This window comes from Amphiprion ocellaris, chromosome 12, assembly GCF_022539595.1.
Source record: "Amphiprion ocellaris isolate individual 3 ecotype Okinawa chromosome 12, ASM2253959v1, whole genome shotgun sequence".
NCBI lineage: Eukaryota > Metazoa > Chordata > Actinopteri > Pomacentridae > Amphiprion > Amphiprion ocellaris.
Window position 1 is genome coordinate 27,111,640 of NC_072777.1, and position 105,124 is coordinate 27,216,763.

The following is a 105,124-nucleotide window of genomic DNA, read 5'->3' on the forward strand; positions in this document are numbered from 1 at the left end:
AGAAAGGTTTTCTTTGAAAAAGACATCATCGTGAATTTTGGCGCAAAAAAAACGCCTTACTATACTATGTCGAAAAAAACAGGCGATTTTTTAACATGTTGTAAAAACGTGCCATATGATGAAATAATGTAAAGGAGGCCGTGAAAAACACTCCAGAAAGGTTTTCTTTGAAAAAAAAATCATCATGAATTTTGGCGCAAAAAAAACGCCTTACTATACTGTCGAAAAAAAATGAGATTTTTCAAACATGTTGTAAAAGCGTGCCATATGATGAAATAATGTAAAGGAGGCTGTGAAAAACACTCCAGAAAGGTTTTCTTTGAAAAAGACATCATCGTGAATTTTGGCGCAAAAAAAACGCCTTACTATACTATGTCGAAAAAAATGCGATTTTTCAAACATGTAAAAACGTGCCATATGATGAAATAATGTAAAGGAAGGCGTGAAAAACACTCCAGAAAGGCTTTCTTTGAAAAAAAAGTCATCATGAATATTGGCGCAAAAAAAACGCCTTACTATACTATGTCGAAAAAAAATGCGATTTTTTAAAACATGTTGCAAAAACGTGCCATATGATGAAATAATGTAAAGGAGGCCGTGAAAAACACTCCAGAAAGGTTTTCTTTGAAAAAGAAATCATCATGAATTTTGGCGTAAAAAAACGCCTTACTATACTATGTCGAAAAAAACAGGCGATTTTTCAACATGTAAAAACGTGCCATATGATGAAATAATGTAAAGGAGGCCCTGAAAAACACTCCAGAAAGGTTTTCTTTGAAAAAAAAATCATCATGAATTTTGGCGCAAAAAAAACGCCTTACTATACTATGTCGAAAAAAACAGGCGATTTTTCAACATGTTGTAAAAACATGCCATATGATGAAATAATGTAAAGGAGGCAGTGAAAAACACTTCAGAAAGGTTTTCTTTAACAAAGAAATCATCATGAATTTTGGCGCAAAAAAAACGCCTTACTATACTATGTCGAAAAAAACAGGCAATTTTTCAACATGTTGTAAAAATGTGCCATATGATGAAATAATGTAAAGGAGGCTGTGAAAAACACTCCAGAAAGGTTTTCTTTGAAAAAAAAATCATCATGAATTTTGGCGTAAAAAAACGCCTTACTATACTATGTCGAAAAAAACAGGCGATTTTTCAACATGTTGTAAAAACGTGCCATATGATGAAATAATGTAAAGGAGGCCGTGAAAAACACTCCAGAAAGGTTTTCTTTGAAAAAAAAATCATCATGAATTTTGGCGTAAAAAAACGCCTTACTATACTATGTCGAAAAAAACAGGCGATTTTTCAACATGTTGTAAAAACGTGCCATATGATGAAATAATGTAAAGGAGGCTGTGAAAAACACTCCAGAAAGGTTTTCTTTGAAAAAAAAATCATCATGAATTTTGGCGTAAAAAAAACGCCTTACTATACTATGTCGAAAAAACCAGGCGATTTTTCAACATGTTGTAAAAACGTGCCATATGATGAAATAATGTAAAGGACGCCCTGAAAAACACTCCAGAAAGGTTTTCTTTAACAAAGAAATCATCCTGAATTTTGGCGCAAAAAAATGCCTTATTATACTATGTCGAAAAAAACAGGCAATTTTTCAACATGTTGTAAAAATGTGCCATATGATGAAATCATGTAAAGGAGGCTGTGAAAAACACTCCAGAAAGGTTTTCTTTGAAAAAAAAATCATCATGAATTTTGGCGTAAAAAAACGCCTTACTATACTATGTCGAAAAAAACAGGCGATTTTTCAACATGTTGTAAAAACGTGCCATATGATGAAATAATGTAAAGGAGGCCGTGAAAAACACTCCAGAAAGGTTTTCTTTGAAAAAAAAAAATCATCATGAATTTTGGCGCAAAAAAAACACCTTACTATACTATGTCGAAAAAAAATGCGATTTTTCAACATGTTGTAAAAACGTGCCATATGATGAAAAAATGTAAAGGAGGCCGTGAAAAACACTCCAGAAAGGCTTTCTTTGAAAAAGAAATCATCATGAATTTTGGCGCAAAAGAACACCTTACTATACTATGTCGAAAAAAACAGGTGATTTTTCACCATGATGTAAAAATGTGCCATATGATGAAATAATGTAAAGGAGGCCGTGAAAAACACTCCAGAAAGGTTTTCTTTGAAAAAGAAATCATCATGAATTTTGGCGCAAAAGAACACCTTACTATACTATGTCGAAAAAAACAGGTGATTTTTCACCATGATGTAAAAATGTGCCATATGATGAAATAATGTAAAGGAGGCCGTGAAAAACACTCCAGAAAGGTTTTCTTTGGAAAAAAAAATCATCATGAATTTCTAAACGTTACATTAATGTGAACCAGCATCTCCACTGACGGTTTTATGAACTCAATGCACCACATTACAGGAACACAACACACTTCAGCTGTTTCAATGACACAACACAAACATCGTTAGCTTAATGCTATGTTAGCTTTAATCAGGCTACGATTGAGAAGCTAGCTCGGTTAGCATCGCTAACATTTAAACTAATATTTACCGAATGCTAACTTTCTTCTCTGGTCAACACACACTGAAACAACCTCCACCAACATCTGGAGTGCATGGCACACATTACATCTGAACTAAAGTTGCATATAAAGTGCATTAAAAGCATCAATAAGAAAATAAACATTAACTTAACGAGCAATCAAGTCCTTTAAGTGTCTGCTGGTAGAATCAACCGAAGGTAGAAAACTTCTTAACACAAGTCAACGGGCAGGAAAACTGTCTGTGGAAAATGTTCTGCTGCTGCACCGATAAATAAACCAACAGTTATTATATCAGAATTAATCCAAACGAGGCGAGCAGAGTCTCTGCTGCCTCCTCCATAGGACCTGTCAATCATTCCAGACCAGACTGTCAATCAAATAACCCCACCCCAAAACTTTAACACTCTATCTAAAATTCAGTATTGATTTATTTTAAGATCGGCCACCTGATCTCTCATTTTGACCCTGAAAAGTAACGAAAAAATATTATATACACTCTATGCACCGTACTCTGTTTGGCTCCACACTTGCTGATGACCACTTCCGGTCTCAGAAAATGAAAAAACGGACCTTTTTTCTTTTCTGTCTCTTACTGATTTTACATTTTCGTTATTCTAAATATAAAATGAAAATAAAAACATTTTGAAAATTTCGTATATCCCTTTTTAATCATGAAAAGGAAAAACACCTTGTATTTCAATTTTAATTTTTGCATTTTAAAATGAAAATCAAATAACCACTCGTTTTTTGTTTATCAATACCCGTTTCAGAACGGAAAATCCAATTGCCAAAATAATCCGTGTATAAACCGTGTATGATTCGTTCATTCGTTTTTCCGTTTCAAAATAAAATCTAAAAAAACCAATAAACCACAATGTTTATTTGTTTTTCCGTTTTTAAAACCTAAATGTAAGAATGTATTATTTAACTAATGAAAAAACACAATGCAGGATTTTTGCTCAAGATTTTTTTTTTTTTTTGGCCTTTTTCAACTTTTATTGGATAGGCATAGTGAGAGACAGACAGGAAATGGGGGAGAAGAGTCGGGGGAAGACATGCAGTAAAGGGCCGCGAGCGGGAATCGAACCGGGGCCGCTGCGTCGGGGACCAGCTCCTGTACACGTGTCGCCCTGCTTAACCCGTTGAGCTATACAGGCGGCCTTGCTCCAGCTTTTTAAACCCGAAATACAAAATACGGCTGTCGTTTTATTTTGTAGCAGCACCGGAAGTTGCTGAGGAAGAACAGTTTGGAGCTGGTCTGCACCGTGAACACATCAAAAATGGCTATACTCTGAGATTGTTTTGCATCTCTTCTGTATCCTTTGTGGTCATTTTGCATCGTATAGTGATACTTTTGTGCCTTTTTGGTTGTTTTGCCTTTTTGTGGCTGTTTTGTGCATCTCTGGTTGTTCAGTGTCTCTTTCAGGTCTTTTTGTGTCTCTTTAAGGTCAATTTGTGTCTTTTTTTGGTCGTTTTGTATCTTTCAATGCAGTTTTGATCTCTTTAGGGTCAATGTGCAGTTTTTTTTAATGATTGTTTTATGTTTCTGGCTGTTTGTTTAGTCTCTCTGTGTTTATTTTGTTTGTGTGTGGTTGTTTTGTGCCTCTTTGCCATTGTTTTGTATCTTGCAAAGCCATTTTGTGTCTGTTTGTGCCTCTTTGTAATGCTTTTGTGTCCCTTCGCAGTTGTTTTGTCCCTTTTTACCATCCTTTTACGTCTCTCTGTAGTTGTTTTGTGTCTATTTGCAGTCAATTTTGCATTTGTGGTTATTTGTTTTGTGCCTCTTTGTGGTTGTTCTGTGTCTCGTTTGTGCCACTTTCTGTCTCTTTGTGGTCATTTTGCGTCTTTTTACGACTGTTTTGTGTGTCTTCCAGGTCATTTTATGTCGCTATCATCTAGGGTCTTTTGTGACTGTTTTTTTGTCACTTTGGGGTAGTTTTGAGTCTCTTTGTAGTAGTTGTGTCTTTTTGTGGTCGTTTTGCATCTCTGTGGTTATTTTGTGTTTCTTCGCAGTTGTTTTGTCCCTTTTTACCATCCTTGTATGTCTCATTATGGTTGTTCTGTGTCTATTTCCGGTCAATTTGCAACTTTTTTACATTTGTCTGGTCACTTTGGGTCTCTTTGGGATTGTTTTGTGTCACTTTAGGCCAATTTTCAGTGTCTTTTTGGTCATTTTGCATCAGTTTTATCTTTTGTGCTTCTTTATGGTTGTTTTGTCTTTTTGTGGATGTTTTGTGTCTTTTTTGGTTGTTTTGGGTCTCAATGTACCTGTTGGGTATTTTTACACATATTTTTAGATATAAGAAAGAAATAATTAGAGTTAAAAAAAATTGACTTATGGGAGAACAGCTCACCTAGTTCTGAACAGTACTGAAAAAAGGTATTAAATTTATATCAAAAGAAAACGGTAAGAAGAAACATTAAAATGCACACAAATAATCCTACATTAAATTTGGCATTTGTCTATTAGCCTCTCTGAGTTTTTTTTTTTTTTTTAAATAGCAAATGTTCAAATAATCATCTGATATCTTTAGAATAAACTGCTGCAGTGACAGAGAGAGCAGCTGATCTGTACTTTCCTCATGATTCCTCCAACAGATCGGTGTATCTGGATGGAGTCCAGCTTGTTCGTATTCCAGTCATGTTTGTGTCACCTTGCAGCTGAGCCTCTTCACCACTAATAATCGCTCCATTTTCCCGCCCCTCCCTCCGCCTGCCCTTCAATTTCTTTAAATGATTATTGGGATAATTGCCAGCTTTCAGCTCGCAGCCTCGGCGACACGCTTTCTATTTTCAGGCTTTATTATTTTTGTCACAGCATCATGTGAAGCGTGTGGATCGATTCAGATATAAGGTGGAGAAATAAAGGTGGGAAGTGGAGCAAAATGACCAGACGCACTTTGTTTTTACAAGTTCACTGAGGCAGATGGTGCCGCGAACTGAGACTAAAATAGAAAAAGACAAAAAAAGAGAGGAAGAGGTGGATATTTTGGTTTTTCAGACTAAAGGCAGAGAACAACCCTGTGGGCTTCAACACACAAACATGAACACACACCGCACAAGACACACAATGTATCACAGTTAGAGCTGCACGACTGTAGCCGAAATGATAATGACGATTATTCATCACAGCTATTGAATGATTTGGGGGTAGAATATTTTTATTCCACTTTCATACTTAACCCTCTGAACCACAAAACCCACCAGCGGGTGTGAAACGTTTGTTGTATTTTTAAAAATTTGCCAAATTACACCATTTATCGGAGCCAGACACTATAAAAAAACTTTAAAAAAAAAACAGGAAGAATTGCTAGTATCTTCTAGCACATAAAAACCCCACATGGAAGGCAAAAAACTGAATTAAAAATCAAGGAGGCCTTTAAACAGCGCCTGTTTCTTATCACTTTTACACATCTTGTCACTTAATAAAAGACTTCCACATTATGCATCTGTGTTTCCTCACTCTGAACTCCTCTCAGATCTCCTAAGAGGTGTATTTAACTAATTAAAAGATCCCCCATAATGGTGAAAGGGGAACAATTTTCAGGTTACAAGAGGAGAGAGGATATGAAGAAGCATAAGTTAACATAATGTCTGGAACAAACCACACAGCTTTAAAATGTAACTTTGTAAATCAGGGACATGATAAAACTACAATTTTAGATTCACAGTGCTCCCTCCAGCGCTGCACAAGAGCTTAGAAATCCACATGATGCACCTTTAACCAACTCTGACATCCTTATAGATGGTTTTATGATCTATTTTGGGGCTAAAATGCATTGAAGTGAAAAATAGCTCGAGTAATATCAGTGATATTAGAGTTCATACTGTCCAGAGAACCATCGGAAGCTCTTATGGTAAGTTATTCAAATTCAATGGACAGTATACATGTAAAATACTCCTCGTTGAAAAGTACTTCAATATTCTAATTGCCAGTTTCTCCCTGGAGAAGCAGCAAGGGCAGTCCTTTCACTGGCTTCATGAATATTCAGTACAAGCTGTAATAATGGTTTCTATTTATGAGGAGACACAGCAGGTATGATGCTCTAACAGCCTGAGGAAGATGCTCTAAGTGAGGCTTTCAGAGAGATGAAGTGTCACGTTGGCTTCATGTCGACGATACAAACTTAATTTACTGGTTCAAACTCCCAGATTAGGATGATCAATATGCAATTAGCTGTTTGTGGTCTAGCAGGCCTGTAAAACACATTCTCCCCCTTTGGAAGTTTTCCCCTTTTATGGCCTATAAAATCTGAACCACGGTCAATTTAATTTGGCTTTTTTGACAAAAAATTGCCAAAACTGAGAACCATTCCTGTGCAGCTTTGGCTGTTTGCTTCAGCTCATTGTCCTGATGGAGAATAAATCTTCTCCCAAGTCTCAGTTCTCTTCAGACTGCATCAGGTTGTCCTCCAGGATTTCTCTAGATGTTGCTGCATTCATTTTACCCTCTACCTTTATAAGCCTTCCAGGGCCTGCTGCTGAGAAACATCCCCACACCATAGTGCTGCTTCTTATTAAGATGCTGCCTCCACCCTGCTTCTTATCAAGATGCTGCCTCCACCAATGATGCTGCCACCACCATGATGCTGCCTCCACCATGCTTCTTATCAAGATGCTGCCTCCACCAATGATGCTGCCACCACCATGATGCTGCCTCCACCATGCTTCTCATCAAGATGCTGCCTCCACCAATGATGCTGCCTCCACCCTGCTTCTCATCAAGATGCTGCCTCCACCAATGATGCTGCCACCACCATGATGCTGCCACCACCCTGCTTCTCATCAGGATGCTGCCTCCACCAATGATGCTGCCACCACCATGATGCTGCCTCCACCCTGCTTCTTATCAAGATGCTGCCTCCACCAATGATGCTGCCACCACCATGATGCTGCCTCCACCCTGCTTCTCATCAGGATGCTGCCTCCACCAATGATGCTGCCACCACCATGATGCTGCCTCCACCCTGCTTCTCATCAGGATGCTGCCTCCACCAATGATGCTGCCACCACCATGATGCTGCCTCCACCCTGCTTCTCATCAGGATGCTGCCTCCACCAATGATGCTGCCACCACCATGATGCTGCCTCCACCATGCTTCTCATCAGGATGCTGCCTCCACCAATGATGCTGCCACCACCATGATGCTGCCTCCACCATGCTTCTTATCAAGATGCTGCCACCACCATGATGCTGCCACCACCCTGCTTCTCATCAGGATGCTGCCTCCACCAATGATGCTGCCACCACCATGATGCTGCCTCCACCCTGCTTCTTATCAAGATGCTGCCTCCACCAATGATGCTGCCACCACCATGATGCTGCCTCCACCCTGCTTCTCATCAGGATGCTGCCTCCACCAATGATGCTGCCACCACCATGATGCTGCCTCCACCATGCTTCTTATCAAGATGCTGCCACCACCACCATGATGCTGCCTCCACCATGCTTCTCATCAGGATGCTGCCACCACCATGATGCTGCCTCCACCATGCTTCTCATCAGGGTGCTGCCACCACCATGATGCTGCCTCCACCATGCTTCTCATCAGGATGCTGCCACCACCATGATGCTGCCTCCACCATGCTTCACATTATAATGCTGTGTTGATGATGATGTTCAGTGTCTGACGGCTGGCAAGTAGCATCTAGTCTGATGGACAAAAAAAGCTCCATTCTGGTCTACTCAGACCAAAGAACCTTCTTCTAGTTGACTTCAGAGTCTTCTACATGTCTTCTGGTGAACTCTAGTCCAGATTTAACATGAGCTTTTTTCCACAGCATCTTTCTCTTTGTCGCCCTTAAACCATTGACAGGTGAAGAACAGATGACAGTTGTATGAACAGTCTCTTCCATCTCAGCTGCTGAAGCTTGTAATTCCTTCAGAGGAGTCATAGGTGTCTTGGTGGCCTCCTTCACTAGTCTCTTTCTTGCACCAGTCACTCAGTTTTTGAGGACATCCTGTTCTAGTCAGATTTACTTGTGTTCCATGGTCTGTCCATTTCTTTATGACGGAAATAAATGCACCCCAAAAGGATATTCATTGACTTGTAATGTGAATATAAAATAAGTAGAAATTCGCTGTTTTTAAATAGCGATTTGGAATAAAATGTCAGGAAATGGTTAAAAAAAATGTCATTCAGTGTTTAAGACCAACATGACAAATATCTTGTTTTGTCGAGAACCCAGAGATATTCAGTTTACCATCACTAAAGAAGCTGCAATCAGACAATACAGACCATTTTTTTTATTTAGAAGTTCCTCAAACCAAATAATCAATTATGAAAATAGATGGTGATTAATTACAGTTAACAACTAATTGATTTAACTGTTTCAGCTCTAATACAAACTGATAAAAACAAATCTTCTGCAGTTAAGATGACAGATATTCCTGCTAGAAGATGTCAGAATTTATGAAGTGAAAAGTTTACTTATATCTACTTTTGTGTTTTTGCACCTCACAAGTGACAAATGTGACTGAAGAGACTAAGAAAATTACTAAAAATGAAGCTTCAGTGATAACAAACTCTAAATATAATACTAATAACAGAAAAAATCTTTCAAATGAGTCAAATTTTACAAATATCAAAAGTTCAAAATCTGCTGTGATTAGTGAGGAACTTTTGTGCAGCAGTTTGGATGTTGTTTTTTTCTTCAAATGGAGTCCAACAATAAATTCAATTAATGTGAGGGCAAAAGTAAAAGCAGGCATTTTTTTTATACTTAAAATCTTCTACATGTTGACTCTCCCATGTGACATGATGCCGCCGCAGAAGCAGCGTTTTCCTGAAGGCGTGACTCAGCAAAATGAACCATTTGTCCTCAGATTATTTCAGTCACTCTGAGGGAAAACGCTGCAGATTGTGAGCCAGTTGTGATGAATCAGCGTGAATGTTTGGCCGTCGCTGTATCACGCTCAGGTCAGCCGATGACTCCGTCAGTCAGCTGCAGCTTCACCATGTGATTCAACACTTTATGAGGAAGCTGTGAAGGGTTTCACACTGCTGACCCCCATTCACTGAGCTCAGTCTGACTTTTACGTTTATTCAGGTGAGAAGCTAAAAGAAACTGAGAAGTGAGAGTTTGCTGATTCTTACTCACCATCCGATGGGAGGAAAACGTCTCTGCTTTCTGCCTCCTAAATGTCAGGAAATAGAAGAAGGTCGTTATCGTCTGTCAAATGTCTCATTATCATGAAGTTAATTGGCTGCATTGTTTCTGTCAAAAAATGTGAAACAGAAAATGAATCCAACAGAAAACACAGCAGCTGTTCCTCCACATTTTAATGAGCATTTTTAAGTATTAGAAAACGTTCAGGGCTGCATAATCACTGATGTCAACTCAGGATGCAGATTTTAGACTGTTTTCTCAACCAATACTCAGCTGTCTTATCAATCAAAAATCTATTAGTCAGTTTTTCTAGGCAGATAAAATCACAAATAATTTTTAGGGTGGAATAAACCTTTAAAATCATAACTTGTTAGTTAGAAAGTACTATTTGGATGGAATAAACCTTTAAAACTACAAGTATTTGGACAAAAACTGTTGTATTAAGAATTAAATTTTCTGTATTTTGGATGTAAACTGTACAAACCTCAACTTATTGTAATAAAAGCTGCAATTTCTCTCTCTCTCTCTCTCTCTCTCACACACACACACACACACACACACACACACACACACACACACACACACACACACACACACACACACACACAAAGGGGTTTATATTCAGTTGAGGTAGTTTTTGATTTTTTTCTAAATAAAAGACAAAGTCAGCGGTTAAATTGTGATATTCAAATCTGCTAGAGCTCCGTTCTACATCTGAAATGTAAGAATTCTTTTTGGAAAAACTGGAAAGTTAAACATGTAACTCTTGGATTTTATTTTTATTTTTTTAAAGGTCTATTTTCCATCGTGTCAAATCTACATCCTAAATAAGTTGCCAGATAAATTTAGTGGAGTAGAAAGTACAACATTTATTTTTTTTAAATGTACAGTGTATAAAGAAACACGCCAGTTTAACTGTAATTTAGTGTTGTTTTACAGATTTTCCTTTTTTTGTTTTGCTCAATTAAAGATGATATCTAGCAAAATCCCTGAAAAAACGTATTTAAAGCTGCCATTAACCTGAACGTAAACCTGAACAGCTGCAGTAACTCATTCAGGCGCTGCAGCTGGAATATTAAAGCATCTCTGCAGCAGATCCCACCTGGAGACTCTAAAATAGGTCTGACTGAAGCCTGATGCTCACAGCTGAAAACTCTCCAGAACACCTGAGCGCAGGTGGAGACGAATCCACGACAGGAAGCGTCAATGTGGAGCAAAGCGCGGCGCATTTAAATATCTTATTTACGGTAACTTTCACCTCACAAAACACCGCAACCCAGATCAGATAATTACCTGTTTATCAGGCAAACCGCAACCGGGCGACACTTTTCACTCTCCAGCTGCCGAATGCGTAAAAATCCCTTTTATAATCCAAAATGCTTGTGCTCCAAAACTGTTCTGCTGATTCTTCTTCCTTTTTTTTGTATTTCAGAACCAGATGTTGCAGATTCGGGTGCAACTGAAGCACGCAGATGTGATTTAACTTGCAGTCTTGTGGTTTCTGTTCCTCAGTGACCAGGTGTCCTCCAAGCTTCGTGCGTAAAGAGCGCATGTGCAGAATGCGCACAAGTGGCAGGTAAACATCCAATCAGCTCATACAGACTGACGGCAATGATTGGGCAGGATTTTTTTTTTGCAGAATCCAGTATTGCACAGTGGTTGCTCATTACATTTTATTAGTCTGGTTTCACTGTTTAAAATAAAATGATGCCACTTCTTCAGGTAGAACCAGTGATCATAAAACAATACAAAATTTTTAGTTCCGTGTTAATAAAGCACTTAAAGCTTTAAGTATGGCTAAATGCTTTTTTCAGAATTAAATATATCACTCCTTAGGTGGTAGTGGCCCCAAGTTCAGTAAAGTTGGAAAGATATTCACAGATTCGGACTTCCAGCATCAATAACTCATTAGATATAGGTTGTCAAAACATAAACGGTTCCTCTTTCCCATTGTTGCAAGGCAGACAATGTGCTACAAGCCCAGTTTTATCAAAAGTAGCTGTCCTTCAAGCTACAGGAATAACATTGGTGTCTATGGAGTGAACAGGGTCCGTCTGCAATTTGCAAAACCACTGCAACAGTAAAGAGAGACAAATATTCAATAACTTCACTCTTATACATTGTAGTGTCACTAAAATCACTGCAGCCTTCAACTGGCTCCTGTTGACAAAGTGTTTTAACAGAAATGTAAATGCTGTAATTTGATTCTTTTAATGAACCATGTAACTTGAATGGATGTGATGCTGGTGTGACCACAGTGCACACGTCTGATGTTGCTCACAGTGGTCCAAGGGACGCTCAGGGAGTTTGTCTGTTTGCTCAGACTCATGAAAAATTAGAGGGAACATTGAAACGTTCCATCTTTAAGCATCACTTTCATCTAATTAAATAAAAAGAAATGCTTTGTGAAATTCTGCAAATTTTGTGAATGTACATTAATTGTCTTTTAATGTTGACAATTTCTTTTTAAAAAAATCTTTAAAAAATAACATTTTATAGTTATTCCCCTTAACACGTTTTTATTATATCTGACATTAGACATGTAAATTCACAGCTTGTTTTTGTAATTTCTTTGATATTTTTCTGTTCTACAAAAATACAGAAATATATGCAAAATTGATTCCATGAAATTACATATCTTTAAATGTTGTGTCATTTCTAGTCAACTAAATAAAAAGGAAATATTTGTAAAATTATACAAAATTCTGAACATTACATTAATCCCCTCTTTATTTCAAAAAATGTTAATTTCATTTAAAAAAAAATCTTGACTTTATTTCTTGAAAGCTATTTAAATTTATTTCTTGTTATTCACTATAAAAGATTTTTTTAATGTTATTTTACATTTGAGATGTACAATTTCAACATTTTTGTAATTTTATCTATATTTTTCATGTATTTAAAGTACAGAAAAAGGAAAAAATAAAAAGAAATTTGTCAGTTACAAAGTATTATTCGGCTGACATAAACCTTGAAAAGTTTAAGTACTTGGACAAAATGTAGCATTTTGGGTAAAATAAACAAAACAAACTTTTACAATCACAACCTATCTATTAAAAAAGTATAATTTGGGTTGAATAAACCTTTAAAACTGTAAATACTTGCACAGAAAATATTATTTTTTGTAAAAAATCTGCAACTTGCTTGTTAGAAAGTAGTATTTGGGTGGAATAAACCTTCGAAACTATAGGTACTGTATTTAAAATACAGAAAAAGAAAACAATCTGTAAAGTCATGCATTTTTAAAAGTATTTCATGTATCAAAAATTTAAAAAAGACATTTGGGAAATAAATTTGTCAATGTATATCAGTTGTCCTTTTATACTAAAAAAAATGTATGGTAATCCACAATTACTGGTTCTTAATTGTTCTTTTACATGTATGTTAATTACCGATTTTGTATTTATTTATTTATTTATTCTGTTTATTCATATATTTTTTATTTATTCATATTTATTCTATTCATTTATATATTTTTGTGTATTTATGTTTTATCATTTCAAAAGTATTTCCTTTTTAGCATTGTTTCTTTTTAGAAAAAATGTGAAAATCAAACATTATAAAATGGATAAAATTCTTTACTAACATCTGTAACATAATGTGTCAGTGTCTTGTCATTTGTTTAGGTCATTTCCAGCCAGTAGAAACCTTCTGGACAAACATAATTCAATATAAATCAACATTTAGTGCATATATGAATAATTTTGAGCTTAACCGTATCAGTAAAAGAAATGCAGCAAAGCTTTAAAGTAAATAAGATGAAACAAAAGTCTGTGGAGGTTCATGTGAAATGAGCAGACGGATGTTGGTTTTGAATCTCATATCCTGTTTTATTGTTCAAATATGGCAGAACGAGATACACAACGCAGTACAAAGACACACCCGCAGTCGGACGCACACAAAGACGAACACAAAGGACGACGTTTCGTGTTGTTGGGATTTTCTCAGGGCAACCAAACACACAAGCACACACTTTCAGACGCACAACAGGACAACTTGTGGTGTATTAAAGGGGATTTAAGGAGATTAAGGATCCGGTGACAATAAGAGAGCGAGACAGAAACGTTCAAAGTCCACCTTAAGACAGAATCCACCTGTTGTTGGTGTTTTGATAAGCCTGAAGCGGAGAGACTTCAGGTGGATTTCACAGGGATCAGAGTGGCTTTAACAGCCTGAGCTGAGCTGAAGGGAAACTAAAACAAACAGCGCGGATTCTGTTTTATGGCGGCGTCTTTAGCCTTTAGCCACACGTCGACATTTAACAGACTTTGGCAAATCTCACAGCAGAAATGATCTTTGAAACCGGATAAAAATACACCTGAAGCACTTACAGGAAAAAAAACAACGAGAATCACGTTTGTTGTTTTCAGTGACTAAAGGCCACTTTGAACGGAGGTGATTTGATTTAACAGCATGTGTTTTACAGTATTTACCTGCTCTAACAAATCTACTACAAACAGAAAAGTTTTGTGCTTTTTCAGACCTTCAAGGTGCAAACTTTTACTCTCATCTTCATTGTTTGTTTTTTTGAAATTCTACCAGGGAATCTAGCAAATAAGCAAAAAAATAAAAAAGATCACCTTCATCATCACTTTACCGTCAGTTGAAAACCCCTTTATGATGGATTTTATGAGCTGTAGGATGCAAAAAAGGCTAATTTTATTCTTGAAAATGAAAGAAAAATAGGATGGAAGACGCTGATAATTACATATCGGAGGGTTTTCAGCTGACAGCAGCGATTGTCTGAACCTCCTGCTTGGCTTTAACTGCTGTCAAACGTACAGTACTGCAGAGAGAAGACAAATACCTTCACAAACTTTAACCCAGACAGGTCATAAGTGGATTTAAGTGCCACATAAATAATAAATTCAGTCAAATCAGCAAAAACAAAACAGAAAACTTCAGCCTGGAAAGTGAAATATGAATTAAACGCTTGTGTGAAGTCATAAAAACAGCTTAAAAATCGACCAGTTTTCAGGAGACAAGTTTTCTTGGCAACTCTTAGTGTGCTGTACTTCTAATACTTGAATTTTTTTAAATCCTCTGAAACACACTAACAGCTTCATTAAGTTTGTTAGTGTTCAAATGAATCATTGATGTGATCCAGAGTGTTGATTGTCTCAGTGCTGCTTCTGCAGGACTCTCTGGTTATTAATGCAACAGCAGTTTATCATTATTTCAACCTGCTGCATTTATCAGTATTTCAATTGTGTCTAAATGTGATGCTGACTTTACACTCTTCAATTCTATTGTAGAAATGAAAGGAAACAGAGTTTAGCGGTTTAATCATCATGAGCTCCCTTCAGTGTTGCAATAAAAGCTGATTTTTACATGAATTATTTTAGATCTTCAGTCTGACTGATGTTAAAAACAGAAAAGAGACGTAGAAAACAGACATTTTTCAAATTGTATTTGTGCAGGTTTTTTTTCCTCTGTGAAAGCAAAAAAATCATATTTTATGTAATTGTCAAGTTAATTTGAAGATAAACTTGATAATGAAAATGCAAATTTGTCTTGTTTCCACTAACTGGATAAACTGCCTTGTATATATGAACACTGCACACGTTTCATTTGATCAAATTTGAAGCAAACTTCTGAAATTTTGTAAAACAAAAACACTAATTCTTCTATTTTCCATTATCTGCTTTACAGTGAATAAACCCAGCTGTTGAGTGTCACCAGATGGTGGCGCTAGAGGCGATGTTAGCTGCAACAAACAGAGTAGAAATAGTCAGAAAGCAAAATCAGCTGTTTGCCAGCAGCTAGAAAACCTAAAAGAAGAAGAGACAAACAAACTTTGCTCATCTAAGAGGAAATGAGGAAAGGAATTGTGATAAATCAGGAAAGCTATAATTAAATTGTAAATGTTTCGTACATCAGAACTTTTCTTTTCTCTTCCAGGAAGTTCATTAATTCTTTTATAAAGACATTAAAACAACACCTTTAAGTCCAATGAAGCTGCAGCTCTGAACTGAAGGAAAGACCAAATGTTCAGCTCTGCATAGGCTCAGGAAAAAATAACAGTTAGAAAAATGTCTGTTCCAGATGACTAATTTCTGTGTTTCCTTTCAGTCAGACTGAACATTTTAAATAATTCATGTAAAAGGAAATCAGGCCAATCGCAGTTTTCCTCACTTTCAACACCAGTGCAAATTAACATGATACTTAAAGACACATTAATGGTAAAAACAGCAGGTTGAAATGAACCGCTATTTTCCTATGAAGCACAGCTGGGGATCAGAAAAACCTTAAACATCTTAATTATAAAATAAAATGCAGGAAGTTTAACCCTCTGAACCACAAAACGTGCCGGCGGGTATTAAGGAACGATATCTTTTAAAGAAAAACAGCCAGAAACTTTAAAAACAGTTGGATTTTCAGCTCTCCAGCGGTCTTTGAACTAACCACGTGTGGCGCAGCGTTTAATAATACTCCAAAAATAAAATGTTGGCTCGAACTAGATTCTGTAAAACACAAAAAAAATCTGAGCTCCTTGGCACAACTGAGAAGCCACGACAAAAATTCAGAGTTTTGAGTCTGAAAACAAATAAAATTTAAATAGTCAAATATTCATAGTATGTAGAGCCTCTATTTAAATACTGAAATAAATTACATTTTTTTCTCTTCTTTATGGTATAACAGTTCTCTCTGAGTTCTCTCTTCTTCTTCATGGTTGTTCTGTTTCCACAGACTTTATATTGCAGAGAAAAATGAGCCAACAGTGAGGAAAAGTGAAAAAAAAAGCACCCAGAAGCTACTACTTATGGTTCAGAGGGCTAAAGAAGTTGAAGAGAAGCGTGCACAGACCGTCAGACCAGCTCATTCATCCTCTTCAGCCGCAAACATGAACACATCAGTGATCTCCCGTCTGTGAACAAAGCAATAAGAAGCTCAGAGGAAGGTCAAATATTTTCTTCACCTGAAGCTATTTTGAAGGGGAAATTAAGGTTTTAAGAGCAGGTGATGGTAAACAAACCGTCTAGAAAAACATAAGAGATCAGAGTTTCAGGTCACAGTGAAGCCTACATGAGTCTCTGGAGATGTTTTCCTGCTGTTACATGTAGGACAGCAGACTTAGTAACCTGTTTTCACCTACAGTTGATCTCGAGCTACATTTACTATTTAGCTAGCGCTGTGGCAGGCTAGCTCAGGTGGGCAGGTAGCTAGCATGGCCGGCTAGCTGTGGTGGTTATCTGGTCAGCGCTGGGAGCTAACTGGTTGGCTGGTTTCATGCCCAGGTTCTACTGACTCCTCTCCTGGTTCTCCAGGAGGTTTTCTGGGCTGCTGGTTTCTCAGTCTCTGCGGCTCAATCTGGTGACATCACTTCCTGTTGTCGGCGGTGGCGTTAGCTGTAGTGTCTGTCTTTGCGGCGGCGTCCTCGGTGTTCCCGGGCGCCGCCGCGTTAGGCCCGCCCCCATTTTGAAGTGTTTCCTGTTTGTACTGTTGCAAGGCGCGGTTGACTGCGTCCTCGACCAATCGCCTGCTGACCCTCAGGAGCTCCGCCTCGTCAGGCTCAGACCGGCGACGCCCACCTGCGTAGAACAAGAACAAAAAAACATGCATTACTATATTTAAACACAAAATTACATCGATTGTAACTAGGGCACAATTTTTAATTCATCGTATCGGCAAGACCCTAAGCCCGATTCTTTGTTCACATCCACTGTTGTAAAATGAAATATTTCCTTAGTATGTTCTGAAATATGAATCAATAATTGTTTCACGTACAACATAAATCCAGCACAGTTTTTCCAACTCATTATGCAACTGCTGAGTGCCATTAAGCCTCACAGAGGTATTTGTCATGGTGCCCCTTGATGAATGTAAATCCCACAGTGCTGTTTATTAGCCAACATGGACCTTCCTGCCTGAGTAACGGAAACAAAGTGTTTATTACAAGCCATTACTTGTAATATCATAGACACACAATATACAAAAGCAGGTAGTCGGAGGTCATTACCCCCAACGGAAGACTTTGTCATGGTGCCCCTTTACTAATTTAATCCCACAATGCTAGCCACAATGCTAGCCAACACCAAATGCCCACCTCCTTTGGTTCCTGCTGTATTAAACAATAAGAGGCTCCACCCGATTGTGTAGCCAGGTACTAGAGCAGACGTTAATCACTGGAAGTGTGTATTAAGTTGATATCAGGTAAAAAACAATATCAGGCTTTAGCAGATACTCACTATTAAAGACTTGGATTGGATTGAGGCAAAAAACAAACTTGATTAGGACATCCCCAACATGAAAAGCACACTGGAGTGCAGTACTCCACCAAGGCTGCTCAGTTGTCGTATAATTTCTGACTGATAAGACCTGATAAGACCGCAGCAGTGGATCGCAATCATGTGATCGTCAGCAGGCAGCTGATGTAGTGTTCACTTGTTGTCATAGTTACAGTGACGCCCTGCTGCTATCTCGCAATGATACGGAAACCTTTAACAAATCCGTGGATCCAGAGTATAAAACGTATGACTACCAAATTCTAATCAGTTGGTCCTTGTGTCATTTCTGACCTTCCCTGAAAATTTAATCTAAATTCGTTATTTTGTTTTTGAGTAATGTTGTGCACAGGCAGACAGACAGATTAGTAGACAAACGTACGCCGATCATCACATGACTCCACCGCGTTCCTTGGCGGAGTAATTATAACTCACAAATATCACACATATGGATGTAAAAACTGATTGTGAGACAACAAAGTGACTTTAAGTTTTTTCCATCATATCTGCTTTTTAATTAAAAGATTACGCTCTCTTCGTTAAAGTCAGGCAGATTAAGCTTTGCAGCAGGCAGTCAAGAAATGGTGATTTAACACTAACTAGAAGGATGGAGTCAACATATAAAACTGAACAGAAGATTAAAGCAAATTTTACAACATCAAAGCAAAGCAAGGCATACATTTCTCAGGTGCTACTGAGAAAGACAGAAAACACTGAACTTCAATGTTGCACCAAATGTGCAAAGTGTTGATACACATGGGTTAAATATGGGTCAGACTCAACTCTCCTTCAAAATAAATCACTACTTCCTGCAGATATTGAAGAAAATATTATCCAGAAATGCATGAAACGCGCAGTTTCTACCCTAGAATAACAAATTCTATTGAATGTAACTAGTTTTGCCACAGTATTACCAACAAGTATGGAACTCTTTATTATTAATACGCAGTAAAATGTTTTCCTGTAGGACAAGAGAAGACACAATCAGTGTTGAATGGGAAATGTAGGATTTGCAGGAGTCGGAGGTAAAAATGATTAAGAAAACAGTCCTGTGCTGGGCTTTGTCGTAACTCCAGTTTGTCAATTAACAACACAAATACAGTTCACTGTGAGTTTTTTTTTTATCTTAATAAAGCCCTTTCTGGCTGTTAAAAGGGAAACTTTTGGGTCAGTTTAACAAACTGTAAACACAACACTGACCATTTAAAACCCATTAACGGAGAAAAAATGTAAGCAAACAGCTGAATGTTTACATGTCCAGCAAACACAGAGAAATAATCAGGTTCTGGTCTCCTGAGGGAAAAATATCTGAGTCTTAAGCAGCTGAATGCTCCATGAAAAATCAAACAGACCCTTCAAATTGACCTTCTCTGATCTGCAGATGTTTTATGTACAAAAACTTTAGTATATTTAAAGAAAAAGAAACTGCATGGCTTCATTAAAAACACTTCGACTGAAATTCGGCTTAACTTTTTAGCTGTGGGACCAAATTATCTCTTAACTGGCATTCTAGAACAAATGGGCATTTCGTTATGAAGATAAAACTATGATATAAAAACACAAACACTGTTTGGTATGAGCTCCTTTAAAATGCCAATTTAACAAGACATGAAATCAAAAATGCCCTGAGACCACAGGCGGTAATTTTCCAAGAATATAACAGCAATATAAATGTAAAAACTGAAACCCATCATTAAACCGCAGATTCCTCACTGTGTTTTTGCCTCCAGCTGCTGTTTGCCTCCACTGTATGAGGCAGAAATGACAGATTCCAATTTGTAGCGTTAGTGACATTTAACTCGGCAGTGGATTTGATTGTTACTTTCAGTCGCTTTCGGGTGTCTGTTTAGACGACGCCTGGGCAGATTTCATTCCCTTTTTCAATATGTTCAAAATGAAAACGGTAAATAAATAGTAATCCGACGATAATAAATCACCACAGAGTGAATCCAGCAGCGACAGACTGGATGTGACAGCAGCAGAGATGATAATAAATGAGGTAAACAGAAACATCTCAGCTCTCTGTGAATAAAAACAACCAAAGCTGTTCAATACCATATAAAAGATGGATGTAGCCACTGTGACATCAGTCTTTATGATGTGGATTACTGCTAAGAAACCTCAGCCGAGTCTTTTTTTTGCTCAGGAGGGTTTGTAAAACCAGAAAGTTTCTAAGTGGCAGCCATGATAGCCTTTATTTTTTCTATTAGCACAGGATGCACTGGTCTGACAGGAAAGGAGACAATGCTGTCCCATAATTCCTTGCAGCATCATCACTGTGAATTACGAATTTAAAAACACTGTGCAATATCAATGCTTCTACATATACTAGAATCTGTGCAATATTAGTGCTTTTCTATTAGCATTTCTACTCATGAAAGAAGCTGTGCAATACCGTTAATACATGTAATATTGTTATACATATTCATAGGAATTTGGACAATCAGAGCTGGTAATTACGTATATTTTTGGTTTGTTTTTCCCCTTTGCTGCTGTGACAATGCAAATTTCCCCACTGTGGGATTAATAAATGCTTACCTTATCGTGTACACATACTCTGCTTTACCATCATTTTTTTTCTCTATATAGGGCCATAATTTATTTAATAAAAAACATTTTGTATTGAAGTAGGCTTGAAACTAGCAATTGAGACCAAAAATCAATAGAAAAATGTTTACTGAATTAATAAAGTGGATGATTTTTTTCAGACTCTTATACAATATTTTGCAACCAGAGGAGTCGCCCTCTGCTGGCGGTTGGAAATAATGCATGTTTATGCGACATTTCCTTTTACAGGTCCGATGTTGGTGTCCATTGTTTATTCCACTGCTTGTTCTGCTTGTGCTGGAACTTTTAGGGCAGCCTGAACCTGTTTTTGGTAGCACTGCCTTACAATATATCCTGAATTACCACCAATTTTCCTCTGAATGGGACCACGGTTTACTTGAAACTAGCAGTTGAGCCCAAAAACTCTAGAAAAAAAACTATTTACTGATTTAATAAATGCTCATTTTCTCAATTTTTGCAACCAGAGCAGTCGCTCCCTCCTGGCTGTTAGAAAAAATGCAGGTTCATGTCATTTCTTCTTGCAGATCTGGAGTCTACATTCATCTTTTGCTCTACTGCTTGTTCTGCGACTGCCACAGACAAAATGGCAGACAGAGAAACATTGAAGCAGGAAGAGACTCAGACGGACATCATGGCATTTAGAAAAAAAAATGGCGAGTCAGGCAGAACGTCAATAATTCATGTAGACAGACAGTTCAGGAGGCAGCAGTAAGAAGTACAGCCATCAGCGAGACATTCAGAAAGACAGTAATAAAGACTCACTCAAGCGTCCAGTCTGTGATACACTGAGATTACTGCAGCACCTCAGAAACACACTATAACCACTCCGACGTTTGATTTCCAAGGCCAGGCTAATCTTCTATACCACAAAACCCCACCGGGCCCATAGGTTTGTTTATCTGAGAGCAGTGCTGCTGTATTATTCATTATGGAAACAGACTGTACATACGGTAGGAGAGACGAGGTTTGGAGAGGTAAGAACCAAATCCTCAGCAGAAATATGGCAGGTTATATATTCTAGACTGATGTTTTCATACCGACTGGTGTCATTTCATGTTTTTATCATCTTTAAAGACACAGTTTGATTAAAAAAAAAAAAAAAAAAAAGCTCTAATCCTGCTTCCTTGAGGTAATTCCTCAGTTTGCTATTGTTATACATAAAATATATAAAAGAAAACCCACACAAAATCCTTGTTTTTCTCTTTTCTGCAAAAGTTATATTAGTTTTGATAATCCAAACTCCACAGAGAGAGCCTTTAAAGAGCCCATACTCTGCACATTTACAGGGTTATAGTTGTATTATGGGGGGTCTACTTGACATGTATACATGCTTTAATGTTCAAAAACATATTATTTTTCTCATACCAGCCATATGTCGCATCATGTTTTTATGTTCTTTCTTGTTTTAACATATTGAAGTTCAACTTTAAAGACACAGTTAAATAAAAATATAGATTTTTCAGGATCTAATCCTTTCTCATTGTGTCTCTTGTTTAGTTATCTGTTGTTATAAATGAAAGAGTCTATATTACATGCATTTACGGTATATTTTTTCAGTCTGTTAAAACGTATTTGCATGTTTTAATGTTCAAAACACATTATACCACTTCTCAGATTTTAATTCTGCTGCTCATCATGAAGCTAACACACAGACAAAGATTCTTGATGCCATTTTCAATGTCAGTTTTTTGCTTTCTATCTATATTTGAAAAAACTGATTGAAAGTTTATGTCTCAACATGTTCTTCTTGCACAAATTGTGCACTTGCTACCATTTGTTGTTTATATATACATACCTGTAAACAATATCTATACAGTGACTTTATGTCTGTTTAAAGAGCCCATATTCTGGACATTTACAGGTTTATAATGTTATTTTAGGGCTCTACTAGATTATGTGTACATGCTTTAATGTTCAAAAACATACTATTTTTCTCAAATTACATATTACCAAGGGGGAATAATTATTGATTTAAAACAGATCCCAAAGACTTCTCTATGTTTTTCTTTGTTGATAGACTAAGTTTTGCTTATTTTGTCTTCTTTTTCAAGGTTTTTACGCAGTTAGCAAACAAACGGCTTCTTATACTCTTTATTATGTGGCCTCTAGCTCTGCCTTCTGGTGACACTACACGGCCGAGTTTATTTACTGTGAGGCAGCTAATGGAAAATGGAATAATTTACGTTGTTTTTGTGCAAAATTTTAAGTTTGCTTAAACTGTTATCAAACGACACGTATTTTTTATTTATTTTTTTAACATAGGATGGGTGGCCAAACTAGCTGTTTTCAAAAGTTCTGCCAATGTTACACTTGGTGATGTAGATAAGTAACGGAAGATAAGCCTTGACTTCAGATAAGGTGTTTCAGGCAGGCAAAGAACAATGTTTTCTGTGGACTTTGAGCTTTTACATGCGCAAAAAAGCAGCTATATAGCACACTGAAGGAAAGTAGGAGGTAAAAACAAAGCAGAATAAGCACTCTTTAAATCAGAATATCAGCAAATAATCAACACAAGGTCCATTTATCCTGCTGTATCCACTGTTACCAGATTGATGTTGTTGAAATGCATCTCTAACCACGACACAGTAAACACTACGGTCACTACATTGATTATTGGCACATCTACCAGGTGTTCTGGTGTAAGTTCCACTCATGTGCATGTCACAGCAGCATTTTAGCCAGCAGTACCAGTTTGTTCTGTTGACACAAACACTGTGTATCTGCGGATTGTTTGTGCCAAATGTTCCGCCTGCTAACAGCATGCCAAACAGAAGCCTGGATTCGTCAGAGCGGCTGCCATGTGCACATTCTTCCCTCATTCATTTATCTCCAGCATGTGCTCACATCAGCTCACTTTTAATTTCTGGCTAAATCGCTTTGAACCCCACATGGTGCTCTTGTTGTTGTGACTTGTGCTTCATCGGGTCGTCTGGGATGCTGCCGCTGTCGCACCGAGATGCGATTTGATTATCGGTGACCCGAGTGTCGGTTCGAGTGCTGCAGCTGACTGACTTTATTCTCGACACGTCTTTTTCAGTGAACTGTACACACAGTTATGAGTAAGTGAGGCTGGCGCTGCTGGCACTAATGATCAGAGTCATTCCAATCATGTGACCGTGCACCGGACCAACACTGACATTTACAGCAACAAACCTCGGCTCATTAGTGACGATGGCTCCAGGTTTATGCAACCTGCAGCAATCAGCCGATCATCACATGGACCAATATTGTTGATTGTTTTTCACCTTATGTGCTTTCTAGTGGGAGGCAGTTTAAAATTCCACCATAAAAAATGTAAAACAAACACCAACATTCAGGCATTCATGTTCTTCTCTGAGAATGCTGTTGAGACATTCGTAAGCGATGTTTCTAAATGAAGATTTAAATAGTCAATCCTATCAGATTGGTGTTTTACAAAAATAAATGTTTGACATCAACAGCCTTCCTGGATTAATACATCCTTTTTGATGGCAGGGGGAACAAACTTCCTGTGAACACCCTCATGTTTTCATAACTTTGAAAGAAATCATTGGTGTGGCTGCACTTTGCTGTGAAGCCTTGAGTTTGGAATTTGGCTGTCACCATTCTGGTTTTTGAGTCAAGTCAAGTTACTGTATCACGTAAAGCACATTTAATGCAGCAGCCACTACGTCAAAGTGCTTTCCATTATAAAAAGATTCTATTTGACCTAACAAGGTTTGAAAATATTGCTGAGACCCTGCAGTGTTAATTAAGGTGTGATTTTACCTGAGTACTTTGCGTATAGAGATGAAAAACCCACAAACATCCTATAAAATTACTTTATATAATGCATATTAAGGCTGAGATTCTACAGCGTTATTAATTATGGAGACTAACCTAACGGATGTAATAATAAACCTAGTGAACTTTGAAGTATTAAAAATTATGGAACTTAACATAAATAATACAAACATTAAGGCTAAGACCCTATACTTTCCCCTAAATGGGATCATATTTAACTTAATGAACATCATTCTATATTGACTAACACTTGGAACTACCACCTAAAACCAAAGACTTAGTATGAAAATGTTTACTGAGGTATTAGTTCAAGTGGGAAATAGACTCATTTTCTCATGGATTTCTATACAATCGACTTCTTTTTGCAATCAGAGGAGTCGCTCCCTGTTGGCTGGTACAAGGAATGCAGGTTTACGACTTCACTTCCCAGGTTTGGAGGCTACATTCTCCTTTTATATCCAGTTTATGGATTCCAAACTAACTGACACCAGGTCAAAGCTGCTGTTTCTGCATTTTGTTTCAACTGATGGGTAAAAATTTGAGTGTAAACTTTGCCAACAGCAGATTTTTTTTGGTGTACAACCAACACCAACATGTCAGATCATCTAAAAAAAGCAGATAACTTGTCTGTCAATAGTTCTTTTGCTGAATCACCAGTTGATTTATTTTCAGAAATCATGCGGATATGTGAGGTGCTGTTCTGCTTTTCTTATCATTTCGATAGAAAATAATCCTATTACAATGATTTAATATGCTGCAAATATGAGCTTTACATGTTGATTTATAATCCATTTAGGCTGGTAAAGCTGCAGGTGGAGGGAACTCAGTGAGATCTGGAACATTTATGTCATCAACAGGTTACATAAAGATGTTTTTTCTCAGTGACTAATTGATTGGTTGAAGAGTCGATACTATTTTACTCCAAGATTTTCTTTGGTTGAATAAAGTCCTAAGAGAAACTGTAGTAAATGCAAAAGAATCTGTGGCTTCATGTGGTTTCACGGTGGGATTTCTGCAGAGTCAGAGCGCAATCCTTGATTTATACATTATTTACATCTAAATGACTGTATATAAGAGGAAGTTACTGCAGCGTGAAATGAAGGAACATCTGTAAGCAAACACCAAAACACGTGAATGACAAATATCATAAAGTAGTGCTCCTGTATTGAACGCTTTCAGAGTTGCAGACGAGACCTAATGGATTTTTTTTGCTTCCATAAAGTGTATTCTTGCTTTTCAGAGTAAAGGATCAAATAGTGGAAGGTGGTCCTGTGGTTTTTTGCTCTTTGAATCGGCGGGGGATGCTTGTTAAGACGGAGCCGTGAACCCAGGCAGCACAGCTAATGGACAGCATCCCTAATCGCTTCCTGCCCGACTGCTCTAAACAAGACAGAACCGGCTCTGCTCAGAACAGTTGGGTTGATTGTAAAAAATGCCGCAGAGAGATCAGATCGAATGTGATTGGATTACACCAACATTAGCACAAATATTACGATTTGAGTTTTTTTTGGAGACTGTGATTGTTTGGAATCAAAAAGTAACGACACCGTTAATCATCGTGAATCTGATTATTGTGAGGGGATTACATGACGGTGATTGCAGTTTTATCCAGTAATCACATGGAGATTAGGGTTTAATATCAGCTGATTGTGAACATATATGACATGAGGAGGACACATACTTGAGCGTTTTGCATGGAGTGGACTCTGAGCCAAATCTGCAACACAGAACACAAATATCAAATATGAAACGGGGACATGCAAAAAAGATATATTTCGGCGTCTCTTGAACTTTACACACTCATGAAACAGCGCAGGCATGAAAGCCTCTTTGTCTGCTAACACAAGGGAGACAGTTTTAGCGATGGAGTGCAGTGATTTTAAAGATTAACTCTGGACCCCTGGGCGACATACGACTAAAAAAAAGATGCGCATAGACAAAAAGATAATTCTGTCACAAAGCTGCAAATCTCTGCAGAGTAAACATAGGGTGCAGGTGTGGAGTTTTTGAGGTAAGAAAGCCAGAAATAGAGCGTAATTTATCACACAAGTCTGCACGCTGTAAAAAAATTCATTTAACCCTCCAAACTCCTAGCAGTTTCTGGGCTCCTGTCATGTTTTTCTTCACTGTGGCTCATCTTTCACTGCAATCTAAAGTCCTGGGCCTCGATGGAAACAGAACAATCATGAAGAAGGGCAGAGAAGTCACAAAAAGGTCAATTTGTTCAATTTATTATAAAAAAAAATGTAAAAACTATGAAATGTCCAACATTTTTCTTGCAAGTGTTACCAACACAGGGGTTTTAACTATTTAACTATTTTGATTTTTAATCACTTCCCATCCATGTCTCCTCTCTGTTCTGTGGAAACACTGCCTGCAGTTCAACTGAAAAATTCCTGAATTTTTCTAACATCACTGTTGGTTGCAGCAGAGTCACTCATGGCTTCACAGTTGTAATGCAGAGTGCAGAATTTTTAGGTTTTGCAAAATCTAGTTAGAGCAAACTGTTCATTTTTTGTGGCCTCTTAAAGGAAAGACATAGAATAAACTGATATCTCAATTTTATGCTTAGATTTGGATAGTTTCCCAACTCAACCTTTAACGGAGTCAATAAAGACGGCATACTGAAACAAAAATCTTATGTGTATGTTTTTCCACGTGCACACAATACTGGAAGAAAATAATGTCTTCACATACAACAGATATTTACTTATTTCCATATTTCCAACTTCTACAGACTTTTTCTCTCTAATCTGCTCATCAGCTGTAGAAAGATGTTTCACCATGCTGGATGTATCTTCAGCAACTGCTTGCTCCTCCGTTTACAGAATTGGTGGCTTTTTTGACAGAGCTGCAAGTAACAGTTGAAAATCTGACATTTCTTTCAGGTTTTTTTTTTTTTTTTTTTTTTTTTTTTACAGTTTCTGGCTCTGATAAATGGCGTAAGTGGGCCCATTGTTTTAGCCCTCGAAACTTCACACCCCACTAGTGGGCTTGAAAGACATGTTATCTTTACAAATGTGCAAAAATACCACCATTTGTCAGACAGAAATAATGAAAACAGAAAGAATTTTCAACGTTTCTGTGGTCTTTACTCATCTGTTACGTACAGTTCTGTCAGAAAACGCAACCGAATCTTAACTTCAAATTAGGATATTTTATTAAAATCACTTTATTGCACATGTTTTAAATACATATTAGCCAAAAATAAACTATTTTTACCAGTCTCTCTAAAAAAAACTATGAAAAATTCACGGAGTTTTGGGTTGAACTGCAGGCAGTGTTTTCACAGAGCAGAGAGAAAACAAGCATGGACACATGAATTACGGAAATATTAAAGTTAAATATCTATAGCATATGGAGACACCATTTTTTAAAGTATTGGTAACACCTGTGGACACTTCTTGTGCTTGTTGATTCCTTTAATTAGTTTTTTTTATTTTTGCAAAAGACATATTAAAAGAAACTTACATTTCGTTAATTCATTATTTATGATTTATGGCATTCTGACTGTGCCATACTACTCAAAACATATTTTTGAGTACTTTTTACTTCACGTCATGGCTGTTCTGTTTCCATAGAGGTGCAGGGACTTTATATTGCAGAGAAAAATGAGCCACAGTGATAAAAACATGTGTAAAACACACTCAGAAACTGCTTGGACTTTAGAGGAATAAGATTAGATTTGGCTAATTATCCTGACAGAACCACACATCACACATGAAGCGTTCATGGACCGTCGGAAAGATGAAAATAAGTAGATTTTTTCAGTTTTTACAGTTTGTGACTTTGATAAATGGTGTAATTTTGTCCATTTTTTAAAAGATAACCTGCCTTTTGAATCGAAATGGCTCACTTGTTTATATCCAGCCCAGGGTTGTGTATGTTTTTATCTGCATTTTCAATCTGGACGTGGCCAAACGAAGGCCTTTATGATGGCAGTAAATCCATCCTCTGTACCTGTTCTCAGCGCACACAGATAATCCTTTCATACTGTGGATAAACTGATTCCACAGCAACAAAAAGGCCAACACACAACTTATCTACGCCTCACACACATGAATGTTTGAATCTCAAACACACTTTCTTGGAGCCTAAAACCGTAGACTCTCGCTTTCTTTTTTCCATGTTTCTGCCTCGTCTGTCGTCCTCCCTCCATCTCTGTTGCCTCACCTCCTCTCTCTTTTTATTTCAACATTTGTTCCACACCATCTCGCTCTCTTTTTCTACCTTTTTCTTCTTCTCTGGCAGCGTTGTCATGGCGACAGGGATAAGAACCAGACAGGCACTTCAACTTTTAACAACAAAGGAGGAGGCAACGACTTCCATCAGTTTTTCTGGCTCTGCTCTCGCACCTGTTTGACTTCTTGTTCTCCTGCCAACAGCTTTGTCTTTTTCCTTCTCGCCTCCTCCTTCTTTTTCTCCCAATCCCTCAGTTAGACCCGTTTCTGGTCGATTTTTTAACCCTCCAAACTTCACAACCTGCTAGTGGGTTTATGAGATGTTGTTTATAGTCGTCAAGTTGTCAAAAGTCTTTATTCAACTGTGACAGAGTTCTGTCAGATACAAATCTCAACTTCAAATTGGGATATTTAATTAAAATCACTTTATTTTGCATGTTTTAAATAACATTTTGCCAAAACAAAAAACATTTTCTAAACAATTCTCTAAAAAAAAAGACAAAAAAACCCTGCACTTCTCAAAGAAATGAAGAAACCATGACTGACTTAGCTGAGAGTTTTCAGGTTGATCTGCAGGCAGTGTTTTGACAGAGGAGGAAGGAGACAAGTATGGCAACAAATTAAAAGCGCAAGCAGTCAAATATCTATCGTATGTAGAGGAACCATTTTTACTATTATTCTTTTTTACTTTCTCATGGACTGCCATCATCCCTGCCTCTAAAAGCTGCACATTTGACACAAGAAAAGCAAAAAACTGTGAGAAAACCTCTGACAAAACGCCAAGAAAAGTGACCTTAAGGTGCAAAATTATGTTATAAATGACATTAAACTGCGTCTCTGTCTCTTTCACCATGGTCTTCATTCACCTACATCCACTCTAAATCTCAGACCAAGCCAATTAGTAGATTCTAGTTAAAGCTGTAGAGGAAATGGGATTAGTCCTGGATGTGCTGTCATCGGTCCAACAGAAATAGCCTGCCAGGTTGTGTTTTCATAGCTTTCAAAATGCTATTTAGCTCATTTAGCTGTACGGAGAGTGGTAGTAAAGTCCAGTTCCTTCTAGTCCAGCTTTCAGGTTGTAAGCTCAGCTGCTTAAAAACCTTCACGCCTTTTGTTCTGTGGAGTCCTTGACACAAGTGTGTCTCAAAACTGTTTTAAAACACCATTTTTTGAAGATTTTTCTCAATGGACTGACTTGAATTCTGCTTCTAACAACCATATGTGACATAATACAGCTTTAAAAAAAATACAGAAAAATGTAAAAGCTTTTTATCGAAATGTGTAAGTAGCTGGATTCAAAGATTCCAAAGTATATTATATTGTTTACTTTGCAACACTATGCATTAAATTGAACTCGGACTCTTTCACATAATGAGAAAAACTATGGCATTACCTTCCTCTGTTTTAATTAAGACCATTGTTTTTCATTTTGTAAAAAATTCTCTTAAATTTTTATTAAGATTTTGCATTTTTTTCCCCCTCAAACCTGCCTCTAATGTTATATTTGACAAAAAACTATTAAGAAATCTGAAAACCTTTAATAAAATCTTTGGAAGCTGGATTTAAAGAAGCAAAATTATAATATGGATTATATAGCAACAGCGTAATCTTGATTTTTTTGTTCACATTGTGCAACTCTGTCCCTAAAAATGCTGATTCTGTTTTTAAATATCTAATTTCTCTATGGACTGATGTGATTTCTGCCTCTAACAGCTGCATAGATATGACAGAAGAAAGCCAAAAAGCAGCTACATTCATATGAAATATTTTAGAACAGAATGCATTGTAATGAATTCTTTCAATTTCACACTGTAAAAGACTATTCAATTAATATCCTTTCTTCAATTAAAGGCTGTCTTTTAATCGAAGAGCAATATTTCTTCATTTTACATTCTGATTTTCCAACATGTTCCTGTAAATCTCTCCCCTTTCTATGTTTTCAGCCTTTATCCTCAAATATTGACATATATCTCTCAAATCTGTTCATAAAATCCTTTCTTTTTGAGGTTTTTCTCTTTGGATTGACATAGTTTCTACCTCTAAGAATAATATTTGACATAAGAAAATGAAAAAAATTTGAGAAAATTCTGCAAGTGTCCTGTAAGTTCATTAAAATGTAAAAGCAGTTGGATTTATATAAATTTTTTATAGCAGTAATAGCATGCATTACATTAAACTCTAATCAAGAACATGATTGATTATTTTGAAATGATTATTTCTTTATTTATTTAGATATTATTAACTTCATTGTTACTTTATTTCCCTCTATGGACTGGCATGATCCTGAATCTGAAAGCATTATTTTCACATTTTTGCTCAGATTTTGTAATTCCTTCATTTTTTTTTTAAAACAGTCGCTGCTCAGTACAAATCTGCTCTAAATTATCTGATTTACTGCTGCTGCACAAATGTCCTGTTCTTCAGTTTGATGCATCTCCTCATTCATTTATTGCCAAACTTCTGCTCTCAGATTTGTTCACTGATGGAGTCTTTTCAGTAACAGCCGTCCTCTTGTAATTATAAAATCTTTTGTTTAAGGAAAGTATCAACATGTACATGTTTTCAGAGGCTTTTGGTGGCTCTTAATGGTCCGAATTATTGGTAGTTTATATTTATTTGATCTTAAAATTTCATCTTATAGCTTGTTAAATCCTGTTAAATCGTGTTAGATTATTTTTTCTGTTTTAAAAATTGACTCCTTTTTGCACTTTAACTGTTTGACTGTTAACATGTGCAGCACTTCCAACTTGTCAAAACCCTTAAGAATCTGCAGATTTTATGGCTGTCAGTAAATCGAATGAGGCAATACCTTTATACTAAGAATATTTTCAGAGTTTAGGGCCCATGAAGTACATAGAGGTGGGTCCAGATTTATCACTTTCAAGTGGATTTTTTCCATAATTTCTGAGCCTCATAACTTCATCAGTACAGCAAAAAGACAACATTTTCAGTGCTGAAAAACACATTTGAGTTCTGATAAAAACTGCAACCAGATCAGTTTTACATCCACTCCAGGTGTCACAATCTAAAGACAAAATCCGTTTTTTGTTCATTGTCTCTATAACCAACTTTGAGCATCAATATTATGGGATGTATCAAAGCTAGAACAGTAAAAATTTCAGCAGTTTAATGTCTATAGTATAGAGCCATAGAAACGATTATTATTATCCTGGATGTGTTTCTATTTTAGCTTATCCAGAATTACTCAAAAACTGTCCAAAATGTCTCAAACATGTTAAAATGTCTCACAATATGTCCAAAATGAGCCCAAGATTGTCCAAAATACTTCAAACTTATGAAAAGTGCCTCAAGATGTTTCCAGAATTACTCAAAACTTGAGTAAAATGGCAAAAATCTTTCAAAACCAGTTCAAAATTTGTTAAAAATGAATCAAAAAGACTAAAGGTTTGTCCAAAACTTGTCTAAAACGTTGTCCAGAATTACTCAGATCTAATCAATTTTATAATCCACTTTGAGCATCAGTATTTTTGGATGTATCATAGTTTGAATAGTAAAACTGCAGCAGTTTAATATCTATGACATAGAGTCATAGCTACCCTGGATGTGTTTCTGTTGTCTGATAATTCAAAAGTGCATTCTGGGTAAACATTCAAGTCTCATATCAGCATGTGTTATAGGTGGTTAGTCAGAAAAAGTTACAGACAACGAAAGTATCATTTTAACACAGAGGATACCAGGACCATCTTCTAGATGTGATTCCTTGAAAATATTACTATTATGAAGGTAAAACTCAGCTGATTCTGAGGAGGTCAGGTGGGAACATTTTCATATTTGGTTGATTTTACATGGAATGATGCAAATAAACTCTTTTACTGTAGCTAAATCTGTGCAATACTACTCACAATACTGTCATTTCTATAACCAGCATTTCTGTTTACCTTGGTTCATTTTTATTGTTGTACTACATTTCCTAAACGTTTACTGCTTTTTTTGCTACTTTAACACTGCAAATTTCCCCACTGTAAAAGAACTATAGAAGCTTACCTTATCTGATCTAATGACATTAGCTCTGTCAGCTAGTCTGCTGTCAGCGTTTACCCTCCTTCTGTCTGCCTCTAATGTGTTCTGCAGTCACTCAGCGGAGCAGAAGGTTCAGAGGTTGTCGGTGTGCAGATGCTGTGTTTGAGATTTAGACTGTACGGTGTCAGCAGTGTCACTTGACACCGAGTCTGTTCAATGTCAAGTGACAGCATGTGTCTGCTCTCAGTCTCCGCTGCCTTCTACTGAGCTCGCCTCTGATTTATGATGCACTGATTCATTTTGTTCTCCAGCAACCCCTTCCTTCAGAAAACCAACAAGCCCCGCTTCCTTCCTGGTTAGATTATTGCTGACATTCTGCTGAAGTCTGCCAAAATTTTTTTGCCAGCCACTTTCAATACTTTCCATAATGAAGGGAACACTTTCGAACAGCTACTCAGACAGACGGCTATTTCATAAATCCCAAAGTAAACTGTTGTGTTCCAGTTACTGGTAGCTACTGATGAAACTAACCATACACAAGCATGTCACATTAAGGCTGCACAATATGTTATTTCAGCACTGACATTGCAATGTGTACAGATTAATGGAAACCGATCAGGCTACTGCTGTTTTTGCTTGTAGTTTTCATTTTCCAAGACTAATATACAAGAGAAATGTGTCTAGTTATATATCATTTGTTTCGATTTAAGGTTTATTTATTTTATTTAAAGACAAAGAGTTTCAGGAACCAAATGTGCACAGCAAAATGAGCTAGAAGAAAAACACTAAAACGCAAGATTTTACAGATGGAAATTTTAAGTAATCTGTTTAGCCAGCAGTCGACAACATTCTCAATCAATAAAGAATTAATCATGTGCTGATAAAGCCATTTTTAACCATGAATACTGAATATTCACAGCAAAGTAATTCATGTTCAGTCGTGTCACAGATACAGGTGGACTCTCCCAGTAAACTTGGGCTTGTTTTTAGCTCAGAAATACTAGTCAGAGGTCATTAACTGCTGCAGAAGTCTCTGTCATGGTGGCCCATTGCCAGTCAAATTCCGACAATACTATTGGTCAACACAAACACCAAAAACCACCTCATCTATGCACAAACATCACAATTCAAACACCACACAACTGAAAGAACAATCACAAAAATATTCATTTAACAAATTTGGATTTCAACAATAACATTCTCATAATTTTTTGAGCTGCCCACAAGGAATTACTTGTACCCCAAGGGACTGCCTCCTCAGGTTGCTAAAGAATTGAACACAGCAAACAGACTGTCATTAAGCAGTTCTACCAAAACAGTTCCACTCATCACCATATCAAGCGAACACTAAAGTTGCATCTTTTGCCTAGCTAAACTGAAGTTGATCGGTTTGAAAAATACAACCGTAACCATTTTCTTTCCGTTTTAGCAAAATGATAATTAAGTGCAGCAAGATTAACATGTACTATAGCATGAGCTGGGTAAGCGAGATGAGACAGCATTTCATAAAAGACACAAACTATCATTAACCATCATAGAAGTCTCTGTCATGGTGCCCAGTACTAGCTAAACCCCCACAGTGCTGCCAGCCACACAAACACTCAAAACTACCTCACCCATCCACAACAATCTAAATTCAAACACAACAGAACTGAAATAATGATCACAACAGTACTAATTCAACAATTTGGATTCAAACAACAATTTTCAAAAAGTTTCCAGCAGGGAACCACCTGTAGTCCAAATGGTAAGGATGCTATAGAATTAAAAACAGCAAACAAGCTGCAATTTTCAATCTTATTACACAATTTCCTCACAACTAAGAAAGATGAGCCTTAAAAAACATGAGCTCTGGTCGGAGGTCATTAAACACCACAAAAGTCTTTGTCATGGTGCCCGTGCTAGTTAAACCCACACAATGCTCTCTGCTTAAAATACCTGTAGTCTGAGTGACGCCTCCCCTGGTATTTACAGTATTAAAGGGTGAGAGATTCCACCTGGTGGAACAACCAGGTACTACAGCTGATCTATAATAGATTTCCTGACATGCATGTTCTTCATCTTTTGGCTTACTGGTTAATATATCTTTGATCAGTTGAATCATTAACAGCAATCAATTAACGACTAATAATTACCATTCCTGGTAGACTTGGTTCCAAAAACAAAAGCAATGTCAGTTGCATGTAAATATTTCAGCCACTGACGGGATGAGGTAGATCAAAAACAGGTTCTTTATCAGCATTGCCTTGCAGTTGTTGCCACTATATGATGCAAAATGTGTTTGACTAATAAAACCAGCAGCACAAAGCTCTGCATGACAAGTGTGAAGCCATATTTGAATGTCATCCAAACCAAAAACTATTTTGGATGCAATGTTTTGCCAGCTTTTTCCAGCTTATTTTTACATTTGTTGCAGATGCACTCCCCTGCAAAATCACCCGCAGTGATTCATTCTTTCCAGAGTTCTTAAAGTCATCTGTATCCCTGTAAACAAAATATGTCTTTTTTTCCCCCAATATTGTGCAGCACCACTTCACATTTACATGCAATATAAAAAAGAACCCATAATAATCCTGTTAAAGCCCTTGAATTCAATTCTCAGGATTCAGCATCCTATCTGATTACGTTTGCATCCTGCTTAGTAATCTGCTGCTATGACTAATTTCTTATTACTCCAAATCATCAGGCTTCCTGAAAGCTGTAGCAGAACATTAATGCAGTTTATCTGGTAAAGATGAAGAGGAGGAGGAGGAAGAGGAAGAAAGGGGAACAAAGGAAGAAGACTACAGCTGTACGTGGTGTGAGGAAGAGGAAGATGAACAAAAATTCGTGCAGCACAAAGACCTTTTAATGGAGGTTTGAATGGGAGAGAAGCAAAGCAAAGGGGAGAAAGGCAAAGCAAAGGGGAAATAGTAACATTAATTATTATTGGGATTTTAAAAGGTGCTACATAAAGAAAGTTATTATTATTATTATGAAAGCAGGCCGATAAAAATGGCTTAGGAGAAGATGATTCAGCAGCCATATTTTCTCCTCAAAAAGACTGGAAGCGAGGCATTTGAGGACAAAAAGGCAAAAATAACAGACAGTAGGGGTATGTAGCAGTGCTGGGGGCAGGTTGGGGGTATTTAGCCCTGATGGTGGAGCAGCTTCCTGAGGAAATACCAGAAACTCACGATACCGTCTGACTGCTGTTCAACACATCTCTGTTTAGTCTTCACTCTGGATGCCTCAAACTCACGGAGGATCAGCTGTATTGTTATTATTGAGGAGCAGGTTGCACTTAAATACATGCTTAAAAAAATCAGTCATCAGTTGAGATAAGTTTGCTTAATTAAACATTGGCTGGAGGTTTAAAGGTGGATCAATAAACCTGAACGGTGCTGAGTGGCTTCAAGGCCTACTGGCCTCCTTAAATGGACTGACAAGGCACTAAAACTGTAACTGCACCACTAAGCTTTGTTTATTGCACATAAAAATAATTTAGAGAAAGCCAAAGGGAAACTAAAAACCAGAATGGAACCGAGTGGAACGCTGCAGCTCTGTAAGACTCATCTCAACATGTCCCCAAGCCCCGACGTGGCCTAATTTCACTGTATTTTATGCATCAGAGGAAAATATTATAGTATTTTTATCTTGTGCCAAAACAATGGGATACAGTCTGTCGGTTTGTTTCCAACAGTGCATTGATTTCTGATAGTTTTATGGCTGATTAATTCCTCCACTGACTGTCAGCACCTTCAAATCTGAAGATGCAAAAAACTGTTTTGATAAGAGCCAAATGAAAGTACAGCAAAGAATCACATGCAGTGTAAAAGGTGATGGGTTTCTTTGTTTTCTTTATTTGTACATTTTTGACCAATTTATTACTATTTTGAAGATTACCCCTGTTCTGTTAAACTACAGATTATCCATCCATCCATTATCTATACACCGCTTAATCCTCACTAGGGTCATGGGGGGGGCTGGAGTCTATCCCAGCTGACTCAGGTGAAGGCAGGGGACACCCTAGACAGGTCACCAGTCTGTCGCAGGGCTACATACAAAGACAAACAATCACTCTCACATTCACACCTACGGGCAATTTAGAATGATCAATTAACCTCAGCATATTTTTGGACTGTGGGAGGAAGCCGGAGTACCCGGAGAGAACCCACGCATGCACAGGGAGAACATGCAAACTCCATGCAGAAAGATCCCGGGAAAGCCGGGACGCGAACCAGGGATCTTCTAGCTGCAAGGCGAAAGTGCTAACCACTACGCCACTGTGCAGCCCACTACAGACTATAACTAATAAAAATCACCAAATTAAATTTTTTTAAATAAATAATAAAAATATTGTAAAACTATTACTGTATTGAAATTAGCAAACAAAACAAACAAAAAAAAAACAAGGACTGAAAAGCTTTCTTCAAAAAACATTTTTGTTTCCCTGTTAGAGTAAATTTCAGATAATTTATAAAATCACAGAAAAATAAGTATTATTTTACATGTTAATAACAAAAAACAGATCAAAACTGTAAATATTGTACAAAATAAAATAAAAAAACTTTTATCAATGGTGAATTGTTCTATTACGTAGTTTCTCCTGTATTTTATTCTGCGAATTTGACAGATATTTGGTGTGTTTTTTTTTTTTTTTTTTTTTTTTTTTAAGGAAAATTATGTATAACAAGGTTTGGAAAATGTTTTTTAAGCGGTATTTCGCAGGTTATTAAATTACTGATAATACCCAGTAAAATCACACTAAAACTATAAATTTGAACATTGTCTTTAAAACAAACAAACCCCCCCCCCAAAACTGTAAACAACGTCCACATCAAAAATCAGTTTTTTGTTTTTTACAAATATTAATTCTTGATAATTTGAACATGATAACACCATCAGTCCAAGAGGAGAACCAAAGTTTTTTACCAGGGAATAAAACTAAATTTCAGCTCTGTGATGAAAATCTTGGTGTTAAAATATAGAACAACGCAAAGTTAAACATAAACTTTAGCTATTTATTTATGTTTTACTTGTTTAATCAAGAAATTTTTTGTTATTCATCAGTGTTGATTGGCTATTACTCACAAAAAGTCACCAATCACATAGCATTGTGGGCGGGGCCACAGAGTGGCTGCAGACAGAACCACAGCAGCACATTTAAAATCAGAAATCAGTTCAAAGACACAGAAATAATTAGAAAATGCTGAATATTGGATCCAATAATGGACCAGGCTGATAGTCAGTGAACTCTTGTGGGAACTTGGGTTAATTTAAACTTGAAGCAGCAGTTTTGATGCTGTGCAAAAGAAGCAGAACATAAACTATTTAGGAATGTGCTCATAATTTGCTCAGATGTGATTTCAGAGAAATAATATTTAGAGAGAGCATAAATACTACTAGCAGCCAAAACACTCATTAAATAATGTAGTTAACCACTGAATAATGCACAAATGACATTGTATTCCTAATTTTGCGAGATGGAAATGAGTGCAGCCTTTCATTAAAGATGTAAACACAAGCAAACACGCTAAAAATGCAGCAAAAAAAAAAAGAAATATGTCAATAATTAGGATATTTCACACTTTTTTATACAGAAAGTGATATAAATAAGACTAAGCTGTGATTTTTTTTTTTTACTGGAGAATGGCTGATAAAGTGTCTGAAGGAGGTGCATACATCAAATTTCATGCCAAGAACCATAAAAGTTAATCTGATGAAGCCACAGCAGGAAAAATTTGGTGATCAAGTTAGTAGGATTCATCTTCTGGGGAACATGAAATTGTATATAGAGAACAACTCGGCCAAAAAAATACTATTTTCAGCAAAAAACTTCTCCTAACATTTGGCTTCTGGGTGTGAAAACAGACTCCAAAGCTGTGCAGGTGTGTCGCCTGTGAACCTGCTAGACTGCAGATCAAATAAACCGCTCAGCCTTTCTACTCTGAATGGAGATTAAAAAAAAAACACTTTGATTTGACATCTTTTGGTCCAGCAGCCCGTTGTGACAGTACAACAGATCACACGCTAGTCAGTTAGCGGACTTAGAAAAGCATAAATACAAATGAAATGGGTCAGAACAGCCCCACTGTGACTGTAATACAGGGTGAAAGATATAAATAATGTTTTCTAAAAGATGCGTGAAAGCAAGAGAAATAATCACCTGCACTGTAAAAGATGAAAGCTATTTAAAGCATTTTAATTGTCCTTTTATGAAAAATGTACAGTTATTCTTCAGAGTTTCCCTGTTTTGTGAAATTACAGATAAATATTGGTAAAATCGTGTTTTTAAAAAGTCTTAAAAGTAAAAAAAAACAGCCTTTAAAAAATTATGTCCCTATCAAAAAGTTGCATTTTAAAAATGGTAATTTGTTTATGTATAACGATAAAATGACACCGGTTTTTGCTGTATTTAAATCTGCAAAAAAGTCAAAATTTTACAGATTTTTAAAAGTATTTGACATAAATCTAATTTTTTTGGTACTGTAATTTTACAGATTTTCCGTGCTGTATTAAATTACACACAATAACTCACAGAAAAAAGTATAAATTTACATGCTGACTGGAAAAAACAGGCTAAAACTGCAAATGTCCACATTGAGAAGTTTTCCTTTTTTTTCCCTAAATGTTAATTCATTCTTTTATGTTTCACCATAAAATGACACAGTTTTACTGTATTAAAATTGGCATAAGTGTCAATATTGAACAGATATTTGCCATTATTTTCAGGAGGACTAAAATATAATATGCAACTTTTCTAACATTTTAGATACTGACTGTAAAAAACAGGCCAAAACTGTACATAACATCCCCATAAAAATAGCAATTCATTCTCTTATAATATGTCATTGTAAAATTACAGTTTTATTGTATTTAAAATCAGCTTAAATTCTCATTATTTTACAGCTATTTGCCATTATTTTTACAGTTTTATAATGTAGTTTTTCAGATTTTCATCTTTTACATCTTAGAGTGTGTACCCTTCATCTCTGACATTAAACTGGTTTATTTTTGTTCCTTAGTAAATATTTCCTGTACTACAGCTTCATTATGCGCTGTAAATCTTTCTAAAGACCAGACAGCCTGTTCTGGCTCTGAAAGTCGCTTAGCGTTAACGGTGACTCTGGCTGCTGTCCAGTCAGACGTTGGCTCAGTCCAGCAGTGGAAACACTCTTATTGATTGTACCTTAACAGACTCTGAGCTGTTCCCATTTGTCTCCATAAATCTAAATCTCGGTCCCTGGTTCCCTCAGGTCAAGCTGACTGTGACTCACTCCTCCATGTCAGGACCTGACTTTGGGATGAAGCAGCTCTCAGAAAAAGAGAAAAGCTTTTTCTGCTCGGTGACCGAGTTCTCATCGCCGTCACAGGCTGTCAGAATCCCACTTACATCAACTGAGCTGCAGCGAACCAAAGAAAATGTTGGAGGACTGAAATCATAACTGCTCCTTCAACCAATCGATTGGCTGGAGAGGATGATAAAGATGGACTCAGAGCAGACTAGCCCATTGTCCTGACATTTCTAAAAAATATATAAGCCTAGCATGATTTTTTTCTTTTTTATGACTTGGAGAAAGTGTCAATATCAATAATTTCTATTCTTATGGCAAGAAAAGGGCGAAATTCAGCACAAACGGGTTTAGAGGGAATGCCTCTAATTGACAATCATTACAAAATGAGAATACTGACTGTAAAACACCACCTTAAAATTATTATTCCAACAGCACAATGGCACATCAATCCAGTCTCCACAAAAATTACATTCCTGTACAACTTAACTGCATTTTTACAATTACATTTTGAAGGGACCATATAGTCGTTTTGAAATCAACAAAATTAGGAACTTGCAGGAAGGGCGACCACTTTGGAAGAGAGATAAAGTCCATGTTAGGAATTTGGATTTTCACCTAAAACACTAGGGTTTGCATTAGGTGATGGATTCTGCCCATCTCCACACAGCTCATACGAATAAACCGCAAATCCATTCCTTACTATGAAAACGTCTGTGCTCTCCAGTGTGTTTGCAAAAATTCACTCTCTGTTTTTGTTCTGGTCTGGAATTTACCTTGTGTACGATGAAAAAAAATCTGAATATTTTCAGTACTTTAAAGAGAGACCGGATTGTTTGCACCAGGAAGTTTGAAAAATCAACTAGCTAACAGGCTATTGAGTTGTTGACAGTCAAATTGTGTAAATGTGTAATTGCAAAAACAAAACAAAACAAAAAAAAAAGTCTACGAAATGTGGCAGGAAAACCTCCACACTTATTTCTCTCCATGTATTACTGGTCCTATTATAGTGGCAGTAATACTTCATTAACATGTTCCATAAAACTGGACTGGATAGCCTAGGATTAGCCTCTTTTATATGTGGTGAAGTTTCCATCCATTCGTAAAGAAATGCATTTCTTTGCATTGAACACCAGGGGTTACAGTCTGCATTTTATGCAGATTCATGGCATGAAGTACAATTTATGGCTATTTTTGTTTTCTGTTGTTGTTTACGTTCAGTTTTCAGTCGCTATCTAGTTCAGTTTAGGCAACAAAAATACGTTATTAAGTTTATGAAAATATACTTTGTTAGAGGCTCTAACATGCCTTGGTGAAGTTTAGGCACCAAAACTACTTGGTTAGAACTTTGGAAAATTGTCATGGTATGGGTACATACAAGCCTTACATGAAATGTTTGCAGCTTCTCCTCCATTTTCTTCTATCAAATGAATAGCAAGAAAAGCACACAGAGAGCGCCATACTCCGTCAAGGCTGCCAAGTCGTTGTATAATTTCCAACTGATAAGTCCCGATTAGTCTGCAGTGGTGGACTTAGTAGTAGGATCGCAATCATGTGATCGTCAGCAGGCAGCTAACATAGTGCTCACTTCTTATAGTTACAGTGATGTCAAGCCGCTATCTCGCAATGATACAGAAATCTTTAACAAATCCGTAGATCCAGACTATAAGCCGCATCACTGTCCAAATCTAATGAGGTGGTCCTTGTGTCATTTCTGACCTTCTCTCATTGTTATTCCGTTTTTGAGTAATGTAGCACACAGACAGACAGAAAGACCAACGTACGCTGATCGTCACGTAACTAAGTAACTAGTGGACTAAAAAAAGAGCGTCAACCAGTAAAATCAATGGTAAAGATACACTGATAAAAACTATTTGTGATTTGTCACAAGTAAATGCAATCCCGCCAAAAATACCCTCAAAGCATAACTAAGAATGCAGTTTAGTTGCATAGAATGTACTTCTGTAGAGACCAGATTAACCACAAACAAGAGGAAGACGAGAACATTAGCATGCTGTTTGCTGGTATGTTAGGGCTGTAGATGGGCACCTAAATGTCCACAACTCCATCATTTGTCATCTAAAGAAATCATGTCAGACACCTCTGCATTTCCAACAACATAATCTGAAAATGTCCCTCAACTTTACCTAGTCCTTCACAAACAGTGGGGGAACACTCCTTAAGAGAGCTCTGTTCCATAACCAACATTCTTGGGTCCTCAGTCGTAAAAGTGGTGTGTGGTAAAACAACTAATACAATACCATGAATTTCATAAAATATTACATGCTACCTCTATATTTTTGTCCAGTATATATCGACAATTGAGGAATAAAACTCAGACAATTAGTTACTGTTTATAGATGATCGGACATGTTGGTTGTTGAACTGTTATATACAAAATGCAAACTTTATACTCAACTTTTTGTCTGTTTGAGAAAAATGCAGCTGCACCAACTGTGACATGGTGTCAGTGTGGAGTCAACTCTGAGTAAATGTCCTGAAGTGTCCATTAGGTTGGACCAGGTCAAAGTTGTGAAAATGTGGGAGTGTTCACAGGTAGTCCATGCCTTCTGCGACCAGAAATAATGGATTAATCCTGGATCGTGGCCGATGTAGCACCGTAGCAAATGGGCCAACCAATCTGCCAATTCACACAGACTACAGACTTGGTTTCTTCATTTAAAAATGGATAGCATTGTTGGTTAAGAAAATTTGACTTCTAGAAGTTTGTGTTTAGTATTTTCTATTGTGGGCCTTCAAACTGTCACCCACTGGGAAGCCTGTGAAGCAATGTGAGGAATTTGTTCCCTGGACAACAAAGTATTTATCCATGTGAGCATCAACTGACTGTAAGAAATTAGTCTGATGGGAACAGATAAACTAAAAAATTGACCCGGATGCTACAATCCTAGTATTTTCACAAGTGAAAGTCAGAAAAAGAGCAAAGAATGTGACTATATCAGTGTACATTTGCCAACTGTGTGGATGTGAAGGGGTTAACGCACAGAGAAACACCAGAATGAAAGAAAACTTGGCTCGGAGGACTGAATGGAAGAAAAACAGATGAATTAAGCAACGCTGCATGCATCTCTTCCTCCTCCTTCCTGCTCTGTTCTACACTTTAGCCTCCTCTTCCTCAGATTTCCTCTCATGAGGTCTCTGCTGTCTTCGCCAGCTCAGCTGAAAAACACTGAGCTGGATTTCTGACAGCTTTTACTTTGCAATATCGCAGTCATGCAAACACAAAAACATGCTTGATGAAGGTTGCTTCAGTTAATGCAGGTGAACAGCTCCTGCATTGTTCCAGAGTGACACACTCTGTACAGGATAAATTGGTCTTTATCAGACTGTTATTACAGGTAAAACAAACCGGGATAAGAGTTTGAATGAAGGTTAAATACAAATCAAACCAAAGGTATGAAAGGAGCATTGTTGCTTCATGGAACACTTGGAATCCAGGTCATTACTGCTACGAGGAAAAAACCAAAGAATGTTTGAAACATCTGTAAAATATCCTTGATATACCGACAAAAGAACATGTGAGAGTATAACAATAAAGGAGAGGAGAGATAAACAACCATAAAGGAGTAAAACGACAGCTGCACATTACAGTGCAATTTAGCGACTGGTCTGTTTGGGCAGCTGCATGATAAAATAAACTCATTACCATGTGTTTAGTCAGTTTGTCACTTTATTTGTCTCATGCGTGGCAGAACCTTTAAAGCACTTCATACATTTAAGTAAAACTTCAGGGAAAATTAGGTCACAGCTTGAAGAAGAACTGTTAACGTTATGGTGAGGATGTAGTACCAAATAATTTATTTAGTAATTAAACTGCCAGTGGTCGAAAAAAAATGTAAAATGACTAAAAATTTCCTTCATTTCAAGGCCTTGGTTTGTCCAAGCAGTAGTCCACGACCCAAAGATAAGCAGTTTATCAATTAATACAAGACAAAGAAAAGCACAAAATCTTCACATTTAAGTAGCTGGAACTTGCAAATGTTTATCACTTTTGCTTAAAAACCATATCTGATTTACTTCAAACTTCTTTGTCATAAACTATGAAATAGTTTCAGAGATAATTTGGGACTGCGTTCATTCAGCAGTTAGCCCATAGTGACATTGTCTTTGCACATTTAAGGTTGCCTACAAGATGAGAGCTCTGTTTGGTGGGCATTATGCATCACAAGAGACTTGTTCATGGTTTTCATTTGCTAGCTAAACCCCCACAATGCTCTCTGCTTGCCAATACAGAAACATCAGTAGTCGGACTGACTGCCTCCTTGAGTCGCTACAATGGTTGAACAGCAAGAGGTTCCACCTGGTGGAACAACTAGTTATAACAGCTACTTTACAATACATTTTTTCTTAAGTAGAGTGCTGGGTAGTCAAATGAGACAGCATGTCTTAACATACATGAGCTCTGGTCAGAGGTCATTAACCACCACAGAAGTCTTTGTCATGGTGCCCTTTGCTACCAAAACACCCACAATGCTCTCTGCTTGCCAACATGAACTGTCTGTAGTCTGAGTGACGCCTCCTTTGGTCTCTGCGGTATTAAATAGTAAGAGACTCCACCTGGAGGAACAACCAGGTGCTACAGCTGATCTACAATACATTTTTTGACATGCATGTCCTTCATCCTCTGCATTATCGGTTAAATGATTAAAGACATTTAATTGAATAATGATTAGGCATTAACATCCCTAATAGAAACACTATTTTGTGGAGACTGGATTAGCCACATAGGACAAGAGAAAGTCACTAATGTTTAACAGTACGATGCTAAACCCAATGGACCGACCAGATACTACAGTTATTTTGCAATACATTTTATGACATGCATGTCCTTCATCTCCTGCATTATCGGTTAATAACTTTTAAATTTTTTAATCATAAATTGCAACTAATCGATTACAGATTAATCATTTGCATCCTCAGATGTGCATGATATTTTGCAAAATTCATCCTCATAATCCTCCAATAGTCCCTACATATCAGCATACTCTTGCATGAATTTCACAGTAAGAGGTTTAGTAGTTTAGGAGCCAGATTACAATCAAAACAGCATATTTTTTTGAATGAAAGAAACATCTCGCACAGCTTTTTGTGATGACACTTCAAAGCGTTTCATTCAAAGAAATTCAATCGTGTTGGAATCTGCCCGTATGTTGTGCCTGCATATTTCTTTCACCTGCAGTGGCTGCTAACACCACAGTGTGACAGCTTGTCATATCGGTTATGGTTGACTGCATGCACACGAGTCTCGCTGAGCTCACGAGGGTGACTGTCGCCACATCATAGAGGAAGCATCTGACCTACAGTACAAACCGGCCTCGCTCGCCTGTGCCTTTGTCTCACCATCACCATTCCTCTTTAAGCCTCCTTCCCCTTCATTAGTTTTCACTCCCAGCATCACTCTTTCCTCTCCATCCCTCTCTCTGCTCAGAAGTAGGGCACAGTGGCTCGACTGTTTATAGCAATGCAGCTGCAAGCGGGGAAAGCAAAGAGGGACGCATGGGGGAAAACACAGGAGAAAGGAATAGAGGAAAGACAGCAGAATATGTACACACAGCCCAGTTTAATATTTCTGCCTTCGGTGCTACAAAAAAGCACACAAACGCCTACGTGCACACAGAAAAAAACCCTTCTTCTGAATTGCCGTTTCAGTGGGTGTCAAAGTCTGCGTTTATGATGTGATGAAGCACACATGGCTGCAAATCACTGGATCGTTTTATTACTTTACATCCCTGTTTAATCATTAATCCAGCAGGCTTGAAGGTCTCCAGGTGGACCGTTTGGTGGGCTGGGCATCAATCTGTGGGTTATTTACAGAAGGAACTGCAATAAGTCTTCCAGGATTAATTCATTATGTTTGGCAATGAAAACAAACATCTTCACCTCCTAGGACAGTAAACCGAATATCTTTGTAGACGAAACAAGACATTTGTCAGCCTGGCCTTTGGGAAACACTGACTGTCACTCGTCACCTTTTTCAGAACAAATAACTAATCAATTAACCAATAAAATAATGGACAGTTTCACCGACAATTAAAATAATCAGTTGAAGACCTTCTTCAAACATATCAGATAGGATCTTTAGCATGAAAGCTATTCATGTTAAAACAACACGCCAAGACCTAATAAGGGATGTGTTTTTAAACAAACATGCTCAAATTTGAGCCTGTTGTCCAGGTGTATTAGTCGACTGTTTGGTCAATAGACCTTTATCAATCTCCAGTTTTATTTCAATCAGGAAAAAAGTTCTACACCAACTGCTGTACAGGATTAATCCATTCTGTTCAGCAATTAAAAGAACAGACATCTTTGAACATTTTCACGCTACGACAGTAAACTGAATATCTTTGTAGACAAAACAAGACATTTGTCATCCTGGGCTTTGGGAAACACTGACCGTCACTTCACGTTTTACAGAACTACTAACACCTAATCAAGAAGATAATGGACAGTTTTGACGATTAAAGCAATCATTGTCTGCAGTTATTCTCAAAAACATATCGGAGGGGATCTTTAACCTGAAGGCCATTCGTGTTGAAGCCAATGGTTCCTCCAAATGCACTTAAATTTAGGGCTTGGGTTCAGGAAGTAGTTGGTTAATATGCTCTCACCAACTTCAAGTGTTGCTTTCATGATGAGATAGATGCTACATCAATAACCTTTCAGGATTAATCCATTACTTTTGGCAATGAGACAACCAGACTACCTGTGAGAACCCCCACAATATGACAGCAAACTGAACATCTTTGGGTTGTGGACAAAACACAATATTTGTCATCCTGGGCTTTGGAAAACACTGGCTGTCCCTTATCACCTTTTATAGACTAGACAATTAACCAAGATCAGAGCAGATCTTTAGCATGTAGCCTATTCTTGCTAAATTAACAGAGTGACACCTAATAAGGAAAGTGTTTTACCAAATAACTCAGATTAAAGCTTGTTGTCCTGGTGGATTAATCGATTGTTTAGTTGATGCACTTTCATCAAACACCGATGGTACGTTCATGAGGACATTGGTGCTACAACAACAGCCTTCCAGGATTAACCCATTATTTTTGGTAGCTGGAGAAACAGACTAATTTTATACTGGCCCAACCCAATAAAGAGTGCTAGGTCGAACTTACTTAGCATTTACTGAACATTTACGGCATGAAAATGACTGATGCAATGTTAAAGAAGTGAGGCTGCATTTTGTACAAAAACTCAAGTGCAAACTACACCAACAGCAGTTTATATATTGGACCTAAATTACCAACATGGCAGATCAGCGAAAAGCCAGCACTGCAACCATAAATCCATCAGTCATCAACTGTCAGTTGAATTGCCAACTGGTTTGATAATCAAGAAATCAAAGTTCTCTGATTGTAGCTTCTTAAATGTGAATATTTTCTGGTTTCTTTCCTTCTCTATAACAGTAAACTGAACATGTTTGGGTTTTGGACTAAATATTTGTCATCTTGGACTATACACCATTCCCCCACCATTTATGGACCAAAAACTCATCAGTTACACAAGAAAATAATTGACAATGACAACAATCTTTGATTTCAGTCCTACTACAACAGCAGCTAACTTCGCTATGTTTTATTTCTCAATAGTCCTTGTGCTGGATCATCATCATATATTTTCAGAAATCATATGAATTTGTGCAGCTGGTCCGAGTCAAAAAATGAAATATGCTGCAAATGCTACTTTTTTGAAAGTTAGAATTCATAAATCTAACAAGACTGCAGGTAAAATATCTGGTTAATCCAGAGATTAACCTGTAGATTTTTCCCCCCTTACGACCAAATGTTCCTTTAAGAGTCAGCTCCTGTTTCTGTAACCTTTGAATAACAATTTAAGCATGAAAGAAAAAGAAACCACCATAAAACTACGTACATGTAGTCAGGCAGGTTCCTGGCAGTTGCAGAAAAGGCCAGTTTTCTATTCATAAATAAGATCAATTCCAGTTTCTTGCACCAGTATGGAAATTGTGACAACCAATTTGGCAATCCAATTTACTCAGTTAAACTCTGCAGGGAAAACTGGACTCTAAATGCATTGACTAAAACATTCCTTTGACCACAGCTAATCTATACGACACAGCTGAAAACAGCACATGAGCCCAGTTAAGGACAGCACGCATGTTGTGTTAGCATTCAACATGACTGACTGACACCGTTTCAGTGGAAATTTAGAAGTAATGAACACTAGTGAAATGCTAGAATGCCCCAGAAGAGACTGTGCATCTTCTTTTGTTATTGTAATAGAGTCGTAAGAAATCACTACAGCTGCTGCAGAACAAAGAGAGAGAAATGACTGTTCAAAGCTGTAATCAAACCACAAGCCGCACCAGTAATTATCCGCTGGAGCTCATTTAATTTCATTTAAGCTGATGACGAGCAGCCAGTTTCCTCTTTATCTCTGTCATCTTGAGGAAAATTTGGCCTTTAGTTTTGCTGTGTATCCACTTTAGTTTTTCCTTTGACTCGTGTTGTGTAACCACATGAGTTAGATAACACTGATGCTGAAAAACAAAAGTTGTGTTTGCATCCACAGACATGAATCTAATCTGAGCCACATGAAAACATAGTCAGTCATTTGAAAGTTATTTCCAGGTCCCATTTCACTTGTCAGAAAGTGTTTGGTTTATTGTTACTTGAGATCAATGAGTCATCCAGCACACTAAAGGTCAAATATAAATCTGAAAATCTCAATGTTGTTTTTAGATTCATTAGTAGGAGGGAGGAATTTTGTCAGTGTTTCAGTTCAGTCTGAGTTCAAGATGTGATTGTTTGACTTTGTGGCATCACATCAACACAATCAATATGAAAACTGAGTAATAAGTATGATGTGAAGTCAAATTTATCAAAGAAAAGTGTTTTGATATTCATAGATCTCAGTCTGTTTAATACAGAATAATGAGATTTGATTTCAAGGATGTTCAACAAACGACTAAACACTATAAAAAAACAATGGCACAACTTTTAATGTCTTAATCTTAATCAATTGGTTAGCGATTATGATATTAACCAACAATTTTGGTAATTGATTCATTTTAATTTTCAGGTTTGATGAATTTTAAAAGAAACTATGTGAATATAGTTTCTTAAATATGTACATATTCTGGTTTTGTTTCCTCCTTCTGGATGCCGATTGGGCACAACTGTATCGCAGTGTAGCCCTGCCTTATAGCATACCTTGCTTTATCATCTATTTTCCTTAAAATGGAACCATAATTTACAGAATTAACATCATGCTGTAGTGTATGAGACTTGAAACTAGCAACAGAGACCATAAACTCAGTTGGAAAATGTTTACTGAGGCAATAAATCAAGTGAGAAAAAAGCTACTTTTCTCATAGACTTATAGATAATCTGACTTTTTTGCAACCAGAGGAGTCACCCGCTGCTGGCTGATATAAAGAATGCAGGTTTAAGGCTTTAGTTTTAAGGATCAAATATTTAACTGGCTGGATCAAAAGGAGACTGCTATGTCTAACTAATTTAAGTTTATTAAAGGTTTATTGGGAGCCAACTAACTAACTAACTAACTTAAAGAATCGTTGATGTGGCTGCATATTGTTCAAACTGATGGACAAAAAGTTGAGCGTACATTTCAGATTTCTGTTTTCAGAAATCATGTGAAACTGAGCCTTGTCATATCATTTCTGTATTAAATACGCAGCTTCAAATAATTTAATATATTGTAAATACTAGCTTTTTATGTTGATTTAGAATTTACTTTGGCTAACAAGGCTAGCATGTGGCTCATCTAGTTAATCTACAGAAAACGTTCAGATTCTGCAAATTTGAATCGATACGATTTCAGTCCACCAAGATTTCTTTAGTTCAATGCAGCCCAAGTCAAAAACATTCTGATAAAGGTGACTAACATAGAAAAAAAATGTACCTTTTTGTCAGACAAGCAACACTTTAACTGCAACATGCACAGAAATCAAAAACATCAACTTGCTTTGCATCTTCTCTTGTCTGCTTCTCCATTAGTTGCTTTTCCTCAAAGCTGTACTATCTAAAAGGCACCCTGTGGAGTTTTTCATCACTAACAGTGCCTGGGAGCAACAATTTTATCCCTGTTTTGCTTGGCTCGTGCCAAAGCACGCACATGCAGTTAACAACCTGCTGCCGGTTTCACAAGACTCTGTGAACAGTTTTTAGAAAAAACAAAAAAAAGAAGGCTGCAATACAAGAGCAGAGAAAACAGGAATGCAAACAATGTTCAGTTCAAATATTAACCAAATGGCTCTGCAAACATTGAGTACATTTAACGCAGAACTTGAAGATAGAGAAGCAGATTACAGTGGCAACGTTGCACCTTTGACTTTTGTTTTATTGCCTGGTAATCAATCACATCTTACCAGGAAGACGTTTCCTTGCATAAGTTTTTGCACTCACAGCTGATATTTGCTCATCAGCAACTCTTAACAAGGCAACTATCTCGTATGCTCGCCGGCTCTGCAATTTCACGGCGATTGCACTGAATCACATGACTGAGATGGGACTGTCAGAACTAGAATGCACACATTCACACAAAAAAAAAACCCACTCCTCGTCCATGTGTAGGTCAAACAGAAGCACGGATGCATGTGCACACAAATCAAGGGTGTCCCTCCTGCACCGCACCAACATCAATCCAAATGGTTTGTCCGGTGACACACACCCACACATGGAAGCAGGAGACACTTACTGATTTTCTCCTCAGCTTGGGAGAAAGGGAAGCAGCACAGTTGACCCATGGCGTCTCCTTCCCCTCTCCTCCTGTTCACCTCTTCTGAGCCCCTCTTTTCTTTCTCCTTATCCCCTTCGCTGTGAGGCAGATAGATGGAGTCTTCCCCCCACTGTCACTCCCACTCTTCTCTTTATCTCAACACAAAGCCCCCCCTGGGTGAGGATGGAGACAATGATGACAGAAAAAAAAAAGAAATGAAAAAACCCTGATCTTTCTGTGTCCGTGAAGCCCACAGGAGCCAGCGGAAAGCGTCGGACGCTGGAGGAAAATGAGCGAGCGGCTCCTTGCTGCTGCTCTACTTTAACACAGGGAGGAGGGGTGTGTTATCAGATAGAGGGAGGGCTGGAGAGTGTGTAGGAGACAAAAAGACAAAAAGAGTAATTTTTTTTTGTTTGAAGTGCAGGAGGAGGGGGCGTGCATGAGCCGGATTTGTTTAAACAGAGGAGGTGGGCTGCAGCCATGTGAGTGGTGATTTATTTAAGAAAAAGAGAGACGCCCGGGGTACGCTCAAGAGTGTGTCAGGCGTGTGGAGAAGGGAAAAGGGAAAAGGGAGCGGTAGGGGGACAGCGACTCCGTGCATGTGGAGGGGGCTGCAAGCTCCGCCTCCTCGCGTCGCTGTGGCTTGAATAATGGTGGTTGAATCGCCGGCAGCTGCAGTCTGCTGTTTCTGGGTTATTTATGAGCTCTGTAATGGTATTTGGAGGCGTTCAAATGTCCCAAAAATAATGGGAAAAAAATTAAATGAATCAGCTCTAAGGTCAAGCATGGATCATGGGTAAAACTGACATCCACATAATAATATTCACTATTCAGTACTAGCATTAGTGTAGCTAGTAGAATTCATTACTAGCTACATTTATGCTGTTTAATACTAGCATTAATGCAGCTAGTAGCATTCAATACTAGCTACATTTATGTTGTTCAATACTAGCATTAATGTAGCTAGTAGCATTCATTACTAGCTACATTTATGTTGTTCAATACTAGCATTAATGTAGCTATTAGTATTCATTATTAGCTACATTTATGTTGGTCAAAACTAGCATTAATGTAGCTTGTAGCATTCATTACTAGCTAAATTTACGTTGCTTAATACTAGCATTAATGTAGCTAGTAGCATTCATTACTAGCTACATTTATGTTGTTCAATACTAGCATTCATGTAGCTAATAGCATTCATTACTAGCTACATTTATGTTGTTCAATACTAGCATTAATGTAGCTATTAGTATTCATTATTAGCTACATTTATGTTGGTCAAAACTAGCATTAATGTAGCTTGTAGCATTCATTACTAGCTAAATTTACGTTGCTTAATACTAGCATTAATGTAGCTAGTAGCATTCATTACTAGCTACATTTATGTTGTTCAATACTAGCATTCATGTAGCTAATAGCATTCATTATTAGCTACATTTATGCTAGTATTGAATAGTACTAGCATAAATGTAGCTGCTATCTTAGTTAAAGCGGTAAAAAAAAAAGTGGAATCAAATACCCACAAACATTAGAGACTAAGAAACGTTTGGCTGAAGTCAGCACAAAATTGCATTTGTTATCTGTTTGATTTACTATCTCAAACTTATATTTTGTATTAATTTATGTACATATTGCTCTGTGGTTGTTCTATTTTTCTGCAAATTAGCTGCTAGCTAACTCCAGTGCAATTACTTTTAATTATGTATTGTCCCTGCTAAATTAATTTCCTTAGGAGAATAATTAACAGCAATAACAGTGATAAGAGGAATAAGAAGAACTGCGTCTGGATCACAAATAATATAAAATATAATAAAAACACATAAATGACATGAAATACGAAAGTAGAATGATCAGTGTTATTTATGAGCCCTATAATGTATTTGAAAACATGCAAATGTCCCAAAAAGAATGGAAAAAAACTAAATGACATCTACATAATAATATTCACTAATCAGTACTAGCATAATGTAGCTGCTTTCTCATTTAAATCTGTTAAAACAATTTTTTTAAAAAATGGAATTCCATCCCCACAAACTTTAGAGGCTCAGGAAGGTTTGCAACGTTTAAAACCAGCCTCAAGCTTGGGCTAAAGTCAGCACAAAACTGTCATCCCCAATGATTACCTTGTATTAATTATATTTATTGATTGTTTTAATTGTTTTATGTATTTATTGGTCTGTGGTTGTTCTCTTTTATGTAACTGCCGAGGGACAACAGATGCAAATTAGCTGCTAGTTAACTCTGGTACAATTACTTTTAACTGAGCTCTGTCCCTGCTAATAAGTTAGAAAGTAAGTAAAAATGCTGTAGTCATTGAAAAATAATAATACATACTCCAATGTGCTCATTCACATCCTGAAGTAAATTTTCCAAGGTTTCCTACCTATGTTTCAAATAAAATTAAGTTTAACAGACAGACAGGATAAGACTTTGCAGGTCACTAGACACATTTTTAAAATAAATATAGGAAAAACTGAAATATATAAAATACACTATTATTTAGATTTTTGTTTAAACATAGACTTAAATCAGCAGAAGCAGACTGAAGCTGCTGCGTGTTCCTTTGTTATTTATGAAGTTCGTAATGGTATTTGGAGGCATTCGAATATTCCAAATAGAATGGAAAAAAATTAAATAAGTCAACTCTGAGGTCATATATGCATTATGTGTCAGACTGGCCTCCACATAAGGAGGCTACCATCAGTTTCCCATTTATATTCACAGTTCAATACTAGCATGGATCCTGCAGTCATTCTGAAATGATAAATAATAGATGCTCCAGTGTGCTTATTTACATGCAGATCTGAACTGAGTTTGACCTCATCATGTTCAGATTGTTGTTTGTTAGTTCCATCTGCTTTGTATAAGTTACCATTTCTTAACTTGGCAGCAGGAGAGCAACTAATGATTTTTTTTTGGATTATTTGATTAGACTCTAAAATGTCAGAAAATGGTGAAAAAAGCAGCTTCTTAATTTTCGTTTTTTGTAATATTTTCTTCAGGTGAATAATTAATGCCAATTACAGTGTTAGGAGGAACTCTGTCTGGGTCACCAAAAAGACAAAATACAACAAGACTACTTAAATAAGATGAAATATAAAAGTAGAACCATCAATAGCCAAAAAAAAGAATGGAACAAAATTAAGTTAATCATGGATTATAGGTCAGATTGATGTTTACATAAGGAGGCTACCATCAGTTTCCCATTTATATTCACTATTCAATACTAGTATAAATCCTGCAGTCACTGTGAAATAATGAATAATAGATGCTCCAGTGTGCTTATTTACATCATGACATGATCTGAGTCTGACCTGATCATGTTCAGATTGTTGTTTGTTAGTTCCATCTGTTTTCTCAGATTTTTTTTAAACTTGGTGTTATGATCATCAGTTGGGGCTGCATCTGATTGTTTTCAGTTATTTTCTGGATTAAATGATTTGTTTTTAATCTCTGAAGTGTCAGAAAACGGTGAAAAATGTGGCTTCTTTATTCTTCTTTTAGTCATATTTTCATATTTTCTTTAGGAGAATAATTAACAGTAATTAGAATAATAATAAGTACTGTGTTTAGATTATAAAAAAAGACTAAACAAACTAAAATTACACAATTAATAGGTAATATATAACATATTTGCCTTTCCTTGAAATTGTGAAAAGTTATTCTAATTGTTGATTAATTGAGAAAATAGTCAATACATTATTCAACAGAGGGAATATTCTAGTTTAGTAACACATTAAATAGTAAACCTCATATTCTACTACAGGGTTCTTTAATCAATTATCCAGTTACTGTTAAATTCTAATGGTAAAAATACTGTACATTGCTGGTAACCACAGCAGCTAGTAATTTACTGTTATATTACAAGAAAATTACGGTGTAGTCAGTATCAGTACCTTTAAACCTTCATGATTCTTGACATCAAACTTAATAGAAAAAAAAAATTATAATTACAATAAAAAAAAACAAAAAACAAAATAAACTCTTATGATCTACAGACCAAAAAAGCAGCTGTTACATAAACCACTGGGATATAAAAATGCTGTTCTAATTGATCCCTGCTTACTTTAACACAAGTATGTTGACCGGAGGTCACTAAGCGTCACATAAGACGTTGTCATGGTGCCCCTTTACTACCTAAACCCCCGCAATTGTTCCTGCTTGCCAACATAGAACTGTGTAGGAGGTGAGAGGCTAAACCTGGTGGCACAGCCAGGTACTACAGTCAATCTACTACAGTTAAAGTGTGTATTATTTAGATTTTTTAAAAAAAATCACTGTGTGTAGTACCTCTAGTATCTACAATAACTTCAGCAAAAAAGCAACCAAAAAAACAAACCAGAAAAACGTTACAAACCAAACACGCAGTGCACTCCAGCCCTGTTTCAGCTGCATTTTGTTTGAAGATGCATGAAAAAACCCTGTTTCTACTAGAATAACACATCATATTTTCATAATTTTGCCATCAACCACTTCAGTAATTGTACCGGTGCATTCAGGGGAAACTTGCAACAAAAAGCAGAAATTTGGTGTCAAGCAGCTCCAATTGACCTAACATACTCCATGATCTATAAATCATTAATTTCAGAAAAATACATTTTGTTAATTTGTGTTGTTTGTGTTCAGCTAATATGTAAAACAAACTACTTTTACTAGTTTTCCTGCCCATGTTTCAAGTCAAATCGAACCAAATTTATTCACAAAGCAAGTTTAAAACAAGCCCAGTTGACCAAAGTGTTACTAGACAGGCAGCAACATCAAATATGTGTGAACAGCAAGACAGGACAAGACTTTACAAGTCACCAGATCTATTTCTAAAATAAAATAAATATAAAATACTAAAATACAAGACCATTAAGACTAAACTAAAGCATGACTGTCTTGAGGAGCAACTGTGTATCATACCAATTATTTCGATTTTTGCAAAACAGCCAACAGTGTGAACTAAATTAGCAGCAGCAGAGGACTATATTCAAATATTTGTTTTTATCTCAGTCAACACCAGAGACGTACGTGAGGATCACTGAGTGTATAAAAATGCACCAAAAACATCCTGGATTCCTAGACTTTCTCTGCAAACCTCTTCCTGATCATTCGACTGATGTTTTAAATAATTAAAGGTTGAACTGCGGTGCAATTCTCACGTCTTCTTGCAGACAAACATCGATTCGCTAAGAAGTAATAGAACTTTTATAATAAGTTGTCTCATTATCCTACTCATATCTGACACCTGGTGCCTTTAATATTCACACATTTCACCACCTTCCTCGGATTTTCTCCCAGTGTGCTGACAATTGCTCAGAGCTCAGAAAGCCTTGGGTATCTGCTTTACTACCTCTGAAGAAATATGCATTAGCGCTTCATTTCACTTCGTGTCACCTTAAATTACAGGACAGTTCAGTGTGTGGGATTCTTCACAGCAGGTGAAACACTTGTAATATAACCTGTTCCTGCGGTAAAATGTCCTTTAACTATATTAACAATTCATTTTCCTTCATAAAAAGCAAAATGGCTATTTATTGTGTTTGTTTATTTTGATGTGATAAACTATTTAATTGCATAATGCTGCACAAGGCAAAGTGGAAATGATGGTTTATTATGTTTAAGTACAAAACCGCAGAGTTAAACTGCCAACATGCAAAAAGAAAATATTTTTAAAAACAGAGGGCTCATTATTTAAGATAGTCATACAACTCCGACGATATCCAGTCAATCAAATAAATCCAATCAGTTTTCTGACAAAGTGGAAAAGTTTAGATTAAACTATCTAACTTTGGTAGTAGCTTGGAATATAATAGAATTATCACAAAAATGGACATTAAGGTTTACATATTAATGTGCAAAACTGTAGTTAAACTGTCAACATGAGAAAAAAAAATTTAAAAGAGGTTTCATTATTTAAATTGGTCACGCAACTCCAAAAGAAAACCAAGTTTCTATAAAAACCCTTAACAAAGTGGAAAAAGTTCAGTGTCTAAATAAAACAAAGTGCAACATGGACACGGTGAATATTTAAAACAATACAAAGAAGCTAAACAACTCCATGTTCTCTGACTTTGGTATGAACTCGAAATTTAATAAAAATATCACCAAATGCAACACAGTGTGAAACGGAAACTAAAGTTAACTGTTGTATAAAATCACCTAAAACACATAATTTGGACTGTTATATTCTTTAAACTCAACCGTTCGCAAACACATATGTGGTCTATTATGCAACATCCTTCCCATTCAATGTATTTCTTTTAAAGCTACAATTAATATCCTGAATGGAGTCCATTCTGATCTTATGAATGATGTATTGTTTCCAATTAACTCTAATTGGATCTGTGCTCATTGTTGCTGCCTCCTTCTTTTCTCCTTTTCTTGTTAGCTTAGACTATAAGGTAAGTCGTCAACAAAGCATTTCATTTGCTGGGCTGACTGGCAAATATTATATTCATTATGATGAGCAGTGGAGAAGACAATGAGCAGATTTATATCTAAGTTGACACCAATTTTTAATAACACTTCAAGAGAAATTGAGCATAAATTTCTCTTAGCGTTTGTGCTTTCTGACATAAACTTGCAGCAGGTTGGGCTGAATTTTCGGAGAGCTACATATAATGCATGTTGTGTTGCATAAACAGACAGATTTTCTTCTTTTTTTTTCTCAGCTCAGCCATAAAACTGCACTTTAATGTATTGTCCTAAAAGAGCGATCACAGTTGGAGCTGTGATTTAAAACTATTCTGACAAAGAGAAAGTTAATTTCATTATATATATAAAATTTTATCCATTACAATGATAGAAAAATCTGACTCTTCTAAGTATTTTAATGTGGCCGGACTTTCTCTGTGGAAATTCACCAGTGTTAGACAAAGTATTTACATCCTTTACTTAAATATAAGTACTAAAACAAGCTGTAAAAGTACTCAGATACTCAAAAGTCCTGCATTGTAGCTATATAGAGATTACTCATAAAAGCAGGATTTTGCTGTTTTAGTTGGTGGAGCTCATTTTGTACTATTAAAGTATAACAAATTATTGTTTTCCCCATTAATTTACTGGTGAATTGGTTTATTAAAAATCTAAAAATAGTGACAAATGGCAGCAGACGTACTCAACATTTAAATATTTGCCATTTTCTGCCAACTGTATAGCCAGTAAATCCACTATTTATTTCAGCTGCAGTTATATGAATTATTGGGAAGTTCAATTTATAAGACAACATAATTTTTTTTTGTGATTACCTCACGAAGCTCATCGAGAGAATGCCAAGAGTGTGCAAAGCAGTAATCAAAGCAAAGGGTGGCTATTTTGAAGAATCAAAAACATGTTTTGCCTTATTTGACACTTTTTTGTTTACAACATAATTCCATATGTGTTCATTTGTAGTTTTGATGCCTTCAGTGAGAATCTACAATGTAAGTAGTCATGAAAATAAAGAAAAACCATTAAATGAGAAGGTGTGTCCAAACTTTTGACTGGTAGCGTACATATATTGGTTCTTCGTATGTTTTTGGTTCAAAAATCTGGATTTGTAAAGTCACCAAAGCTGTCAGATAAATGTAATGAAGTAAAAATATTTTCTGACATTTAATATAGTTAAAGTAGAAAATGTCATGGGTGCCTGTACAGCTCAACGGGTTAAGCAGGCGGCCCATGTCCAGGGGCTGGTCCCCGACGCAAGAAAAGACAAAAACAAGACTCTAAATCAAAATAGTTGCCAGTTTTAATTACTAAATACCAGATTATTTGATTTATCATTTCAGCTGTGCTTGTATAAATGGTGGGGTACTTTAATTTAGAACAAAACAGCACATTTTGTAAGCTCTTCATATGTTTTGTGTGCAAACACTTCCAAAAACCAGTCATAAGTGTAGGTTATTATATAGTAGCAAATATGAGTATGTCAAAAACCAAGACCAAGACTCTCCAAGAAGGGAAACAAACATCATATTTTATAGGTTCTTCGTATGTTTTTTGTGTCAAATCAGAATTCGTAAAGTCACCAAAGCCGTCAGATTAATGCGATGACATAAAAAGTACAGCATTTCCCTGTAAAATGTGCTGGATAAAAAGTAGAATGTGGGATGAAAAGTGTAGACTCACTTCAAGTATGAATGTCTCAAACTTCCACTTATGTAAATGTTCTTCTACCACAGACTTTCACACTTAATTCAAAGCTGTGAGCTGCTGAAGAAACTGCATTGATCTGCATGCAAACCTGCACTCTGCAGCTACAAGGAGCTTGACTATCAATCCCTACAGCAAGCAGACATTATTGTGCACCAAAACTAGAATCTGTTTTCTAATGACAACAGACTCTCTCACGACCTGAAACATTTCCTGCATGGGTCAGGCACAACTAGTCAAACATGAATCATCACCTGCATGAACGGGAATTTGATTTGAACACTGGGGAGGGGACACATTAAGGATATTTTGAGCATCCAACACTTAATTTCCTGCATTCTGGTGAAGTTTTATGCAGTAGTTTGTTTTTGTTCCTGCACCTGTTTTTAATGGAAATGTCTCTATTGTTATACATGAACCCAGAGACATTAACAGGTCAAATGTGTTTTAGCTTCTGTTGGAAGCTTTCTGCACACTCAGAACAGTTTTGATGTGCTGAAGAAAAAAGATAACCAATCATGAAAGTGCTATAAAGGGAGAGCACAGTCTGTGGCAGGAAGGTAGTTTTCTAAATCAACAATCTGTAGCTTTATCATTCAGTCATGAATTAATCAATAAAACAAACTGAGCACAGTGGACATTTGTCCTGTGTTGATGTTGCTCTCTTAATGATCAGCCACATAATGTTGGCTGTAAAGGCGCCTCTGAATTTGCAAGATTGCTGTTCTTGTCGATACAGATTATCTTAAACACGTGGACTCTGGTCGGGGGTCATTAAGTGTCACAGAAGCTGTTGTCATGGTCACCGTTGCTAGCTAAATCCCATTTGTGGGAAGTCAAGTGGGTAAACAGCACTAACAGTCATGCCAACTTTTTAGTGTAAATACCAACAATTTTGCACATTCATTGTAAATAACAGCAATTTTGGCACCATATTTCTTAAATCAGTTGATTTGCAGAGTAATTGCATGTTCTTTTGTACATTGGTTTCCTTATTTTTCTTAAATGTAACATAAGTGAGCTACCTTAAATTTCCCCAAAGGGGATGAATAAAGTATCCATCCATCCATCCATCCATCCATCCATCCATCCATCCATCCACCACCATGTAGTCCCTAAGTTTAACCAAACACCAATTGCAAACACAAGCCAACTCTGAGTGAAAAACAATAAAAGCTACAGTCAAAATAAGGCTGAAGGAAAAAAATACACTAGAAATACGGGATTGTTGGTCCTCTGGGTGGACGTTTGCTGACTAACTTCACCACCAACCTCACTGACCTCCAAATGTGGACTTTAGTTTCTCTTGTAAGTGCAATCTATCGATTTATTACACTCAGAAAGTGTCCTGCCACAGCTTTACAACAGGGCTCCTGACCACCTAGTGAACATTAAGGGGCAGTTTGGATGCACAAATACAATTTTTACTTAATGCACTGCAGAGTTGTTCAGTTTTCAAGTACATACCTAGAACTGATTTTGATAACTTAAATTTACTTTAAGTGTGCAGTTTGTTGTAAAATGGCATCGGATTTGGACTCGGTACCTGCAGAATGATTAATTGGTTCGTAAAAATATTAAAAATATTTAAAAATGGTATCATAAGTGCTCCAAATCACAAACGTTGCCATTTTCTGCCAATGAATTGATTAATTATTGCAGCTTCACTTCAATTTCTAGAAAAATTTATATTTTATAAGTTTTTGTGCAAAAAATCAGGATTTTTGAAGTCACTAAAACCATTGGATTAATGTAGGGAAGTAAAAAATACGTTTACATCTGAGATGTGTTGGACAAGAAGTAGAAAGTGGGATTAAAAAGAAAATGCTCACATTTTAAGTACGAGTACCTCAAACTTCTACTTAAATAAATATTCTTCCACTGCTGAAATTCACACTTTCTTCAATGCAAATGCTATTCTTTTTCTCAAAGCATTGCAGAGTTGCTCTGTTTTCAAGCATATACCTAGGACTGAGTTTGATCACTTAAATCTACTTGAAGTGTGCAATTTGTCAGAAAATGGTATTAGATTGGGACTCAGTATCAGCAGATATTAAATACGTAAATATAAATTCCTAAGTTCCTTAGTTGTGTTATGTATAAAACCCCACAAGTCTTAATCTGTGTTGGAGAGTTAAGTTGCCAAGCACATGCATTGCATTGATTTTAAAAACTTTAATGTACATTTTTCTGCCTTATGCAGAAAAATGGTATCAGATTGGGGACTGTGTGTCTGGAGATACTAAATATTTAATGACTTGGATTGAATTGGGGCAGAAAACTTCCCTTACAGCAAAGCATGGCTATAATCAAGTAAAAAATTCATAAAATACTGATCTGTGTGCAGGTAAATGAAGAAATAACTCATATCAATAGGAAGAAAATTAACTCAGGATACATTTTGTAATTAAATATTTGCAGCTGCCTTGTTTACACCATCTAGTTGCTATGTGTTACACTCCATAAAACAACAGCCCTGCAGGTAGACAGGTGATTAGAGGCGCAGCTTTTCAACCAGGAGGCCTCGTTGAAGCCTCCTTGACGGCTCCCTTCAGACCCTCCGCTGATGAGCCCTTAAATAAGCAGCAACTCTCTACAGGTTTCCAGGATGATCTTTTTTGCTTGTGGCCGACCTAATTAACAACACGGCATTAATGGAGGATCGCAATCAGGGGGGACGAGGGGCGACGTTACAGCAGATAAAGCGATGCACACACTCAGCCAAACACACCACGTCCATTGTGGAGCTTTTTGCAGTGAGCTCAGCTGTGCTAGCAGACAGAGGAGTCCTGTCTCCAGCGGTGGCGTTCAGCCCACAGCTGCCACTCTGCACACAAATACACACATGCAGCTGCGACGGCTGCTATTTGCGGGGCTTAAGTGTTGTTATTGACGAGGCTTGATTGCTGTTGAGTGTCAGTTATAGCCGAGCCCACACGTGTGCATCAACACACATCGACGTAGCCTAAATGATTTGTGCCTTTTAATGTCCAGTTATTGTTGTTATCTAAACCCATTAATGACAGCGAGCTTTCATAAACAACATGTAAGAGTTTTTTGTAACTGGTAAACATTTCTGTCCTGCATGTTCAGCTATAAACAGTTGGGAATAATTTGTGTTGTGAGCTTTAACCTTCTGAATCATCTAAAGGTTTCTGGGTGTTTATTTTTTCTTTTGTCACATTTTTCCTCACTATAGTCTCATTTTTCACTGCAATATAAAGCCCTGCACCTTTATGGAAATAACACAACACCTGTGCATTATTTTTGTGCATTATGACGCATGTGAAATATCAGAAATTACAAAAAAATATATAGATATAATTATAAATTTAATTTGTTTGATTATTTATCTTACAAACATTTTTAAAAAATGGAATTAAGATGTCCAACAATTTTGCAACTTTCCAATCCACAGGTCTTACAAATATTTGAAAAATGGCGACTTTTCATACTAAAGATATTTAATGATGCACATTAAATGAATAGTTTTTTCTATACTTAATTCCTGTCTACTAAGTAAACACATCCTGCAGTTCAGCCTAGTTCATAAAGAAAAATCACAGAATTTTTGTCGGGTGACTATTTGTCACAGGTGAGTCACTAATGCTTTCTTGGTTATGCAAAGTGCAGATTTTTTATTTTTTTTTAACTAAATTTGCTTAGAGCAAACTGTTGATTTTGGACATTTTATAAAATGAGACATGTCAAATAAAGTGATTTTGATGAAATGTCAACACACATCAGCTGTACAAAGATGTTTCACCATTCTGACTGTATCTTCCAATAACTTGCTCCTCTCCTTACCACTTTTGAGCCATGCTGCATTTGTTTTATTGATACAATATAAATAAGTATATTGGATCAATAAACTGCTCAGTGTAAACACATGATGTAGTTCACCCCAGTTTTTCCAAAAAGTATCTCAATTTTGGTTATGTGACTGTTGGTCATAGGTAAGTCCATAATGTCTTTACGGTTATACTTCAGTATTTTTTAGTTTTTTACGAAATGTATTTAAAGCCAACAGTTCATTTGTGGTATTTTTTTAAATGACACAAAGTGATTATGATGAACTATAAACGTTATTCTTCACATTACATGTAGAAAGATGTTTTACTATGCTGAACGTATATTCTAACAACTCGCTCCTCTCTTTACTGTTTTTGAACCATGTTCCAGTTTATTGTACATCTTATTTATCCAATAAGCTTATTTTCATCTTGGCTAAACACTGGCTGCAGTTCACCTGAAAACTCAGATTGTTTGTTACGACATCTGAGTCAGTCATGGCCTCTCAGTTGTGCATACATTTTAGCTTTTTGTATAATTTCTAAATTAAGACATGTAAAATAAAGTTATTTTGAGGAAATGTCACGATTTTAAACTGAGATGTAGCAATTTTCCTCAAAAGATCTGCCTGTGAGAAAACACCTGCTTGTCCAAAAGTTGCAAACCAGAGAATTCTGTCTGCTTTTTCAGTTTCTGGCTCGGAGAAATGCTTTCATTTTGGTGATTTCTTTTTGAAAGAAAATAAGCCTTTCAAATTGCCAGCAAGCTCTGGGGACCAGAGGGTTAAGTGTTCTTTCATTTAATCCTCACACTGCTGAAAGAGAGATGACTAAAGGAAACACAGCAACAGTGTTGACTTTGTTCAGCTGAAGATCACCTCATGCTGCCTCAGTACTTAGATAGTCACAAGACAGGTTGTTCACACAAACACAATGAAACAACTGCATGCTATAGATAACAGGGACTTTAATCTGTTCTGGTAATAAAACCTGCTGTTTACTGTAATATTATAGACATGCAAACATGCAGAGAAACGTGATGCGCTGACCACGATGTGAAAGAACAAAAAACATGCAGAAATCTGTTATAAATACAGTATGGTTAACACTGTATGTGACATGCCTGGAATTTTAACATTTCCACTTGAATTTCTTTTACAGACTTCACAAGTTGGTGTCGGAAATTTGAACAGACATGGCAACAAAGTCCTGTATGTCCAACAGTCACTGTCTACTTTTACTGTATGTCCAATATAAGGGATATGTCACTACTACTATCACTTTCTGGTTGCGTATTTTTATATTTTAAATGCAGAACAAGCTAAACAAGGATTGTCTGTCTATCCATCACTCCTATATACACGCGTAATGTTATTTTTGTCACTGGTATGATGAAGTAAAGCTGGAAGAAATGGTTTTCATCTTTATTTCCTGACTCAAATGTTTACTTGTTTGTATATAGATGGATTTATTGTGTTTTTCATACACAGTTCTGACAGGTTAATACCAAATCAGAGGGTAGAAGTAAGAAAATTAATAAAAATAAAGGGTTTTAACTCCATTTGAAACCCCAACACTAATCCCAACAGCATCAAATAAATAAATACAGAAAGGTTACAGGAAAACCACTGTTTCACTAGTTAAGGTACTGAGACAAGTAAGGCCAGTTTAGGAAATCCTTACAGTCCTCAAAGCAATGGTCTAAGTAAAGGATACATTCACTGGGAAAACCTTCAATTACAAGTTGGTGCTATAGCTTTTTTATTGAAGCGGCGTCCTTGATTCTAAAAATTCCTTCTTGTGGGAAAAGTGGACAGGTTGACTGGCCTCTTATGTTTGATATTTATAATATGACCATCTGGAAAACCGAGGAGGCGTTATGGCCTTTAACTTTACTGGAACACCAGAAAACAGACAGCACCAGATCTAGTAGCGTAGAATTATGGGCAAAATGATTTGAATAAACCATGTTGCGCCGAGTTCCTGCTAATGTACGAATCTTTGCATCAAAATAATACTTAATAATTTTTACCTGACTCCAGAACATCTCCTAGAGGCTAATTATGAATAAAACTGCACCCAAGACTTCTCACTGGCTGAACCAGTGTTTATTTTATCAACAAAAAACGATAAAAACATTTTTGACAATCTTTTAATTTTTTTACATGTCAATACCACAGTCAATTATGTTCAAACTCATGATTAATATTGCATTAACTGAACAGCTCTAAAAACACCAGTAGCTTTGCAGCACCAGACTTAAATAGAAATGGTAAACGTAGTGGCCAATCTCAGAGTTCATTAGCATCCATCTTGGTTTTGAAAGCAGACATTATATGATAAACAAATTTAAACTGAGTAGATCTGGAGTGATACATATTTAGAGATATTTTGATAGCATGGATCCACCAACCTGCCACATAGCTCGTCAAAGTCTTGTGAAGTAAGATATGGAATTAGTTGGAGTTTGTGGCTCTATGAAACACCGTAATGCAATTCTTGGACATTTGTTAAGACACTGAGGTGCCACTAAAGATCTAAAAATTTTTCTTTTTGTGAGTTATATGGCTGCAGCAGCTGCTGAAAAGGCAGTAAAGTCTGGTCCTCAAATACATCTTCTAGCTCTGATAGCTTCTGGTTGTACTGTTCTTTAAAAGCTCGGTCTTAGCAGCCTGGCAGGAAATCTGGGCCATCCAGAGCAAGACTAAGAGGGGATGTTAACTGATGATGGACCTCTAGGCACTGACTTAAAGTGTTAGGGTCAGTACAGAGGTCTTTCTGACTGAGGGCACTCATCGTCAAGCCTAATTGAGGCTGGGTCACATCTGAGCCAATCACCAGGAGGGTTGTTTCTAACTTGATGGAATCTTACATTTGAAGTCATTTGAAACAGTTGCCAGTGGCAGTCCTGTGCTCCAGTAGCATGGCCTCAGACTTTGCTCAACCAATTACCATAAAAAATGCAAAATGTTGAAATGATTTGCACTCCTGATAAAAATATCCCTGTAATCTCAGTGAGGGGTTATTTTTCTGATTTGTATCTCCAACAGCAATGCCAAATACTAAAGTATTCTGTAGTAGTGCTTCAAAAGTGGTTCGATAGCAACAGGCTATGATGTCTGACTTGTCTATTGCCACAGCAAAAGGAAAATTGCTAAATCTTATCCCATTAAGTCAGAACTGCCCATTTTAAAGAACCCAACTGACAAAGTCAAACTTCACTAGAGTATAAAATAGAAGCACTCAACTCTGTTGATTTTTCCATATAGATTAGTGCTCTGTTTTTCTGTCACCAAGAGGGGAAAGCAGCCATTTGGCAGGATTACTCACTATAAAAACTCTCTTAGTCCAGTCGACAAAGAAAAACATTATTTATATGCATAGCACATTCGGCTAAGATTTAAAACACAGAATGGACACTCCCACAGTGGAAACTACAGGCCTTGTTATGCTCCTCGCTGCTTTGTAATATTGAATCAGTGCGGTGAAGATAATGCAATGCAGCAATTTCACATGCATTGATGCTCCATCAGTATTCACTCAAGCTGCAATGGCAAAACTGATCATTTAGCTACTGGCTGGTTTGAATATGACTGCTCTGTGGTGGTTTTATTTGCTCATTCAGATTGCTGAGGTCAGTAAATCTTTCGTGACTGTCATGCAGCATTTTTGTGGGGTTTTTCTGTTATCTTCACTGCTGTGACATCTTCAGATTGTGTGCATCTGTCTTTTCTTTATGCTATTTTCTAAAACAAATATTTATGTCACTGTGGGAAAAAAAATTGGCATCAAAAGAAAGCAATAATTTCGCATTATTCAGTTAAAATATACATATTTTACAACTTGGCATCTAGATCTACAAATCATAAATTACAATATTTTTGCAAGGCAGAAAAATCCATCAGGATGTAATGTTTTATTTTTGTCAATTTTGACAATTATTGGTAATGTTTATTGACCTACTTTTGATAAAAGGCAAGCAAAATAAAAGTATTTGATTTGAATTTAACCACTTTATCAGAACAGATAAATTGATTCAGAAGAGATCAGTTATGTTCATGTTTCTATATTTGTACAATCCCAGAAATGTCTAAATCCTTGCATTTTTTGGGTGAAGTGGGTAAACAGCACAGTCATGTCAACTGAAGAAGAGCTCAGCTAACTTGGTCACATCAACAAAATCTTACAGGTCAATGTCTACAGCATCCATCATTTTTGATGCTACTTTGAAAATGCTGTCATGCCAACTAACTCTAACTCAACTATGATGGTGAATATTGTAAACACGAAGGGTTTTGTTGATAAAATGTTTCATTTCCGTTTATTAAAACATAATTTGAGATTAACTAGTTTGTCTTAAACACATTAGCTCTGGTCGGAGGTCATTGACTGTCACAGCTTTCGTTGTCATTGTGCCCGTTGCTAGCTAACTCCCACAATGTTCTCTGCTTGCCACACATGAACTGCCTGTAGTCTGGGTGATGTCTCCTCTGGTCTTCACAGTATGAAACAGTCCATCTGGTGGAATAACCATGTACTACAGCTGAAATACATTTTCTGACATCATGTAGAGAATGCAGGTTTTCTCCATCTTTTGGAGCTTGTGGAGTACATCCTACCCTCTAAACACCACATTTACCTTCTAACACTACATTTCAGACCGTTTCCTTACGGCGCTTTACTACAAGGTTCTTGAACACCTACAGCTGTAAGCAAAAAGTTTACATGTACTTGTTGAGACGTACCAATTCTGTTAAGAAGTGCGTCAAAGATACAACCAGAAGCTTGTGGATGGAAACCAAAATCACCAAGCTGAGGTGAAAATGGATAAAGGACAGTTAACCAAGTATTAGCATTGCAGTATGTAGAAGACCTATTATACATCTATGAATGAACCAAAATGTATGATTGTTGCTTTGTGACAAAGATTCGATTATAGACATTTAAGAATTATAGGAGTCATTGGAAATTCAAGGCTTTCATGATATACATGGTTTTTACCAGAACATGCAAACTTAAGTTAAATGGTATTGGATTGGGACTTATATGATTCATATTGGATTGGAACCAACAAACCTGATCAGGACATCCCTAATAAGATGTTAAGACAAAGAGCTTGTGCTAGACAGTCGAACGAAACTGAGAAAAGCTTCGGTCGCTTCTCATTAAATCAGATGCATAAAACTGGAGTGACAATATTCGCCTTGCAGTCGTCCCCTATCACTGTACTCTGCTATTATTCCTCTCGCTCTGTTCATCATCTCAGCTCTTTGTTTGACCCTTGCTGGCCTCCGTTACCCACTCTCCACTATCCAATTTGATCGTCTGTTTAATGTCACCTTCACTCAGACACTCAATTTTCTGTCTGGCCGTCCTATCTGCCTTCCTCATCCTCGCTATCTGTTTAATTCTGCTTCTACAAGCCGGTCTCTCCTTTCCCTTGCCATACTCATTTGTCATTCTTATTTAATCTTATTTCTTCTCTCTATCTGCTCTGTCAGTGCTGCCGTATTTCCTCCTTCCTCTCTATCCCTCTGTCCTTTCTCATCACTTTAATCTCACTCCAGCACAATTTATATCCTCTTAGCATTGACTCTACTGCAAGGTGCTTACTGTATGCTGCGCTCGCTATAGATTTAGACATGAGATACATATAAACTTAACTATCCTTGTTTTGTCAGTATTTAAAATCCACTGACAGGGACCTATTTGCCTCTCGAACATACAGATGGTGTTGGCAGCCGCTTCAACTGACTTCTTTTGTTGTGTTTGGGATGCCAGGATCATTTTACATAATGCTTTTGTCTTTCGAGATGCATCAGATTGAGCAGAGTCTAAAATACTTACTTGTCGTGACTTGGCGAAGAGATCGAAGACTGCAAGTTGGACTCCAACCAATCATATGGCAGCCTGTACATGTGATTGTGAAGGAGGATCAATTTTCACCTGGCAGAATATCAATATTATTCCTCTTTTTAAGTTGTGCATGAAAGAAAACCCTATTCTGGTACTTGTCAGGACTTTAACAGTGTAGAAGAAGTGAATAGACACAGATCTTTCAGTAAAGATGTGGTAAAGCTTCCCAGATGCTGTTTACTTCTACCGCTACAATGGACATTATACGTCTTTTGGTGCAATATCATGACATTCAAAGCTGTGAATTCTGAATCTTTTGCCCATTTAAACATTTTTCTACATATACAAGAATCTGTGCAATATTAGTATGTTTCTACTTAGTAATTTGTTAGTGTGCACCTGCACATATTCATATGAATAGTGAAAACTAGGTTAGGTGTTGTGGTTTGTGTGTTTTTGTAGTGATTTGTGGTAGTATTACCTCTTTTTGTGGGGATTTGGAACTTTTTGTGATGATTTTGCAACTTTTCACGATGATTCTGCATCTTTTTGTTGTGATTTTGCATCTTTTTTCTACCTGCAAGCTTATTAGCCTAAATTAATTTGAAATTAAAATAAAAAAGTAGTATTCTCAGCTTATACAAATCAATTAAAACTGGTTATTTTAAACTGAAATGATAAGAACAAGATGCCATCAGACCAGTAAGCACATATTCATATGATTACTGAAAATAGCTTGCAATATCATGTCGTTTTGTGGTTTGTTCGTGTGTTTTTGCAGTGATTTCACATCTTGGTAGTAATTTTGCCTCTTTTTGTGATGATTTTGCATCTTTTCAAGGTGTGTTTGCATGTCTCTGTGGTGATTTTACTTCTTTTTGTAGAATGAATATGTGCAAGATTAATACTTTTCTATCATTATTTCGACTTATAAAGAATCTGTGCAATGCCATTGATATGTGCAGTATTATTTCCACATCCCAAGGAATTTTGACTATTTTTCTACTGATATTTCTTATATATTTGCACTTTTCCCTTTGCTGCTATAACAATGCAAATTTCTCCACTGTGGAATTAATAAAGGCTTATTCTATCAAAACAAAAAACAACAAAAAACTGTCCTACTGTCATGCCATTACTCGTAATTTTGTGTAGCCTGACTGCCATCACAGGTAACTAAACTCTCAAAAATCTTCATATCACTGGATTTTTGCAATCTCAGTAAAACAGGAAGAACAGGAAAACACTGCATTATTCATGCACAGCTACTCGCACTGCTAGCCTCAATTAAGTTTCCTGAAGTTGGCAGAGTTTGGTGCGGTGTATCTGGTGTGCTTCATTAACTAGTGGAATCAAACTACAGCTGAAACCAAACAAACTGTGTATTGTTCCTTTTAATTTAGCAGAACTGATTGTGTTACTGCTGTAGATGATGACAACGCCGATGAAGAGGCTTTGCAGTTGTTTTCTTTGGTTGTTATCTGAACTAAGTGGGGGATATTAAAAAGTCTGAATCACAACCCAGAGATGGATGGATGGATGAACTATGGTGGATCTTGGTGGACTGAAATCATACTGAAATAAACATCAGCTTGATATCTGCAGATGAACTAAAAGCTTCACAGTACACTGAGTTCACTCTACATGCAGTCTTATTAGCATAAATGAATCCTGAATCAACACAAAAGCTAGTATTAGCAGCGTATTAAATCATTTGAACACAGTTGTTTTGTACTGAAGTGATAACATAGACTAGGAGCAAACACAACAGCTTGCAATATCACAACTTTTCATGGTGTATTTGCATGTTCTTGTGGTGATTTCATGTCTTTTTCTGGTGATTCTGCCTCTTTTCCCTACCTGCAGCCTTATGAGCCTAAACTAATTCTAAATCAACATAAAAAGCTAGAATTTGTAGCATCTTAAATTACCTGAACCTAGTTATTTGACGGTTGTCAGTGTTGACCTGCCCATATTCATATGAATACTGAAAAAGGCTTGCAATGTCATGTGGTTTGTTTGTGTGTTTTTGTAGTGATTTCACATCTTTATGGGAATTGTGCCCCTTTTTGTGATGATATTGCAACTTTTTGAATCGATTTTGCAACTTCTCATGATGTGTTTGCACGTTTTTGTGATGATTTGACTCCTTTTGTGGTGATTCTGAATATTTTTCCTACCTGCCAGCCCTATTAGCTTAAACAAATTCTAAATCAACATAAAAAGCTAGTATTAGCCGCATATCAATCATTTGAACTTGTTTATTTCATACTAAATGATAAGAAAAGACTCTCAGAAGACCAGCCTCACCATCCTGCTGTTTTTTTCAGGCTATTAAGTTATTTAAGCTTAAAAATGTTCAGATTCAATCACCAGCAACAACCTTTGGCAACTGACAACAGGGAGATGGATAGATACATCACTACAGCAAGGCCTCGATGTGACGGCCTTTCCCTGATGGACTAGACATTTATGAGCCCTAAAGTATTACAAGGAAGAAGAAAAGACCGGTAGAGAGCTGAGGGATTCTATTGAATGAAATTAATTATTAGAAAACATAGCCAGCAGGGATGTGCCAATCTCTCCACAAGGGACGTCTTAAAGAAACAACAGACAGAGCCTTCAGTATATTTGGTTTTATTGTACTGTTTTTATATCCCCAGGCATAAAAACTTGTTGTTCTTCCAACTCAAAGACCCTGATCACTGCTGTTTGCAGTAAAACACGTCCTCAAGCGGTTGTTTTTTTTTTTTTTTTAAACACAAAATGTGAAAACATTAAGAGACAACATAAATGATCTGCTGAATCTCAAGAAACAACTATTGCACAAGTGGTTGCTATATTCTTTTAAATCTCTTTTTGCACACAGATTTTTGGACAATTGTACATTTTATTTATGATATCCCTCCCTCTACTAGGAAAAACATCTGCTATGCTTTCTGGCCATGAATGCAAGACATTTATTACAATAACAAGCGGAGTATCTTCAGTTGCCACCACAACAGACGAGTTAAAATAAGGAAAAAAGCCCACCAGTGAGGCTATTCTTCCGTTATTTTTCATCTGTGAGGCATCAATAATCCCCGAGTACTGTTAAAAAAGCTATTCAATTTTCATCTTTCACATATTACAGTCGCACAATTCAATATTTCTCCTGAGAGAAATTAGCCCACTTACATGCAAATTAACAAACTGCGTCATCTGGATTGTCTGGCTGGCAGGTGGAAAATGAGCGCTGCCAAAGACTAAAAAAATAAAAAATAAAAAAACAAAGCAGCAGCACAGCCTGTACAGGAGAGAGTAACCTTATCTCAATAAAATACCAAAAGGTCACAGGGCAGCAAAACCACCGTCATCTGTTCGTGCTGCGGCAGAAATGTGAATTTATAACTGTGGGCTGCAGTGTATTTATACCTGTATTTATGTGTTTCTTACTGTAGATGGGAATGTTTTATACTGTAAACACCAAGAAGCCTTAATAGAAGCAACATCTTGAAACAGTCACTGATTGCACAGCAACAAACATGTCAAGATGTGTTTTTACAGCTTCCTTCTCTTTTCTTTGGAAGCTCAAATATTGTTTCACTCGACAATGGCCAAGTTCAAGAAAAACAGCTGAAAAATTCCTCAGTTTCTTCTCACCAGGAACCTTCTGTCATGACGTTAAACCTGCACAAACTTCTTTAATTATCTCTGTTTCTTTGCTTATATTACCGTCACATTCCAGCAGTTTGTTTTTCCCCATCTTAGTTCTGACCTCCAAACTTTTGCCATTTGTCTAAACACAAGTGGACAACACAACAGCTTTTTCCACTTATTCCATTCTTTGTCCGGACATGAACACAAGTTTCCATACACTTGTAAAGACCATGTATATAATACGTCAGTCTTGAGTTCCTGACTACTTTAACTCTGAATGTTCTATGATGTGTCTTAGTCCCAAAAAACAATCATGCATTTTGGTTCTTTCATGGATTTATAACAGGTCTTCTGGAAAAATGACAAAATCTGTTGGACCAAATATATACATACAGAAATGCTAATATTTGGGTACATCTTTGGTTATTTTCACCTCAACTAGGCACGGTTGGTTTCCGTTCACATGCTTCTGATTGTATTTTTGGATTATTGCGTTATTATTATTGCATTAAATGTATTATTATAATAAATGCATGATTGTTATTTATGACAAAGTTGCACATGTACACGCAATAATTTTATCAAAGAAAATTAGGATTTATGACAAGAGTCATTGGAAACTCAAGACCACCAGGATATACATGGTCTTTACAAGCAAAATTTTTGTTCACGATTGTAAAACAAAAACTGTGGGCGGCTACAAAAAGCGACTAGTTGAGGTGATAATGGCCAAAGAACATTGAACTAAATATTAGCACTCTTGTATGTACATTGTTGTGAAAAAGTATTTGCCCACTTCTCAAATTCTTATTTTTTTGCATATTTTTCCCACTGTAATGTTTAAGATCATCAAACAAATGTAAATACCAGACAAAGAAAGAAAAAGAGAAAAAAGCTATCCAAACCTATCCGGCCCTATGTGAAAAAGTAATTGATCTTCTTTGTTAAATCGTGAATTAACTGTGGCTAATCACATTTTTTGGAAAGTGAGTTCAATTTCACTGACAACACCCAAGCCTGATTACCTCCAGACCTGTTCAATCAAGAAATCACTTAAATAGCAACTCTCTGACAAATTAAAATCAGCCAAAAGATCTCAAAAAGCTGCAACAAAATGCTGCAATGCAAAGAAATTTAAGAACAGATGAGAAATCCAGTAATTGACATCTACCAGTTTGGAAAGGGTTACAAAGCCATTTCTAAAGCCTTAGGACTCCAGTGAACCACGATGACAGCCATTATCCACAAATGGAGAAAACATGGAACAGTGGTGAACCTTCCTAAGAGTGGCTGGCCTACCAAAATCACCCCAAGAGCACGACGACGACTCATCCAGGAGGTCACAAAGGAACCCAGGACAACATCTAAAGAACTGCAGGCCTTCCTTGAATCAGTTAAGGTCAGTGTTCATGACTCAACAGTAAGGAGGAGATTGGGCAAAAATGGCATCATGGCAGAGTTCCAAGGTGAAAACTGCTGCTGACCAAAAAGAACATAAAGGCTCATCTTACTTTTGCAAACAAACATCTGAATGATCCCCAAGACTTTTGGGAGAATATTCTGTGGACTGACGAGATGAAAGTTGAACTTTTTTGGAAGGTGTGTGTCTCAGAGCATTTCAGAAAAAGAACATCATAGCAACAGTCAAACATGGTGGTGGTAGTGTGATGGTCTGGGGCTGCTTTACTGCTTCAGGACCTGGACGAGTTGGTGTGATTGACGGAACCATGAATTCTGCACTCTACCAGAAAATCCTGAAGGAGAATGTTCGCCCATCAGTTTGTGACCTCAAGCTGAAGCACACTTGGGTTCTGCAGCAGGACAACAAAAACAATCAAAAACACACCATGAAGTCAACTTCTGAATGACTTAAAAAAAACAAAACAAAATGAAGGTTTAGGAGTGGCCTAGTCAAAGTCCGGACTTGAATCAGATTGAAATGCTGTGGCATGACCTTAAAAAGGCCATTCATGCTCAAAAACCCTCCAGTGTTGCTGAATTAAAACAATTCTGCAAAGAAGAGTGGGCCAAAATATCTCCACAGAGATGTGAAAGACTCATTGCCAGTTATAGAAAATGCTTGATTTCAGTTGTTGCTACTGAGGGTGGCCCAACTGAATACTAGGTTTAGGGGGCAATTACTTTTTCACACAGGGCCAGGTAGCTTTGAATGAGTTTTTTTTCATTAATAAAGAAAATCATCATTGAAAAACTGCATTTTGTGTTTACTTGGGTTATTTACATTTATTTGATGATCTCAAACAAGTGGGGAAAATATGTAGGCAAATACTTTTTCACAGAATAGTAAATTTTCTTCGGTTTGCTATAGTCTCGCAGGAAGAATGTATAACAAAGATTGATATCCTATTTCACCAACAGTGTTGTAGTACCTTAAAGTTATTATTGCTAAGACCCTGTTTTTGACACTACATACAGTTTCAATTATTTTATTTATTCGTATAACTACATTTTTTCCCTCTACATAAGCCAAATGCTTGACATTTGGGTGCCTTGTTTGTCTCCGGCCTTTGTTTTGAAGTCAGCAAGGTGGTTCTGTCATGTTTCTTTCATCTTATTGTCAAAGAATTTCTGAGAATCTACACAGGGTTGTCTGTGCTTTTATTTTTCCATTTCCATTTCTGTAATGTGTTCTGTGTAGTTACTACTCAGACTGGCCTTCATTTTCTTCCATTAGCTTGAAATGTTGCCGCCAGGATCATGACCACGTCAAGAAAACAAGATCATGTAACTCCAGTATTCTCCATGATCATTTCACATTGTTTTAAAAATTTTACTGTTAATTTTTAAGGCCTTATGTGACAAAACCCCTTCCTATATTAAGGATCTACTGACACTGTATGAGCAGCACCATCTTATTTATTACTTGCTGAGACTAGATTTATTAAACTGGTTGCTGTTTTTAAATGTCTGTGTGAATTTACATTTATTTTTCTTTTCTTTTTGATTGATCCTTATTTCATTGCTGTTTAATTGCTATCTTCTTGAGTTTTAAATCCTTTTGTAAAGAACTGTTGAACTAGGTTAAGCAAAATGCTATATAAATAAAGAAAAACACTGCATGAATGTGTGCTTTTTTTGTAATTTTGTTGGCCCCATTCTTTGTTGTAAATGTTAAAAATGTTGCTTCCCTGTTGCATTTGTTAAAGCAGCTGGACTTGTAGTATTGAAACTGCCCTCAGTGTTATCACAGTAACTACGTGTTGCAGAGGTTTGACTGCTTTCCTACATACAATCTGCTCATTTTGGGAGAATAAAATCATTATTTTAACACCTCGGAAACAACGGTGCAGAACAATTTACAAAACAACAATGGATTCTTATTGCAAACTCTTGCAATTGAAGATATTTTACAATAAACAAGAATGTTATTCAGATTTTGTAATGAGGAAGACGAAGGCCAGCTCTATTTGTTTTTCTATTGTCCAGATGCCACTAAACATTTATTTTAAAACCCTAAAACATTATGTTGCGAAAGCTGCGCCGAGATAATAAATACAATTATTCTGTCAAGTAAAATATTTATATCAACCAAGAAATAATTGGAATTTCATTTAAAAACAACTAAAAATATTGTATATCCTACTTCTTTTGGGGAAAATAATTCCCACTAACAGCTGCAAAGTAGCACATGATATAAAATGGGAAAAAATTGCTCTACTGCACAGTGAGATTATATAAAACTCACTAAAAATAAATATTTTCTATTTGTCAAAGGTATATTATGTATGTTTAAGACAGTTTCTACATGTATAGGTGCTGTTAATTTAATTATTTGAATTACTGACAGATTCCCTATTGATTTTTTATTATGATTTAGCTTTTAACAGACTGTAATTTTGCTTTTTTTGTTTGATTTTTGTAATGCAATGTGGCAGTGTTACAATAAAACAGAATATCTTTATTGTGATTTGTTTGAAATTGGTCGATCTTTTAGTGCATAATAAATAATTCCAAACTGCATACATAGTGCATGTGTTTCAGTTCAGTTTTCTATTTAAAGCCATTATTTAAACACCTTGGAAACAATTATAATTACATTAATGTGTGTGATACAAGTAATTATTTTTCCTGCATGAAAAATTAAGAAGAAGAGAAAAGTATAGAGTGGTGCCAAATTTAACTTTAAAACCATTTTTCAACCATTTTTCTAACATTCTCGTCTTTCGTTGCCGCCTCCTCCCCCATCTCGACATACAAACCCCATGCTGGATTGCGTTGTGGATTATGTTGTACTGTGGATTATGGGATTAACATACAATCGGTCTGTGACCACAGTGCAGCACCAGAAAAAGCACACTGAACCTCAGTGTCATCCTGCGACAAACAGGGATGTGGAGGAAGATAAGCCTGCCAGGAATCATGTGATACGACTTTCTCTGGTGTCATTTACGCAGCATGACATGATTTCGTTTAAAGCGGAAATACAATATCGAAGATATATGAAACTATTGGGGCTGCACAGTAGCTTGGTGGTTAGCACCTTTGCCTTGCAGCTAGAAGATCACTTGTTCGCGTCCCTGCTTTCCTCGGATCTTTCTGCATGGAGTTTGCATGTTTTTCCTGTTCATACATGGGTTTTTTCCGGGTACTTTGGCTTCCTCCCACAGTCCAACAACATGCTCAGGTTAACTGGTAACTCTAAATTGTTCACAGGTGTGAGTGTGATTGTTAGTCTCTATGTACAGTAGCCCTGCGATAGACTGTGTCCCCTGTCTTCGCCCTAAAGATACGTGAACAATAGATCCGGCAATTTCCCACATCCCATTCATTGTCTGTGTGAAACGCACCGCGTTGCATGCTGGTCCGGTTGCGGTACATTTCAAACTGTGATCCGGTGCGTCTCCCAGGAGCGGGTCACAGATCATTTGCATAAAGTAGACTGGACTTTTATTTTATACAAATTCAATCTGCCGAGCAGAGGTCTGACGCATCACGAAACTTTAGTCAAACGTCTAAACTAACCGTAGGTGAACTAAACAGATTCCCCTACTGCACTGCTTATTTCTCGCCTCAAATGCTTTCAGAAATACTTTTCGGTGAACTGTTTTCACAATAAAGAGAAGGTCTGCGAACGAGCCACCAAGTTGGTCCGGTTTGAAATCCAGGAGCAGACAGCTCCCGAGTTGATGTGTTTGTCCAATCAGGTGCAGGCAGGATAGTTGTAGAAGAAGGTCGGCAAGAGTTGAACACCGGTTACTGGTCTCAAGTACACGCTCACCAAGCCGGTGAGTTTCAGACGCAGCGTGTTTGCATGCGGGAAAAACGCATCTAATGGACATGTAGCGTAAGTCAGCTGGGCTAGGCTCCAGCCCCCCCGTGACCCTAATGAGATTAAGCAGTGTAAAGATAATGGATGGATGAGACAATTCAAATTTACCACAAATGGTTCATATTTCATTCCAAAAACAATGACTGAGGTAATGTAAGCATCAGAACTTAACAAAAATTGCATGATGCAAGGGTGCCGGGATAGCTCAGCTGACTGAGCGGGCGGCCCATGAACAGGAGCTATAGTCCCCAACGCAGTGGACATGGGTTTGAATCCAGCTCTTGGCAATTTACTGCATGTCATTCCCCCACTCTTCTACCCATGTTTCCTGTCTCTCTCTCTCATTGTCCTATCTAATGAAGGCAAAAATGCCCCCAAAATAATACTTTTAAAATAAATTTACATGATGCAATAAAGTTTCCAGCTAATTTAAATTATTCATGTGATTTTTTGGTCGCTTTGTGTCTGAGGACTTCAATCCTTACTGAGTCATAAGACTGCAGTGTGTTGGCTGACTAACTGCCCTCCTATGGAGACGGCGATCCCTCATACTGCTCATCATGTGTTTTTGGCTTCAGACTGGGAAGATATAAAGCTCCAGCCTGGATGCCGGCCATTTTTCAACGTGGAGATTTTTCATACTGATTTCCCCACTTCATTTCTGGCTCATAAAAGAGTTTTTACTGAAGTAGGCAGTCCATCATGCTGAGCTTTTCATCCTCTATGTTTGCCAAAGATGTCCTAGCAGCATATTACGCATGCTGTAAAAACTGTTTTTTGTTGGTGCATTTTAGTTGATCAAAAAAAAAAAAAGAAGAAGAAAAAAATAACTTCAACACGCACAGTTTGTATATGATTTGTTCTTTCAAACATAAAAAACACAAACTACTCTTGGAGACATCCATGGTACTTTGTTGATATATTCAGTCTTAAAAAAAATCCCATAATAGTTCCAAAACAAAGTCATAGTTATAGCATTCACCCCCCTTGGAAGCTTAGCCCTTTTATTGCTTTCAAAATTGAAGCACGGTTAATTAAATTTAGCTTTTTTTGACAACAATTTGCCAAAAAAAAAAAAAAACTCTTTCATGTCAAAGTCAAAGTAATGTGAATTAACATAAAATGCAAAATAAATGACTGCATGAGTATTCACCTTGTTGCATTTACACTATTTCTGTGGAGCTTTTGATTCGGCTCACTGTCTTAATGGAAAACAAATCTTCCCCCAAGTTACAATTTATAGAGTTTGTCCTCCAGGATTTCTCTAGACTTTGCTGCATTCATTTTACCCTCTACCTTTACAAGCCTTCCAGGGCCTGCTGCTGAAAAGCATTCCTACATTATGATGCTGCCACCACCATGCTTCACACCATGATGCTGCTAAAAAACTGCACCTGTGTTGAATCAGGTGAGTCATTTTAAAGCCCAGCCTTAATATTTTAAATCAGTCAGGTCAATCTCCACAATTAATTAAACCACATGGTCTTTGCTAAATTTATTTTTTAAATAGTCAGATTACTCTGCCTATGTATTAGTACTGTAGAGTCTCAAACTTAATATTTATAACTAAAGTTGCATTTTATATACCTTTTGTCTGGATGTAAATCTTAATATCTTTAAATTCACCCCATTAGGTCATAACCTCAGTATTTAAGTTTGTTGGATTAATTCACAATGGCAGTCTTATTTTTCTACCAATTTGGTGAAATGGTCGTGGCTTTAAATTTGTTGTATAAATATTGGTGACTTGACTTTGGTGAGATTCCCATTAATCCAAACCAAGTTTGTCACCTCTTGCAAGCACAAAACCCAAAATTGAAACTAAACAGGAACTTCCTGGTATTGTTTAGTGAGTGTTTTACTGAGCCAATAAAAATGTAGAACATACAGAAAAAAAGCGTAGTACGAATATTGAAGAATCAAAGTGACACAGCAGAATCTAAAACTGCAAACCTGATCCACCATAAGCTACCAGACTAGAAGTGAATTCAGTCAAACAAGGGTGTGTCTCACTTCTCTTTGATTTGTCAGAGGAGGACGGTGTTATTCCCTCTTTCAGAATTTACATAGTGTCGGTTTAAAAAGCTTATGCAACTTATAAGCTTGAGGCAGAGAGAGACAGTTAATTCCTACAACCTTCCACACACACGGCGAGGATTAAACCCTCCACACTGCAACACTCGCAGCTACACATTGCACCGCAATATCAAAGCGGTTTTTAATTTCCATGCATTCTAAACGTGTTGCCGTTGGAGGAATCCTTGACACCAGCAGAGGCTTTCTGATGATGTGAAGTGTGAGGTAAACATCGCTCTGCTGTGTCTGTCACTCCCACGCTCACAGTGTCGCTCTTTGTCTTCCTCAGACAACCCAGTGATCCACAAAACATTGTGACAGCCCACTTCCACTCATGCTGACAGCACTCTCTCTGCAGCTACTAGACTGTAGGATTCAGGGAGTCTCTGCCAATCTATTGTACTGCATGCGTGCATATTTGCATGTGCGTGTGAGGTGCATAATTCATGTTAAAGTAAACAAATAAAGATTTAAAATTAAGCGGAGCACTGCTGCACAATTAGAAACTAAACTCTGTTAACGTAATCCAAGTTTAGTGATGCAGACAGAAATTAAAGAGATTATTAATCAATATGGAGATGCTTGTTTACTCAAATTAAAATAAATGAATGAATAATTAATGCGCATGCTAAGGTGGGGGTAAATCGTTAATATAGAGAACTGGATGTGCTGTGTAGGCGGGACAGGTTATATTCTGGAAACAAAAACCTCATGGCAGTTGGACAATTGGTGGTCATTCCACTAGTATCCTCAGCAGCATCATGAAACTCCATTGCATCGAGCATTTCTCTTAATTTTCTTCAAATAATGTAATTATTTTTGCTTAAAACATCTAAAAAAAAATGTTTGGAAGTTAAACCTCCACAAGTGGAAATGGAAAGTCCGGTCACATTTTAAATTTGGGCTGAAACGTTTGGGGGGAAATATCTTATTGGGCTCTTCTGGCGGATAATTTTTCAAAACCAGAATCAGAAATATTTCATTGATCCCTGAGGGAACATTGCTTATGTTACAGTTGCTCCCATTCAAGTCTTAGAAATTTAAGCAGTGTAAAAAACATATGTTTTAAAAATATAAACGGAAGTAGAAAAGCACAAAATGAAAAAAAGTGCATTGTTCTCAGAAATTAAAAGTAAAAGTATACATTGAAATAAACAGAAATGGAGTTATATTTGCATTGTTGCACATTTAAAAGTCAAGTCTCATTTACAAATTCACTGTGTATTATCGCATAACCGCAAGACACACCATTAAAATACTACCTGCTCTATATTCTAATGCAAAGATGAGACTTTCAATATTTAACATGCTTTAAACATGATTTTGAATGGAATACAGGTTATAAAAATCATTCAAAAGCTATGAGTGTGTTAAGTTAAATAAATAAAGTAAAAATAATGAAAAAATAAAACACTAGGGCTTTCCATAATCAATCTGACACTAAAACAGGTCATTCATGGCTCAGGGGCATCTAATTATACCACAATTTGCAGCCATAGTTCAAAAAAAAGTAATACAAAATTAATAAACTCTGGATTAGATGTGCTGAATAATGTATCTCCTAAAGTGCAACCTTTGTGATTAGCTAGTTGCTTTGTTTTAAATTGCGAGTTTGAACTTTAGTGCAAAAGTTTTGGTGCAAATAGGTTTAAAGACATATTCGAATTTAATATTTCTCTATTTTAAGTTTTAAACATTTGGTGCATCATAGTTTAAAGCTAAACTGTGATTTAATAATAACAACAACAAGAAAAATAATAAATTTTATTTTAATTGTGTTTAAAAAAAATAAAAAATCCTTGTTGGTGCAGCCCAGTTAGAGGAAACAGGAGCTTTTATCACAGTTCATCTCTTCACTTGTTATATCTAAAATCCCTGTGAGGTTTCAATGATGGATCATTGCAGTTTATTTTGTTCATACAAATCTCCGACGTTCAGAAAGCAATCCTGCAACAGCCGGTTTTCTTCTCGACATAATTCTTTATAGCACCTACTAGACATAAAGAGCACAAATACACCGACTGTGTTACAACAGTAAACCTCAAATCCCACCTAAAATTCATGTCAGGCTGCATAAACTGCACCACTTCTATAACTAAACAGCTCAAAAACACAACATGCAGAACAGTTTTGACCCCCTTTGTCAAACTGCAGACCAAAACATTCAGGTCTTGATGTGTTATTTTGCTGGCTATGCAGTATGTCAATATCGTAGCCGATCATGTTAATTTTACTGTGAGAAGCCAAAATCGTCTTCAAGAGTCATATTCGGTTAATTTTGCAGCCTTACTATTTGTCTTTTCATTATTTGTCTTGCCACGTGATATCATGTGATATGTGCTTTCAGGCATGTTAGCATGGAAAGTATCTATGTCTGAAATTGCTTTAAAATGCAAACACTTCAACATAAACTTAGCCTCAGAAAAGAGTCTGAATAAATCTACTACTTCCACCTTAAACCGATGCAAAAACTGAGCCACTTTTTCCTTGTTACAACTCAAAAAAATCCAGATATATGCATGTTCCATTTACAAAAACGGTTCCACTTTGTAAAGCACTGCTGCACTAACTCAAGCCCTTCACTACTCCTTTCATTCGGTGGACATTAGAGCTACTATTCTACACCGCTGCCAAGTTTCCAAAGAACTGGCAGAGAGGTAATGTGCAACTGGCAAATGGAAACGAGCTGCTCAGTATCCTCGTGGTGTCCGATCGAGCCACATTTCCTCTATTTTAGCTTCTGCTGAGTGTGTGAAGTCTGATGGTGTTACATAAACCGATTAAAAGAAGCTCCCAATCAAACAAAAAGTCTAGTTAAACCAACCGTTTTCCACATTAAGCTTCCCAAAGTAAATCCAGGCATCAAACAAGCTTCACTAAGATCAAAAATTCAACAAATACACAAAAAATTCTGCAAGTTTTTACCCCAAAAAACACAGCTGTAAGCACATCTTACCCACAAACATGGAAACTCATCAGCCTGAATGTGAGCTGACAGCGGCCTCTGGTGGCGTAACGTTGCACTTGCATACGTCAACAAAGCAACAAAGTGTGTTCATGTGTTTACTTACCGAGTTGAAGTGAAGTCTCAGTGTGGTAATATCCATCTGGTTGCTTCTTCTTCAACATAGAACACAGATCCACTCGCTCCACCGTCTGGTCTCCGAAAAATCTGGTAGTTGAGGTGAGACAAAAAGAGTTAAGTCAGCAAAGAGCACTAAAAAGTGGCAAATCATGTACTTGAGAAATGTACAAATTTTCATTTTTAACCGTTTGAATACCAAAACTCGCCTGCAAACTTGAAAGAAATAAGAAAAAAAAGAAATCACCAAAATCTGCTACAATCTGTAAAAACACAAGGATTTGTTGGATTTTTAATTTTAGTTGCTCCTGAACAACTTATGAGTGGCATGTCATCAGATAACCAATAATATTTTATCAAATTTAATTAATTGTACATGTTGCATTCAAAATATTTGCCAAAAAATATACAGTTTGCTCGAACCAGACTTCATAAAAAAAACTAAAAATTCTGCACATCGTATTGCAAATGTGAAGTCATTAGTGACTCAGTTATGGCCAACAGTCACTTGACAAAAATTCTACATTTTTAGGTTGAACTGACAGACTGAGAGGAAAATTAAACATACTGGATCAATAAAATAAATGCAACATGGCTCAAAAACAATAAACAGAGGAGCAAATTGTTGGAAGATACATCCAGCATGGTGAAGCATCTTTCTACAGCTGATGAACAGAGTAGAGACAAAAAGTCTGTAGAGGCTGTAAAGATGGAAATAGTTAAATATCTGTAGTATGTGGAGACAAAATGACCACAAAGTGACACAAAATGACATAAACAAGACAAAAAGCAACAAAAATAAGCCACAAAATGATACAAAAGAGATGTAAAAGGACAAAAATGAAACACAAAATGACAATTTTTAGGTTGAACTGGCATCACTGTTTCCACAGAGAGACTGAGAGGAAAATCAAACCTACAGGATGAATAAAATAAATGCAGCATGGCTCAGAAACCGTAAACAGAGGAGCAAGTTGTTGGAAGATACATTCAGCATGGTGAGATATCTCTCGATTCACGCCACAGAAATTCTAGGGCTATGTCTACACAGAGCTGAAAAAAAACAAGTAGGGAAATAAATCAAAATGAAGAAAAGCTAAATATCCACAGAATGTAGAGCAATTTTTTCTAGTTTGGAAACACGTAGACATTTTAAATCCAGATTTTAAAATTTTTGCAAAACAAACAACTACAGAAATTCAATTTCCGTTTTTTTCTTCCTTCCTTCTAAACATAATTTATGATTTTCTAACTGTGTCATCCAGAAACTGCTGCTTGGAGTTCAGAGGGTTAAAAACTACAAAGCAGCGGTAAAAACTTTATAAAGTATAGAGCAGTTCAAGTAGAAAATTGCAAATTTGAAACAACTTTTGAACAATTTTAGGACACCTATATGTCATAAATTTGCAAACCTTGAGGAGACAATTGAAAGATTAGAATTAGATTTTAGCACAAATTAATTAAAAATGCAATGTTAAACTCATTAAGTATGAACTGGATACGTTCATGTCTGAGTGCATTTAGTGAAGATAACCGTAAAATTCTGTCACTGCACTCATTTGTTCAAGTATTTTTCCATTATAATAAAAACACAGGACCTACTTGTTAGTGTAGTTGGAGTAAAGAGCCGGATCCACTCGCTTTATACCCTGACGGAGACAAAAGAAAAACTCTGTTTATATCCAGTTTATACGATGCTCGCTCTGCTTCTCGAAAAACACAGAAATAAATTTAAACAGAGAGACTAGAGGAAGGCGAGACCGTTGTCCGTCTGGCGCCAGGAAGGATGAGACGTCTTCAGGTGTCAGAGGGAACAAGATGGATGCTGTCCTTCCTCCTCATCTCTGCTTATCTTTAACCCTCACTTATATATTTATGTAGTTCGTACACTTGCACTTTTAGTTATTCTTCCCTTTAATCCATCATTATATGCAGTCGGCTCCAAGTCTGATAATATAAAATACTACACATTCAAACGTCCTTTAAAATACCACAGTAAATGAGTTATTCCCACTAGTAGCTTTGGCTGGAGCTGTAATTTGGCGTTTAGTATTAAATGACACATTTTACAACCACTGTGAGGAAGATGAAAATAATAACAACGACGTCCAGGAAGATAAAAGCAACACTGCAGCTGTTCTAATGTAAAGTCAGCTTTTATAATAGAGAAAAAAAGCAGTTAATATGAAAGAATAAAACTGGAACAAGACTGGCTTTGAGTAGACGACATCATCCATACAAATAAAACCACAAAGGGCCTGTCTAATATTAATTTTTTCACCTTATTTACAGAAATTGCTGAACCCATTATTTAATCTACCAGGTTTTATTGTTATATAAGCTGTGAATCATTCATATTTGTCATCAGGGTTTTTTTACAGCTCAAAATAGGCCTTTGGAAGATGATTACACACAACTGTACGCATAATAAATTCATATACAGTAAAAGGAATGTCTGTTTTACCACATTTGACTGAAATCTATGTATTTTCCTGTTATTTCTGACCATTTGATAAACTAAAATGTTATTTATGCTGACTAAATGAAGCTCCAATTAACAAAACTTCGATAAAAATGTACAAATTCTTCAGAATATCATCATCATTGTCCCTTATTAATCCCACGAGGGGAAATTCTGATTTTCGCATCTCTCCCCAATTGTGGGAGAGCGACGGGTCAGCCGCGGTACAGCGCCCCTGGAGCAGGAAGGGTTAAGGGCCTTGCTCAAGGGCCCTACAGTGGCCGCATCGGGGCTTGAACCTCTGACCTTCTGATCAGTAGTCCAGAGACTTAACCGTTGCGCCACCACTGCCTTATAAAGTATAGAGCAGTTCAAGTAGAAAATTGCAAATTTGAAACAACTTTTGAACAATTTTAGGACACCTATATGTCATAAATTTGCAAACCTTGAGGAGAGAATTGAAAGATTAGAATTAGATTTTAGCACAAATTAATTAAAAATGCAATGTTAAACTCATTAAGTATGAACTGGATACGTTCATGTCTGAGTGCATTTAGTGAAGATAACCGTAAAATTCTGTCACTGCACTCATTTGTTCAAGTATTTTTCCATTGTAATAAAAACACAGGACCTACTTGTTAGTGTAGTTGGAGTAAAGAGCCGGATCCACTCGCTTTATACCCTGACGGAGACAAAAGAAAAACTCTGTTTATATCCAGTTTATACGATGCTCGCTCTGCTTCTCGAAAAACACAGAAATAAATTCAAACAGAGAGACTAGAGGAAGGCGAGACCGTTGTCCGTCTGGCGCCAGGAAGGATGAGACGTCTTCAGGTGTCAGAGGGAACAAGATGGATGCTGTCCTTCCTCCTCATCTCTGCTTATCTTTAACCCTCACTTATATATTTATGTAGTTCGTACACTTGCACTTTTAGTTATTCTTCCCTTTAATCTATCATTATATGCAGTCGGCTCCAAGTCTGATAATATAAAATACTACACATTCAAACGTCCTTTAAAATACCACAGTAAGTGAGTTATTCCCACTAGTAGCTTTGGCTGGAGCTGTAATTTGGCGTTTAGTATTAAATGACACATTTTACAACCACTGTGAGGAAGATGAAAATAATAACAACGACGTCCAGGAAGATAAAAGCAACACTGCAGCTGTTCTAATGTAAAGTCAGCTTTTATAATAGAGAAAAAAAGCAGTTAATATGAAAAAATAAAACTGGAACAAGACTGGCTTTGAGTAGACGACATCATCCATCCAAATAAAACCACAAAGGGCCTGTCTAATATTAATTTTTTCACCTTATTTACAGAAATTGCTGAACCTATTATTTAATCTACCAGGTTTTATTGTTATATAAGCTGTGAATCATTCATATTTGTCATCAGGGTTTTTTTATAGCTCAAAATAGGCCTTTGGAAGATGATTACACACAACTGTACACATAATAAATTCATATACAGTAAAAGGAATCAGTCTGTGTTACCACATTTGACTGAAATCTATGTATTTTCCTGTTATTTCTGACCATTTGATAAACTAAAATGTTATTTATGCTGACTAAATGAAGCTCCAATTAACAAAACGATAAAAATGTACAAATTCTTCAGAAAATTCTCGATTCTTAGCATTGTGGAGATGGAGTAAGTTTCCTTTGGTGGTAGCTAATATTTCAGTAGAAGAAACCCTGGTGTTTATATTCAAGAGTTTTAGGTTAGTTTGTACTTTTGGCATCTCAGTGTAGAGTGCAGAAAAAGAGCATTAATAAAGTAGGTTTATCCAATGTTAGGTAATGTGTTGGACTTCTCTGACACACTGATGCTACAGACATAACTGTTAGATACTTGAGTTGCCAGTTTGACAAATGAAAATCAAATATTAAAAAATAAGTATAAAATATTGGCAGTAAAAAGAGCTGCAAGCCAAGTTTTAGGCGAATCTAGTTAGTCATAAAAATCTATCGGTCACATTTTTGTGTTGGTTTCATTTACTCCAGTTTGCTGGATTTTGTATAAAATCTATTCATAAATAAAAAAAGGTACATGGGGTTACTTTTGAAAGCATCCTGACTGTATTTTATTACCTGCAACCCAACAGTATTTCATGCTGCAGTGGTGATTATGTTTTATACATTTGATATTAGGTTATTCCATCTCAAATCATTCATGTTTTTACAACAATTCCGGCTTCACCATCTGTGATTTACCTCAAATTTTAAATTTTTTTCTCACATCGAAATTTGAAGCAACAATATCTCAGGAACTATTTTGGATGAAAGAACGATTTTTTTCCCTCTAATATTTCTCACTATAACATTGATTCATATACTGCAATATCAGATAAATAGATCAAATAATCTCTGAATATTGGTGAGTTGAATTATGAAAAAAAAATTATTAATTAAGCCGTCATGAAAAGTTCCATGTTTAAGCACAAATTGAAAAATAAAATACTGCAGAAATCAACTAGTGATGTTTCCTGACCATAATTAGCTGCATGATGCAATAATACAAAACTAAATATACAGACATGAGTCGATCTGTTTCTCTATGCATTAAAGTAGGGTTTGAAAAAAAATGCCTACATTAAAAAATCTATATTTATAGCTACATTTGGAGAGTAATTTTATCAAAGACTAGCCAGCAATATTTTAGTTTTTGTGTCACAACTTGTCATACCATACTGTCATTCAGTTATGAAGTGAAAATGAAAGTTTATTTTGGAAAGTATTTGACAAATCAATTCTAAATTTCACAGATACCATTTTATATATGTAGAGTTTATGATAAAAAGTTGGAAGTAAATCAGGAATGGTGCAGGAGACGGAACCTATAGTTTATAACAAATAGTAAAACATACAGTGCATCACTATACACCATTTATATATCAGGGTTTTTCATAGAGGGATTTATTTTCACCTCCTTCTTGAGAGATTTTAGCCAAAAGTATACATAAAAACACACATTTTAACCAGTTTTGTTTCATTTATTCAAGCGTAATAGTCATTTTTGTTCATCAGTTGATCAAAAATGACAAAAATGTGTGATTTCTGTCAGATAAGGTGACACAAACTCATCGTTTTTACTCTACGTGATGTGATCGTGCTCCTTTCTGTGAGTGATCAATACCTAAAGTTTCATTCTGAGAGAAGAAAAAGAATCCATAAAAGGCATTATAATTACTCAACTCCACCCTGAATCCGTGTGTTTGTACCTGTGATCGTAGCTTGGACGCTCTGGACAGCTTCATAATGGTGAGGTGGGGTTCAAACCCACGACTGTTTCCCTGTAGAAGACCCTGCTCCTCAAAACGCCTCTGCAACAACTCTGCAACAAATATGCAGCTTTATTTAAACCCAGTGAGACAGAAGAAAGAGTAGAAACACATTTACACACTGTGAAAAGCAAAACATCTCAGAAACATCTTAGTTTTATTGATAAAACTAAAAAGGAACGGTGTTGGTTTACATGATGCAGAATGTAATCGGACACACTGTAGATTCAAAAAGAAAAAGCTTTTTGCCTGCATATCATTTGGCTACTAAAAGACGGTTAAAAGGGCACAAACTCACAACCTGCAAGGACACATCTACACTGACGGTGTTTGGAGGGAGGCCACTGAGGTATTTTTAGACAAGGAGCTCCACAGGGACAGAAAGGTTAGTAGATAATCGATAGCAGCGACGGAGAGTTCAGACAAGACGACAAGAGATTCTCATTTCCAGCTTCAGCCTTCGTTTGCTTGTTGCAGAAACATATTTTATGAATGCCGCTTCTTAAAATACAACACAAGCTCATGTAAAGGCTTTATTTTCTCCGCTAGTTGTGCTACTAATATAAAATTATGTGGTATCATTAGAGTTGCAAACAACACTCAATTTGTCATTAAGGAAAATAGTCTGAATGCTGTGACTGCTGCTTCTTAAATATGAATGTTTTCTGATTTTTTTCCACTTCTATGACAGTAAACTAGAAATCACTGGGATTTTGGGACATTTTTCATGATTTTCTAGCACTTTAAACATCAGATAACTAAAATAATCAACATATAAATCAATAATAAATATTCTTTATCTAACTGTTGGTACTTTAAAATGGACCTAGCAGAGAGGTCACTGTTCATGTAAATTTGTTTTAATGCAGCATATTATAGCTTTTCATGCCAAAAGACAAACCCAAAACCAGGAATTTTTTGGCTCTAAATTATCTGATCTCCACCAACTTTCATGCATTTCAAGCTAATGAGCTCTGAAGTGAGAGAAAAAAAACAACACAACAGAAGTCTGATAGCAGCAGCACTTTTGTAGAAACTTGGCACTGGCGGCTCTAACTCTGTAAAAGATTTATTTGTTGTATTTTGCCCATTTATGTGAAGCCCTGAGGGATTTGTCTCAGCTTGGCCGTTGCTAAAACACCAAATCTGAGCAGCAAGGAAACCCACAACGAATCCAAGAAGAGCTGTTCTCAACACTGAATGTTCACACAACTTCATATATACACTAACGCACAAATCTCCCTCAGCTAAACACAACATTTCCTACATTAATAAGTAAAAATCCCCCATTTCCTGCTGTGTGAGTGCATAAACGCGTGTCTGCTGCATGTTTCCTATTTAGGCGACATGTTGGAGTGGAAATGGGCAGTATTAAGCAAGTTTACTGTGTGTGTGTTGCAGAAGCGATGGAGCGGGAATCCTCTTAGAAACGTTGGCTTAATGTTGTCGCTGAAGGCACAACACAAAAACATACACGCAAATGATTCTGCATGCATGTGTGCTGATGTGGGAAGACACACAAAGAAAGGACACGCAAAGTGGAAGAAATTCACGTTATTGAAATAAAATCAAGGACATTTTAAACTTTAGACACAAAATTTCATGCATTCTGATGAATTTTTCTGCATCAATTTGCGTCTTTTCTGCATCCATAATGTTGCATCTATATGGAGTGCAATGGCGGTTTTTCTCCTTAAGGAAATTTTGAGTAACAGACACTACATTTCCTGCATTCTGGTGAATTATTTTTGCACCAATTTGTGTCTTTTCTGCATCTGTATTGTTGCATCTATATGAAAGTTCTGGCATTCTTTTTCAAAATAAAGGTCCTCTGTTTCTTTTATGTTTTCATTGGGAAAGACAAATTAGATGTGGGGTCTAAAGGTTCTCCTTGAGGAAATTTTAAGTGACAGACACTAAATTTCCTGCATTATGGTGAATTTTAATGCATCATTTTTTGTTTTTTCTGCATCTATATTGTTGCATCTAGGGATACTGTGTTTTTTCAAAATAAAGGTCCTCTGTTTCTTTCATATTTTCATTAGGAAGGACAAATAAAATGTGAGGTCTAAAGGTTCTCCTTGAGGAAATTTTAAGCAACAGACACTAAATTTTCTGCATTCTGGTGAATTTTTATGCACGATTTTTTATCTTTTCTGCATCTGTATTCTTGCCTCTATATGGAGGGTTATGGCGGTTTTCCACAATAAAGGTCCTCTGCATATGTTTTCATGTGGGGTTTAACAGTTCTCTTCAAGGACATTATGAGTAAATTAACAATGAGAATCTTCTTTATACAGCTTTTGCTAGTTTATGACAGTAAACTAAATATCATTAGGCTGTTTACAAAACAAGACCGTGGTCATTTTTGCCTCTAATCACCTTTTCCTGGACTTTTAGAGACCAAACTACCAATCAATTAATCGAGAACTTGACAGGCTAATTAATTAACAATGAGAATCTTCTTCTTTATACAGCTTTTGCTAGTTTATGACAGTAAACTAAATATCTTTAGGCTATTCACAAAACAAAACATTTGCCATTTTAGGCTCTAAACACTATTTCTTTTTTTTTTTTGGACATTTTAGAGATGAAACAGCCAATCGATTAATTGAGAACATAACAGACAAATTAATCAGCAATGACAATCTTCTTCTTTATACGGCTTTTGCTAGTTTATGACAGTATCCTAATATCTTTAAGTTGTTTATAAAACAAAATATTTGTCATTTTCAGCTTTGAACACCATTCTTTGGCATTTCTTATTACACGTTGGAGACAAAACAATCAATCAATTAATCGAGATTAAAAAAAAAGTCAACAAATAATGGATAATATAAATAATTTTAAGCTGCAGTCCCCTCTAAAGTAGAGTTTTAAGAAAGATCTTAAACCCTCCAGCCAGCTGCATCTTCACACGTCCCTCTAGAGGGAACAACATCCAAGCGTTGTGTCACATTAACGTCCCATAAAGCTCTCGTAAAGCGCAAAAGACAATAATAAAAAGCTATGATTCAATATTTCCAATCTATGCAGCATTAGGAGGGATAACTGACCTGCCAGGCTGTCCAGAGTGGTTCGGTGCCGTCCGGCCGTCAGTCCTACAAACACCACCTCCTTCCTGAAGTGGCTGATCCCAGAGAAGGGCAGCACCAGGTCCCTCCCACCCAGCAGCTCGGCCAGCGACGGCTCGACCTGAGCCAGGACGGCGGCCGCCCTGAGAGGAAGCAAACGCATGGATGTACACAACAACACACACTCAGCAGTGACTTAATCCTCCCCGTCAGATTACATAATGACAGAATCTGGTGATTACTAATGACACAATCTTCTTCTTCGTGTAGATTAAGCATCATCACATAACACGGTTCCTGCGTTCCGGGAGAATATCTCCAGCTGTTTACATCACTTCATATTGAAATCTGATACGTCAATCTGAAATATTAATATGTCCATTAGCGCTTAATATAGGCGATGTTAATTTCAGCTGAAATGCTATAAATTGTGTTTTTTACCCACTGAAGCATTTCACTAAAATCTAAATAATTCCCAATAAACCTTATGAGACTATTTGCCTTTTAATTTAACTATCTTTACTTTAAATCTCTAATCTGGGTCATTATAAGGTCATATCTATACATGCTGATGGGTAAAGGAGATCCAAAAAGTTCCTCCGTTATTGACGTTTTTTAAGAAAAATCTATTTTCTCAGCTTCTTAAAAATCCTGACTTTTACTATCGTATTTGTTTTATCTTAAACTTTGATCTTATAGCTGGTTGATTTGATTTTATGCTGTATCTTGTGTGTTGTTTTTTTCAGAAAAGTCTCAGCAATGCAGATCTGCCATCACTTCATATGGTAACACCTGCAGATTTGTTATATTATTAATTCACAGCTCCACAATTTTCCATTTTCCTTCGTTTTATCCATTTTTTTCATTACAGATATTTAGAGTTTACCTACAGTTTAATTCTAACAAGTCCTAATTCTACTGCAAGATATCTTTAACTGACCTCAATTTAACATAGCCATCATCCTTTTTATATTTACACTGAACTGTGGCTATGCAATTAATCGATTTCGAACGGAAATTTGAAACAATGCAGTCAGCAAAAGGGAAAGACCGTAATTTAGGATCGACATTATTCAGCATCCGAACCACTGACTTTACAAATTCATAACATTATCCATGTCACACTGTTGACGGTGTCTGCATCATGTTTTAAATCTATTACACTGTGAAAACTGCACTGAAGCTTCACTTTAACTATATCACAAATCAAATCAAGATCTGTGAAAACAAACACAATTAGATGTTTCTCCCAAATGGTTCAATCTTGTTTTGAACTGGTCAGAATGATGTTGTAGAATGTCAAACTGGAACCTTGCATCATAAAAATGTAATTACAAATATCTTGAATTAGAGTTTTGACTTGGTGAAATGACGTTGCAGATTTCCGTACTGACGTCAGAAGAAGGGATAGACCGACTGGCGATTATCGTGGCAGATATTTGGCATTTTTCCAGTTATCTGTGTCCGTCTTTTTATTGAGCAGTTATTGATAAATTAAATGCTCTACTTCAGGTCTGATGCAGCCTCCTCTCTCTCTCTGTCGTCACTCTGTGGTCACAGAAATGTCTCTCAAGCAAAGACTGTACACACTGAACAAGAACCACAAAAGAAAAATTAGCTGCTCCCTCAGTGGCTAAGGCTACACTAACAGCTGGTGGCTACGTTAGAAGGCAGCCACAGATTAAACTGAAACAGAGTCTGAGATATGGACCTTTGTGGGAAATAAAAATGACAGAATAGTGAAAGATTAGGAAAACAGAAGGACAGCGGAACGTAACTGCAGGAAACAAACTGATCATTCTCAGTTGGAGAGCATCCTAATTCAATCGCTCCTATTTCTATTGTACATGTTCAGTTATAGGGCTGCACAGTGGTTAGCACTGTCGCCTTGCAGCTAGAAGATCCCCGGTTCGCGTCCCAGCCTTCCCAGGATCTTTCTGTGTGGAGTTTCTATGTTCTCCCTGTGCATGTGTGGGTTTTCTCTGGCTTCCTCCCACAGTCCAAAAACATGCTTGGGTTAACTGGCAACTCAAAATTGCCCATAGGTGTGAATGTGAGTGTCCTTGCTTGTATCTGTGTAGCCCTGCGACAGACTGGCGATCTGTCCAGGGCATCCACTGAAGTCAGCTGGGATAGACTCTAGCCTCCCGCGACCCTAATGAGGATTAAGAAGTCTAGTTATGAATAACAAGTTTGCTGCTATCACATGCTGTTAAAACATTCTATTTAATGTATATGACTTCCAAATATCGATTATCAGTCCTTCTTGATTACCAACAATTGGCATCAGCCCTAAAAAACCCATTTCGGTCGATCTCTAGCCAGAAGCTACAGCAAGTTGGAAGTGGTTTGATTCTCAAACATAATATGGAATCGCAACCGTAACAACATTTGCTGTTTTACCACCAGGACGCCATCCAGTTGTGTCTGGAGACAAAAAATTTACAACATACTGTAATATTTCGAACAAAAATCTCTGATAAATGAAGCCCTTGTTCTCCACAAACTCCTCCTGATGAGATTTTTCTGTTTTCTAACCATCTGACCCACCACAGCAGCCACCACTACTGCCACTAGCAATGAAGCAACATCCAGTCAGAAGCCTCTTATGAGCAGCATCATCTGTGGTTTTGACTGATCAAAATGATGTTATTAATATCTGTAATTTCAATTCCAGACAGTCAGACTTGGCTGTTAAATATTCAAACAGCTGTTATGTTACACAGCTTTAATTTAATACAAGAGATTCTGTTTATTCTAATTATATAAGGCATTTTTACTCCAACTTGCTTCTTATTTTTCTCATAATTAAAAAACACTCAGCTCCATCTCTGTCAGACTTTGAACCCTTTGAAACAAAAAAAAACATGTACAAGCCTATTCAGCAGTTGTATGCAGCTGTTTCTAATGCAGCATGCAGGTAATTAGTCACAGCAGGACGTCGTATCATTGACTTCAAGCGTTAACTTTAGTCTGAACATTCACCCTTGCAACAAGACTGAGAGACTCTGTTCTGCTTTCTGATAAGTCTGACTTCACAGACACAGAAGAACCTCCCACGAGCAAATACGATTGTAATAGTAAATTAATTTCAAGGTACTCTGTGTGATTGAAATTCAGCATTTTGGAATTATTGTGTGTTTCAGTCTGTCCTTGGAGAATAATAAAGAAAATGGAGGAAGCGGGACAACAAAGAGATTTTATTCTACTCTATCCTGAATCACAGATGTAATAACTGCTCACTGTGGAGATGCAATATTAAAAAATGAATAAATAAAAACTTGATCTGTATTCGTCTGGATGACTGATCAACAGAATCATGATCTGAATCACAAATCTACCCACCGATTTTATTCTAATCACAATTAGTTGTATGTATAATTGCTTGGATCACAAATGTCTGCCTCTATAGTAATGATTCGCATCTCTGCTGCTTCTTTTAGGATGTTGCTAGAAGCTATTCTTCATCCGCTGTGCTTCCCTCTGTTTATAAAGTAAGTCCAACCTCCAAAAGTACGTCCAAAACACAGTTGTGTCAAAACCGTTCAAGTTCAAGTGGATGTAGGAAAGTCTAGGTGAGCGCTGTGCCTTTTAACTGCTGTCATTTATGTATTTAATGATGTAATCTGCACTAGTCCTCTAAAAAAGCTGAATATATATCAGTTTAAGACACTAAGCTACAATGCAGGTTTATTTGTTGGTCAATATGCTGTCATCAATCTCTGGTGTAATTTTCATGAGAAAAGTTCAACATGATTCCAGCAATAGCTCATTATTTTTGGCAGCATGAGGAACAGACTACCAGTGAACACCCCTGTGTTTTCACAACTTTAAACTGACCCAACCTTATGACAACTGCTAAGTCCAACTTATTTAACATTTACTGAATGTTTCCTTCACTCCAGGCTAACTGACAACATGTCAAAATTGGTGTTTCTTCAGATGCAATATCACAAGCTGCAACTGTGGAGTCCCCATAAAGTCAAAACTACCAGAAAAACACATGAAATCGCTACAGAAAACACAAACATGCAAGGAAAACACTCAAAATCCCCACAAAAATCATGTGAATATATGTAGCTGTTCTGTTTTCAGTCTCATTTCAGTATAAAGTAACCAGCTTCAAATAACTTAATATGCTGCTAATACTAGCTTTTTACGTTGATTTAGAATTAATTTAGGCAAATGAGGTTGCAGGTAGAGAAAAAGTCACTGCAAAAATGTTCAAACACAACACAAAAAGTTGCAAAATCACCCTCTATAACAGAAAAAAACACAGCAAAAGACATGAAATCAGCATAGAATATGCAAAAACACAATGAAAACACTTAAAATCACCTACACATAACTATGTGCAGCTGCTCTGCTCCCAGTCTGTTGTGATTAATTCAGTATAAAATAAGCAGTTTCCAATATCACCCTCAAAAACAGTATAAATCACCACTAAAGGACATGAAATCATTCCAAAAAGATGCAAAATCACCACAAAAACATGCTATATCAGTAAAAATTACACAAAAAGACAAGCAAAATATGCTATATCAGTCAAAACTACACAAAAAGCCATGCAAACACACAACGAAAGCACTCAAAATCCCCACAAGAAGATGTGATATCACAGAACTCATATGAATATGTGCAGCTCTGCTTATCTAAGTATTAAAAAAACAGGTTTGAATGATCTAATACGCTGCAAACATTTGCTTTTCATGTTGATTTACAATTAATTTAGGCTAATAAGGCTGCAGGTAGAGCAGGGAAAACATTTAGTTCATCTGAAGATAACATGCTGATTTTCTTTTATCCACATAGCCAATCGATTGGTTAAAAAATTGGTATAATTTCACTGAAAATCAAGATTTTCTTTGGTTAACTTCAGGCCTAACATACTGCAAATCATGTGTCTTTGAATAGAAAATGTTGGTGTAACTAATCGAATCAACAACAGCTGTCTTCTATTAACTGTCACTACACTGAGCCATTCTTAATGGAACTGGAAAAAGGGCTTTTCTTACTATGACAAGGTGAAAATGTCAGCTATGAAAAGGGCCTTTAGGGTTTTACTGTATGAAACGCTTTCAGCAAATATTATACTACAATTTTTACCCAATTGTCCCGAAATAAAAGTGCACCCGGGACACTCCAGAGATGTTGTTGTCTGTATTTTTGTGTTTATATTCCGTGGACTCACAGGTCTACTTGCTCCTGATCGGCCAGGTGAGTGACCAGCAGCGTGATGTGGAGAGTCGGGACGGGGATCATGGCTTTGGCCAGACGGGGCTCCTGCTGCAGAATCGCCTCCTGGACCTCCGTCACCGCTGAGCTTATCTGTCATTGGACAAATTAAACTTCAGTCAGTGGCAGCAGAAGGCATTGTTTTCTCACCTTTAATATCAGAAGTGAAGAAACTGGTCAGATTAGGAAAAGAGGAAACTTCTGCATTTCAAGCATCGACAGATGATTATGATGAGTTAAATCGATGTTCTTTCAGAGGAGCTTTGTGGTCAGTAAGCAAGAAGATCTCCCAGGTAATTGAATTTTGCAGTTTTTTTGCGCGTAAGGGATTTACAGCTGGTATAAATCAAATGTCAAAAACTCACCAGTACTCAAGAGGGAACATATTACAGTCATCTCCATAAAATATTCCATATATCTAATATATAAAAGTGGTAGCAGCATATCAGTCATAAAGGACTAAATTTAATTGTGATAATAAAGTAAAGAGAAGACCTACTAAGAGAAAGAAATCAGCTGGTCGGGTGAGAACAGGCACATTACTTTCACTCTTATTTTAGCATGAAAACAGAGGAATTTCACAAATTTTTTAATTGTTATCAGTTGGAAGAAGCAAAGAGTGAGACAAAGAAAGTCAACAATGAACCGATAAGCTGATTTCCTACAAATAAATTGGCAAAATTTTTGAAAGAATATACAATTTTGTATTAATAAAAAGATTTTTAAAAAAAAAAAACATGCAGAAACTCCAGTTAAATAGAACAGAATATAATACAAAACAATAGAGTGGCCACCACCAGAATAGTAAAAGATTTTATAAATAAAAATATAGAAAAATATACAAAGATATAAAATGCACAATAACGTGTAAAACAATCTATGAATAAAATGTACTAAATAATAAGAAGAAGAAGAAGAAGAGGAAGAGGATGAAGAAAAAGAAGATGAAGAAAAAGGTGAAGAAGAAGAAGAAATAATAATATTAAAGTGCAAAATGCACAGTAACGTGTAAAATAATCTATGAATAAAATGTACCAAATAAGAAGAAGAGGAAGAAGATGAAGAAGACAAATACGAAGACAAAAAAAGAACAAAGAGAAGGTGAAGAAAAAGGTGAAGAAGGAGAAGAAGAAATAATAATATTAAAGTGCAAAATGCACAAAAACGTGTAAAATAATCTATAAATAAAATGTACTAAATAGTAATAAGAAGAACATGAAGAGGAAGAAAATGAACAAGATGAAGAAAAAGAAGAAGAAGAAGAAGGACAAGAAGAAAAAGAAGGACAAGAAGAAAAAGAAGAAGGACAAGAAGAAAAAGAAGGACAAGAAGAAAAAGAAGAAGGACAAGAAGAAAAAGAAGGGCAAGAAGAAAAAGAAGAAGAAGGAGGAGGAGGAGAAGAAGAAGAAGAAATAGTAAAGCGCAGCCTCTCCTGACCTGGGTGTTGGTGATGGGGATGGACACAAAGTAGTTTGGTCGCTGGTTTTCTTTCTTTTTCTTCTTCTTGTCTCCGTCCTCTTCACTGTCCAGCAGCCCTCCGCTGTCTCCTCGCTTCCTCTTCTTCTTTTTCTGGGTCGACTCTGGGTTTGGGACTAGAGACGACAAGAAATAATGAACTAAAATCCTCAATATCCTTGTTACCTGGACCCTCGGTTGATGCTCAACTGGTTAAAAACTTCACTTTTACATCAAAATATCATTTAAAATAGTAATATTAAGAGTGTACATACACCCCAGAGCTTTCCATGTGGTGGGGCTGGTCAGAGCAAACGGAAGCTCAGACATTAAATTCTCAGAAGTATCAGGAGACTTGAGCTTTTTCTTCATCAGCTTCCTCTTCTCTCTCCTCGTCTTCCTCTTTGTCGTCTTCTCATCTGATCCTGAAGCAGCTGCTAAATAAAAAAACAACAAACAAAATCACGACAAAAAGGCGTGATATCACAAGCTAAAACAGCTTTGTTTTCAGAAATCTCCTATTTCTATTTTACGTGTTCAGTTATAGTCGCCCGTATTGATGAAGAAGCCTAGTTATGAATGAAGGGTTCCCTCATATCACATGTGTCAAAACATCACATTTAATGTATATCAGCTCCGAATATCAGTTATCGATCTTTCTTGATTACCAATATCCGGCATAGGCCCAAACAACCCAATATCAGTCGATCCCTAGTGCTAATGCTGACGACACGACATCATGCAGTCTATTGATTCATGACTCACAAATGTTATATGTGCATGACATCTCCAAACTTTCTGATCACACTTCACAGACTATATCAAATCAAATCAAGTTTTATTGTCATTTTGCTGTGCATACAATAGTAGTACAGGCAAGATGAAAGAGCATTTCTCCAGGAGCCAATAACTTAAAGCAAAGAAGACATCAACACTTACGCAGTCACAAGACATCCTTTTTACAAAATTGGCAATATTTACAAAATTAGCAGTGTTACAAAGTGATAGTTGAGTTGTTAAGTGTCTATATCAGCTGTGATGTAAAGTGCACACAGTTAAAGTGACCTTTATCAAGTTGAAAATACTAAAAATTACATTTAATGTGCAGATGTGTGTGCAAATCCAGATGAGCAGTTCAATATTCTGACAGCTTGTGGAATGAATTATATATATACATATATATTATATTTGATCAATGCTGCAGCTTAAGCTGCTCGTGTGCAGATTAGATGTGCAGCAGATCCTCTGAAACAGTTTCAGAGTATAAACAGGGTTTGTGCTTAATTCACAGCCTGTCATGGTGCAAACAGTTCAGCGCTTCAACACAAACTTCAAAACAGACACATTTGCACTAAAAAGGCTGTATATGAACTGGTGTGTTCATAGTCATGTTCTATACTCTGTATATTTGCTGTTTTTGAGCTAAGAACCTGATTTAGCCGCATTCTGCTGGTGCTTTCACAGATAACCTCGTTTCTACACATCGTAATACGAATATAAACTGCACTAGGGTGCCCAAAGAGTCTGAAACAAGCAGAGTATTATAATAACACGAGCTGATAATCACGTGCAAACGTCACTCTGACAAAAATATGAATTAATCTTTGACCAGCTGGTAATAAACTGCAAAAAAACCTATTCTAATGATATTTTTAACCACGTCGAGTCATGTGACACGTGATTATCCACAGTTTATTACGCTGTTGGTACTCGTGATATTTAATTTGCCGATTTGATGGCTAATTTTAAATTGTGTGGAAACATGCAGCCAGCGCAGAGTGACACTGGGTCAGAGTTCAGCCGATGTTTCAGTCCAGGCAAACGCACTCATTATCTCAGCCAGTTAGTTTTACTCACCACAAACAGACGAGGCTTTCTGGATCTCCATGTCGATCGACTTCACCGGGCTCACCTTCATCACCTCCTCGTCTTCCTCTCGTTTCTCCTCTCGTCCAACCAGGGTTTCACCTCCGCCTTCATCATCATCATCGTCGTCAAAAACAACCCCAGCAGTCTCTCTTCCATAAGAAACACAGGCCGGCTGCATGTCAGACACTGTCAGCAGACGCACAGAGGATTCTGCTGCAGCCTGAAACACAGATTAAAATCAATCAGGTTATCATTTATTTACAGGTTAATCATGTCCTAGTGATCAATTGTGTAGTGGAGACAATCGTTCATCTGTATTGATTTGTTAATCATGATCTAGCTCAACATTTTATATGGATTTTCACTCATTTTACTTGTTAGTACAACTATTAAAAGTAGTAACGCTGATGTTGAGTTTTACTGTTTTGAGTCATTATTTGTGCCTTGAAGAATTTGAACTTTGACTGTTGTTTGCTTTCGCAGAAACAAAATGTGTTTTTAGGTTGAGCTGACCTGTGTTTCTGTATGTTTGATGCCTCTGTTGTGCAACTAGATTCAGAAATAAGGGCTTGAGGCCTCTTCAGGTCTGGATTTTCAGTCTGAAGAAGCTTTTTGGTGAACTTTTGGTCAATTTAGACAGATGTCTTTAAATTTCTAGAAAGCTGTTTTGCCTAAGAAACATAGGACTAAGACTCTTTATTGTACAATTCAGAGCAGGGGTTGTGTAGGAAGACTAGTGAGTCTCTAGAGAAGACAGATACAGATGACATAGACTTGTAGCGTGGTGGCTACGATTTAGTGAGTTGTCGCCTGAGATTAGGGCTGGGCGATAAATCGATTTTATCGATTAATTCGAGTTTGTACTTAATGTCGATTTGTTCTAATGAAAATCAATTTTCTCATCAACACCGCCACCAACGCCTTCCCGCTGGGCTCCCGTAGTTCAAAGTGCCCCCCCCCCCTATTCTGATGAACAAATTAGCTGCCTACTCCCAGTTCCAATGGTCAAACTAAGGTAATAAAAAAACAATACATATAATTCTACATTTCCAAACTGGAGAACTGCCAATTGTATCTGGATTATTTTTTCCATTTGTGGTATGCATATGAAACAAAAATATTGTTCCCTATTTGGATTGGTAGATTTCAGTGGACTTCAAAAAGTCAAACTGTAGAGTTTTGTGTCCACTTTTAAGTTAGAAGGAAGTTGTCATCCTTGTTTTTCTCTATGAGACAAAGATAGAAGCTGCTCTTTTATCACCACTGCAATGGAATAAATTTGTGTGTTTGTTCAGAATCGTGGCAGTATTTCCACAACAGAAATCAGATCACAAGATTACAACCAGAATCAAAGCATATTTTCTGTAAAATAATCAGATGTTTCCTTACCTGAAGCCTGAACAGGTGTGCAGATGCCTGGGCTTTCTGCAGGTGACAGGTGGCTAATGGATGCAGCCTCCTGACTGATACTACATGTACTCTCTGTAAACTTTTCAAATACTTGGAACTGAGGCTCAGCAGGACACGGCCGAGGACCATGACACACTTCACAAACTTTAGCTGAACTGGAGCCAATATATGAGTTAAAAATAAGGAAAAATATAATAGCTCACACCTTTTGACATGAAGCTGAGGCTCAGCAGGAGTGTGAAGCACAAGTTTGACAAACTTTAGCTACCTGAGCTAGCCAAGGAGACGTTAAAGCTAACTGTAGCTAATAGACAGCACTAAAAAACAAAACATTAACCCAGAACTTTCTCTAGAAATGAGAACATGTCTTCTGACCTCTGTGCAACTCACATCTGTTGACATGAAGCTTAGCTTTAGCAGCAGCATGAACCACAAGTGTAACAAACTTTAGCTACCTGCAGCTAACAGCTGGCTAGCTAATGGGACGCTAAAGTTACCTGTATCTAAAATACAGCCCCGAAGAAATAAAATATTAGCCCAAAACTCTCTCCAGAAATGACAAATGCATAGAGACAGACTGTGCTGTACCTCCCTGCAGCTCACGGCTGTTGACTTGAAGCTGAAGCTCAGCAGCAGCATTGAAACAAAGTGTGACTAACTTTAGCTACCTAAAGCTAACAGCTGGCTAAGGGGACGCTAAAGCTGATTGTAGCTAAAATATAGTCCGTAAAAAGCAAAATATTAGCTCGAAACTGTATTGATGAAATGACAAATGCGTTCAGACAGGCTGTACTTTACCTCCCTGCAGCTCACACCAGTTGGAAAGAATCAAACATACTGCACTAAAGCTGCTGAGCTACACAGCTGTTAGCCGCTAACCGTTTCTAACGCAGCTACAGCTAACAACCAAACTAGCCGTCTTGGTAACATGTCAGAATGTTGTTGGTAAATAAAGCTGTTTAGTACTAATCTTTGCTAGGACAAAAAGAGCCGTCATTTGGAGATAATTTAGCTCCACGATGCTAACAGCTTGCAGCTTCAGGATGTAAACAAACAGCCACACTGAAGTTTCAGAATTAAAGCATCCTGAATCATTAAGCACATTTTTGGACGTTGTACATTTTATTTTGTACATATTCTCATTTTTATATTTTAGTTTGTCCTTTTCTGTTGTTTACTTTTATCTTTAAAAATTCAAAATTGTTGTTTTCACCTTTGCATACAAAGCACTTTGAGTAACCTCTGCATATGATAAGATGCTATAAAAATAACCGTTTGTGTGACACATTTGGGGCAAAACGGCAGCTTTCAGATTTTAACCTCTTAAATCTGAAGCCCTTGTTGCCATTCATGAAGGAAAACGGTCTAATATCCTATTTTGACACTGCAAGATGGCAAAAAGGTTTTTGTTTAAATGCAAATGAGTGTTAAAATGCCTGAACATTAAGAACTATTTATGTGCGATGAGGTGAACTGTGTTTAATTAAAAAAAAAAAAAAAATTAGATACATAAGTCAAGTTTGTGCCAGTGTTTGGTCATGTGCAATCAAAATATACATTCAAAAATTATTTAAAAAGGACTACAGACACTATGATGACACTCTTATTGACAGTTTATTTAAAATCGCAAATTAAATGCTGAAATGATTTTACGGGAATGTACAGAGCAAAATTGCACACTTACAAAAACTGTACAATGTATAATTGCACATTGTATAAGTTATTTCTATTTTCCAATCCTAATTTGATCGTAATTGATTTGTAGCGGTCTTGGAATAGCACAGAACTAAACCTCTGGCTCGTTAGTATTTGTTTCTTTGTTCGCACCAATAATTCCCAAGACACAAGTTACATAATGTAGCTTTAGAACATTCAATAGCTGGAAATGTACACAAAGCCCTGTCTTTAACTGTTTACAAAGACATTATTAGATCAGTAAAACTTTTTTTTTATTTGGATGATTATTTCAGCTTCAGATATGCCAGCGATTAGCAGCATTTATTCTATTTTTTTTTCTTTTTTTGGTGCAATATCAGATTTTTGTTTTTTTAAATTGCCATAACATATTATAGATTATTAGTATGTTTCACTTTCACTGTTAAATTTTTCACCCAACATCAGATATAATCATGATGACCAAATATTAATTAAATTTTTACCATTTTTAACTTTTTAAATGCCAGTTTGTTTACATGATAGAATTATTTTTATTCCATTTATTTACTGATTGACTTTAATGGGAAAAATAAGAATTATCTTTCACATTAAAAGTGATAAGTGGATTTTTTAGATTAAAAAAATATTATTTCTGTGATTCTTTTATTTTTTCATTTATTTATCATTTATTGATTTTTAATAAAAGCTCAAATACATTTTAAAATGAAATTGTTTTCTCTATATTAAACACATTTGCCAAAATTAATTCCATTTGCATTAACACAGCCAAAATAATAATAAAAAAACAGAAGAAATTTAAAGCAGAAAAAAATGTCACAAAGGTGGCATGAGGGCTTAATATTAAGGAAAAAAACCTGCAAGTTCCAAACAAGAACGAGACTTATATAGAAACTTGTAAATAAATAAAACCCGGAGTCTGTCGAGGCAGTTTTAAACTGTGGCCAGAAGAGGGAAATCATGTTTCGTCCATTTGCAGCTTTAATTCAGCAGATGAACATGAATGAAGAAATTTCAAGAAGCAGATTTGGCCTCGAGTCAAACTTTCAAAATAAAGGTCTCAGACAGCACTTTGATTCCAGAATGCGCTCTATAATTCCCTAACTTGTAGCTTTTATCCAAGTTTGATTTAGATTTTTGTCAGTATAGATGAGAAAATACACCAATAATTGTTCTAAAAGCAACCCAATCGTGTTGTTCTTTGTGTAAAATTTTATTTTGAGAATAATAACATTGTCAGGGCTTCCTCCTCTGTCCCAGCTTCAGCCTCCACCTGACCTCCCTCCTCCTCCCTCTCCCCCTCCTCCCTCCTATTCCTCTCCCCCTCCTCCTCCCTCTCCCCCTCCTCCCTCCTATTCCTCCCCCCCTCCTCCCTCCTATTCCTCTCCCCCTCCTACTCCCTCTCCCCCTCCTCCCTCCTATTCCTCTCTCCACCTTCCTGCTCTGTCCAGCTGTTGTTCATCACCAATCACTCATCAACGGAACTCCGGACAGCTGTGGTGCAGCACACCTGATGATCATCTCCACCATAAAAGCCGGCTGCACACTTCACACCCTGCCAGATAGTAAACTCTGCTCACGCAGTCAGTCGTCTAGCCTTGAACCTTTGCTGAGCTTTTTCCATTGAAAAGCTTTACCTTGATTAAACTCTGTTTCTCTTGTCTAGCTCTGCTGACCCAGCTGCCTGGTTCCACCTGCTCTGTCCTCCCATCTCCTGCATTCTGGATCCAGCCCTGACCAGATCTCCCCCCTGCCTCCCTCACCTTGGACCTGCTGCCTGCTCCTGGAACCCCTGCTCATCGTGGAGGGTCTCTGCCTGCCGTGTGCCCCCCTCGGCTCTGGAAAACACCCCGCCTGTCGCCCCCCTGGAACGAGGCCCTCCTGCCCGCTCTCCACCGCCGACCCACCCCATGGAGAACGCCAACCGGGCCGCCGGTTCCTGGTACAGTCACACCACCAACCTCCCCTTTAGTTCAGTTATTCCAGTCACCAGGTTCCCCACCCCGTCCAGCACTCCCCTTTGTTTTGTTAATAAAATCCACCTTTGTTCTTGCCTCAGTCCCTCGTCTGTGCTCTCTGCTCTGGTTCACCTCCACGCCGTGACAAACATTGGCTTCAGAGCTTTTTCTTATCCAGATCACAACCTTATTTTCATTAAACCCCCTAAAAACCTGTTATATAACTAAATATGTTTACTCAAATATTGCACCTGTGTACAGTTTTAAGGTATTTTACTTAAATATTTTCATGTTGTGCTACATTTCCCCTCCACTACATCTAAACCGGGACTTTTACTTTACTGCAATACTCCAACCGCATTTTACCACTATGCACTTTTACTTAAGTCAGATTTTTCATGCATGATTTTTACTTGTAATGGAGTATTTTTATATTACTATGTTGGCACTTTTTGCAGTAGAATTAGCTTTTTCCAGCTATAATTGTCATTT

The 105,124-nt window shown here is 36.8% G+C and overlaps 1 protein-coding gene and 1 long non-coding RNA gene across 5 annotated transcripts; one reads left to right on the top strand and one right to left on the bottom strand.

Annotated features, from left to right (window-relative positions):
- Positions 1 to 13,444: 13,444 nt before the first annotated feature.
- LOC111578767 (A-kinase anchor protein 7) lies at positions 13,445 to 102,048 on the bottom strand. Of its 4 annotated transcripts, none has more exons than XM_035955267.2 (11): positions 100,980 to 102,048; positions 99,579 to 99,810; positions 97,997 to 98,155; positions 97,704 to 97,858; positions 96,223 to 96,359; positions 91,014 to 91,174; positions 87,898 to 88,010; positions 85,307 to 85,353; positions 82,200 to 82,300; positions 25,876 to 25,911; positions 13,445 to 17,171 (listed from the first exon to the last, which is right to left on the bottom strand). In XM_035955267.2, exons 1-11 carry the CDS (start codon positions 101,127 to 101,129, stop codon positions 16,960 to 16,962), a joined length of 1,503 nt encoding a protein of 500 aa, XP_035811160.1. In that variant the 5' UTR covers positions 101,130 to 102,048; the 3' UTR covers positions 13,445 to 16,959. The 4 variants fall into 4 exon arrangements, with proteins under 4 accessions (XP_035811160.1, XP_035811159.1, XP_023141481.1 ...); XM_035955266.2 differs by having other exon boundaries at positions 97,997 to 98,158; XM_023285713.3 differs by lacking the exon at positions 25,876 to 25,911 and having other exon boundaries at positions 97,997 to 98,158.
- A 2,047-nt stretch (positions 102,049 to 104,095) lies between these two features.
- LOC129350239 (uncharacterized) lies at positions 104,096 to 104,732 on the top strand. The gene is made up of 2 exons (XR_008603589.1): positions 104,096 to 104,257; positions 104,341 to 104,732. It is a non-coding gene; the product is annotated as an uncharacterized LOC129350239 (long non-coding RNA).
- Positions 104,733 to 105,124: the final 392 nt, after the last annotated feature.

Coding starts and splice junctions, on each gene's coding strand:
- LOC111578767 (XM_035955266.2), bottom strand. CDS start 101,129: ATGGTCCTCGGCCGTGTCCTGCTGAGCCTCAGTTCCAAGTATTTGAAA. Junction 99,811..100,979: donor CACACCTGTTCAGGCTTCAG/GTAAGGAAACAT, acceptor TCTGTGTTTCAG/GCTGCAGCAGAATCCTCTGT. Junction 25,912..82,199: donor TGAGACTTCACTTCAACTCG/GTAAGTAAACAC, acceptor TCTGTGTTGCAG/ATTTGGCTCAGAGTCCACTC.